Consider the following 144,179-nt stretch of genomic DNA (forward strand, 5'->3'; position numbering starts at 1 on the left):
GCTTGACAGAAAATTCACTTTTCCTTCTTCTCCTTGTCCCTCTAAGACCAGAGGCCCCTTTTATGTACCTTCATAATGCCCTATCTTTCTATTTACAGTGCTGATCAAAACTCTTATGAAGTAACTATTTGACTACTTATTTTACTAAGTGTTTCCCCACCACCAAAAACTGTAAATGAGGACAGGAAAGAAGACTCCAACCAGTGAGAACTTTCATGCCAAGGCCTGAGACAGGGACCAACAAGGCTGGGCCGGAGTGAAAGGGAGAATTACGCAAAGTGATGCGATCACTCAGGGACCTTTAGTCCTTGTTTTGACCTAGAGTTCTCCCTAAGTGCAACTAGAAGCCACTGATTGGCAGGAAGCTATGAGAAACGCTGGGCAGGAAGAAGCACAAGCTGGAATTAAGATTGCCGGGAGAAATACCAACAACCTCAGATATGCAAATGACACCACCCTTATGGCAGAAAGTGAAGAGGAACTCAAAATCCTCTTGATGAAAGTGAAAGAGGAGAGTGGAAATGTTGGCTTAAAACTCAACATTCAGAAAACGAAGATCATGGCATCTGGTCCCATCACTTCATGGGAAATAGATGGGGAAACAGTGGAAACAGTGTCAGACTTTATTTTGGGGGGCTCCAAAATCACTGCAGATGGTGACTGCAGCCATGAAATTAAAAGACGCTTACTCCTTGGAAGGAAAGTTATGACCAACCTAGATAGCATATTGAAAAGCAGAGACATTACTTTGCCAACAAAGGTCCGTCTAGTCAAGGCTATGGTTTTTCCAGTGGTCATGTATTGATGTGAGAGTTGGACTGTGAAGAAGACTGAGCGCCGAAGAATTGATGCTTTTGAACTGTGGTTTTGGAGAAGACTCTTGAGAGTCCCTTGGACTGCAAGGAGATCCAACCAGTCTAAAGGAGATCAGTCCTGGGTATTCATTGGAAGGACTGATGCTAAAGCTGAAACTCCAGTACTTTGGCCACCTGATGCGAAGAGTTGACTCATTGGAAAAGACTCTGATGCTGGGAGGGATTGGGGGCAGGAGGAGAAGGGGACAACAGAGGATGAGATGGCTGGATGGCATCACCGACTCGATGGACGTGAGTTTGGATGAACTCTGGGAGTTGGTGATGGACAGGGAGGCCTGGCGTGCTGCGATTCATGGGGTCGAAAGGAGTCAGACACAACTGAGCAACTTAACTAAACTGAACTGAACTGAAGGAGTGACATAATTGGGTTTGTGGGTTTTTAAAAAATAATAATTTATCTGGCTGCTGTGTGGAGTGTGGATTGAATGGAGGAAGAGTGGACGAAGTAGACTAGTCAAGAGACTGTGGAGGCTATGCAGGTGACAAGTGATGCAGGCTTGACCTTGGAGATGGAGATGGAGTAGCAGAGGATTCAGGAGTCACTTAGGAGGAGAACTAGGAGATTCAGAAGGAGTCCAGGTGACTTTCAGGTCTGGGACTTGAGCAGTCAGTACATGGAGGAGGAGCAGGGCTCCAGGCTCATTTGGGGACCTTTTGAACTTGAAGGTCCTGTTTCCCAGGGTAATTGTCTATGTGCGTCTGGAGCCCAGAAGAGATGGCAGCACTGGAAGTAGAGAATATACTGATGGTAAGGGAAGCTACGTAAGTTCAAGATAAGAAAGGTGGAGGGACTGACTCCACCCAGCAGCCACTTAGTAGAGGGACATTTGGCAGCAACTTTCCTTTGTGTGGCTTCCTGGTAGCTCAGATGGTAAAAACACATCTGCCTGCAGTGCAGGAGATCCAAGTTCAAGCCCTGGGTCAGGAAGATCCCCTGGACTTGGGAATGGCTACCCATTCTAGTATTTTTGCCTGGAGAAGTCCATGGACAGAGGAGCCTAGTGGGCTACAGTTTGGGATCACAAAGAGTCAGACACGACTGAGCTACTAACACTTTCACTTTGGGGCTTCCCTGGTGGCTCAGAGGGTGAAGAATCGGCCCTCAATGCAGGAGACCTGGGTTCAGTCCCTGGGTGGGGAAGATCCCCTAGAGAAGGAAATGGCTACCCACTCCAGTATTCTTGGCTAGAAAATTCCATGGACAGAGGAAGGAGACTGGTGGTCTACAATCCACGGAATCTCAAGAGTCAGACACGACTTTAGCGACTAACACTCCTTTGCGTAACTCCGCTTGCATTTTGTTTTCTAATCTCTGTATTCTCCTGGGCAACAGACAGTTGAATTCTCATACACGGTAGAGGCTGCCTACCCCATACCCATTTTCTCTTTATAACAGACTCCTATTATTGTCAAGAATCTCAGTGTGCCCAGCTAGAAAACTACATTTCCCAGCATCCTCTGCAGACAGGAACGACGTTGTTGTTGTTGTTCAGTTGCTAAGTCCTGTCTGTCTCTTTGAGACCCCATGGACTGCAGCACACCAGGCTTCCCTGTCCTTCACTATCTCCTGGAGTTTGCTTCAATTCATGTCTGTTGTGTTTGGTGATGCTAATCTAACCATCCCATCCTCTGTCACCCACTTCTTCTCCTACCTTCAATCTTTCCCAGCATCAGGGTCTTTTCCAATGAGTTGGCTCTTTGCATCAAGTGGCCAAATACTGGCGCTTCAGCCTCAGGATCAGTCCCTCCAGTGAATAGTCGAGGTTGATTTCATTTAAGATTGACTTATTTGATCTCCTTGCAGCAATGACTAATGTGTTACATATGAAAGTTGTGGAATAAGACTCCTAAGAGGGCTGACTCAACAAAGAGGCTTATACCTTTTGCTCTTCTAACTTCTTTTATTTTCTCCCTGGCACTTGGGCCTGATGACTGAGGCTCCAGGGGCCGTCTTAGACCATGAGGTAACTTTAAAGATAAAAGCCACACACAAAAGGTAAAAGAATAGACAGAAAAATTGTTTCTGGGTCTCTGATGACTGTGGAGCTACTACACCAGTTTGGGTGACTTCCAGGTTGCTCTGAATTGAAATTAAAAATGAACCCCTGATGCTGGGAAAGACTGAGGGCAGGAGGAGAAGGGGACGACAGAGGATGAGACGGTTGGATGGCATCACCAACTCAATGGACAAGAGTTTGAACAAACTCCATGAGACAGTGAAGGACAGGGAACCCTGGTGTTCTGCAGTCTATGAGGTTACAAAGAGTCAGACACAGCTGAATGACTAAAAAACAAAAATGAATGTCTATACTGTATAAACTACTGGTATTTGGATTTTGTGATTTATGCAGTCAAATGTAATTTAACTGATAGATCATTCTTGTGATAATCAGACAAGAGAGTGAATTCAAGAAGGAGACTGTGTAGGAAAGCACAGGAAAGAATAAATCAGGTTAGGCTGGTGCATGAAGGAATAAAATGCTCTTTCATACATCATCAGAGAAAATTTCCATGTTTCCTACAATGTCTTGAACTGGCAGTGGAATGGCCAAAGTAGCTCATCCTAAATTTCTCCCCATGGGACTTTATTAGTTATTGAGCAACTTTGAATCATAAGGGAATGTTAATTCCATGTATGGGAAAGAAATACAGAAATAGTGCTCATTGTGACTAAGACCTAACTGAATAATTGCAATGTTTAGAATATTTCAGACAATTTGGAAAGTGCAGGGGGTGTACATTCATTCTGCACAAAATTTTTAAAAATACTTATATAAAACTTATGTTATTCTTGGTTCCTTTTTTCCCACTAATTCTTCTAGACTTCTGTCTCCAGATTGCCTGACCAAAGGAGTGAGTGAGGGTTGAAATTCAGCCTGAACTTAACTTCCAAAAATCTATCATGGCGTCATCATGCCTGGCATCCTGGAAGCAGTCGCGCTCTTCATAATTTGTTATCCAGAGGAGGTATCTTTTAGCAATTGATACAAAGATGTTTGTTGTGCTAGTTGGTTCCCTGGTAGATGTATGGGCCAACCTCATTCCTTTCCTTTCTTCTGAAAACCAAGTCGATTTAGATTGCATTCAAGAAGTTGAGGACTAGGAAAGCATATTAGGAGTCTCTCCACGCAGCAGAGAAGACAAAAAATTCTTTGAGGGATTGGCACAAAGAAACTCATTACATGCAGAAAAATATGGGTAATCCACAGAAGAGCTGTATCCACTGAATAAATGTAATCCCAAACAGAAGAAAATAGCTTAATTCCTACCAAGACAAAAGAAATGAGGATGTGGCCAAAAGGAGAAATTTTGAATAAGTTTCTTAGAACTTCTGTTGCTCTCTAGCAACCCCTTGTGGTACTCGAAACAATCTGCAGCCCACTGCCTCTATTCCACCTCCAGTTGTTAGCTGCAAGGTATTTGAACTATAAGAAACTGAGACCTTGAACGCATTATACTCCTATCCTAGGCACAAGGATCTTAAAGACCTCATGAGAAGAAGTTAACAGTAACCAAAATAAAATTAGCGATGAGTCCATTCCTGTTGTTGTGCTATTATTTAGTCACTAAATGCTGTCCAACTCTCGTGACCCCATGGACTGTAGCCCACCAGGCTCCTCTGGGATTTGCTCATGGGATTTCCCAGGCAAGCATACTGGAGTGGGTTGCCATTTCTTTCTCCAGGAAATCTTCCTGAACCAGGGATCGAACCTGCGTCTCTTGAATTGGCACACGGATTCTCTACCACTGAGCCACCTGTGAAGCCCGAGTCCATTCCTGTACACTAATAAAACTCAATTCTTTAAGAAAACCAATTTGGTTAAGAATTTCAAGCTCTCTCTTTCTCTGTCTCCCTGTCTCTCTCTCTATCATCTATCTATCTTCATTCTTCAAACATCTAAGATGGTCCCATTATACATCAGCCCTAGGCTGGTGGCTCAGGTCAGTAGATGGACACAATATCATACTTTTGTAGGACAGATAAGTAGCAGATGAGTGAATCATCACTCTTTATATTCTGCTGAGAAATTTGAAGGAGATAGGAATATATGTAGAATGTAAGCAAGGAAGTGATCAATCAAATCAAATGTGTCATCTGCAAAAGGTCATTCTGGAAACAGGATGAAAGCTGAGTTGGGTGTGGGCATAGGATGATGAGACTGAGAAATCAAGGCAGACTGACCCAAAAGGCAGAAAGAAAGAAGAGGACAAACTGAAGAGATATTGAGGAGTAGAACTGAAGGATGTAGCTGAGGGGTTAGGTTTCTAACTAAAGCAACCAAGTGGCTGATTAACTAATATTGCAAACTGGGAGGTTTGAAGTGGAGCCTAATGCTGGGAAAGATTGAAGGCAGGATAAGGGGACAATAGAGGATGAGATGGTTGGATGGAATCACTGACTCAATGGATATGAGTTTGAGCAAATTTCAGGAGATGGTAAAGGACAGGGAAGACTGGAGTGCTGCAGTCCATGGGGCTTCAAAGAGTCAGACATGACTGAGCAACTGAACACCAACAACAAGAGATGCAGAGACTAGAAGGGGGAGAATTTGATGAGTTTAGATGGCTTTGTGGGAAGAACTTTACATCTGGAGTCAAACTCTTGCTCTAATGCATTTTGTTCTAATTGTGTTTTCTTGGACTATATTTGTCATTCATTCATCACAGGGCCAAACTAATGACCAAATTAGTTTACAACTCCCCTGCAATCCAGTTTTATCAGATGCACAAAAATTACATTACAAACTCTCCAACAAATCTCAAGCCCAGACTTTAACCACCTCCTTTATCTCATTCACACACATCAAATCCCCCTGTCATAAATCAACCCAGGGTCAGACATCTCGAGACAGCCCCTAAGCCCCACAACTTGCTGGAATTATTTAAACTAGCCAATCCCAGGGCTTCCCTGATGGCTCAGTGGTGAAGAATCTGCCTGCCAATGCAGGAGATCAGGCTTGATTCCTGGTCTGGGAAGACCCCACATGCAGCGGAGCAACTAAGCATGTGGGTCACAACTACTGAGCCTGTGCTCTAGAGCCCAGGAGCTGCAACTGCTGAGTCCTGAGCCTGTGTGCCCTGCAACAGCGAAGCCATCACAGAGAGAAGCCTGTGCACCGCAACTAGTGAGTCACTTCCACCCATCGCAACTAGAGGAAAAGCTGTGCAGCAACAAAGACCCAGCACAACCAAAGATTAAATAAATAAACTAGCCAATCCCAAAGCACTTGACCTGCTTGTCTTGCCTTTCTGGCAGAAACCTCAATAAGATTGTACCTATGCATTTCCCTTTTCCTCCTGCCTATTGATCAACTCTGGTACTTTCCCATACAGTCCTACATGGCATGGTGTTTCTCTCCTCTCAGGAAATGTAAGTAATAAAAATCTTTTTTCAATGGCATTAACTTCTCTGTCCCTTTTATAAAGTAAGGCAGTGGTTTAGTCGCGAAGTCATGTCCGACTCTTTGTGACCCCATGGGCTGTAGCCCACCAGGCTCCTCTGTCTCTGAGATTTTTCCAGGCAAGAATACTGGAGTGGATTGCCATTTTCTTCTCCAGAGGATCTTCCCCTTCCAGGGATTGAACCTGGGTCTCACCTGGCCACCTCTTCCTTTGTTATTCTAGACATTACTACATTTTTTGAATTTTCTTTACTCAACTAAAATAATGTTGACCCTGGAACAACATGGGTTTGAACTTCAGGTGTCCACTTATACGCAGACCTTTACCAGTAGTAAATACCTCAACACAACACAATCCAAAGTCGATTGAGTCTGTGGATGTGGAACTGTGAATTTAGAGGAACCTCAGGTATAGGTGATCAACTTGTGTCCGACTCTTTGCAACTCCATGGACTGTAACCTGCCAGGCTCCTCTGTCCATGGAATTCTCCAGGCAAGAATACTAGAATGGGTTGCCATTTCCTTCTGCAGGGATCTTCCTTCTCCAGGGATCAAACCCAGGTCTCCAGCATTATAGGCAGATTTTCTACTATCTGAGCCACTAGGGAAGCCCATATATATGTATGTATATATATATATACACACACACACACACACACATATAAGTTATGTGCAGATTTTCAGCTGCGTGAAAGGTCCACACCCCAACCCTTGAATTGTTCGAAGGTCCAACCATATAAAAATAATCCTAATGAGTTAGTTCATGGGATTATTGTGAAGCTTATTTAAGATATGTGATAGCAGCCTTTCCATATTACATGCAAATAACTATTATCATCAGCCTTCAAGACTCTGATCTGCTAGAAACTTTCCCCAGCAAGACTAACTTCTGAGTTTTTTCTGACAATAGAGTAGATCAATGAATCGTATTCGAGGAGCATCATCCCTGTGCAGATACAGAGTTTCTTATCATAACCTGAGTAATTTCATGTGATCTGACCAAAGCAACAGATATAGAGTTTCATGGGGCTGAATTGATTGGTCTTTCTTAATGTTATATCATATCAGAAGTCTGCATTTAAAAAGACAAAATCAGTAAATGACTCCCTTAATGTATATATATTTAAAAACTGGATTTATCATCATTCTAGTTAGAACTTTTTCAGCAGTCCATCTTAACAGAACTTGACCCTTAAGCCTTTGTCTAAACCCAATTGCTAGTTTATTAAAAAAAAAAAAAAAACAACTTTCCATCAGATTCTTAATTAGTGTTGTTGTAAACACAATTATTTGGCAACAGAAATGGAATAAATGATGTTTTGGGGGGAAAGGAAAGACAATCTGTTTGTGGGGAAAAGAGGGAAATAGGAGGAAAATGCCCTTTTCCAACAGAAAATAGTATTACTATTATTCCAAGAAACAGCAGTTTCCACAGAGAGCTCTCCACAGTTTCAAGATGCTAACAAGGAAACGCTTGTCCTAGACCAGAGACAATCAGAGTCAAGAATGGTGACACTATTTAAAGAAAATTTCCTCAGCTTGAGGAAATTCTAGATTTCCTGGAGCATTTTATTTCGATTTCAATAGCTTTGGAATAAGAATTGATTACAGTAGGCTTCTGATGACAAGGGCAAGCAGGCGAGATGCTTAGGGTACACACTTTAAGGAGGCACTTGGAATTCTCAGCTCTGTGAGAGCCTCCTGGCCTTCACTCACCCTTCAGGAAAAAGCATTTCCACTGTAGTGGCATTCACACAGAGGAGTTCCATCAGGTGGCTAGCCCTCGTGTAGCATAATCATAATGTAGACTGTTGTGTGTCGTACTCCACGCTGAAGCCTGCCTCTGCGAACGGTCTGGGTTCCTTGCCAAGTAGCCCCCATTGAAACCTAACCAGAGTCCTGAACTTGAAGAGGAATTGAGAGCGAACAATGTTTGCTTATTCATACCTGAAGTGGAACAAATTCTCAGTCCTCGTGAGGTAAAAGTCAGTGTTTCTGAGAAACTCACCTCAAGTTCTACAAATACATGAGTGTATTTCTTATGAAAATAGCCACCACCCAAGACCACCCACATACCTAATTCCTATAGTGCTTGGGATCAGAAATTCTTCTGTCTCTGGCTCTTCTTGCTTTTGCTTCACTCCAGGCTTGAACAGGTTATCAGCAAAACTCTGGGTTTTATTTAAAATACGAATGTAATTCTTCCCCTTAGTCCAAATAGGATATCATGGTGGTAAATGGCTCTCAATGGAGGGTTTACGCCTTCCAGACTCAAGAGAAGCCCTATTGAAACACTTTTCCAGGACTTTTCAGATATGTCGCCCCTAAAAACCTCCCGTACTTTCACTATCACGTTTGTTGTCCTTTTTTCACTAGAGAAGAACACAGTCCTTATGTCACAGGCATTTTGGATTGATGCACATGGGCAGGTCAGCCAAAGGCCATAACAAGGGTGTACCGTTGCTGTGTTCTTGAAACAACAATGAGGCCAGTGAAGTTGGAAGGGAGCAAGCAAATGAGAGAATGGGAGAAGTTAGAGGGACAGCAGAGGCTAGATCTTAAAAGGCTTTGACAGTTATTTTAAACACTATGATTTTTCCAGTGGTCATGTATGGATGTGAGAATTGGACTATAAAGAAAGCTGAGTGCCGAAGAACTGATGCTTTTGAGCTGTGGTGTTGGAGAAGATTCTTAAGAGTCCCTTGGACAACAAGAGATCCAACCAGTCCATCCTAAAGGAAACCAGTCCTGAACATTCATTAGAAGGATTGATGCTGAAGCTGAAACTCCAGTAGTTTGGCCACCTGATGTGAAGAACTGACTCATTGGAAAAGACCCTGATGCTGAGAAAGATTGAAGGGGATGACAGAGGATGAGAAGGTTGGATGGCATCACCGACCCGATGGACGTGAGTTTGAGTAAGCTTCAGGAGTTAGTGATGGACAGGGAAGTTCCAGAAGTTGGTGATGGACAGGGAAGCCTGGCGTGCTGCAGTCCATGGGGTCTTAAAGAGTCAGACATGACTGAGTAACTGAACTGAACTGAACTTAAACACTTTATGTTTTACTTCAAGTAAAATGGGAAGTCACTGCAGGATTTCGAGCAAAGAGGTGACCATGATCCTACTTCATTTCAAAGGTTCAATCTGGACGCTGTATTGAACAGTCTGGGACTTTCCAGTGGTTAAGAATCTGCCTGCCAGTCTGGATGGTAGGAGAGTATGGAGGAGAAGGGGTACATGTATATGTATGGCTGAATCCCTTTGCTGTCCACCTGAAGTTATCACAGCACTATTAACCAGCTATAAAGTAAAAAGTGAAGTCGCTCAGTTGTGTCCTATTCTTTGCGACCCCGTGGGCTGTGCCTTCCAGGCTCCTCCATCCATGGGATTTTCCAGGCAAGAATACTGGAGTGGATTGCCATTTCCTTCTCCAGGGGATCTTCCCAACCCAGGGATTGAACCCAGGCCTCCCGCACTGCAGGAAGACTCTTTACTGTCTGAGCCACCAGGGAAGCCCCATTAATCAGCTATACTATTATATAAAATAAAAAGTTATAAAAATATAAAATGAATCCTCCTTCCAATGCAAGGGGACATAGGTTCGATCCCTGGTCCAGGAAGATTCCACATGCCCTGGGGCAACTAAGCCTGTACAACAGAACTACTAAGCCCGGCAAAAGCCCATGCTCCACAAGAAGAGAAACCACCACAATGAAAAGCCTGTACACCGCAAACACAGCCACCCCAGCTGCCCCCCACCTCCTACTCACCGCAACTAGAGAAAGCCCACACACAGCCACAAAGACCCAGAACAGCCAAAAATAAATAAGCAAAATTTTTAGAAGACTTAAAAAAAAAACATTAAAAAAATGTCTGTTGTAGAGAGCAGAGAGCAAAGCAAGGTACACATTTTAGGAAGTTACTGCAGTAGTCTGGGTGAAAAGTGATGGTGGCTTGGCCCAGGGTGGTAGCCATGAAGGTAGTAAGAAGTGGTCAGATCCTAAATATATCTTGAATATTCTTAAGGTAGAACCAAAGTCTTGACAGATTAGAGGCAGAGTGTGAGAAAGAAAAAGAATTGTCAAGGATGACTCTGAGATTTAAGGGTATAAGCCACTGGGAGATTATCAAGTTGCCATCAACAGAAATGAGGGAGCTTGCAGGTGGATCAGCTAGAGGGAAGAAGTAGGAGTCAAGTTCTGAAATTCAGAGGTCAACTCTGATATACAAATGATGATGTTGAGCAGGTAGTTGGATATATGAATCTGTAATTTGGAAGAGAGGACTTGGTTGGAAACATACATTTAGGAGTTGCTAGCATATAGATCCTATTTGAAGCCATAAGGATAGATGAGACCAAAAAAAATGAACTCAAGGATTTAGCCTTAGGCCACTCCAACAGACTTAGGCCACTCCAACATAAATAGAGGCCAGGAGAAGAGAAGAAGCAGCAAAGAGACTGACAAAAAGCCACCAGTAGTACAGGAGGAAAACCAAGAGACACTGATGTCTTAGAAGCTCAGTGAAGAAAGTGTATCAAAGATTGGAATTACAAACATGTCTATACAATATTTTCATTTGTTGCAAAGAGGTTGCATGACTTAAGAAAGCATTTGTTGCAAGTGATGGAAAACATGAAATTGGTCATTTAAACGTGTGTTTTTCTCATGCACAAAAGGAATCTGGAAGTAAGTAGGTCAGAGTTAATGTACCCGAACAAGAATGTTATCGAGGAGCCTGGCTTTGTCTCGTGGACTGCCCTGTTTTACTGTGTGGCTTTTAATTTCATGGTCCAAAAAATGGCTGCTGCAACTCCAGTCAGTGTCCTCAAGTTCCAAGCAGGAAGATATAGGAAGGACTAAGTGAGAAAGATGAAAAGTTTTTTTTCTTAAGTCTTTCCTTTTTTAATGCAATATGGAAGACCTCCTCAGAAATGACACCTACATCTTATGGACCAGAATCATGTCACATGGCCAAATCCTAGCTGCAAAAAGAATTTGAGTATTTTTGCTTTCCAATTTTGTATTAGAAAAAAGCAATAAAAACAATGTATAGAAAAAAAGATTGAGTGAACCAGTTTGTACCGGCTGCACAGGGTAAGAAATTGTACAGAGATAAAGATCTCATAGCTGTAGAAGTTGGAGCTTCCAAAATAATGTCTCTCTGATAAATAAATGCATCTTAATGACTCTGTATTCATATCTAAAGTGTTGCAAACAGACTGCTCTATTGCTTCCATTTGTATCTCTTTTTACCTTTATTCTCAGCACTGCCAAAGAATTTCACACATGACAGCCCTTTGCTTGACCTTGTATTGGACCAATACCATTCTCATTTAAACTGGTATCAACTAAGATGACTTCAAGAGCCAAACATTCAGTCCCTTGATCACTTATAGTTTATGGAAATGCCAGGATCTGTCCCTCCCTCAAAGACATGTTCTATCTGTAGACTACAGTTATTAAATATTCATGAGCACACTTTATAAAGGAAAGGTCAGGACTTCCCTGGCAGTCCAGTGGTTAAGACTCCATGCTTCCAATGTAGGGGGCACAGGCTTGACCCCTGATCAGGGAACTAAGATCCTTCATGCCAGTGAGGCCAAAAAAAACAAAAAAAGGAAAGACCAATTCATGAATCCTGGTGGACTGTTATTTTGGCTTGAATGCTCCTACCTTCTCTGTCTGGTGGGGAAAAAAAAAATCTAACTCAAATGCTTCTTTCTCTGCAGCATTCCCTAGTTTGATTAAAGGCTCTTTTCTCTGTACTCTGATAATACTTTGAATTATATATCATACTGCATTTTATCAAAATTTGCAGAATGCATCTAAAATAATGCTATAGCATTAAATTTTTTACATTAGTAAATATTAAGATCTCAAATAAATTATATATGCTTCTACCTTAAGAAATGAGAAAAGAACAAATTAAACCTAAAGTAAGCAGAAGGAAAAAGCAATAAAGATGAGTGAAAATAAAATCAATGGAACAGAAATGTAGAAATAAGACAAACAGTAGAGAAGAGACAAACAATGAAAACAAAAGCGAACTCTTTGAAAAAGTGTGTTACTCACTCAGTCATGTCCGACTCTTGTGACCCCCTGGACTGTAGCCCGCCAGGCTCCTCTGTCCTTGGAATTTTCCAGGCAAGAGTACTGGAGTGGGTAGCCATTCCCTTCTTCAGGGAACCTTTCTGACCCAGAGATTAAACCCATGTCTCCTGCATTGTAGGCAGAGTCTTTGCAATCTGAGCCACCAGGGAAGCTTTGAAACTATCACTAAAATTGATAGACTTCTAGTCAACATCATCAATAAAAAGAGAACACACAGATCATCATTATCATGAACAAATTCGGATACTTTTAACCCAGAGATGCAACGTTGTTGGGCTTTTGGTAATCAGTCAATTTGATATCAACAAATGTAAAAAGAATGATAATAAAAATATGATAATCTCAACAAATGCAGAAAAATGATCAGCTCTCGCCATTTGCATTCAACTTTGTACTAAGTCTCTTAATTATGAATAGTTATTAGTTATCCAAACCAGAAAGTAAGAGGTAAAATCATCTTTACTTACAGATAACATTGCATAATATGAAGTCAATTACATTTCTACAAAATAGCTATAGATAGCAATAGAAAAACTGCCATTTATAATAGCATCAAAAATGAAATATTTAGAAATAACTTAATAAAATATATATAAGTACATAGAAACTACAAAATATAACTGAGATAAAATAAAGAAAGCCTAAGTAAATGCAGAGATAGAGCATGATAACAGATTGGAAGACTAATAGCGTTGAGATATCAAGAGCAAAGTTCCTCGACACAAGCAGACTTCAGGTATCTACTGTATGATGTCTGTTAACATCCTGTTAGTCTAAGGTGGTCTCAAGGCCAACATCAATGAAGTGAGAATATCTACTCCTATGAGGATGGCGGGGAGGAATATAGTTCCAAAGTATAATTTGATTTACCACAGTGTTCACTGAACATTAGTGGTATTAATATCCTTAGGACTTAATATAATACATGGAAAATGGCTTTTGAATGATCACTAAATAATGTCCTTTTATGCTTTATGTTTCAGCTTGAAAGGCTCTGCTTTTCCAGAATCGTAACTAGAGTCATAGCCTCACCAGACAGGGATGACACTACTTCATCCACATCTCTTAAACTCTACCATCGCTATAGTCTCACTCTGGTTGCAAAAGGAGTTACAGTAGCAGCTGAATGACAGCTGCTGCTGCTGCTAAGTCGCTTCAGTCGTGTCCGACTCTGTGCGACCCCAGAGACGGCAGCCCACCAGGCTCCCCCGTCCCTGGGATTCTCCAGGCAAGAACACTGGAGTGGGTTGCCATTTCCTTCTCCAATTCATGAAAGTGAAAAGTGAAAGTGAAGTCGCTCAGTCGTGCCCGACTCAGCGACCCCATGGACTGCAGCCTACCAGGCTCCTCCGTCCATGGGATTTTCCAGGCAAGAGTACTGGAGTGGGGTGCCATTGCCTTCGCCGGCACTAGAATACAATTGTTCTTGCTAGGAGTGGGAAATTGTCATTAGTTTCTTTGTTTTCTATAGAGTTGAGGTATGATGGTTGGGTTGAATATGTATAAGAACAGAAAATAACCTTAATTTATTAATGTCCCATAACTCCCCCTAAATACCTATTCTGTAGAGTTCCTTCTTTCTGTCCCTTTAGATTTAGTCAACTCATTGATACTCCTTGTCATGTTTAGATAATAAAATATTCTCTACTTCCACCAGTACAGTAACCATAAACTCTGAACTTCATATGCAGCTTTAATTTCTACTTCTCCACCTTCAACCTCCTGAAGAAGTAAAGGCTGTAGTAGTAAAGAGATGAGTATGATCAATGTCTTCTCTATTTTCCTCAGCTAGAGCTTTTTTATTCCTCCTCTACTCACTTGCCTCTGGACTCTCCAGGTTTGGATGAAGGGTATCATCTGGGGAAGAAATAAAGAAGATGAGAGAGATCTTAACATGACTGGTACTATGCTGAGTTAGTGTCAAGACTATGAGGTGTCTGACAGTTTATCCTATTTGCAAGCTAACAAGTTAGCCCCCCACAGTTTCATGGATGCTGCCAAAGACACAAGACTCTTGTGTCAGAAACAAAGGACTTTGTGGGAGTTTCCTGGTTGCCCAGTGGTTAGGATTCTGGGCTTTTATTGCCATGGCCTGAGTTTAACCCCTAGACAGGGAACTGAGATCCTGCAAGCTTCATGGTGCAGCCAAAAAAAAAAAAAAAGGCTTTCCTAGTCATAATACAGTAAATAGCGTGAACCTTGCATTTATGTCAGCTCTCCCTGTCCCCCAAGCCCTACAGGGGCAATGCAAAGTGGCCTGGATGGGTGGTACATGGGCAACAGGTTTGTGTCACAGCTGAAGAAACCTAAGTTTAGGTAATACCAGTCTCTTATAATGGACTGCAAGCAAATCTGACCAACCTTTGTCCCAGAAAGAGACATAGTACTGGCCATCCAAAAATCTGCCCTCTTCTCTAGTGGAGTTATGGGATATTAATAAATTAGGATTATTCTCTATTCTTATACATGTTCAACCCAACCATTGCACCTTGACTGTATAGAAAACAGTAAGAAAACAATGGCAATTTCCTACTCCTAGTAAGAATGATTGTATTTTTACTAACACAACATTGTAAATCAGCTATACTCTGTCTTCCATGATACAGAGATCTCATCACTTGTATCAGTTTTTGAACTTCAGGGCTTAAAACAGAGTCTAGCTCAACAGCATCAAAGAATAGAAGGATGGAGTTTGGAAGGATGGGTGCGAAGGTGGCCATGGTGTCTGAAATCAGGCAAAGACAAGAATTTCAGGAAGCAAGGCCCCCAGGTCTGGCTAACCCTGCCCCAGCTCCCATTTTTAAATGTTCCAAAAACACCTGTGTCCTCTGGTTGCAGAAAAGCTTTTGTTTTTTCAGACGGCTCCATCTATATCCTACTCCTCTGGCTTTTGTTACTCCCAGGTAAGGACTGTGGCCTCCACCTACCAGTTTTCTGCTCTGAGCTGCTCTACCATCACACAACATCCCCCTTGAGTAAATTAGCTGGTTGGAATCAAGTCTGCCAGCTGCCTCATTTAGGTGTAAGCATTCTAGAGATCTCTTGGACAGCAAGAAGATCAAACCAGTCAATCCTAAAGGAGATTAGTCCTGAATATTCATTGGAAGGATTGATGCTGAAGCTGAAGCTTCAATACTTTGGCCACCTGATGTGAAGAACTGATTCATTGGAAAAGACCCTCATGCTGGGAAAGATTGAAGGCAGGAGGAGAAGGGGACAACAGAGGATGAGATGGTTGGATGGCATTACCAACTCGATGGACATGAGTTTGAGCAAGCTCTGGGAGTTGGTGATGCACAGGGAAGCCTGGTGTGCTATACTCCATGGGGTCACAAATAGTCAGACACAACTGAGTGAATGAAATAATCTGAACTGAACTGATTCTAGAGATCAACAAAACACAGAAAAGGCTGTCCTCTAATATATATTTGTTGAAGGAATTAATCAAAAAGTGACTTTCTGGAAACGGATCATTTGCATCATGGTCTCATGTATTTTCTCCAACTAGGAAACCAAACCCCAACCTTTCTGCAAAGAAAGGATGTCTAATTATCTCAGGCTAATGAAAGATGCATCCACTCTGGCACTGTCTTCATATACACCAGATATCACACACCATCCAGTAGGAGAGCAAGCTCAACAAAATAAGAAATGTGATGCAACATTCAGGACAGAGACGGAAAAGCTTTTGCTTCATTTCAAAGAGTTACTTAATTCCTAATCAAGTCTAAAACTTTGACCATCCGAACAATTGGCAGCTTAAGCACCACACAGAAAATACTGGATCTGATTCTGTTTGGAGCAGTCAGCATGAAATGTAATGAAATTCAAAATAGACAGGATACACATGCTCCAGAGGGAAGTCATTAATACCCATGAATAATGATAAAGCAAAATACCATCTGCCAGGATAATGTAGCAAATCTTTTTAAAATTCCAATTAGCCTATAAACCAGAAACAGGGTACAAATATGCTCCCCTGGCCACGTGAGATCATGTGTCCTTGACGTCTCCATCGCTTTATATGTAGACAAGAATGTGAGTGATGGAAACATTATCCGTATATGAATACATTTTGAAGTATATGTGCATTATTCTTTAGGGCACGGATGCTATTTATGTAACTGGGTGGAACAGAATGTTGTAATCTGCTAATTAAAGCCACATACATATTTTCACATATATTTTAATGATGAGGGCAAAAAATTGTTATAAACACAGTACATTAATTTTGCTGTAACCGTGGTTGGACTTAATCCTTATGTGTATTTGGAGTCAGAGATAATGAAGCATTTCTATCGCCTTGTTATCCCAGGGAAATTGCCTAGTTTATGATGGCTTTGGATAGTCTAAGCCATTTTCCTGAGCTGTATTTTATGAAGCACATAGCTATTAAAATCATAATGTCCATTATCAGAACTGTAGTACAGCCTGAAAGAAACTTTTATATAAATGCGCCGAAGAGTTCTATAGGCCAGCTTAGTTCACTTGTCCTTTGAAACATTTCAAGAAGCAAAGCAACCTACTTCTGAATACAGACATTTCTCGGTAACTGTTTCTTTTCCACGGTTCATTGCAAACAACACTGGAATTAGTATATTTGGAATTCCTAATCCCAGTGTTCTTATTACTGAGCTGTATGATTTTTAGAAATCACGTGGTTTCCTCGGCTATAAGCCTTTCCTGCTTCAAAGCACTACTGTAAGATTCAGCATAAGTAAAGGTGACAAGGATCTCTGAAAAGTTTTAAAACCTTCCGACAGTAAAAGTCATTTTATTATCATGACTGTATCAAGTAGACAGAATTGCCTGCATTAAATTAAGAGATAGAATTATACACTGAAAAGGAGAACAAAAAGATCTCTGGGCAGGCTTGGAGCACTGATTTGATGCTAGATTAGCCAGCTATTGTTTAATCAGCGGAATTATTGTTCCTGAAGCTCTGTTTCCCTCCTGGGGCTGAAACCAGAGGTGGAGCCAACACCTAACCTGCAGCCAAGCTCCTTTCAGCTTTAACTCCAAGGCTTTAGTCTGCAGGCTACCTGAATGCAGGCAATAAGGATTTATGTTGGCATAACAAGTATATTCCAATTATTAACAACATAATCAATTTCCAGTATCCATGAGTTGAAAATACAGTGAGTTGCACCTTTTTTTAATCCCTAAAGTCTTTTGTTTCCATGTGCTTCACAATACAAAACCCACATCTTCCCATACGTATCACATCACAGCGAGCCATGTGAGGCAGAGGAAACCCGAGCAAACTGCAGGTAATCAGTAAAGCAGGTGATTCACATGCAGATGTTCAAGCATTTACTGTGACAATCATATGAAGGCTTGGGCTCAACCTCAAATTCCTGCACTCTTTAGCATAGCCATTTGTTTTCAGGAATCTCGTCTACGAAACACTACTATATGTCCACAAGGATGTATGTGCAAGGATGTCTGTGAAGTCATTTAAATAGCAAAGGATTAGAAACTATAAATCTATCTACAGAAAATGATTGCATAAATTATGGTACATGTACACCATGGGATACTATGCAGTTGATAAAGAATGAGGGAGGCCTATCTACATATACTTCTGACAGAGCTCTCTAAAAGATGGCACTTAGAGAAAAACACTGGGACTTCCCTGGTGGTCCAGTGGGTAAGACTCTGAGCTCCCAATGCAGAGGGCCCCGGGTTTGATCCCTAGTCAGGGAACTTGATCCCATACTTGCAACTAAGAAGTTCACATGCCACAGCTAAGATCCAGTGTAGCCAAAATAAATAAATATTAAAAAAATAAAAACACACCATGGACTCTGATAAAGATGTGTCAGTGTAGGTTCATCAATTGTAACAAAGGTGCCCCTCTGTGGGGGAGGATAGCGGTGGGGGAAGCTAAGTCAAGCATGTGTTGAGGGAGGGAGTATGAAGGAAATCTGTACTCCTGCTCAATTTTGCTATGAATTTTAAAATGCTGTTTTAAAAAATGAAAGGTATTTTAAAAAAAAAGGAAAAAGAATAAAACACATTACAAAGCATTATGTAAAGTACAATCCCATTTAGGTAAAATATAAAGCAGATGGGTACATGTGTATGTATATAAGCAGATACACAAAAAGAGAACTGAAAGGATCAAAGAAGACACACAAAACTACAATTCTGCCTCTGAGAAATGGGGAAGGGACAGGGAAGTAGATATGGTCAAAAAAGACTTTAATCTTTTATTTTATGCACGTCTACAGTGTTTGAATGGTGTCCAGAGTCAATGCAGTCCCGTATCCCATGTACAGGCAAAAATGCACAAAATGCTACAATGCTTCTATAACAAACACAAGACAAGGTCAAAGATGAGCCAAGGGCCAGTCAACTTTAGGTTAAACGCTGGGTCTGAGAGCTAACTCAAATAATGTTTACACTTTTCTACTAATTTCACTAAAACCATAATACAGAGTCCTATTGCGATGTCACTGAGAAAGTAAATTAAACAGGATTGCTTTCATTTATACTGTTAAACTAAAGACAAAAATGCTAAAACCTTAGCATAACTTTAAATTATATATATCTCATTTATTGAAATATAAAGATCTTCATTTACATGTTTTAAAACAAAAACAATGAACAGGGGCATTTGTAATACAATTGTATTGGTAGACCCTTCCTACCGAGTTAGTTCTTGAACATTCACCACACCACTGTTTTGGGAACGTTTAGGTATTTTTCTCTTTATTATTTCTAAAATATAAATTTTGGACATTCAAAAGTGCAACAGTTAATGTGCCTGTGGGGAATATCACAGTTAAAAAAATATAAACAAAGGCAGTGATACAGCTTGTCATAAATGTTTTGGCAGTATTCTCCAAGTCTATATAGAAATACATATATACATATTGATGTATAACATCACTTTATCTCACGTCCCTCTTCACAAAAATAGGACCATTTTGTACAGATTGGCAGACCACATTTTAAGGACATCATCAATCATTTTTTTTAAAAATCACAAATTGTGTTTCTCAGGCCAACTTTGATTGTCTTCATAAACATAGAGAGCAGGAAGGATTGACAAATTTTCATCTGGGGTCTTTGCAGGAGGCCAAAAAGGAAACAAATCTGTGATACACTGAAAACATTACTTAAGAAAAAAAAATGCTGCCATATAAAAACTAAGGTGAGAGCATTCATTAGGACTAGAACCTGCTGGTCTGAGAATTTTCATCCAGCCCCATGATATCATGCAAGATTCAGAGGACATCAAAATGCAAAGCACCAATAAAAGGAGGCTGTTTGAGGAAGAGGAAAGGGAGTGATCAGCGGAGTGCTTGAGCTGTGATTCTAGAAACACAAATGTATTTCAAGTCTAAGTGGCTCTACAGAACCTCATCAGGTTTTGTTTTTTAATCGGCCAATCTGGCTCAGTCTTCACGCTTACCGTGAAAAAGGTGGGGCTTGCATTGAGATTACACCAGTAGGTAGTCAAGTACCTTGTTATTGCTTCCACATCTCCCAAAGCATCACCTGCCAGGAGCGCACACAGTGATTGCGGTAATCACAGTCCATGTTTCATTCATAGGGTGTCAGCAATTAAGTGGTATCGCAAAGAATGCTGATGAACCCATGATGACCAGTTTGACAGTTTGGATGGATGTGACGATTTGTCCTCCCATCTAACCCCGAAATATCAGTAACACTTAAAAAAAAAAATTTCACCAAAATATTGACTTGATCATACAGAGACTTGGTACACTGAATCGCATCATTTTTGTACATGCCTTTTGAGGGGAAGTTGGTGGGAAGAGAGTTCAGTTCCCCCTAAGCAGGGAGAAGATCTGCCAAACCAAGATTTGGCTTGCTGAGTCTCAGCAAGGACTGGAAAGTAAAATTAAGGGTAGCAATTACTAGATATGTGGCATTAAATGTCACTGACCCAAAGGCAAAGATTTAAATAGTAGGCTTCTTACATGTTTGATCTCTAGCCCAGTTCCTAATTTCAAATTATTTCTTCCCATGGCAACTTCCTGTCATCTATGCCGGTGTTCCCCAGATCTGGCTGAGCAGAACAGCCAGGATGTTTATAAAAACACAGGTCTCTGCTCCCCTAGAACTGACAATTCAGAATCTCTGGGATGGGGATGTAGAATCTGGTAATTCTGGTTGCCAGTTACAAATGGTGACCAAGGGTCCGGGCTAAGGCACACAGCACCTTCACTGAACAATGCCTTTACTGTCTCAGACTTTCAAACCGTTTCTCCTGAGGGTAAGAGACAAAGGAAGGGAGCTCCAGTTCAGGGCATCCTTCTGAATTTTTCCTGAAAAATTCACAAAATGAAAAATATATACATGTGTTGAGATGCACCAGAATTATCACAAGGCATGAACAAACCTCTGCAAATCCAGTCTTTTTGCTGATAAATACCTTTTCCACTGGACAATAACATGAGAAGTCATGTTAGGCACAGACTCCTGCCTTAATATTGAGGACCTTAGGATCTAGGGGTTTTATTTATTTATTTCAAATCTCATTACTTTAAAGGGCAGTTAATTGTTTTTAGTACAATGGATTAGGGAACCTACTCAGTACAGTTAAAAACTCTGACTTCAGAAGACACTACTTTTATTTTGTTCAACTAAATTTCCTCCACTAAAGCTATAACCATATTTTATAGAGAAACATGTTATTTAAGAGAATGTCAAAAACTGTCAGACTTGTCACCTATTTAGTAAGGATTTTTTTTAAATTGTGCTTTTTCTGTAGGGAAAACATGTTACATATTACACATTTAGAATTACTGATAACAGTAGTATTATTATAAACGTAGATTACAATATGAGTTGTTGGGCTTATAAATGACCCAAATCTAATAAACAAAGTTGGTTAATTATTCTTTATCTCCTCAACACTAAAAAAAAAAAAAAAAGCAAAATGCTATAGTACCAGTACCTTTTAAGGTTCAAAAGTGGTTTTGCATGTACTTCACAACAAAGTTCAACAGCAGCTGATACCAGGTTTCAAGCAGGAAGTACATGGATGGACTGAGTGGTCTCTCCAGAAGTCCAGAGAAGTTAATACAAATCAAAACACATCCTTGGTTAGAGTTATTTACATAATTACAATGCTGGAGTTTTGTTGCAGTAAAAGTTGTGTCCGTTGGAATCTCACCAATGCCCTTGAAACACAAAGTCCATCTTCCATGGCCCATGATTTCCTTGTCCATCTACCTCCAAACTTCACACACCAATGAGATGCTACTGAAACACTGCCAGAGGCAACGCCAAAAAAGTTCATTTCAAAATATCCCAATCATTCATCTTTAGAAGGCTCCCAGAGGCCATTGGCTGGGAACTTCTCTTTACACACCATCCAAGTCCTCCTCTCAAACTTTGCATTGCAATAAAGTGGTTTTCTTAAAAGGATCCAAGGTGGGTCCAGGAGTGGAAGTCCCACCCCCTCCCCGAATCTGCCAGTTACAGGAAGCTGTCCTCCACCAGATCCGAGGAGTCTATGCCAATGTCGTCCATCATGTCGATGTCCTCGATGGTCTCATCCTCTCTCTTGATGAACGTAGAACTGCTGGAACCTGTCTCAATGGCACTCTCTTCAGAGGTCTGTGAGCTGGAAGAGGAAAAGAATAGGAAAAATCATGATCAGACCAACTAGAATACAGTGGTGGTTCCAAGGTGGCCTCCCAAAGGCAAAGGAGCTCTTCCTGTGACATCCTTTGGCTTTCAAATCCAGGCTGCTCAGCCAGGCATGATTCTTCCACCAAGCCAGAAGCAGCCCCCACCACTGCAGTGGGCTACATGGTCATTTCAACTTCCCTTCTCTTCTGCCAAATCTTCCGAGTTGCTAACAAGCTGTGACCGTTTCTACTCTCCCTACTCAACTCCAGTGGAAGAGAAAACAAGCACTGCCTGAGCAAAAGGCCTGGGGAAGAAAAAGCAGAGGGATGAAATCAGGGGCAAAGTTCAGCTGAGTTAGTCACTTACTAGCCCTGCAACCTCCTGAATGTCCAAACTGTGATCTCAGGATCTCAGCCCATGACCCAGGAATGTCCTCCTCATACATCCAACCCCCTTGAGTCCAGGTGAAGGCTCTTTACTTACTAGAGGAGCATCTGAGAGGGGAGTTTTAGAGTCAGAAAGCATGAGTCGGACACGACTCAGTGACTGAATGCACACACACACACATATGCAACCGCATGGACTGCAGCCCACCAGGCTCCTCTGTCTATGGGATACCCCAGCCAAGAACACTGCAGCAGATTGCCATTTCTTTCTCCAGGAGATCTTTCCAACTCAAGAACTGAACCTGGGGGCTTCCCTGGTGGTCCAGTGGTTGAGAGCTTGCCTTGCAAGGCAGGAGACACTGGTTCGATCCCTGGTCCAGGAGGATCCCATATGCTGTGGGGCAGCTGAGCCCGTGTGCCTCACCTACCAAAGCCCGAGCACCCTAGAGCCTGTTCTCCGCCACAAGGAGAGGCCACTGCAGTGAGAAGCCTATGCTCCTCAACTACAGAGTGCCCCACGCTCCCTGAAACTGGAGAAAGCCTGCACGTAGCAGTGAAGACTCAGCACAGCCGTAAATAAATAAATATTTAAAAAAAAATTGAACCCACATTTCTTGTGTCTCCTGCACTGCACTTTACCACTGAGCCATTGAGGAAGCCCACATGTATGTATACATATCATATATATGTAAATGTGATAAAATGTTAACAACAGCTAAATCTAAGTGGTAGAAATAATCTTTCAATTTTTATGGATATTTAAAATTTTTCACAAAACTTTTAGAAAATATTCTTTAGGGCCTCCAGACTGTCACTGTCACCTGGCGCCTTGCCTTCTCTGAACTCTTACTATCTTATCGGTATCCTGCCTTGTATTGCTAAATTTTTATGTATCTCTTTTAGCTTCAAGTGGGCTTTCCTGGTGGCTCAGAAGGTAAAGAATCTGCCTGCAATTCAGGAGACCTGGTTTCAATCCCTGGGTCAGGAAGATACCCTAGAGAAGGGAATGGCAACTCACTCCAGTATTCTTGCCTGGAAAATCCCATGAACAGAGGAACCTGGCGGGCCACAGTCCATGGGGCCACAAAGAGTCGGACACAACTGAGCAACTGACATGTTCACTTAGCTCTAGCAGATTTTCGTCTGCTGACAGGCAGGACTGTGGCTTCCCCTCCTCATGGTGGGGCTATATAGCACCGCACTCCACATGTTACAAAAGCCCTACCACTGGCTGGGCAGCCACACCACAGGATGGAGTCTCCCATACGCACACCAAACCGGGGCTCTCGACCCTTTCCACTGTTTCCTGCCTGACAGGCCAGGCTGGACCCTCATTCTCTCTCCCCTCCTTTTCATATCAGTTTCCAAGCAGAGAACTAAGACTGGCCAATAGAAGCCCACAGGAAACGGCCTGCTGCCCTCTACCCCCGGGCCCCTGTGGCCCAGAGAGTTCTTAGAACCGACGGCGCTACTGGACTGAGGTTCCCCTTCACAAACCCCAACACGGGCCCTTCCTCAAGACTGAGCTTTAGCTCAGTTCCCAGTCTGTACTTCATCCTCCCCACCCCCACTCCCACCTTGGTTCTAGAACCTCACTGTGACCCCCAGTCCCCTTGGCTGGTCTTAATAACTATCCAGTCCTGGCAGCCTCTCCCCCCAGGAAACCAGACCCAGTTCCTGGGACCTCAGCCAGTGGCTGGAGTGCGGGCACATTCTTCTACTGAGACTGAGCACCACATCATCCTTGCTGCTCACTGGGCTTCAGGGTGGTCCTGATGCTGATGACTGCATTTATTTCTGATTCCTGAGTCACAATATCCACCTTGTAGGGCCTGGCTCCTGATAGGCTCTGACCTAGCACCCCCAAGTCCTTTGAAGCAAGGCCCTGTCTTCCTCAGGCTCACTCACCAACCAAGGCCAAGCCTCCTGTGCCTGGGGAAGGACTTCCACAAGACCACCATGCTCACTCCTGCCTGCCTACACAGAGAGCATCCCAGCTTTTACAGGTTGAATTGTATCCTGCCAAATTCCTATGTTGAAGTCCCAACCCTCAAATGTGACCATATGTGGAGACAAAGCCTTTATGGAGATACTTAAAGCTAAATGAAGTCATAGGATGGGACTCTAGCCCGGTAGGATTGGTGTCTTAAAAAGAGGAAGAGACACCAGAGATGCACACACAGGAAAAGCCCTTGTGAAGACAGTGATAAGATGGCCATGTGCAAGCCGAGGAGAGAGGCTTCAGGAAAAACCAAACCTGCAAACACCTTGATTTTGAAATTCTAGCCTCCAAGAGCGGGAGAAATAAATTCCTGTTGTTCAAGCCCCTTCGTCTGTGGTACTGTGTTATGGCAGCCCAAACTAACATATTCACCATCTCAGCCCACCTGTCAGGACTGGTCTCACTGACCCAGTGCAGTCATTTGGGACATACTTTGTGTGATTCAAAGAAGACCAATAGGAATAGGTGCTAAATTCTTAAGTCCAGCTTTGTGTACACCCCCCCGCCCCGCCCCCGCCCCAGGACAGTTCCTGGCATCTTTCTAATGTTATTTATCCCAATGCAAGTTTCTAACTTTGTTTAGAAGCAGAACCCTTTTTTATAGTTGAACTATTCAGATCCCTCAAACTCAGTGTAACCAAATAGATGACAGATCTGGGGTAAAGTGCTCCAAGACCCTCCTTTCTATCCCCATGAAATTCAACAAAAGCTACCCAAAATTTGGAGAAGCACTGCTTGCTAAAGGAATACAAACACATTTAAAAATTGTTCTAAGCAGAGGATAAACAGAAAGGTAAGTCTGATAGGCCACTTTCCCCCATCTCCAAATCTCATGTGTCAAAAACAAAAATAATTTTATACTTTTAAAATTACCTGGTGCATACAAATAAACAAGGTTGTCTATATCTTACATCTAAATTGGTTAAGAACTCACAATTGTAAGCTTCCAAAATAATAATGCTATGTGCTGCTGCTAAGTCGCTTCATTCATGTCCGACTCTGTGCGACCCCACAGACGGCAGCCCGCCAGGCTCCGCCATCCATGGGATTCTCCAGGCAAGAACACCGGAGTGGGTTGCCATTTCCTTCTCCAATGCATGAAAGTGAAAGGTGAAAGTGAAGTCGCTCAGTCGTGTCTGACTCTTAGCAACCCCATGGACTGCAGCCTTCCAGGCTCCTCCATCCATGGGATTTTCCAAGCAAGAGTACTGGAGTAGGATGCCATTGCCTTCTCCGATGCTATGTGCTTCTGCTTAAATATTTTTATGTAGTCAACTGAATGTGGAAGAGACAGAAATATCCTGAATGAAGACGGGAATAGAGAGAAAGAGAGAAACTCATAAGCAACTTGGACCTTGATCCAAGGGCCAATATCACCACCTTCTCCTGCCTCTGTCCAAGGGTTATGGAAAGAGAGAAAGGAATTAGAGCATGGCCCCTCCATCTGGACCATGTGAACCAGTGGTTCTGGTCATGGCTGTGCATTAGTATCACTTTGGTAATGAATGAATAGGTCTAGGTACAATCACCAGTGGCTGCTATTGTCCCAAAAAGAGAGACAGCCATACAGTATGTACCTCCTGTACACAGCACCACCTTTGCAGGACACTTGGCAAAAATCTACTGAGTCAGATCAAGCCTCTAGACTACTACCAAATTACAACAAATATAGGAGACAGAAGCATATGATAAAACACACACAGTAAAGCAAGCAGAAAAATTCTGAATGTGGGAGTGGGAACTCTTCAGGCAAATGCTCTGGTTTTTACACAAATAATATTCAAGGGGGCAAAAAGAGGCAGGACGAATGTATATAGCTCTATCAACCAATGGCAATGTGTTGTGTGACTCTTATTTGGGTCTTGAATAGGACAAACTAAATGTAAAACAATATTTGTGAGAATCAAGGGAATTTGAACACAGACTGAATATCTGATGCTCTTCACTATTTACTGTCAATTTGGAGGGGTGATATGATGGTACTGGAGCTGTCTCTAATAACTATAGTTATTTTAAAAAACAGAGCCCTTATTTTTTTTAGATATATGCTGAAATATTACAGATGGAATGATATGATGTCTAGGATCTGCTTTAAAACAATCTAGAGGGAAGTGATGGAGTAGGTACGGCTATGGAAGTTATACAAGCAGACTGGTCATGAGTTCAAAAATGTTGAAGTTGAGTGATGGGCAGCTCACAGTTCCCGACTTTACTTGAATCATGCATGTTAGAAATTTTCCATAATACAAAGTTAGACAGGAAAAAAAACACAAATCAGCCAGAGAGTACTTGGGCCTCACTGAGATTACAATATGTTGGTCCAGGCGAGGCTTGTATAGCAGTAGTTTTCAAATCTCCCCAGGTGGTCCCAGTGTGCAACTAGGATTAAGAACCACTGACGCAGCATCAGATAGCCCAGAACAACCTGTCTCTCCACTTGTTCCTCAGTTCCAGTGACTAATAAAGAAACCAGCAAGAGAGGCTTATATTACTTCAATAATCACAACTGCTGTGTCAGTTTGATCAAATTACCTGAGGATTTAGGTCAAAGGTTCTCCATCAGGGAAGCACGTTCCTCCCTGTCCTATACCTCCACCAGCTCAAGGGGGCAAATATAGGCCGACATTGGTCTTAACAATATTTTTTTGGATCTGTCTCCTCAGCCAAAAGCAACAAAAACAAAATTAAAAAACGGGACTTGATCAAACTGAAAACCTTTTGCATAGCAAAGGAAACCATCAATAAAATAAAAAGGCAACCTACTGAATGAAAGAAGATATTTGCAAAAAATATGTCTGATAAGGGATTAATAACCAAAATAAATAAAGAACTCATACAACTCAACATCAAAAACACAGTACAATTAAAAAATAGACCCAGAACCTGAATAGGGATCTTTTCAAAGGCATACAGATGGCCAACAAGCACATGAAAAGATGGTCCACATCACTAATCATCAGAGGAATGCACATCAAAACCACGAGCTCTCGCCTCATGCCTGTCAGAATGGCTATCATTAAAAAGACAAAAAAGAATAAGCCTGGCAAGGATATGGGAAAAAGAGAACCCTAGCAGTACACTGTTGGTGGGAATGTAAATTAATACAGCCACTATGGAAAACATTATGGAGGTTCCTCAAAAAATTAAAAATAGAACTCTTAGGTGTGTGCTAAGTCACTCCAGTTATGTCTGACTCTACAACCCTATGGACTGTAGCCCACCAGACTCCTCTGTCCATGGGATTCTCCAGGCAAGAATACTAGGGTGGGTTGCCATGCCCTCCTTTAGGGGACCTTCCTGACCCAGGGATCGAACTCATGTCTCTTATGTCTCCTGCACTGGCAGGTGGATTCTTTACCACTAGCGCCACCAAGGAAGCCCCCCAAAACTACCATATAGTCCAGAAATTCCACTTCTGGGTATTTATCCAAAGAAAATGAAAACACTCATTCAAAAAGACATGCACCTCAATGTTCATAAGAGCATTATTTATGATAGTCATGATATGAAAGTAAGCTAAATGCCCATCAACAGATGAACAGATAAAGAAGATACAGTACATATAAATACACACAATGAAACATGACTCAGCCATAAGAGTGAAATCTTGCCATATGCAGCAAAACAAATAGACCTGGAAGGTATTTTGCTCAGTGAAATAAATCAGACAGAGACAAACACCATATATTTTCACTTGTATACAGAATCTAAAAAACAGAACAAATGAAACAGAAATAGACTCACTGATACAGAGAACAAACTGGCGGCTACCAGAGGGGAGAGGGGTGGGGGGAGGGGCAAAGTAGGTGAACAGGATTAGGAGGTACCAACTCCCAGTTATAAAATACATAAGTCACAGGGATACAATGGACAGCACAGGGAATACAGTCAATATACTAACTTCATATAGCATGTAATCTATAAAAATATTGAATCACTATGTTGTACCCTGACACTAATAAATATTGTAAGTCAACTACACTTGAGTAAATTTAAAAGAACAAAACATTTTTCAAGAATCATCTAGGAAACATTTTCAAAACTCACAGACCCCTTGGGGTTCTGCCACTGGCTCCCCCAAAACAGACTGACCAGACCACTGGGAGGGCTTCCTGGGGGCAATGGCTCCTTCCCTTAGGGTGTCAGCGGAAGCTGGCATTGGGAGCTCCTACCTGTGTCTGTTCCTCTTGCCCAGGTCTTCCTCCTCAGGAACAGGGTCGATGTCGGGCAGAGGGATGATGTAGCCGCTATCTGCACTCAGCCTCTGCTCGTCGAGGCCACCCTCCCAGTCCTTCAGCTTGTCTTCCTCATTTTTGTAGGTGACGCCAATGTAGGCGTTGTCGGAGTCCACGCGCATGCGTGCCACAGCGGGATGGTCACTCTTCAGAAAGTCCAGGTGGATCTTTTCATAACTCTGCAAACATTGATTTCACAGTTACTCAAGGGTTATTGACAGAACTGCAAATTAATACAGCCACTCAGAACTTACTATTGTTTAACTGTGCTTTCAAACAACCTCACAGATGTGGGGTTTGGACCACTGAAGGAGAATCAGATGTCAACTGTCCCCAGAGATATGGAACATGAAGAAAGGGCCACCATTGCCAGAGATCTCCTGCTGGTAGGTCTTGAGATACCAGGAACCCATTCTGCAAGTCTGGAGCTACTACTGTGTCCCCATACACATTCCCTTCTCTGGAGTTAGCATCGAACCTTCTGGTCCCCATCAGATAGTCTCTCTTGGGCTTTGATGGGTTCCCATAAGAGTTGACTAGGGCTTCCCCTGGGAGCAACATACCTGAAACTTTCTTGATCCCTATACACTGAAGAAATCTAATTAAAAAGTTAGGGACCATTGATCTAAAAAGGTTCCATAAACAAGCGCTCCAGTCTGTTCCCATCAATGCATCTTCACCAACCAGAGTGTCTTTGACTTTCCTATGGTTAATCTCCTTCCTTCCTTCTGCGTTCCTGCTGCCTCACTTAAGGCAATTGTAATGGGCAATGAGATAATCAATAAACAAAAGTATTTAACTTCCAGTTCAGCTCACACGGCTCTTCCTTGAGAAGAAGGAAGAGAAGCAGTAAGTATGGAAAGTCTACATGGCAACTAATCTGAATCTAAGAAATTGTGCCTGGGTTTCCTTCTCATCATCTCAGCAGAAAGTTGCTTCATTTATTATCATATCCTGCTTGGTTCCATGAAATTACATTTGTTCCTTTGAACAATGCTTCCTATTCCACAAAAAACCAGCTGGAACCACAGATAACAGCTGAGGTTGTTCCTTCCAGTCAGCTGGCAAAAGCCAATTTTGCATGGATTTAAGTGCATTCAAATTAGCGATTTAATGGCTGTGGATGCCCTGAGACTTCTAACTGCACAGTAGCTTCAGATACTAAAACATCTGGAGAATAAAGTGCTTACAGGTGTTGCACACTTAGGATGAATGGGAGCCGTGCAGGAAGGGGAGGGTTTTCATTCATCACTGCTACCAAGGGCCTGGGGAGCATTGCATGAAGCCGCAGCCACTGGATCACACAATCTTTTTCCTCCATTGAAAGTGTTCCATTAAAACAATACTGCTCGCTCACATAACCAGCTGTTGTCTCCTCCCCTTGTCCATCCCTTGCCACCCACCCATCTTAAGAGGCCCAGACAAACCTTTTTATATTGTCCAGGCAGCAGATTCTCCACAATTTCACTCAGGTGGTAAAAGGAGGGTCTCTTCTCTGGCTCACTGTTCCAGCACTTCACCATGATCTCGTAGCTGGAGAAGCACAGGACTCAGAGTGGGCACGGAGAGGATGATCAGGGCACCCGCACCCCCACAGACCCATCAGGCATGAACACAGGCCCACAGGATGGGGAGAGGCTCACACTTCACTGGTGGCATGGTCAGGCTTGGCCATCCGGTATCCACTCTTGATCTTATTGTAGAATGTAGAGTCCACCATCATGCCAGGGTAGGGTGTGCCACCTGAGAGGCCAGGAAGAAGACAACCAGGGTTGACAAGTATGTGGTACACTGTTGAAACACCTGGGGTGATACAGCACCTCTAGAAAACGTTTGGGGATCCCCACTTTGAAGTATCGGTTCTTTCAAGGAAATCAAGTGTTACCATCTGCTTGATTTCACAGCCCTGCCCAAATCTTAAATTTAACCAAAAGGGAAAGTCCAAACAGACATACAGGGACACACCAAAGCCTTGCTTGCATCACACCACTTAATAGTCCACCCTCCCAAACAAACCACAAGGCTGAGCTACTTTAAGGAAATGTAAGCAATTCAGGTCTATCTAGGGAAGCCAAAATGAACCGCTATTACTCAAAGGAATTCTATGCAAAATGTTTTTAAAAGTTAGCGGGAACTGAAAGAGAATGCCTACTTTCAACTTTGCTGTGATTAGAGACAAGCATTCATGTATTCATGGATTCATTTAACAACTCTTTAAGTTATTGCTTATGTATTTCATTTATAACCCTATTTCTAAAGTAAATGTAACCTATAAATCATTAAAAAAAAATTTAACCAAGACTTCTAGGTTGATCAAGTCTAGAACCCTAGCAAAAATTCTACACATCTAGAAAAAGCACAGAAGTGTTCTTCAACGTTTCTGAGTACTGGGCCTATGAATACAAAGCAAAATAGAAATCCAGAGAAATTCTGAATCACTGAGGCCAAAAAAGTCATTTTCATCAGAAATGTCCAAATAATTAAGGCAGAAGTCTTGGGATGTCTAGCTAATTCTCTGCTTTTAACAGAATATGAGACTCTCAGTTAAGCCACACACTGGGATGAACCACAGTGACATCCATGGAGGGATGAACCAAAATAGAAAAAGGCAACAAGCAGGAAAAGTCCTTTACTATCACATCAGGACAACAGTGGGTTCATGAAACATTTCACACTTTACCGGCCAAGTCCAGGTCAAGTTTAATCTCCTTCTAAAACTACTCCAGGACTCCTTTCTCTTTTCCCTGGGCTTCTATTTCAACTTAAAATCAGGACCACATAGATTATCACTAAATGTGTAAGTTTTATCTCCCCAGCTGAACTGTCCAAGGTCAGGGTCATCAGTCATCCCCTTATAAGGCCCTTAACTGGTAGCACGGGACAGCTGTGTTGTTCAGTACCTGGTGCCTGACTGACTGGAAAGTTTCTCCTCTCCAGACTGATGACCAGGAAGGGAGTCCCCATCCCCTTTCCCTCACTGCACTACTTTTCTGCATATCCATCACCATGAGTGATGGGAGTCAGGGAGGGGGACTCTCTCCTGGTGAACCCACTTAACCCAAAGTCCAAGGTGAAGAAGCGACTGGTGAGTGGGTGTCATCAGGTGCATCTCCAGTAGGAGAAAGTTCCTCTGATGTAACCCAAAGGAAAGAGGGAGGCAAAAGCCAGGAGCAAGGGCTCAGCCCCCCAAGACCCCTTCTCAGACCGCTTGGACACACACTAGCCATCGTAAGTGCACAACATGTTAATCAGCTACATTCACTTGACTAACACCAGGTATTTTAACATTATGTACATCCCAAAGCTTGAAAAACACAGCGTCTTCCTTCCAGTGTTGTCCAGAACAACCCAAACAAGCGGAGCTATTAGGCTCATACCAAGGGAAAAGATCTCCCAGAGCAGGATGCCATAGGACCAGACGTCACTCAGTGTGGTGTACAGATTGTCAAAGATGCTCTCAGGAGCCATCCACTTCACGGGGAGAAAGGTCTGCAGGGAAGGGGAAGGACATTAAACCCAGCATGTGCAGCAATAATCTACAGCAGCAAAAATAGGAAGGGCTTCTCTTGGAGCTAATAACGACTTGTGCCAGGAACTTCACTCTGCATGAGCATCTGTACTCCCAGGACTAGAAGAGTGCCTAGAGCACTAGGTGCTCTATATACATATCTTATGAATGATGGGTGCTCACTCTTGTCTCTTATGCCCTTCCAAGGAGTAACATCCAAAGATATTTAATCCTGAATTTTTATCCCAAAGGTATGAGCCTTAAGTGGACCTGTCCCCTATTTTCAGGTGTTCGTAGGAACAAAATTAAGAACAGACCCAGTGAACTGAGAGCCAATTACATTTTTGAACTGTAAGAAACAATGGGAAGATGTTAGAAAGATGGTAACAATAACCCTGTGTACGAGACTGCCAAAGAGACACCGATGTATAGATCAGTCTTATGGACTCTGTGGGAGAGGGAGAGGGTGGGGAGATTTGGGAGAATAGCATTGAAAAAAAAAAAAAAAAGAAAGAAACAATGGGAAGAAGGTTCAAATGTAGAACAGAATGACTATCTTTAAGGAAATTGTACCTCTAAAATGTATTAACTCAAATGGCTTTAACATTTCAGGGTCACAGACACCATCTGAAAATTTGATAATCTCCAAAGGTGTGCTCCTTGGAAATGAATGCACAATTTACATATTAATAGCTAACACTTTCCTGCTTTGTAAGTGCCAGGCACTGTCCTCAGCATTTTACACAAATCCACTGATCTAATGCTCCACGGCAACTCAGAAGACAGGTACTGATAACACTCCCCCGATACAGTTAGGGAAACCAAGGTACAGAATAGCCAAGTCACTTGCCCCGAGTGCCTACGCTAGTAGATGCCGAGCCGGTGCTCACACCTAGGCAGTCTGTCTGCAGAGCTTGTGGTTTGCCTACTGACCCCTGGACCCCATTCATGAATGTCATGGACTCCATGTTAAAAGTCCAGGCTGTGAATGGCTAGAAGCAACATCTGCTTTCAAAGATTCAAGTAAGGGAGGGCAAGCATGCCAAATGAGCTAGGGGCACGTACACTGCCTTTGGACACGTAGTTCGAATCATGCATGATGTCTCTGGCCAGGCCAAAGTCACAGATCTTCACGATTTTCCCTTGCGCCAGGAGGACGTTGCGAGCCGCCAGGTCCCGATGGACACACTGCACAGAAAGGGAAGACAGGATGGGGGTCAATCCACCTGCCACTGGATAGCACGCCCCCTGCAAGACTGGCCACTTAACAGGGACACTTGGAGGTGCCCGGACACCTCAGGAAGGCTGTCCTGGCCCACAGAGCTCACCCCGCCCAGGCTTTCAACCCAGTGCCTCCCAAGAGGGAGAAAGCTCTGGAGAAAAGTGGACACCTGATCCTGCCGGAGGGCCCACTCACCTTCTGGGAAGGGGTATCGAGAAGCAACGTGGCAACTGGCTCCTCCACAACTCTCCTTCCATGCTCACCTCACCCAGAGCAAGGCCTGGGTCTAAAGAGGTCTCTGTTGTCTGAACACACTTACATTTTTTGAAGCCAAAAACTCCATTCCTCGGGCGACTTGATAGGTAAAGCTCAACAAATCCAACAAAGTCAGGCCTTCTGAGTTATCATCTGAAAGGAGGTTTTTGACTTCTGAGTCTGCAGGAAAAAAATTAAATGTGTTGGCGCTAGTGAACAGCATGAAACATCAGCCACCTTGACACTCTCTCAAGGCTGGGCCACTCATTAGGCTGCAGAGGCTTGTCCAGAGAACATACCTACGATCATGTTCTCATAGTGTCTAGACCTCACAGATGAGTATACACTATGCAGAAATGTCCTCTTTAAAAAGAAATGCGGACTTCCCTGGTGGCTCCGTGGTAAAGAATCCACCTGCCAATGCAGGAGACACAGGTTCCATCTCTGGTCCAGAAAGATTCCATGTGCCATGGAACAACTAAGCCCGTGAGCCACAACTACTGAGTTCTTGCTCTAGAGCCCTAGATCCACAGCTAGTGAAGCCCATGTGCTCTACAGCCCATGCTCCACAACAAGAGAGAAGCTACCGCAATGAGAAGCCCGAGCACCACGAAGAAGAGTAGCCCCACTCGCTGCAAGTTGAGAAAGCCAGTGCAGCCATAGATAAATAATTTTTTTAATTTCAAAAATAAATAAAAAGAAATATATCCATAAATACATACACTTGGTTTAAATATATATCTCCATAATGACTAGTCTAATAGGTTCTCACACATATTTTTGTTCTTGTTTGGCTCCCAAATTTTCCTTTAGCAAATCACCTCAGCCACCTTTAAAACACATATCCACACCCACCCACACCCACAACCACACCCACACATCTTCTATGATGAATGTACAGGAAGCCTCTATGAAAAAGCAGCTTCTAGGAATTGCTTTTGTTTTTCTTTTTAAAGCCACCTTCATAGTACTTGGCTTACTTTATGAATGAAATTAGCCACCAATCAGGCTAGAGTAGCAATCTTGAAGCTCAGTGCCAAAGACTTTGCATGTAGTTCCTTTCTCTGTAACTTGCCCACTTTCCCCAGTTGGTCCTGCCTGGAAGGGTCCCAGGGTTTTCGAGGAAGGAGGCAATCTAGGCCAGCAGCTCTCAGCACTTTTTGAAAAAGCTCAGGCAAGTACAGAGTAGCTGCAGCCATTCACATTTTTCCAGCCAGAAAGCAATGGTCTGCCTGCCAACCGGGCTCGGGCTGAGCATGAATCAGGTTCTCCTGACATCTGGAGCCAGGTCCGGCCTGGGAAGCAATGGAAACTATTTTTAACAATACAGCAGGGGAGCGGAAGTGTTGGTTCCGACAAGTCTCGTTGGCCAACCTTTTAAAAGGGCTTGGAAGTTTACCCAGCTGGCACTGAGAGGTGAATGGAACTTGGAGCTGCAGCAGTGGAAAATATTATTATGTACTACGCTTTGCAAAACAAGCACATTCTTTTTTTTTTTTTTTTATGATTATACCTTTCATTCAAGAACCCTGAAACCATCCAGAGTACATCAGTGATTTTCAAAACAATTTCCATGGCAGCACAACACCTTTCAGGCAGGACCTAGGGGAGGTCTCAGACCCAGGAATACAAAATTATGTGACAAAGCATGGTCAGATCTCTCCCGAAGCCTCCTCCCAGCTCCAGGCCTGTGATTAGACTAGAACCCTGCAGGGGCCACCCCCCACCAGATGTGTGGTGGTCCATCTGGTATGGGCATCAGCTAGGCTCCCTGGAGTTTATAAATCAATCAACCCTGCCACATGCTCATCTGCTTTGAAAACAAACGGATCTTCCTTCAAACAACATTGAGTAGAAACACCCAACACCCTTGTCAGATAAAATACCTCAAACTGTCCACTTTTCAGTTTCTATCACAAATTGGGCATTAGCAAAGCTAACAGCTAGGGCGATTAAACACAGATATCAGAGATTTATATAATTGAATTTTTAAAAATAATATTAGGAATCAATAAAAGATTGCCAGATTTTAATGTTACCAAGTAAGGGCACTGAGCAAAAATAATTACCACCATACCTTCATTTAAAGCAAAAAAGGTATGTTAAACCAAAAAATGAATACTATTATGTCAGAATAAATAATTCTTTAAAATGATTACACTTTAAAATGTACAATTCAGGGATGCAATGTACAACATTATTAATATAATTAATACTGCTATATTTTATATATGAAATTTAAGAGGCTAAATCCTAAAAGTTCTCATTGCAAGGGAAAAAATTTTTCTTTTTCTTTTATTTTGTATCTATGTGAGAAAATGGATGTTCACTAAATTTATCGTGGTAATCATTCACAATGTTTGTAAGTCGAATCATTACACTGTACACCTTAAATGTATACAGCCCTGTATGTCAATCATATCTCAATATATCAATATAGTCAGACAAAATAAAATTAATAAAATAAAATTACACTTAAAATCTGAAAAATTCATTATATTAGTTCTGTCTTTATTCTTTTCCTTTTTTCAGCTCACAAGCCAGGACTTCCCTGGTGTTACAGCGATTAAGAATCTGCCTGCAAATGCAGAGGACATAGGTCTGGGAAAATTCCACATGCCTCGGAGCAACTAAGCCCCTGTGCCCAACTACAGAACCCTGCACATCTAGAGATTGTACTCCGTAACAAGAGAAGCTACCACAACGAGAAACCCGCACACCGCAGCAGAGCAGCCCTCGGTCGCCACAACTAGAGAAAGCCCACACACAGCAATGAAGACCCAGCCCAGCCAAACACAGATAAATAAATAAAAAGAGTTTAACTAGTATGAGTTCTAGTTAAAAAAATTACAGGCCAGACCCGCAAAAACGTGTCACAGACCCAGCTGTGCAGATCTGCAGTTAGGGACCATGTGGCCTGACAGTCCAGCTTACCAGGCCTGCTCACCACCTTCTGAGTATTCCAAGTATCATATTAAACCACTGGGAGATCTCAGCACCCCAAGCACAAGCAAAGACACCTTTACCTAACATGGATTTCTTCTTATACGAGGCTGGGCGATCATACAGCGCTCTCTGGATGTCCGAGTATTTAGAAACCTCTTTTCTCTCCAGCATGGGGACATACTGTGTCGTGTCAGCTTGCTTCATGTCCATGTAGTCACCATTATTTTCAAAAGATAAGATAACGTAACTGTAAAAACAGAAAAAAGGAACCTTATCCAGGGTGTCCTCTGGAGTGATCACCCGTAACTCAGTAGGTGAAGACCAGGTACCCACCATGTGTGAGGCAGTGGTGGGCACAGAGGCGGCAGGGGAATCAAAAGCACAACCACCCACATCCTTCTCGTGGGCGGTCTAGTCGGGCAGATGCGCGTTAATCAAGGATCACACACAGACCACCTCAGCTCAACTCTCTTTATTCTGTTTTTCAGTCACAGGCCAGAGAGCTTCACCACGTGACCAAGTGGCTTGGACAGACGATTCCTTCTACCCAATAAATTTAACACCAATTTGGTATCCATCGAGTAATTTAATATGAAGTGAATTCACACACATTCTGATCTTGCAGAACGTCTTATCTACAGCGATCTTTTCAGTCACTTTAGATATCGATAGTGGCAGTCATCACTTCATTGGCCTGACTGGTATGCCCGGGTTCAGCAAGGACCAGTGTCTGAAACTTGTAAATCCTCAGATAGTTTCTCACAAGATATGAGCACCAAGGCTTCCCTGGCCAGAGACACATCTGGAAGTCTGAAGTGGACCACACATAAATAGCAACTGGCTCCCAGGATGATTTCGACTCTTCCTCTCATTCAAACCTATCAGCAAAGCTTTCCCCAACATGATATCCTGTCTAAGACGCCTACAGACATGGGGTATCTCTCAGCACCATGTCACAGGGTGATGGAGCAGGGTAGTTGACTTCAAGTCTTGCTACCTCCTGGCCCTGAATCTGTAGACACGACCTCCATCAGGACATAGGTTGTCTACATTGGTGAGGCTCATAAGACATTTCCTCCCTAGAGGAGGAAATGGCAATCCACTCCAGTATCTTTGCCTGGAAAATCCCATGAACAGAGGAGCCTGGTGGACTACAGTCCCTGGGGTCCACAAGAGTCAGACACAACTGAAGCGACTGAGTGTGCACGAACGCAACCATAAGACAGTGATTCACAGCAGCGTCTGTCTCTGCACCTACCTTCTTGTGCTTTCGTCAGCCGGGTTCAATCCAAAAATGTCCAGCTCTTTCTTTGGCTTCTCTGGATGGTGGCTCAGGAAACTGTCCCTATTCTTATGCAAATAGTTGACCAAATCCCCATAGAAGCAGTACTCAGTGATGATGTAAATGGGGCCTGTGGGGTCCAAAACCAGTTGGAGATGAGCGTGAAGAACAGAGAAGCCATGAACCTACTGTATCTACAGTGGTAAAAGACACTGCTCAAGAACAGGGAGCTTCCCTCACTGGAACTCAGTCCACAACCCCATTCAACAGACTGACATTTGCTGGCGTGGCTGGAGGTACAGTGTAGGGGGATTAAAAAGCTTGGACAGTCTTCGCAATGGTAGGTGTTCTAGGAAAATCCTCACTTTCAGGTGAGCGAGCCTACCTGACTTGGTGCAGGCGCCCAGCAAGTTCACGATGTTTAAATGCGGCCCCAGGTGGGTCATTATCTTCAGTTCAGACATGAGAGCTTGTTTTTCACTGGATCTGGCTGTGGCTGTTGAAGAAATAAATCATACATCAGTTCAACTGAATTATTTATTTCCCAGAAAAAGCCAAAAGCATGGCTAACCCTACAACTAGGTATCATTTTATTTATTGTCTCAAGGGGAAATGGCTAGTTACTCAGTCTACACACTAACAACTTATCCCAAGTCTGCAGGGTAAAAAGAAGCTACTAAAAATAACTCGATTTTCCAACATATAAGTGACAAGAATGCTCTAAATAAACCTCACTGACAAGAGTCTAAATACGCAAAAAACCTAGAGTTGAAAGAACTAAGATCTAGTCCTAAATTTGACATTTACTGGCTGTGTGATTTTTGAGTTTAATATCTCCACGTTCAAGAAATCTCCAGAAAAGGGGCACTTACGTTTTAGCATCTTCACTGCTACTTTCATGACAGGTTGAGACCGACTTAATCCATAAGCAGTTCCTTCAACCACTTTCCCAAATGCACCAGACCCCAGGATCCGACCTGTGGGCAACCAGAACCATCAACACACACAGAATCAGGCATCTCATCCAATTCATATACCATGGCCAGCGATCATGGGTGCACAGCTGGGTGGTGTTTTTCCCATATGGAGAAAGCATAATAACTCCTCCAAGTCATCATGTCAAAACCAGAATTGAGCCCACAGGGAAGGAAATTAGTATAATTGCTTTTGTCACATAACATTTGCAAAGGAAAGGGAAAACGCAGACGGGAAGAAAGGAGGTGCAGCACTCCCTAGTGTGAGCACTCATCTACAGGCTGGAGAGCTGAGCCAAAGCCTGGGCTCTATGGCACGTGTTCTCTGTGGCTCTGGCCCAAACCTCCTGGCTCTCTACCCTTATGTTTTCCCCACACAAACAGGGGCACCTTTTGCAACAAAAAGCCTTTCTCCACTGGAAGTGAAAGTGAACATGAAGTTGCTCAGTCTTGTCTGACCCTTTGCGGCCCCATGGACTACAGCCTACCAGGCTCCTCCGTCCATGGGATTTTCCAGGCGAGGGTACTGGAGTGGGTTGCCATTTCCTTCTCCAGGGGATCTTCCCAACCCAGGGATCGAACCCAGGTCTCCCACATTGCAGGCAGATGCTTTACCATCTGAGCCACCAGGGAAGCTTCTCCACTGGAAATACTTCCCTATTCAGGACATTATCAATTCCAAGTAGTGATGAAGCAAACTTCAGGCTGGCCCTCCTGTTGTCTGTCTGTTAGGAGGACCAGGAAGAGAGAAGGCTAAACATGCCCAGGAGCGCAACACTTTGCCACGCGTTGGGAGATACAAAAGGAAATGGAGGCTCTCGTGCCCACTATTTTTTTTTTAACTTTTTATTTTGTATTGGGGTACAGCCAATTAACAATGTTGTGAAAGTTTCAGGAGAACAGAGAAGGGACTGACTCAGGCATACCTATACATGTATCCGTTTTCCCCCAAACTCTCCTCCCATCCAGGCTGCCACATAACATTGAGCAGAGTTCCCTGTGCTCTACAGTAGGTCCTTGTTGGTTATCCATTTTAAAATATCAGTGTGCACCTGTCCATCCCAAACTCCCTAAGTATTTCTTCCCGTGTGTTGCCCACTCTTAAAGAGTCTGCAGTCTAAAACAGACGTTTCCATCAAACCAGGGGAAGCCTTGGCTCCTAACGGGCACTGGGAGCCCATAGTGCCGCTGACTGCACGTCTGCTTGACTAGAACTTATTCCTGCAAAGGTACCACTTCCCCAGCAGCTCGACAGTACACAGAAGCAGAGAGACACAGGAACACCTCTTAGCAATGAATGTTGCCCCCTTTTCTCCTTATTTTATTACTTTTTAACTTCCCAAAGCTCCTCACCTTTTGTAAAACAAGGGAGAAAATATAATAAAGCAAGCTTAGTTCTCAGACATAGGTATTTGAATGAGAGAGGCTAGGGTGTCTTGTTTGATCTCAGTTTAAGTAACTTTCTAGGAAGACCTAATTTGGCTGCTTTCTGGAATGAGACAAGTAGATAATTTAAAAATGCCTTCGGCGTCCTCCAAAGTACCTACTGTTAGAATATTCATGATGACACAACCTCTAGCTCTCACCTTCATTTGTCTTTGTCCTATTTTCATTCATTTAGAATGTAATTAAAAAATATATATATACATCTTGACTAAAGTTTCCTGTACTTGGTCTCAACCCAAGACGAAAATATTTGAAAAGTTTTTCATGTTTTGCTTTAAAATGTAAAAACTTATATTTTTACATTATATTTTTAAAGAAGTATCTACTACATCCTCAGAAGGTACTGGGTCAAAACATATTTTTGAATTGTCTTCATTCATTTTTCATCTGCTCCTTTTTCATCACAGAAATTCATCTCATTTCCAATGGGTATCATTTCCAAAACAAAGCCACTCTGATGGGTGTTTCCCTATAGTCGCTTCTTCTTTTGTAAAATTTTCTTAACCTGTAATTTGCTATGGAAGGAGGTTTAAAAAAAAAAAAATCATTGCAGTGATCTGATTGACTCACTTTCAAAGGCAGAAAAATATTTCCAAAAAAGCCAATTTCTAACGCCTCACTCTTACTAAGCACAGGTTCAGATCCTTTGTTCCTCCACAGGCCTGTGAAGAGTAAAGTTGTGGACAAAGCAAAAGGAGTCCTGGGAGATCACCCAGCAGGGCAGGAGCTTACCAAGCACGAGTCCATCTCTTGGAAACTCCCATCTCGAGTCGTAAGGCAGCTGCATTGGGTCCACATAAATGTATTCATGTCCATCAGGGCTGATTGATTCAATGACCCTCCAACGGATTTCATACCTTGGTTTCTATAAATGATGAGGACAGGTAACTGGCAAATTATCAACGTCCAAAGATACCAAAGCTTAACCACAGCAGCAAAGTGACTGACATGAAAGGATTCAGCAACATTCACTCATCATCTAGTTACTGAGCTCCTTCTCTGTGCCAAGCACTGAGCTAGGTTGCTCTTCTTGTTCTTATCAGTAAGGATTTTTAGTTCTTTAAAAAATATCTACCTGTTTCCAAATGACGACCAGGACAATGAGTGAGATGATCACAATCACCAACAACACCAGGACAGCAGCCGCCACAGTGAGCTCAGAGCGCAGAGCTAGAGGACAAGAGATGGGGCATGGTGGAGAACTTGCACAAATTCGCAGGAGGGCAGGAAGGCAGGGTGGCCATTTCTGGGCTGGAAATCTCTCTCTACTGGTGAGAAGCATAAGGGCTGCCTGGCTCATTTGGGGAATGGACAAGATCATCTCTCAATTATTTACATACATGAAACTACTCCAACTCTCCCCTTGGATGGGCAAGGGACAAAATTTGGCTGGGAACACAATCCTTTCTCCAAAGGTGTGAACTGGACTATAAAGACTGATAAATGAGGCTGAGCGATGCCATTAGTTCAGAAAGTTAAGTGCAGTGTATTTTGAAAGGTTACTGTATACTTAAATTGCTTTTGGCTTCGCTAATTTTTTCTTTTTTAAGAAGTCAACCTGTCTCAACTGTTACAAGGACCAACATGGCAGAAGATCCTCCTTCCCCATCCTCCATCACCATACCAAACCAAAGAGACTAGGTGGCTATATGCTTATAGACAAACAAAATACCAAGGGGCCTCAGAAAGATGCAGTTTGAGATCTGAAACTAAAAGACAAGGCTCCTACACAGGTGCCCAGAGAAGATCCCTTAAGAGCCTCTGGACCTTCAGTTCTATAGGATCCCATCTGGGATTCAAAGTCCCACCGAAGGGAGGAAGGGCTCAGCTGAAGACTTAGTTGTCCTAACCCATGAGCTACTCACTGGGAGCCACCAGCTTCAGCTCTCGGCTTTCTACCCCGAGGAGGTTCTTGGCCAGACACCGGACTGCAATGGTCTCCTCCACTTTGGCAAACGTCACCTGGCCTTCCACTGTGCTCCTGTCTCGGGGGTGGACCCCTGTGATGATGTTTGAAACGTTGTTGGCCAAAACTGTCCATGAAGTTTCATTGCTACATCTGGAGAGAGTAAAAGGCACAGATATAGAGCCCATTGTGGGGAGTCATGGGGGTGGAGCAGTGAGAATCATTTAAGACAGCAAGCAGTGCTGACCCTGTCTGCATTTGCAAGGCTACAGATGGATATTTTAGGTGCAGATTAACCTTAAAACTTGTTCTCCTAGAGAATAAACTACATGTGGGTAATTAAAAGTTAACTGTTGGGACCTGCCTGTGGGTCCAGTGGCTAAGACTCTGAGTTCCCAATGCAAGAGGCCTGGGTTTGATCCCTGGTTAGGGAACTAGATCCCACATGCCCCAACTAAGAGTTGGCATCTAAAGATCCTGCATGCCGCATGCACATGACCCAGCACAGCCAAATAAATTTAAAAAATTGTTTAAGTTAACTGTTTTTGAAGGCAAGGCAGAGATAAACAAGTTCAATCCAACAGAACTACCCATCACAAGCCTTGAACCCCTGAGCAAACTGGACTTCAAGAATGTTTTAAGTATGCCAACGTCCCACCCCTCCAAAAGAGGCCTGGTCCCCTCCCTTTTCTCCACCCCCGCTGTGGGGACCCCCTCAGGTGTAACTAGGACTGGACCTAGAATCCAGCCCGTCTAGATCCAAGTCCAGTGCCTTTTGGCCTTGGGTGCCGGGGGGAGGAGTCTCAGCCTCCAAGAAAAGCTCAGAGGCTTCGGAGCACAGCAGGCACCCCGGGAAGGAGTGCAAGAACACTGTACTCTGGAGACGCCCATGGAGAAGGTGGAGGAATGAGCAGTGAAGGAGGAACTGGAGAGTTACCTCCCACCACACAGCAGGTAGAGAGAAGCCCCCTGGGCAGTATCTTCATGCATGTTCACACTCCAGTCTAGCCACCAAATAAAGTTCATCAAAGACGAAATGTGAAATGAAAATGTGGGCCAGGGTAGGAAAGAGCCTCTTAGAGCAAGTCTTTAAATTCATGCTCTTTTCAGAATGCAGACCCTTTGAGAATATGCTGAAGGCTGTAGACCTTCTTCTTACAGCTATTCAGAACACAAAAGCACACGTGCATACCTACACATGCACACACACACACAAGGTCCATGTTTAGAACCCTATCTTGTAGTTTGTGAGACCAGGCCAAATAAGAATCACAAATTCCAAAAACAGAGCCAGCCAAAGAAATAAAATACATTTGAGGGTCTCTGTGCTAAGGCAGAAACATCCTGACCACAAAAGAGAAAGGAATGTGTTCCATACTTCTTAATATCCTTGCAAACCATCCACTCGATATCAGGAAGAGGGGTCCCTTCGGCTGTGCATCTCACAGTCTGGCCCCCATTAGAGCCATGGTGGTCGTCAACCAAGTCCAGTATGGAGGATGGAACTGCAGGAGGTGAAAAGAAATCAGAACTGGATGGCTGGCATACCAGAACTTTGGGGAACTACCAAGTGGAATATGAGTTCAAAACTTGTCCACATAACATTTGAACCTATAAATCAACCAACCACCCAGCAGGGAGCTGAGACCAGTCTTATGCATAACAACACTCCAGTTTGCACAGATCCAACTGGTTAAGAGCATGCTTACGGCATTTGTGCCCTGTGGTGTTTTAAATCTGGTGTAAAGAAAGCAAAAAGCCCCTGTGTTGATTTGACTTGAAAGACAAAGAGGCTCTTAGAATTATAGCTTGGGAATCAGCTTACAGATTCATCTAAATGCTAGGGCCTAAAGCAGCATTTACCAAAGTGCAATAGTATTACATTTTAAAGATTCTTTTTTGTAACCAGTGATCAAATGTTAGAAATATGCTAATACTTGTATCACAGATTGACTCTGAGGGTCAAAAGAGCCTAACATGGCCCATGGTAGGTACTCAGTGAATAGGTGCTTAACTGGAGTATACACAGACTCGGGCACTCCGTTCTGGGAGGGGCTTCTACAGAGGTCTATAAAGAAAGCTAGGCACAAAAAGCCAAAGCACTCTGGAACGACCGAATGTCATCCGGGCCAAAACATATCATCTCACTCTTTCCAGAACTGGAAGTACCTAATTGAGAAACAGGTGGTAAGGAAGCGATTGAAGCCTAGGAATTCCAAGTCGGACAGTTCCAGACTAGCCTGGAACTTTTCAGAATTATGTAAATTCATAAGTCCAACAGAGCTACACCTGACACCCACACTCCTTGCTTCTCCCTGAAAGGGTTGCTTTTCCCTCCATGACCTGGGCGGACAGGGCTAGGCTCTCCTCGGGAGACTCAGACCCACCGAGCTGAAGTTATCTTTATCTGGCTCTTACAAACCTTGAGTCAAGAGTTCAAAAGTATAGCTCTTCACATCATCTTCATTTTGAACTACAATAGTATAATGGCCGCTGTCTTCTTCCTTTGCTCGGATCAGCTTTAATTTGCTTCGATAACTTAAAAGAAAAGGACTGTGTTTCAGCAGGGAGTAGCCCAATAAATTCCAATCGTTAAGCAGTTACCATTTTCAATTCAAATGTTGTTAAAAAATATCTTGTCCATATGATCACTTTCCTGGGATTTCCCTTATACTGTCTATGCACTGAAGGTCTGAGTTGTAGACATTTTATTCTTAAACAGAAGACCAGAGATGAGCAATGGCTTATGTGGCTACAAGAGCAGTCAGCTCTGCTAAGGCCTGACTTCTAAATGGGAAAAAACAAATCTTACCACCTTTCCTTTTATTTGAATCCTGGATTTTTATATTTAAGAAAAAAATACTTGCCAACACTGTTAAGCAACTATACGCCAATACAAAATAAAAACAAATACTTGATTCCTCTTAACATCCATCATATGAGTGATTCAGCCAAATATTGGAACAACCTTGGAAGAAATAATAAAGACACTGTCTCTGTATTAATACAGGGAGGTCACTGGGGTATAAAACTCTTGCTTGCTTGTATTTGCTTAAAAAACTCTGGAAGGTTTCATAAGAAACCTTACTAACAAAACTAATAAAAGTATTCCTTGTGGGTGGGGAGGCGAGGGTACCAACGCATACGAGGACAGAAGAGGAGTGAGGCTTCTTACAATGCACTGTCTTTAGGTGTGAATATTTTTGAAGTGCAAGATGCATCTTTAAAAAAAAATAGAGAAACATATGCTTTCATACCTCATTAAAGAGAAGTTTCTCCAAAAGATGCTTACACGTATAATAAATGACATTTAGTCGTGTGTGTGTGTGTGTGTGTGTGCATCAATAAAGTAATTGCCCATCTGACTGTCCTTTACAACAGTGTGGAAGAGCAAGCGGAGTGAGAGGAAGCGCGCTGGTCATGGAAGGAGAGACCTGGGGCATTACTGAAACTCTCCAAGCCTCAGGTCCCTTATGGGTACACCATGGGATAACTGTATGCAAGGCGTAGTATCATTTTGAGAATTAATTACATGAAATAATCTATATGAAAGCATTTCAGAGGCTCCAAAATAGCCGGCAAACGTCGAGTCTTCTAGCCAAGACACCTGACGCTGGGAGATGTGATGAGCACACTGGGCTGGCCTTGCCTCTGCCGCACCAAACTGAACACCTCTGGAATGGATTTCTTTAGAGCCCCCTAAGCACCCCTGGCTGCCAGTGACCAGACAGTCTGCCATCATTCACTTTTTGCACGTGTCCAGCCAAGGAAGCTGTGAATCCACGAGTCTTAGGGAAACCAGACCCCCCTCCACCGTGTGCATCCTTACATTCCCTGGCCTGCCATGGGGACCAGAATATGTGCTGGAGGAAATCAAAAAACACCTTAAGAGACAGCTCTCCTGGACTGCTCCGTGGACAACCACCATCGCTACCGATGGTAGCTTGCAGACAATCCTGGTGTCTCAAGTGTTGGCTACGCTGGGATCACCCTATTTCTCTCTGGCCTCACAGCCTAGTAGAAAGTTAGACCCTGTACACTTCTCTGTGTTCCTACATTTCGTGTCTTAGAAAGCCTTCCAGATTCAGTGTCCCACTTCCATCTCTATCACTGTTCCACAGAGGTAGTCACATTCCATTTTCCCAGATGTTGCTTCTCAGTTACACATGGAATTCAGTTCAGAAAGAAGGAAGCAAATCCTGAAATTAAGTGAACTAATGGCAGAGGTTCTATCTTCTCCTCTTTCCTGAAGGCTTGAAATAGAGGATTTTGTCTTCTTTGAAAGGTTTCTAACAAAGATGCAGGGCTGGATTAGCTGGGCCCTTCAAGAGGGATCTTCTGCTCTTGGATTCTAATCAGGGCTTAAAGCTGCAAGAGACCTCAAAATATCATCCAGTTCCTCATCTTGAAGGACATAAGGTATTCTTAACCCTACATTATAGATGAGGAAACTGAGGCTGAATGGTGACTTACACACAACGCCACCACTAGTTAAGAGATGACAACAGTCTACAGCTCCTCAGAGAGCAAGGATCCAAACTACCCATAGTACGTTCTCTCCTGACCAAATTTACTCAGACACTACTCTTATTTCCCATGAAAGTCTCACTGGGGCAAATGTGTTTCAAATTAAGCCAATGATGTTGTGTTTCATGTAGGCTTATGTGATAACTGCCCTGGAACTGGAATCACCATACATGTCTACTTGCAATATGGGTGATGGATATCAGGGAATATATATGAAACCCAAGTGGGTCCAATTTTACTTTCTTTCCTCCACCCCTTTCTGAATCCAGGAACCTGTCTTTCATTGGGAGCAGAGATTTTTCAGTTCTTTCTTCTCATTTCATTGTTACATACTTACCAACATACTATTATTGCATTGCAACATTATCATGAAATGCACCTGATTTCCGGTATCTTCTATTTCTGATTGCTAAATTTTCTATACTGACTCTTGTTTGGGGTCATAAGACACACACAAACCTCAGTCTATCTAAGAATATACAATACAAAGAAAAGGCAAACCTGAGAAGGGTGTTTCTTTACCTTATTTCCTGAATCTTTTCTATGTCAGTGGTGATCTCCGTGAGATTCTCAATCAGAGTCAGGTTGTCCTTTAGCCAGGTTATCTTGGGAGGGGGATAGGCCTGCACATCCACCACAAAATGCTTGACTTCATGCAGGTTGACAGCTTCCAACAGGTTAAAGTTGGGTTTGATTTCAATAAATCCTTTCTCTGTACAGGGAAGAGTTTCCATTAAACAATGATCACCTCATGGTGGATCCCGAGCAGCATGGCTGACGGGCAATTTAGGAAGCAGAGTGTACCGTGAACAGAAATGGTGACGTTCCTCATCTTTTTGACCTCCTTGGTGGCCTGGTGGGCAGCACATTCGTAATCTCCACTGTCTTTCACCGTGGCCTCGGGAACCCTCAGAGTGTACACCAACTTGATGGACGGGAACTTGGTTTCCTCCAGCCTCGTGATGCCTTTGCCTTTCTACAGCAGAAGAGGAGGAAAACTGACTCTAACAAGATGCTTCCTAAGAGGGAACCCCTGCCTAAGTTATGGACTCAGTGATAACGATACACCAATGTGGCTTCCTGGATTGTAACAAGTGTACCACCCTGTGGGGATATAGATGGGGGAGGCTGCTCCTGTGCTGAGCCCAAGGGGCAATGCAGGAAATCTTTGTACTTTTTACTCAGTTTTGCTATGAATTTAAAGCTGCTCTAAAGGGACTTCCCAGGTGGTCCAGTGGCTAAGACTCCATGCAACCAATGCAGGGGCCTGGGTTCAATCCTTGGTCAGGGAACTAGATCCCACATGCATGGGGGAGAGAAATGGAACAAAGGAGAGATACTATCAGATGCCAAAAAAAGAGCAAGGAGCAGAAATTTGCAAACTAGGAGTGAAGGGGGAAAGACCATATATATATATACACATATATGTTTATATGTGTGTGAGTGTGTGTATACATATATATTTATTTATTTACTTATACATAGATGGTTTTTGCTGTCCATAAGGGCACTGCATTAAATACTGTTAAATGGTTTCTGCGTGGGACCATCACAGCCTTTCACACACAGTTCATACACACTTACCATGATAGGTTAGAATGAATGAGAACTGGATGTAACATACACACACCAATACATATAAAATAGGAAAACAACAAGGACTTACTATATAGCACAGGGAACTATACTCAATATTTTATGATAATCTATAATAAAAAGAATCTAAAAAAGAATATATATATTTTATATTTATATAACTGAATTACTTTGCTGTACACCTGAAACTAACACAACTTTGTAAATTAAATATACATCAATAAAATAAACAAAAGGATGAATGAGACCCTATGTGTAAATTCCCAGGGACCAGAGATGACACAGCGGCTCCCCTTCCCCACCTCCACTCCTCCCTTCTTCTTCTTTCTGTGGATGGGCCAGCTTCCACCAGAGTGCTTGGGACTCAACAAAGATCACTAAATCTTTACTGAATGATTCAAGTTATGCCTGTTCACTGAAGGAAAGTTATGCATAGAAAAACCAGGCAGGGAATTCCCAGGCAGTCCAGTGGTTAGGAATCTGTGCTTCCACTGCCAGGGGCCTGGGTTCGACCCCTAGTGCGGCTGCGAGGTACAGTCAAAATAACAAACAAATGAATTTTTTTATAAAGGAATTTCCCTGGTGGTCCAGTGGCTAAGACTCTGTGCTCCCAATGCAGGGGGCCCAGGTTGGATCCTGGTCAGGGAGCTAGATCCCACATGCTTCAAATAACAGTTTGCATGCCACAACTAAAAGATTAAGACCTGCTGCTGCTGCTGCTGCTAAGTCGCTTCAGTCGTGTCCGACTCTGGCTCATATTAAAACAAAGGCAAGACCAGGCAGGCAAGAAACAGAGTATCATGGGCGTCCACAAGGCAGGGAAGCAGGCAAACATTACCCAATGCCTTAAAATTCAAAGGCATGGGAGGCAAGAAAAGGAGAATTCATGACTTTCAGCAATCAGAAACTTTTAAAATTCATTTGTGTTTTGCTTTGCTAATTTTTTGGTCACTATCTTGTAGCCATATAACCTGCCTATCTGATGAAAAAAAGAGCACTCAGTGTGAAATCTCTATGCATTCTGAAGGACCTGGCTCAGCTATCATCACCTCAGACTCTCCCACTGCTCTAAGAACCACAATGTCCTCTTGTCAGAGTGTGTATCAGAGATGGAAAGCTAAGGTCAAGAGGAGGTCAGTGTTTTGCCCCATGAGCGATAGGTCTTTGAAGCCCTACTGTGATCCACTCCCTGCCACCAGGGGCCTTAAGGGTACCTACCATTTGTCCAGGGTAAGTCCACTGAAAGTCAACCACCTCGTTGTTAAAGACGGTGCAGGTGACCACAATCGATTCGCCTGCCTTATATACAGTCTTAGGAGATTCCATTTCCAGATCAAGTTTTGATGTTGCTATTTAAAAAAAGAACAAACACAAGAACCTAAATATCCAAAGTATAGTCAGGATCTTACAAGGTTTGAATTTTTAAAGAAGATTCTGAAAAATAATTTGCAAACAACTTTGATCAAGACAAAATTTTGAAAATCTCAGAAGCCTTGATCTGCACTGCCATACATAATTTGGTATAAAGTACTCCATTCTAAAGGAGATCACTCTTGGGTGTTCATTGGAAGGACTGATGTTGAAGCTGAAACTCCAGTATTTTGGCCACCCGATGCGAAGAGTTGATTCATTGGAAAAGACCCTGATGCTGGGAAGGATTGGGGGCAGGAGGAGAAGGGGATGACAGAGGATGAGATGGCTGGATGGCATGGGTTTGGGTAAACTCCGGGAGTTGGTGATGGACAGGGAGGCCTGGCGTGCTGCGGTTCATGGGGTGGCAAAGAGTTGGACATGACTGAGCGGCTGAACTGAACTGAACTGAAAACACATACACATATATACATATACGCACATGCAAAACAATAACAATAGTAATAATAAATTCCAATTCGCCAGAAGACCACATTCGCATCCTCAAGCATTTGGGTGCATTATGACTGCAATCACTTTTATTGACCGATCAAGGCTTTACTGACTTCACTTTCCTAGCCACTAGCTCCTATCCCATCATTTATTTATTCTCCTCTTCTCTCCCATTCTGCTTCCCAGTTATTCTCAGCATTTCTCAACCTAGCATGGAGTCTGGCATAAAATAAGCCCTTCACAAGAGTTAAACGGTATACTCTCACTAACACCATACTGCATGTAAGTGCTCTATAAATGTGTTGGCCCAAGCGTGGTTTATACATTCCCATTTGCATTAGCCACTCACATCAAAGGGATGAAGTCAGCAGCTACCAGCTTTTCTCAAAATCACTTTTCTGAAGTTATAAAAATTAACCTAGAAGTCCAGCCCCCACAGGTGTGTGTTTGTAGTTACGGCCTTTGTAGTCAGGAATGCGACTAAAACAGTAAGAGGCTTATGCAAGAAAAAAAAAATTCCTTACAGTATACTGAAGTTGAAACACGAAGTTGAAACACGAGATCATACATGGATAGGAAAGATTTTGCCTTTAGTAATGCCAAGCTTCATATTATTACAGCCACAGAGATGAGCTTAACATTGTAGGTTCAAGGTGGGGTTAATCTACCTTTAGGAGGTTAATGCCAAGTCCCCATATCAGAATTTGGGGGTTCCATCACTAGGGACTAGGATTTTAAAAGAAAATTCTACATGTATTTGATGACTTTGCCTGTACCTCTTATTTAGAGAAGATAAGAGAGAACACAAGTACCTGTGTAAGCATAAACATTGAATGGAATGGTCTGGAACTTCTTCCCTCTGACCGTGGCCTCACAGATATAGAGCCCGACACTGAAGGTTCCTTTAAAGCCTTGTCTGCTGTCATAGGAGGCAGGCACTATCCCCTCACTGCTGAGTAAGGTCACTGGAGTCTCAGGATCAGTCGTGCGGCATGGGATGATGACCGAATCTTCGTCCTCCACGATGACCAAGGAATCTGTCATTCCTAGAGGTACGAAGGCTACATCTGGGTCTGACATTTGGGGGAAAAAATGAAAAACACATTAAGGATTAATTTCACCTTCACACATATATGCAGAAAAATTACTTCTTTGGCATTAGTCATATTAGGTATGAATTTTACCTTTACTCATAAATCCAGAAGTGTCACCCCACTGACATTTGTCATCCTAACAGCTAGAAGGTGATTTTTTAAAGTATGAACAATACCAAATTGCCCGTGCCTTCTTAAAAAATACTGAAAACAAATATAAATACTGTCAGAAATGGAGGTCAAAATTTAAACTACAAAACACAAAACAAAATGGATATTAAAATAATCAAGTCTGAAAAAAAATCAAGTCTGCTCAAAACATGAGAAAATACTCATAATTTTTGAATATGAAATGCTTTTTACAATGCCTATGACCTATAGCTGTATTACTTGAAAAGTAGTACAGAAATCTACTAAAAAATAACCTCTCAAATAATAAATAAAATGTATAATTCCACAAATGTATAATAGCCTGAGACTTTTCTTTTCAAAAGACAACCGGCTATTTAAACTACTTGGTAATAAGTACTGAGAGTTTCCAGCATCAGTTTCACAAAGGATACACAACTCTAGATAATTGCAAACAAAATCTCCAGCAATGCAGAGCCTGGCCGGATGATGTTTGTGCTGGGGCAAGGGAGAAATAGGAAAAATCTCTGGACAATCTTAGGCAGATCAAGACTCAGTTTAACAAACCCACCTTCCTACCACTGTCTTCAAAGCAGGGGAGCATTTATGTGAGAATGACAAGGGGTGACATACTAAATATCTATTCCTTTTGAAACAATTTTTTTTCAATTGTTAGGAAAGAAAGTTGATACAGATGAGAATGGCAGAAAAGAAGTGAAGAGGGTTTAGATCCATAGTTACAGAAGACAGGGAAAGGTGCCAATTTTAAACTTTTTTTTTTGGCTGTTCCATGCAGATAAGGGATTTAGTTCCCTGACAAAGGATCAAACCCAGGCCCCCAGAAGTGGAAGCTCGCAGTATTAACCAAGAGACCTCCAGGAAAGTCCCAAGGAGCCATTTTTAAAAACTTGAAAAAGCAGAAAGGTAGGAAGATATACTTCTGAAACTCCCTTACTCAATGTCCGCTAAAACAACACAGATGGCAAGAGCTATAAATGGTTTATATGCTTGTTTATTGAAGCCAAGTACTCTAGTTTGGGGGCTTCCCATGTGACTCAGCGGTAAAGAATCCGCCTGCCAGTGCAGGAGATGTGGGTTCGATCCCTGGGTCGGGAAGATCCCCTGGAGAAGGAAATGGCAACCCACTCCAGTATTCTTTCCTGGAAAATCCCATGGACAGAGCCTGGCGGGCTACCATCCATAGGGTCGCAAAAGAGACACAACTTAGCGATTAAATAAGACAAGACCAAAATTCTAATTGCATTCCCCTTTAATTCAACCATCTATATACTAAAATTTCCATGACTTGAATTTGTTTTTAGAGTTCCAAATTCCTGAACTCTATTAGCAAAGACTCCAAAACACAAAGCCACAAAATAACTTCAGGTTAAAATATACAGTTTGATCTGTAACACATCAGCCAGAGTTTCCTTTAAAGTTCAAGTCTTCCCTACCATCAAGTACTACTTATGCAATGCAAGATCCAGGTTCTATCCCTGGGTTGGGAAGATCCTGTGGAGAAGGGAACGGCAACCCACTCCAGTATTCTTGCCTGGAGAATTCCATGGACAGAGTAGGCTGGCGGGCTACAGTCCATGGGGTCGCAAAGAGTCGGACACGACTGAGCGACTTTCACTTTTCACAGATACAGACACAGATACAGAAATAAACATAGATCATTACAAAGGAATGCCCAGAGAATGCTAGGTGGGTGGTAAAGCAAATGAGATGCATGAGCTTGCATCTCAAGCTCATGGCTAAGTCTAGTTGATTAGGGTGGCTGCTGCCAGAAAGCACCACACATTCTGCCTGACTCTGAAATCCATCCCAACCTTAAGCCATGCCCTCCAGAGATGTTTCCAGACAAAGACTGTGTGGAACCGGGTCTCCCTAGACTGGAGGACTCCCAGACCTTCTTTACACAGAGGTCTAGGACTCATCTACCCCCACTTCCTTCCTTCTCTCCTTCATTCAGGGTCACACTTGCACTGCAGGCAGACAACTCTCCCAGCCTCGGCCGGATCCCTCCTCATCTTCTCTCATAACCAGTGAACCAGTGAAGTTGCTCAGTCGTGTCCAACTCTTTGCAACCCCGTGGACGGTAGCCTTCCAGGCTCCTCCATCCATGGAATTTTCCAGGCCAGAGTACTGGAGTGGGTTGCCATTTCCTTCTCCAGGGGATCTTCCCGACTCAGGGATTGAACCCAGGTCTCCCACGCTTTACCATTTGAGCCACCAGGGAAGCCCTTCTCTCATAAGCCTCTCCTTTAATATATCCCTTGCATATTTAACTCCACCTTACTCCTATGCTGGCATTTGCTTCTTGGAGGACAAAACACAACACTGACCAAGATTTTTATTAGAAAGAAAAAAATCCATTCCAACTCATCAAGGTTAAATACAGGCACACCTTGGTTTACTACACTTTGCTATATTGTGCTTCACGGATACTGGATTTTTCACAAATTCAAAGTTTGTGAATGCTGCATCAAGAAAATCTATTGGTGCCATTTTCCCAACAGCATTTACTCACTCTGTGTCAAATATGGGTAAATCTTGTAATACTGCAAATGTTTTCATTATCATTACATTTGTTACAGTGATCTGTGATTGGTGATCTCTGATGCTGCTGCTGCTGCTAAGTCGCTTCAGTCGTGTCCGACTCTGTGCGACCCCATAGATGGAAGCCCACCAGGCTCCCCCATCCCTGGGATTCTCCAGGCAAGAACACTGGAGTGGGTTGCCATTTCCTTCTCCAATGCATGAAAGTGAAAAGTGCAAGGGAAGTCGCTCAGTCGTGTCCGACTCGTAGAGACCCCATGGACTGCAGCCTACCAGGCTCCTCCATCCATGGGATTTTCCAGGCAAGAGTACTGGAGTGGGGTGCCATTGCCTTCTCTGTCTCTGATGCTACTATTGTAAAAAGATTACAACTCCCTGAAGGCTCAGATGACGGTTAGTATTTTTAACAATAAAATATTTTAAAATTAAGGTATGTACATTGCTTTTTAAGACATAATGCTATTGCACACTTAACAGGCTACAATGTGGGACTTCTCTGGTGGCCCAGTGGTTAAGTCTCTATGTTCCCAATCCAGGAGGCACAGGTTTGATCCCTTGGTCAGGGAACTAAGATCCTGCATGCCACATGACATGGCCAAAAAAAAAAAAAGAGTACAGAAGTGTAAACATCCAATGCACTAGAAAACCAAAAATAAAAATAAAAATTTGTATGACTCAATTTATTGCAATATTCACTTCATGTTGGGAGTCGGGAACCAAACCCACAGTCTCTCTGAGGCGTGCCTGTATATGTTTTCTTGAATTTGAAAAATATCATGGTTATTTTGAAGCCATTATAATGAACTATAAGCCACTCTAAGATAAGGCCTATCTAACTAATTTTTGTGTCCCCAACACTTAGCAGTGCCTGATACCCAGTACATGCAAGTAAGAGATCAAAATGAATAGAAATGAGTACATTTCAGATTTTCCTCACAATGCCAATAAAAGATGCCACAATGAAATGGTTTTCAAAACTTAATACAGTTCTAAAATGTTAACAATGAATATTTCTGGATGATGACAGGACAAATGATCTTGATTTAAGCTTGTGTGTTTGTAGTTTTCAAATTTTCTCTGATAAATATTTATTATTTTTCTACTTCTAAAAACTTTCATGCAATGAACAGGCAAGACAGGACAAGCCTGGTCCGGGGGGACCCAGGCAACTCACCTGGCACGTAGATGTAAATGTGCCTGCCCTCGATCTCGTTCTCGTCCATCTGCGTGTGGTTGTAATAGCAAGTGTACAGCCCAGTGTGGGCCGCCGAGGCGCTGACCACTTCCAGCACTGTCACAAAAAGGCCACTGTTGTTCTCCTCGTTTCTGATTTCCACGTCGGGGTACTCTTCTTCAGACATGGGGTACTGCCAGCTCACTTCACTCTCCCCAAAGCATCTCAGAGAAAAGGATGAATTCAGCTGCACAACCCTCTCATTTTCATTGGGCAGGATGGAGGGTAATGAAAGCTGGCAGAGGATTAGGCTCGGCCCTGTAAAAGGAAACACGCTCTGAACAGGATGCAGCCCGAAAGGACGGTCTCACCCAGAGCAGCTTCTGTGAACAATGACCATTTCTACGCAAAAATTCGTTAGCCTGGATGCCCATGAAAGGCCCCCCATTATGAACAGCACCGCATCTGCTGAGAGCAGCAAACGCTCCAAAAGCCTCAATAGCCCTGTCCAGCCCCTGCTGGGCTCACCCCTCCAAACACTCCAATGGACAGAGGACTTCTCACTCCAGCTCCATATCTTAGACTCTCATGTGGGACCACGAAATAGCGCAAGATGGCATAAGCTCAAGCTCATATGGGCTCTTTACTGTCTGCGTTCCCTATGGACAGAGGAACGGACTGAACAAAGTACAAGGCAGCTTTGTGCTCAAGAAGCATGCGTCTTCCGTTTCTCACAATACTCTGGCGTGCCTCCTCTCTAATGACTTCCAAAACCAAAGTAGGAGGATGTGGATTTCAATTCAAAAAGAATAAGTCAAGCCCAAGAGTGAAAACTCTTGAGTTCATCTTAGAACCTAAAATGTCAGTTCAGCTTCCCCTGTCTATAAAACTGGTAGAAGTGATATTATGACTAAATTACGCACTCAAGATCACTAATCCCCTTCTAAGCCTGGTGCAGGAAATCACCCAACTTCAGTATGTGTGCACTCTGATTGGTCAGCTTGTTAAGAGGGATGTGAAAAGTGCACCTGAGTCCCTATTGTCCTGCAGGTGAGGAATACAGAATGGACTTCAGAACTCCTAAATCACTGATCATGCTCAATGTTGCCATATCCATCCAGGTGAGACCTAAAGAGACTAATAGGCTTAAGTTAACTCCTCAGACTAGAAAAACACTGGTGTCATGGTGAACATCTGCAATTCATGATTATCTGGATGAAAACTAAGAAAGTCCAATAAATATTTCAACACGTGGCCCCGCTGGCATCCTCCTGGTGGAAAAGTTAGTAAGCTTCCCCAAGCGTGAGATAGTGAGTAATTCAGTTTCAAGGCCAAAGGTGACTCAAAGATTTTGCAGCAATTAAAGCATCTTCCATTTAAGGCAGGTGTAACTTAAGACACGTATGATTTCCTGGATGAAAATTTCCTCTCTTTGTTTCCTTTGAGCATTCTTGAATTAATTTCTCTGACCCACCTCTCCTGGAAACCCATGACCCAGGAAACGGAAGAGGGTGGCGGGCAAATTTAAACTATTATTCCTAACAGCATGTCAATGCCATGATGACACAGACTGAAATTGCCACCAGAGAACATTCTTTTTGGCATTAGCGCAACACAGCAAGGGGAACTGAATGTGTGTAGTCCTTCTAGATAACATCTTGTTTCTCTTTACTCTTTTGGACTGTTTGCAGGAATATAGGCAGTACACCCCCAGAGCACAGAACTTAGGTGGGCGGGTGGGGGGCGGGGATTGCCCCTGCGACAACAAACTCAGAGAGGCTTGAGATCCATACCTGTGAAGAGACAGCCTAAGACCAGGAGTGCCCAATGGGAAGTCCCCATTGTTCTGGAAAACTGAAAAAGTCAAACAGAAACAATGTTAGTCAATAAAACAACTAGTCATGAGCCTAGTTCTCTTTGTGCTTTGTGCTATGGAAAATGTTAACGACATCATTTCAGTCAACAACATCCTGGTTAAAGTAAGATTCACAGTTAAAACAGTAAAATGCCTAAGAAGAAGGAGTTATATAGCCTTGTGTGGGCCCAAGACCATGACAGGAGCCAGCTAAAGTCGAAACCCTTTTTGATTGCCTGCAGCTTTCAAATTCCAAAACGTCTCGCTTTATTGTCTTGGAATATGTCCAAAAGTACAGAAGAACGGTTCCTCTTAAAACATTTAAATTGATTGCGAAAAACAAATAAACATGTGTATTTACTCAACTTCTAAACCTGAGCTGTTTTCACTCAAAATGGGTTGTCATTTGCTTTGTGCTTTGCTAACAGAAAGTATGCGGTCGCATCCTCAGCAACCTTTGGAAAAGATGCTTGGACTGCCAACGAATGTCTTAATACTTAAGAGCCATTCTGTACAGAGGGTACCAGAAGCTGCACTCACCCAGTGTCACTTAGAGGATATCATACGCCGATCTGTAGGCTCAGGCCTGGGGCCCCAGTCCAAGCTCTCCCAGGACCTGCTACACTTAGAGTCAGGCTAAACGAGGCACAGAAAGCCCAGGGCACAGGCGTAGAAGGCGAAACAGTAAAGGAAGTAAAGAAGTGAGAGGAAATGAGAGAGAAAAGTGTGGCTAAATTCCTGTTTCAGGGATACAGTAAAGCACAGGATAAAATTTGGACAATTCATCACACAGGTCCCTGTACCTTCAGAAAGCAAGTTCTCCACTCTGATCTCCTGCAGCAAATTCTGGGGAACAGGAGAGCAGTGGAGAGAGAGATTGAAACCGAATGTCCCTAAGACACAAACAGGGAAAAGCAGTGGCCAAGAAAGAGAGGATAAGGAAAAGTAAGGGAGGGAAAAATGAAGAGGGACCTGTGCTGCCCTGAAGTAAAACCATGGAAGTCTATTCTGGTCCACCTTCTGAGAAGGTCCCTTTATCCTTTTCTTTCCACGTACACCTCACACATTTTATCATCTCCCCCTTCACTTCCCACACGAAGTAACTGAGAAAATGATCTTCCTGAGGTCCACCCGAAGGAGCCTGCAGGGGTTGGGGCCATTGAGCACCCAAGTTTCAAATAAAGAAGCTCCACTGAGAGTCGTGGGCAGTGGCACAAGCTACAAGATGATCCTTAAAAAGATCACCCAGCTCAAAACCCCAGTTCACGCAATGGAACGAGTTCATAGCACTTAATTTGTTCCACAACTGACTCTGGAAACGAAGATGTGTGTGCATGATTCCTGAGTAAACTGTCTAAAAAACAGAAGAATACAGTCAATGTATGCCTGTGTTTAGTCCTTGTTTCCTCCTCCTTTTTTTTCGGTTGCAGAGGATCCAGTAGATAACAGCCTAGTAGTTTTGGGTAGAGCCTGATCATTTATTTTCGCTTGAATCTGGGAACTGGCCTACTCACAGACATCAGATTTCTGCCTCATTAAAGTCTACCAGTTAAATGGAGGAGGAAGAAAGGGGAAAGATGGAATGCTGATAATGGGGAGGGAGGAGTTAGACAGGAAAAAAATGATGATAATTCTGATTTCTCCAAAGCAGAACAAGAAACCAGTATTTGCTTAAAAGGGTCATGTGTATGCCATGCTTGTTAACAATAACTCTTTGAAATATCTGATGTTTTGAAGTGCCACTTGAGGCTCAGAGAGGCTTAGCAAATGACCCAATATCACACAGCTGGTAGTAAAGCCAGGATTCTAACACCAAGTCTGTGTAATGCAAAAACCACGCTCTCTCCAAGCCACCATATGGTCTCTCTCAAGGGAAGGTCAGTGTTTCAGCCTTGTGGGCTTCCCCCACCCTCAACTATTTCCTCATGCAAATTGGGGCCCTGCTTTCCTCCTCTGCTCACTGCCACAGCGAGAGAAGCACAAGGCGCTCTGAACCGGAGAGCAATCTGCACAATGCTGGCTGGATGACAGTCTCCAAGGATCCTGGCATGTGCTGGAGGTTTCAGGGTTTCCTCACTGCTGCAATGACAGGCACAGGGTCCCCAGAGCCAGGCTGGCCAACCTGATTTACCACATGGCCTGTGTGTTTGTACATATAAATATCAGCCTCCCACTGATAATCCACTTAGCGAACTTCAAAGGAGCCCTCCACAGCCAGCTTGGGTTTTATCACATTTATATGCTGCATTTCTCTAGTGGGGCTTGCCAATGATGCACTTTTAAAGCATTCCCAAGCTCGACAGAGGGGCTCGCTGCTTTTACAAGGCAGGCTCTGAAGGGCATTTTGCCCTGGCCAGGCCCCACCAGACTTCCTTCTGTGCATCCAGATACTGGGGACCCAATGCCAGAGAGGATTACTTACTGACATACAAAGTGGGCAATGAAAACAGGACCTCCGAGCAAGCGATAACGGTGCAAATACTGAAAATCAACATGTGTTTGCTCACCATTTCAAACTCCCATCTCTGATAAGAGTGGTTCCCTGGCTAGAAACCCAGGCGTAGTTGTGAAGTTTCATGTCATTACTCATCTGTGACTCAGACAATTTACTCGTGAATAATTGCAGACTGTGAGCCCTACAGGGAGGTGATGGAAAACAACTGGGAAGAACGGAGCTTTCCCTGCCTCTTGGCCCTGGAGTGAGAATCTCTAGGAGTGGTATTGCTGTTTCCACTGCTTTTCTACTCTGGGAATAAATGCTCCTCCAGAATCAATAACCCCTATCCCAGCGCTCATCCAAAAGTCAGACGTGCAAATATAATTGAGGTTGCAGATTCAGACAAACATGGCATGCTATGAGTCAGCAAGAATAAATCACTTTGCAAGGTGGAATGATGGATTTCATCCAAAAAAAATTTAATCATAATCATTTCTCTCATGCCAACTGTATGTTGGACTTCTGTCACAATCCTCTATAATCACAGCTTACTGCCACTGGTTAGAGAAACAATCGGAGAAAAAAAGATCTCTGCTGTGTTCACTCTGAGGCAAGTAGCTGTGGCCTCCCCTTCCACCCCTCATTCTCATTCATTTCTTCTCTCAATAGATGCTGATATGATAGAAATGGCATTGGGCTAGGCTCTGATCCCACATCTGACACCCAGTCTAACCTCTCCGAACCTCAGTCTCTCTCTGTAAATCAGCACTAAGAATACCTCATTTGCTGGCTTGCCTTAATGCATTATTATAAAGACTAAATTCCACACAGTTTAATTAAAAGGGCTGCAAAAACTGCAGCTGTTGGTTTTCATGCTGCCTCTTTTTCTATAGGTTCCAAAGATGTCTTAGCCAAGAGGGACATCAGAGTGGCTACTTCAACATCTATTTACTGAGAGAGTCAGGAACCAGAGGCCACTTGACTGGCTCTGCACCACCAGTGTTAGCGGAGAATTGGGTCTGAACTCTGATACAGGGAAGCCTGATGTAGCTATCAAGACTGTTCCCAGCTGAACCAATATATATATATATATACAGTCATGTAAACAGAGAAAAAAATCTGTTTGCAGCCACTATTCTTTCTCTTTAACACACTGCCATGCCCGTCCCTGCAAACAGAAGTGAAGAGCCATTAACTATGACTCTACAATCAAAACCAACATGCTAAGCTAGAGAGTAAACAGACGGCAAGCAACGCAAGGGCACTATTTCCAGAAGAGAGAGCATGGCATTCTTCTCACAAACCCAGAGGGCTGGCTTCCGGATCACCAACTGCTCAATGCAGCCCGCTGCAGAGCCGCTGAATATTGAATTTCACCCCACCCTGGCATGATTAGAGGCCACTGAAGACTCTCTCACAGTCCCAAAAGCCACTGACGACTTCAAGATTCAGATTTCCGAGGTTCAGTTAATTTCAGGTCTCCTTAGTTAATTCTAACTGTGAAAATTACATGTGCTGTTTTTCTTCCCTGTGACAAACGTTCCTGTGACTTCAGTCCAGGCGTTCCAAAAGCTGGTTCACCCTGGTGGCAACTTGAGCGAGGGAGTGTTTACTGGGATCTGCACCTCACCAGAACCTGTTTTGTTGTTTTTATCTTCTTGAGTTCCATTAGACATTCCAGTGCTGGGTGGGAGCTGGAGTATTTTTACATGGGAACATTTTATGGGACAATCTGAACTCATAAACTTTTCTGCTCCCCTGTACCAGATATTTAACCAGGGGAGTCTAAAATGTCACTTCCTGTTGATTGTCACCAAACTGGTGTGACACCCAATGGGACAACCTTAGGTGCAGCAGCTTGTACTACACTTGAGGCTCACCAAATCCCCAACATTAGGGCTTCACTGTAAAAGGAAACGCAAAAACTGGCCTATCTTCTTCGCAGGTCTGCTCTGATAACCCGATGTGGTGGGCCAACACTTGGCTTATTAGGTAAATACAAAGGATTAACAACTATGGCGAAAGACTACCCCAAAAGTCCATAAAACAAGGGCTGTCAGTCCAGTGATTCTTGTAGCTTCACAGAAAACTAAAACTTGGTCCTACTGGACCGAAAAACGCGTCTTCCTGATGCCACGACTTGCTTAAAATCTCCGCGAAGCCGATGCCAGCAAAGGATCGTTGCAGTTCTCATATAAAACCAGCAGGTGGCAGTATTGGTCCAAGAGACAGGCAGTCCTCTGGTTTCGCGGGGACGTAAATGCTGCTACAAGTCCTGTGTTAACATATCTCAAATCTTCCAATCTCCTACTTAATTAGGTGGCACGTTTGGGTTTCGTGGTGCCCTCTGTTCCAAGCCCGTAGAATAGAAGCAGGGCAATTGCCGGTGAAAAGGCTTAACGTTCCGCTGGGCCCCAAGAGAATTCGCCAGACATCATCACCAGCACCGTCAGCATCATCCCTGCCCGCGGGTCGTCCGGGGCGACTGAGCTTCGGGAGCCAGGAAAATGGCGCTGCCATTCCAGGTCGCAAAGGTTTGGAAGGTTCAGCAGGAAAAGCCACTCGGGAGTAGCTCGAGTGGTTCAGGGTTTTGTTTAGCCAATGTTCTCCCCATCTCGCAGTCTCCACCCGTTGAGGGGAGACAGACCACCTGGGCCGCGCTAGGTGGGGTCCCCGACGCCGCAGCCGGGCGCGAGCTGTCGGGTCTGTTCGCAAGCCACTGTCACCGCCTCGTAAACCCCGAGGCGGGGGCCGCGACTGCCACGCAGCCTGGGAATTGCGGGCTGATTGGAAACGACTGTTCCCGTTGCACAATAACGCGGGGTCATAAAACAAACAAACAGCAACAGGCCGCCTGCGCAGAAGGATTTTCGAAGGGCCAGAAAACAAAAGTCGCCCCATCCCTCCAAAGGAGTGCCCAGGACCCTATATCCTCCGCTTCGCCCACATTTCACTATTATGACACCCCCACCCTTATCACCAAACCCAGGAACCTCCGCCCCTCTCGCACACCCAGCGCCTCCAGGGCAGACAAAGTGCCTGCAAGGCGTCACTTTGAGGCTCCAGGAGTGGGTAAGGTGAGCGAGGTTAGTCGAGTCCTGGGTCCCAGCACTGCGCTCCGACCCCGCCGCGGCGCCGACCTCCCGAGGCTGGCGGGGAGCCGGACGGCGCGCCGGACACCCGCTAGAGGGCGCGGCAGCCGCGCGAATCTTACCGGCTCACTCCTCGCCTCCGCCGGTCGCTCTGGCTCCGGGTCCCCGACAGCGCAGCGGGGACCGCGCCTCGCCCACCTTCGCAGGGGAGGATCTGCGCTGGCACGGTCCGGCCCCACCACGCCCCCACAGACCCCGAGCTGGCTGCGGTCCACGCCCTCGGCCGCTCAGTCACCTTGAGGCTGGGGACAACGACCGCCCGCCCCCCGGTTTAGCGTCCTCATCCGCCGCACTCCTAGTTTAGAGCTGCGGCGGCCGCTGCGCCCTAGACTCGACGCTCGGCGTTTGCATTGTTTTCGACTGAGACCTGAGACGGGGGCCGGACGGGGTGGAGGGAGAAGGATCGAGGGGTTTAGGGTTACAGTCGCACGCCAGCGCCTCCTATGGGCCTGAAAGCGCCACGGCCGCGGACAGCTGCGCGGAGAAGGCTGCGTGGAGCTGAGGCTGCGCTCCCTTCGCTTTAGAGAACCCAGCCTCACCCACTGCGTCCCCCTCGCCCGACGCTCGCTTTGCCCGGGTTGCCCTGGGCACACACGCTCCGCCTGCGCCTCTCGCTCCTCTTTCGCGGGGAAGGGGTAGACTGCAATAGGTGGGGAATTCCGAGGTCCTCTATCCCTTTCAATCTATATTTCCAACGGACCCCTGGTTCACTGCTCAGCTGAAAACAAAAGGAAAATGCCACCGATCCATTTCAGCAAAATACAAGCACCAGCAGAGCCCTAGAGCACTGTGGGGAAACGCAATCTGCCCCAGCTCTGCATCCCACAGAAGAGAAGATCGCAAGACCTTTCCCCTCTCCCCTCGTACCCCGACGGCTGATGCTGCGCGCCGACCCTATTAGACTAGAGGCCAGGGAGATTGAGAGCCGCACCTTTCGGCGACTAAGCAGGCTTTTAGCTTTCCTCCTAGAACTGCCACTTCTCCACCAACAACATGTAACAGTCGCGGCTCCCTGGAGGCCAGAGGGAGTCCCACCCACCGGGCTCTGCAGGAAGGCGCCGGCCACCACGTCCCCAGAACGCGTCCCGGCACTGCGCGCCGCCCACGGCCGGTCCCCAGGAGGCACAAAACCGGGCCGCCTCGGCGCCAGACGCGTTTGCAGCTGGAAAGCCTGGCCCCGATGCCCCTCCCCCTACACCCCTCCCCAGTCCGCGCCCTGGGAGGAAAGCGGACCTGGGGCCGGCAGCCGGGACTCCGCTTCGAGCCCCTCTCGGTCTAAAGACTGGAGCTTCCCGGTGCCTTCTCCCACCTCGTCTTTCTGTCTTCCACCCGCCACGACCCGTCGCTTTGGAGTCCAGCTACACTTGGGTCAAACCCAAAGTAAGACTGTTCAAGAGCCCCCAGCAGGGACTCACAAGGGTGTCAGTGAGCCTGTTGGGGAGTGGAGTAAGGGCCCCTTTTCCCGAGAGGATTGTGAAGAGGAGAAAACCAAGAGAGAAGGAAAAGGAAAGGAAAAAAGAGAGAAGTAAAAGAGCAAAGCAGCAGCATCAGGGCCCGGCTGGGTCAGATGGAGGTGGGGCTGGGGGTGGGAGGGAATGTTAGAACCAGAGCCAGCGCGTCACCGAATGAGGTGCGCACGTCCGGGGAGTCCCTTCCTCCCCTCCAGGGGTCCCCAGGCTCGCCGGTCTCTGGGGTGTTAGTCTGGTGAGCTGGGCGGCTGATTGTCGCTCCCCGTTTGCCCCGGATGTCTCTCCCCGCTCTAAAAAGCTGCCTAGTTCTGTTCGAGAGCGACAGTGCGGAGGCGAGTCGGTCCAAAACGTTGAGCAATTCGGTTGAGGAGCCAAAAAGCCATTTCCCACACAGCGCAGCCCGGGTCTTTTCTAGGCGGCCGGGCCGGGCGCGGGGCAGTCCGGACCTGATAAGGGTCATTCGCGCTCCCTCTCCATCCTCCGTTGGTCTCTCACCCTTGGAGATGGAGTAAGTGGCAAGTTCTTCTAAGCACTCTTTCTGCACGTCCTGGAGTCCTAGCAGGGCTTGGGGGAACAAAGTGTGGGGAGGGCACTCTGGCTGCGGGAGAGACAAGGCTGAGACGCTTGGCCAGGCTACTTCACACCTGGCCAGGAGGCCGAGGTTCCTGGTCCCTTTAGGCAGCGGTCGAGCCACACTCCCTCTCGCTCTGAGCTGACAGAGACCCTTTCCGAACTGAACCGCTGATCCCAGTCGTTTCCGAGCCAAGGGGAAGCTGCCCGCTCCCTTGGCGCTATCTGGAGAAGTTAATCTCATGTATAAAAGCCTATTTCTATGGGGATAGACGATGGAAGAAGGTGGGGCGCGAGGAGACCCCTCCGGGGCGAACAGAGGCTGGCACAGGGAGTGAAATAGATACAGGGACACTGGAGAGGGTGAAGCAGCGCTGGGCCAGTGCAGGAGGCGAGTGCCCCGCACCCCCGTGTGGAAAGGGGCACGGGTACCCCGAGGCAAGTAGTGAGGGCGGTTCGCCTCCCATGTATCTGTCTTACCTGGGAACCAAGTTTCTCCGTTCCGAGTTGTCCCTAACTTCCCCCACAACAAGTTCTCCACTTTTTTTCTTTGGCGACCTTCCTTCTTTCCTTCCTGCGGCCGGGACTGGGAGCAGCAGAGCTCCGGGCTTGCAAAAACGGTTCCACCGAGGAAGGGGCTGCGCAGAGATTGCTGGGGGTGGAGACCACCGCGCACAATGAGGGCCCCTTGGAGCGCAGTTAGAAATTCCTCAAATCCCAGTTGCTGGAATGCGAGGCGACGACGACTTCTTCACTCGGGGCCAAATGTGTTTGTCATTACTCCATAGACCGCCTGCCTGCCCGCCAGCCCGCGCCGCCGTCGCCCCCGCGCTACAGCGCGCAACCCGAGCGCGCTGCGGGGCTGGCGCCCTCTCTCCCTCGCAGTTCACTGATTCCCGCAAACCACTGATCCCCAAACCTTCGCCCAAATCGGCGCCCCCTCCGCTCGTCTCACAGCCGCCACGGTTGTACTGAGTCTGGCCCTTACCGGGCGCAGCACCGTCCAGTAATTACGCGTCCTGGGTCGGCGCCATGTGCACCCGGTGGGCACCCCAGGTCCGGCCCTCTCCAGCCGAGCCCTTCACGCCTCCCCTCCCCTCAACCTCTTCCGCTCCCCACTCCGCGCTTGTTTCTCCCCACCTCCCTCGGTCCACCAGTCGCGCTCCACACCGCCGGCTACAGTGCTGTCCCGCCAAACCGCGGGCGAGGAATGAAAATACTCATTAAAAACCTGTAGCCTTCCAGGACTCCATGCCAAGAAGAGGGCAAACACCTCTGCCCCCACTCCCAACACTGCTTGGTGCTCGTCCCAGTATACAGGAATATCACCCCCAACCCCCAAAAGAAACCTCAAAAATGTAAGCCTCAACAATTTCTTTGGGAGGCCATAGAGTTGTTAGAAAAATACTGCTTTTAAAAATAGGTCTGGAAAATGTGTTTTTTTAAACCCCTAGACTTTCGAACTCTATGGTTATCTTCCCTCCAAGTGAAGTTTATTCAAAATAAATTACTCTCTGGACATACAACTAGAATTCGACTCCAATTTTTTTTTCATCGCCCAAAGTTTGAAGTTACTTCACTTCTAGCCCAAAGAGCCTGATTAGAGATTTCTTTTAGAAACAAAAATCCTTTTTCTCCTCCCTTACCTTCTCCTCCAATGTCAATTCGCAATGAAAATCCTACATGAGGAGGAAAAAGTGTGTCCACGGCCTGCAGCCCTCTCCTGCAGTCCCCTCCTCTGTTTCTCTCCCTCTAGCTCCAACTGTAATGGGCTCAAAAACCGCGTTTTGTAATTGATTCAATGTTATAGTCCATCCTTCTAAAACTAATCATTTGCTCTAAGTAAATAGCTGTCAGGAAATGAAGCCCCCCCCTCCCCTTGGCCTCTTCAAAATAAGAGTTTCCCTCGAACTCCATGCGCTCTGAATCTTCCAGCCTCCAGATTGCGCCTTCGCTTTTCGCTCTTACGCAATCAGGGGGTCCAGCCCCAACCCCCAGACTTCGACAACAACTGGGGGGCGGAGAGAAGCCGACCAGATGGGGTGGGGGGGAGGGGGAGGTGTTGATGCTCTGCCGGGAAAGAGGTTCGTGAAAATACAAACTGCCCATCATTTCCAAAATGAGTTTGCCTCTTGATTTCGGGGGACAGTTTCCTACACTGCTACGTTGCTTTGTATTTTCTTTGAAAGGAAGAAAAGGAACACGTAAAATTGCAGTTAATGCCCAGAGAGAATATAAATCTGGAGTCGAGAAGTGTTCTTTCTGTAGAAACTCCTAACCCACCTAGAATCCGGGCCGTCGGGAGAGGTCTCCGAGCTGTTGCGTTGTTTTGAACCTGGGGTCTTTTAAGGAAAGTGCCATATAGTTGCTAATCCTTTAATGGGATTAGGCAAGCTGTTGAGTCTAATATGAAGATGATGGGTGGTTTTTTTCTTGGGCGGGGAGGGGGTTTGCTTTAGTTTGGTTTGATTTTGTCTAAAGACAGAATTGAAGTAGGGTACAGAGTCGAGGGTCTGCCGTAGGTTTGGAACTTTCTCCAACAGAACGACCTTTACTCTCTTAAAGCACTTATCTTGTCTTGCCTTTGTTTTCATGGTTATCTGGGCGAGGTTGTCCTGGCTTCTATCACGCACACAAAAAGGCTCAGACTTGATCGTCTGGGGAATCTTCTACAACCAGCCTGCCACCTCCGCGTTCAGGGGAAGGGTACAATTTTGACTCTCCCCGCACCCTCTCCCGCCGCGTGGGTCGGGCCGTACGGGTACACTAGGGATAAGAGGGGAGCCCCCAACCCTAGCCCTGGGGCGCCAGGCAGGAGACTAAGCCGGGAGAGGACGATCCTGCTCGCGAAGGAAAGGGGGCGCTGACGCTCCAGGAACCAGACCTGGGCAGAGTGGGGCTTCCCAGCGAGGGCGGGGGAGGGGAGCGCGTTTGCCTTCCCAACCTTTTCTAATTTCGAATTCTCTCGTTGGGTGGAGGGATCAACCTTTACCACCACCCCCGACTCTCCCCCCACCCCCACCCCCACCCCCCAACACACACTTGACAGTGGCCAGGGCGGCCTGGTTTAGGCTGGAATGTGGAACAGCCATCACCTTCTCCCTTACTTAAGAGAGTGGATACGGAGCAGCCTGCAGGGGATGCTCACAGAGAAGTACTCGAAGGGGTGCTGTATGGAACTGCGACCGGCTCCTGGGGTGTCAGGTTCGTGAAGACGCCTGAGGCTGGGCTAGGGGCCTCATTCCCCAAGTCCTTCTGCGCAACCGCCTCCCGTGCATCTTCAGTTCGGGTGACTGCACTGCTCACTATTACTTCCACATGTTCCTTCAGGAAATCATTGAAGGCAAATATATGAACAGCCCCTTGTTCGGAATGCTAACAGGATACCGTAATGTTTGTAGATAACGAACGAGGACTAAAGAACCCCCCAAAATCGGAGTGCGGAATAATAGGGGGAAAGCGGGTGCTGGCTTTCATGCTAATAATAAAATCCAGCTGAGATACAAATTTTTATACCAAGGACTCGAGAGGGTAGGAGGCGAGGCAGAGCGCAGGGCCTACCCGGTAAGGCCTGCTTTGCTGCTAGGATATTGCCAGCCTGGTCAAGCCGGGATCTCCAGGACGCAGGCCTCTACTCTCCCCGCCCACAAATGGTAACTTCACAATTCCTTTCAGAGACGCTTAAAGGGACCCGAAAAGCGGACTGGGCAGGGGTGTCTTCGGGCCATAACTCCTCGCGGGTTTAAAACAGAGAGAACGGATGAGCAAGTAAGCACTCAGCTGTCCTTCTGGTAGTAATTACCTGCCTAATTTGAATGATGCCTTTGTTATGATCATTAACAAACATTTGCTAAAGGTTTCCATGTGTGACATTCCAGAAGGTTTAAAGGCTTGGGGAGCTGACTCCGGGGATGGAACACCGGTGGGGGGTGGCGCAAGGGAAGCAAATGGTTGGGAGATTTCCCCGAGCCTGGGCCGAGCAGATAGAGGGAGGTCAACATCTGCCTCCCCAGCAAAAGCAAAATAAACCCACTAGTCGGGAGCAACCTCGGGGCTGGAGGCCCACGGAAAGAGGCGGTTAGTGCCTTAAAACGAGTTCTGCCCACCCGCTCCTCCCACTGCTCATAGGCGGGTTTGAATCTTGCCGTCCGCCCTCTGCCGAGGTTCCGCGGATTGACTGCGCGCGTCTATCAACAGGGGCGTCACGGGGAGGTGGGGCGAGCCGTTTCCCTCTCCCAGTGTTGTTCTAAGATCCTTTCAGATTGCTCCCCTGATGCCCGGGGTCCTGGGTGGTCCAGGAGCCGCAGCGGGCAAGAAATGCCTCCTGGCCGAGGCGAACTGAGAGGTCTCTTCTCTGTCTGCTTCTGCCCGGGGCATTGCGGGGGACCCACCACCCTGAGCTCCCGGAGGAGTGACCCTCGCCGGCTTGGGTAGTTGAGCGAATGTCCCAGCCTCAACCCGGATTTTGATTTTCACCTCTTGTGTTTTTCCCTTGAGAGATCATCATGGAATTACGAATGAGGGTTTTTTCCCCAAACCCGCAGTCGGGGCGGCTGCGACCCTCTGGGAAGGAGGCCCAACTAGAGAGATGAGCCACGTGGGGAAGTTAGGGGAGCGCGGTGTTCTGGCGTGGCCTTGCGCATCTAGGCCCTCAAGCGACAAGGAAATTGGAAGCAAAAGATGGAGCAAAGCCAGCCATCAAAAAGAGCCCCCTACCCAAAGTTTTTAAAACCAAATCCAAATGATTCCTGAAAACAAAACCCAAATCTCTCCCTGCTCTGCCTCCCCGGCTCGCCCACCCCACTCCCGGGCGACCGCGGCCGGCCGCAGCCCCGGGTCACACCTTTGAGTTTCGTGGGCGTTTCCCCGCTGAGTTGGCTTTCTGTTTCTCTTCTCCTTCCCGGCGCTCCAGCTCCACCCCCCAATTCTGCTTTCCTCAGAGAATTCAGAAGGTTCTTGCGCTTTGGAAGACCTCTGATTACAGCATTTATCAAAGCCGATAGTAGCGAAAATCACCTTTAAACCAAGTCGCAGTTGGTTTTTTCAAATGAAGTTGGGGGTGTGTGGTGAGGGGGGACGCCTAGCTTTTTTTTTTTTTTCTTTTCCCTAGCTTTCTGGATTGAAAATAAATGGCCATTTGGTGGCTGGGGGGCGGGGGGAGGCGCTAACTGTCCCTTTCCCCACCCTCTTTCAATTCTTGTCTGATCCTGGAAGAGACGCCTCCCTGGGCCGGCGAAGGGACCTTAGTGAGGAAGGCTCCGAGGAGGCTTGCGGATGGTTGGGTCCCCGCCCTTGCCTCGGGTCTGTCCCAGCTGAGGTTTGGAAGCTTGCTCTAGTCTCTGCAGCTCAGAATACAGAGGCCCAAGTCTTATTAAAAGAGGAGAAAGAGGGTACAGACGGGCTCGTGTAACTTGGGGCGACAGTTCTCTCCGGGACCCCCTACACACCTCGTCTTCTGGCTGGTGGCTGACTAAGGGCGCAGCGTCTCTTCTGGGTTCCTAGAGGCTTTCTCTTCAAAGATTTGTCTCCAAAGAGAAGTCCAAAGCTGTTCCCCGTGGCTGGAGACCAGACGCGCCTCTGCTAGGGCTAGGGTTCCTAACACTTCAGCCTGCTTGGTGACCCGAGGACCATAGACTGTGAGCTCTGTTTCCCACCCTGACAAGCGCAGGGAAGGACTAAGCTCCTCAGAGCTGAGAAAGACATGGTGGGACTAGACCCCTCTGGGTCTGGATTCTTGGATACCCTCTTCCTAGGGAGAGAGCCTGGCTTTCCCAATAGGGAAAGGTTTTTGTTCCACCTATTCCCCTTTTCTTCTGTTAGACCTTAGCTTTTAGTTACTTTTAATTTGAAAGCCATGTGAGGGGAGGGGGAGGGATGGAGGAGATTGGGAGGTCTGCTCTTTATTAGGGGCCTCAGCATCCAGCTTTCCAACTCACAGCTGTGGCTTGGGAGGGGCAGGAGGGCTGGCTCTGTTTAGGTCAGCTTGACTGAAGAAAGGGCCTTGTCCTCAGGAAGTCCCAGGAGTAAGGCAAGGGCTAATGATGTTTAAAAAAAAAAAGCGAAAGGCTTCCAGCAGAAACTGTGCGGTGCAAAGCCAGTGGAACCTGGGATCCACAACTACATTAATTATAGTACAGAAGTTTGAGTGTGAGCCACATTATTTAATCAGGGTATTATTTTATTTAATCCCCCGAACAACCCTGTGGGTTGAGCATGATTACCCCCAATTAACAGATGAGCAAACAAAGTCAGAGGGGTTAAGCAGTTTGTGCACAGCAGTGCCAGTTTCTGCCTAACCATGTCCTGGATTCCAGTTCCAGTGTGATCTAGTCAAGACAGGTCACATCTCTGAGCCTCAGTCTCCTCATCTGTATGAATGGGCATGTCTGCACTTTGTCCCCAGATTGTTGAGAAGGTTAAACAATATGAGGCAGGAGAAGCCCAGGAAGGCACTGGATAAAGTTTCTCTTTCTCTTCTTTCCTCAGGCTTTTTCACAGGCAGGGTCACTGACATACTCGTCTCCAGGTCCCTGCTTCCCCTGGATTGGCCTCAAGAACTGGGTGAATGCCAGTCTAGTTTTCTAGTTCATGTCTCAGTTAAAGGTGAGGCAGGGCTATCTTGATTCCTAGCTATTACCCATCAATGTCTCAGGCCCTCTCAAAAACTGGGTTCTAGGCCAGAAGGCAGCAGGGAGCCAGAAAGAACCAGAACAAGCAGCCAGAATGAGAAGACAGGCCTGACACCTCCAAGAGAGGATCAGGAAGAAAGTCAGGTAGAAGGGATGCTGAGGCCTCAGTCTCAGGGAACCTGCAGTGAGGATCCGTGGGGGAGCCTCTGGGGTGTCTTGAAAGGTTGTGCACCAGGCACCCAGACTTTGAGAGGATACACTTGGTAGGTCAAAGTGTGCCATGCCTGCATCTAACGCATGGTCACATTCCTCCACCAGACATCCTCCAACCTTGATTTTGGAAGTTTCTCTTCCAGTTTTTCAATTCATTAAACCTTATGGCACATCTAAAACTCACACAACATTGTAAATAAACTATATTTTTTAAAAATTTAAGTAAGTTATAAAAACGGTGGCATGTGCCAGTCAGAGTTTGCTCTCCACTTTAGAGAGTTGATTCAGGGAATTCCCTGGTTTGCCTTCCTGGGTGGCACTAGTGGTAAAGAACTTGCCTGCCATTGCAGGAGACATGAGACATGGGTTTGATCCCTGGGTCGGGACAATCCCCTGGAGGACGGCAGGGGAACCCACTCCAGTATTCTTGCCTGGAGAATCCCCATGGACAGATAAGCCTGGCTGGCTGCAGTTCCATAGGGTCACAAAGAGTCGGAAATGACTGAGCAACTTGACACGCACGCTGGTGATCCAGTGGTTAGGACTCAGCACTTCCACTGCTGTGGGACCAGTTTCAATTCTTGGTCAGGGAACTAAGATCCAAGCCATGTGACCCCCACCCCCCTCCCCTGCCAAAAAAAAAAAAGAGAGAGAAAGAGTTGATTCATTGATTGAAAAAACATTTAATGAACATATGCCTTGTGTCTGGCTCTCTATTAGGCATTAGGGTTACAGTAGCAAACAGAATGGATATGGTCTTTGCCATGAGGGAATTTGCTACAATACTCTTGTCTAGCTACCAGTGCTCCCCACCCCAACCGCTGCAGCCTCACTGCTGGGTGTTGAGAGGGGCCCCATTAGTATAGCACTCATTATTTTCATGAGACTGTTCCGAAGAAGGTTAAAGAAGGCAGACCTCTTGAGTCATGGGTCACAGAACCCCACCCCACCCCACCCCCGAACTCTCCACAATGTGTACAACTGGGATCTCCAGCCTGGCCTGAGCTTGTGTGTGTGTGTGTGTGTGTGTGATAGTCGCTTGTTGTCGTGTCCCACTCTTTCAGACCCCATGGACTGTAGCCCACCAGGCTCCTCTGTCCATGGGATTCTCCAGGCAAGAATACTGGAATGCAGTTGTTGTTTCCTTCTCCAGGGGATCTTCCTGACCCAGGGCTGGAACACAGGTCTCCTGCATTGCAGGCAGATTCTTTACCATTTCAGCTACCAGGGAAGAGAGGAACTTACCTTTATCCAATTCAAGACAATAAATATGTCCTGAGCCACAAATGCCCAAGACTCTGTATCAAGGGCTGAGGATATAGTCCTGCCCACATAGAGTTTATAGACTAGTTGAACAATCAGTTAAACACAAAGTTGGAATGTAGTGCTGTCAGTGAATGTCAGGGTGCACAGTGATGTCAAAACACATAAGAGGAGCCTAACCCCAGCTCAGAGTTTGGAGAAGACTTCTTAGAGGGAAGAAACATCTCCTTTGTGAGCCTAAGAATAATCTAATTCTGGAAGACTCTCCTGGACATGAGCTTAGAGATGAGAGACAGCATGAAGTCATCAGCAGTAAAAAAGTTTGGAATGACTAGAACTTGTATGGCTAGGAGCAAAAAGGAGCCAGATCCTGGAGGCCTTCCAGGCTGTGTTGCTGTTCAGTTGCTCGGTTGTGTCTGACTCTTTGTGACCCCGTGAACTGCAGCACACCAGTCTTCCTTGTCCTTCACCAACTTCCAGAGCTTGTTCAAACTTATGTCCATTGAGTTGGTGATGCCATCCAACCATCTCATCCTCTGTCATCCCCTTCTCCTCCTGCCTTCAATCTTTCCCAGCACCAGCGTCTTTTCCAATGAGTCAGTTCTTTGCATCAGGTAGCCAAAGTATTGGAGCTTCAACTCCAGTATCAGTCCCTCCAATGAATATTCAGGACTGATTTCCTTTAGAATGGACTGGTTGGATCTCCTTGCAGTCCAAGGGACTCTCAAGGGTCTTCTCCAGCACCACAATTCGAAAGCATCAGTTCTTCAGTGCTCAGCCTTCTTTATGGTCCAGCTCTCACATTCATACATAACTACTGGAAAAACCATAGCTTTGACTTATACAGGCCTTTGTGAGCAAACTGATGTCTCTACTTTTTATTACGCTGCCTATGTTTGTCATACCTTTCCTTCCAAGGAGCAAGTGTCTTTGAATTTCATGAAATTAAATGAAATTAAAAGGCCATGTTGAGTCTGAACTTAATGCTACAGAGGTTTTAGAATTGATTTAAGGATAAGTGGAACAGGAATGGAGTTGAATTTTAAGCAAGATTAGTCTGCAGGATGCCTGGAGGCAGGGAGGCTACCAAGGTCACCTAGCAAGGGTAGATGCTTCCTGGGCCTGAGGGCAGGGAGTTTGGGGAAGTGAATCAGAGAGCAAGAAGCAGAATGTGAGCTGTGAGGGAGAGTGGAGTCCTTGGCTTGGGCTCTTGCTATTGATTCAGTTGGGGGACAAAAGGAACATAAATTTTGGAAGGAGAATTATGAGTTCACTCCTCAACATGACACATTTGAAAAAAATCAGGCAGGCAAGTATTAAAATGAGGAGAAAATCCAGAATAGAACCTTGATAACTCTGGTGTGCAGAGAAGATGCTGAGAAACAGTTAGGAATCTTAAAGAGCTATCTATGCTTACCATCTAAGTTCAACATTATAAATTGTGGTCAGACGTATCAGGTTACTTTATATTTATGAGTGATTATAAATATTCTCCTATTTCAAATCCTAAAAGATGATGCTGTGGAAGTGCTGCACTCAATATGCCAGCAAAATTGGAAAACTCAGCTGTGGCCACAGGATTGGAAAAGGTCAGTTTTCATTCCAGTCCTAAAGAAAGGCAATGTCAAAGAGTGTTCAAACTACCACACAAGTGCACTCATCTTATGTGCTAGCAAAGTAATGCTCAAAATTCTCCATGTTCGGCTTTAGCAGTATAAGAACCTAGAACTTCCAGATGTACAAGCTGGATTTAGAAAAGGCAGAAAAACAAGAGATCAAATTGTGAACATCTGTTGGATCATAGAAAAAGCAAGAGAATTCCAGACAAACATCTGCTTTATTGACTACGCTAAAGCCTTTGACTGTATGGATCACAACACACTGTGGGAAATTCTTAAAGAGACAGGAATACGAGACCACCTTGTCTGCCTCCTGAGAAACCTGTATGCAGGTCAAGAAGAAACAGAACTGAACATGGAACAACGGACTGGTTCCAAATTGGGAAAGGAATACGTCAAGGCTGTATATTGTCACCCTGTTTGTTTAACCTATATGCAGAGTACATCATGCAAAATTCTGGGCTGGATGAAGCACAAGCTGGAATCAAGATTGCCAGGAGAAATATCAATAACCTCAGATATGCGGATGACATCACCCTTATGTCAGAAAGCGAAGAGGAACTAGAGAGCCTCTTGATGAAAGTGAAAGAGATGATTGAAAAAGCTGGCTTAAAAGTCAACATTCAGAAAACTAAGATCTTGGCATCTGGTCCCATCACTTCATGGCAAATAGATGGGGAAACAATGGAAACAGTAACAGACTTTATTTTCTTGGGCTCCAAAATCACTGCAGATGGTGACTACAGCCATGAAATTAAAAGACACTTACTCCTTGGAAGAAAAGCTATGACAAACTTAAACAGTATATTAAAAAACAGATATTACTTTGCTGACAGAGGTCCATCTAGTCAAAGCTATGGTTTTTCCAGTAGTTATGTATGGATGTGAGAGTTGGACCATAAAGAAGGCTAAACACTGAAGAACTGATGCTTTTGAACTGCAGTGTTGGAGAAGACTCTGGAGAGTCCCTTGGCCTGCAAGGAGATTCAACCAGTCCATCCTAAAGGAAATCAGTCCTGAATATTCACTGGAAGGACTGATGCTGAAGCTGAAGCTCCAATAAACTTTGGCCACCTAATATGAAGAGCCTACTCATTAGAATAGACCCTGATGCTGGGTAAGACTGAAGGCAGGAGGCGAAGGGGATGACACAGGATGAGATGGTTGGATGGCATCACCGACTCAATGGACATGAGTTTGAGCAAGCTCTGGGAGATGGTGAAGGACAGGGAAGCCTGGAGTGCTGCATTTCATGGGGTCACAAAGAATTGGACACAACTGAGTGACTGAACAATGACAACATAAATATTCTCCAATACTTTGGCCACGTGATGCAAAGAGCCACCACATTGGAAAAGGCCCTGATTCTGAGAAAGATTGAGGGCAGGAGAAGGGAGCAACAGAGAGTGAGATAGTTGAATGACATCAGTGATTTAATTGATATAAATCTGAATCAACTCCAGGAGATAGGACAGGGAAGCCTGGCAGGCTGCAGTCCACGGGGTCATAAAGAATCTGACACAATTTAGCAACCGCACAACAATAACATAAAGATTCTGGGCTTCCCAGGTGGTACAGAAGTAAAGATCTGCCTGCCAATGCAGAAGACTCCAGAAACACGGATTTGTTCTCTGTGTTGGGAAGATACCCTGCAGTAGGAAATGGTAACCCACTCCGGTATTCTTGCCTAGAAAATTCCATGGACAGAGAAGCCTGGCAGGCTATAGTCCATGAGGTTGCAAAGAGTTGGACATAACTGAGCAACTAAACACACACACACAAACATTCTTTGAAAGCAGGAGAGCTTAATGCTAGATAAAATGTTCTCTCATTCATACTCTTAAATGTACATTTGTATGCAGATTTGGCTTTCAGATCACCCAAAGACCTGAGGAAGGTTGAAGCCAGATCCTTTTCCTAAGGATCTTCTCGCCCCAACGTGTAGTCTTGGCAAGCCCTGGAGAAATTAAGGCAGGGTTCACTTTCAGAGACAAAAAAATGTGTATGATTCCAGTGTTCTTTAGTGATCATTCTTCCTTCCTACTCAGTGATTGAGCTTTTGAGTTGCTGTCATTTTGTCTTTTGTTTCGTTTTTCTTCCTGGGACAAAATCTTCTTTTCATAGCCTTTCTTGCAGTTAGATGTGGTCATGAAGAAAAGTTCTGGCCAATAGGATGTAAGCAGAATTGTGGGTGCAACTGCCATGAAGTGTCTTCAATAATAAAGGGCATATCCTTCTTAATCTGATCTTTTTGCCGGATAGAAAGCAGGTGATGACTGGAGCTTCAGCAGCCATCTTAGATTATGAGGCAACCTTGAAAATGCAATACACACTGTAATGCAATAAAACAACAGGGTCCTGACCCATGAAGCTCCAAACAGCCCCTAGTATAAACTACCAAGTGTCTTCTGGAAAACGTAGGAGAAATAAAATTCTGTCTTGCAGAGTCTCTTATTTTGAATTTTTCTGTGACTTGCAGCCAAACTTGCTTCTAACTGATGAAGTCAGAAACAGTTTGCTCATTCTAACTACAAATACAACTACCCTCGCTCAAAAATGAAAGCTGTCTGGAATGAGACAGGCTGAAAACACACACACAGCTGTGGGACATCCCATTAAGCCTACCAAGACTGGATGTCTCCCTGCCGAACTGCTCGCATTTACGATGTTCTGTGAGATTCTAAGTGTGTGTTTTATAACACTCATTCAGACATGCTGCTTGTTCAGCTTAAATTTGTCTTTGGATAGTTGGTGACATGAAAGGAAATGTGAAGAGACAAAAGGAAGGACACATTAGCTCTTTTTCATCTCCTTTCTCCTGGTTTCATACTTCATTTTCACTATATCCTGCTTCTTACCCTGCATTATATTCTTACAGGTTGCACACTTCTGGCCTTCTCTTCTTACTGCTTTCAGATCCTCAAAATATTTACATCCTCATTTGATTTTTAGTGTTTTAAAAACACTCTTTCAGAAAGGTAAACTTCATGCCCACAATTTGGGGTCATACAACAATCCTGTAGGTAAACAATCCACAGAGTTTAGGCCAACTTCGACCAGGCCCTTGGCAGAGAAATACAGTCTCACCAGGGAAGGAAATGTTGAGCCTGATTAACTCAGGAATTGAATGAGACAATTGAATTTCTCCTCTCTCCCTAATGTAGCTATACATCCGCCTCTGGGTGCTCACTCAAGCCTCCAACCCGATTATTACTGTCTTGAATCACATACTTTTTTGTTCATAATTTGAGTGAAGGGGTCCTTCAGCGACTTAAAGTGAGAATCAAAATTAGCTTTCCTTTATGGCCTGTCTCCTCAGCACTCACCCTACTGGATGCTATCAGTCAGCTGATGAATGTTTATTCAGTCCTCCCTGTGCCAGGCACTGTGCTAGACTGTGGGGGGCCACAAGCAAGACCTCTGCATGCAAGGCTTAGCTTCTGCTGGGGGGCAGACAGACCGAGAAGAAACCAGGCCCTGATTAAAGTGCTCTGCAGTCATCTGGGGCTGTGAGAGGCCATCCTAGGAAGCCTCCGCTGGGCCAGCGCCTCAAAGGACACTCCCTGAGAAGCTGCCATTTAAAGCTGCATGCAATGCTTTTTTTTTTTTTTTTCTTTTAAAGCTTTTTATTTTGCTTTGGGGTGTAGCTGATTAATAACGTTGTGATAGTTTCAGGTGAACAGCAAAAGGACTCAGAAAGCTGCGTGCACTTCTAGGGAAAGTAGCTATATTCTGCTATTATTTTAAAGTCACTCAGAAAATCAGTTCCCACAAGAAGTATACGTTTTGGGCAGTTAAGAAGACAGCAAAGCACATTCTCTTGTTTCTAGAAATGACACTTTTTAGTGCCCCCAAAGGAGCTGTAATTTTCTGAAACTGAATCACAGTTCGATTGAACACACTCAACTAAAGAACTGTCCTTGTTCAAAAGAGACAATCTGGGGACTTCCCTAGCAGTCCAGTGGTTAGGGGTCCTGGCTTCCACTACATGGGGCACAGGTTTCACTCATAGTCAGAAACTGAGATCCCACATTCTGTGTTCAGTTCAGTTCAGTTCAGTTGCTCAGTCGTGTCCAATTCTTTGTGACCCTATGGACTTCAGCATGCCAGGCTTCCCTGTCTGTGACCAACTCCTGGGGCTTACTCAAACTCATGTCCCTCAAGTTGGTGATGCCATCCAATCATCTCATCCTCTGCTGTCCCCTTCTCCCACCTCAATCTTTCCCAGCATCAGCATCCAAAGAGTTAGTTCTTTGCAGCAGGTGGCCAAAGTATTGGAGTTTCAGCTTCAACATCAGTCCTTCCAATGACTATTCAGGACTGATTTCCTTTAAGATTGACTGGTTGGCTATCCTTGCAGTCCAAGGGACTCTCAAGAGTCTTCTCCAACACCACAGTTCAAAAGCATCAATTCTTCAGTGCTCAGCTTTCTTTATAGTCCAACTCTCACATCCATACATGACCACTGGAAAAACCATAGCTTTGACTAGACAGACCTTTGTTGGCAAAGTAATGTCTCTGCTTTTTTATCATGCTATGTGGTGTGGCCATAAAAAGAGAGAGAGAGAGACAATTTGGTCCCCTTGGAATTGGTTATCTTGGTTATCATGACATTTGAATGTAATCGAAACCCTCATGACCGTCCCAAAGCTGGTTCTGCAGTCATCCTTTGGGTGGAGTTGTCTTAGGGAGATAGAGACACATATACTGTTACCCACCCCCCTGAGCTAATGTTTCACAGACTGACAATGAAAGAACGATTGCCTTTGATTAAGGCACATTTTCGATTATCCATTGGGTACATACAGCCTGTTAGAGTTTGTGTTACAAAATAAAAAACCTAAGGCCCTTCAAGGATCCTACAGGAGGTTCCAAGTTCCGACTGTATGTGAATTTGGTTAATTATTTTATTGCTCCCTAAGTGTATTTATGAAAAGACTTCACTTGATTGGTAGATGTCTCCCATGGTTAATGTTGATTACTCCTTGGAGAAAACCCAATCAGGCGGTTGAATTCTAGTCTACTCATCTATGATTTGAAACCACCAGAGGGCGCAAGAGGCCAGCTCAGAATCTCAGTCCGTTCTGGGTAAGTTCTTAATTAGTGCCTGAAACTAAGCCAAGTGTTCTCAAATGTTCTGGAAAGAAACCAGTCAGGACCTCTCTCTTCCCCAAGACTCCCCAGTCACCTCTAGAAAGGGTTCAGTTTCAGTCCAGCCCTCAACGAGCTGCGGTTCCACTGGAAGATCTGACCCTGTCTGGAGCCGCCCTGGGAACACTAAGGTTTGTGTGTCAGTACAAGGGGGAGGGGTTGTTAGTTGCTCAGTCCTGCCTGACTCTTTGCGACCCCGTGGACTGTAGCCTACCAGGCCCCTCTGTCCATGGAATTCTCCAGGCAAGAATACTGGACTGGTGAGCCATTCCTTTCTCCAGGCATCTTTCCAATCCAGGAATCGAACCAGTCTCCCACATTGCAGGCAGATTCTTTACTGTCTAAGCCACCGGGGAAGGGGGAGAGGAGGATGATACAATTAGAACTATAGCCAGTTTCCATCCCCAACCAGGTGTCAGGCTGCATGCTAGGGAGACAGGTAATTTCTATAAAAAGGTCATGATAACATAGAGGTACAAATATAAAGCCATGAAAGCACAAAATTGGGGCACTTTATCAAACCTCAGAGAATGCAGAAGGCTTCCTGGGGTTGAGCTAAGACTTGCAGAGTGAGTAGAAATAGCCAGGGAAGAAAGGTGAGAGAAGTGTTCTTGCAGAGGGAACGGCTGAAGCACAGGCAGAGACGTGGGCGAGAGGGGAGCCCGTGCACCCCATCAGAGGCAAGGACTAGCAGCCCTTCCTATGTGAGCAACTCTAGCAGATCTGAACTCCCACAGGCCTCAGAGACTTCAAAGAGCCAACTCAGGACCTGAACTTCAGTTCACCTCGAATGAAAATGTCCCAAATGGGCTCCTTTAGCAAATATCACAGCCTCAATAAGGTTGAGTCTGCATGAATTGCTGGAGTTCTCAAACACTGAAACAAACCCTTAGCTGCTGGCAAGGAAAGTTGTAATAACTTCTGCATTTATCACCAACAAAAACAGTATTTGGACAGAATTTTCTGCATCGTGGAGCTAAAAGATTTGACTTTCTGAGACTCTCCTGTAGAGATAGCACTCTAAAATCAGCCAGCATCACAGGAAATATTTATCAAATAATTTTCCATGGCAGCCCTGTGAGAAACCTGATATTATTACTGTGGCTTAGCCGAATTTTGTAACTTGGGAGCATGAAGGTCAGCTGAACCACAGTGATATATCCAGCTAAGAGACTCATGTTTTTATGGTAAGTCATGTTACCAGAGACATAACACTTGACTGACACATGCACACATCTTTAAGAAGAATCTTAATGATTCAGATCCAATACCTATTTCCATTCTCAGTTCAGTTCAGTTGCTCAGTCATGTCGGACTCTTTGTGACCCCGTAAACCGCAGCATGCCAGGCCTCCCTGTCCATCACCAACTCCCGGAGTCCACCCAAACCCATGTCCATTGTGTCGGTGATGCCATCCAACCATCTCATCCTCTGTCATCCCCTTCTCCTCCCGCCTTCAATCTTTCCCAGCGTCAGGATGTTTTCAAATGAATCAGCTCTTCGCATCAGGTGGCCAAAGTATTGGAGTTTCAGCTTCAACACCAGTCCTTCCAATGAGCACCCAGGACCGATCTCCTTTAGGATGGACTGGTTAGAAATCCTTGCAGTCCAAGGGACTCTCAAGAGTCTTCTCCAACACCACAGTTCAAAAGCATCAATTCTTCGGCACTCAGCTTTCTTTATAGTCCATCTCTCACATCCATATGTGACCACTGGAAAAACCATAGCCTTGACTAGACGGACCATTGTTGACAAAGTAATGTGTCTGCTTTTGAATATGCTATCTAGGTTGGTCATAACTTTCCTTCCAAGGAGTAAGCATCTTTTAATTTCATGGCTGTAATCACCATCTGCAGTGATTTTGGAGCCCACAAAAATAAAGTCTGACACCGTTTCCACTGTTTCCCCATCTATTTGCCATGAAGTGATGGGACCAAATGCCATGATCTTAGTTTTCTGAATGTTGAGCTTTAAGCCAACTTTTTCGCCCTCCTCTTTCACTTTCATCAAGAGGCTCTTTAGTTCTTCCCTTTCTGCCATAAGGGTGGTGTCATCTGCATATCTGAGGTTATTGATATTTCTCCCGGCAATCTTGATTCCAGTGCTTCATCCAGCCCAGCGTTTCTCATGATGTACTCTGCATATAAGTTAAATAAGCAGGGTGACAATATACAGCCTTGATGTACTCCTTTTCCTATTTGGAACCAGTCTGTTGTTCCATGTCCAGTTCTAACTGTTGCTTCCTGACCTGCATACAGGTTTCTCAAGAGGCAGGTCAGGTGGTCTGGTATTCCCATCTCTTTCAGAATTTTCCACAGTTTGTTGTGATCCACACAATCAAAGGCTTTGGCATAGTCAAGAAAGCAGAAATAGATGTTTTTCGGGAATTCTCTTGCTTTTTCCATGATCCAGCGTATGTTGGCAATTTGATCTCTGGTTCCTCTGCCTTTTCTAAAACCAACTTGAACATCTGGAAGTTCACGGTTCATGTATTGCTGAAGCCTGGCTTGGAGAATTTTGAATATTACTTTACTAGTGTGTGAGATGAGTGCAGTTGTGCAGTAGTTTGAGCATTCTTTGGCATTGCCTTTCTTTGGGGTTGGAATGAAAACTGACCTTTCCCAGTCCTGTGGCCACTGCTGAGTTTTCCAGATTTGCTTTTTGGTTGAATTCAAACATGATTGTGATGACTTCCAATCTTCAAATTTAATTCTCTACCACTAACCCATCTTCGGGCTTCCCTGGTGGCTCAGATGGTAAAAGAATCTGCCTGCAATGCAGGAGACCAGGGTTTGATTCCCTGGGTTGGAAAGATTCCCTGGAGAAGGACATGGCAACTCACTCCAGTATTCTTGCTTGGAGAATTCCATGGACTGAGGAGTCCATGGAGTCACAAAGAGTCAGATGTGACTGAGACACTAACACTTTACACTTTGCTTAATCCATCTTCTACTAAATAAGAGTGCAATGGCATGATTTTATTTGTTAAAAACACATGAAAGTAAATTTGTTTTAAGATATATTTCAACACTTCTTGAGACAGAGACATACCAGACTATCTCATACCACACACACACACACACACACAAAATAAGGAGTGGCTAATATAAATTTCATCAAACTTTCTTGTAGGTCACCTAAATTTGCCAGTGACAGAATCTGGATTAGATTTGACAGCTCTAGCATTTGTAACTCCTGTTTCTATAGATCCAAACAATGGTTGAACATGAGCAATTAATATGCTTTAGCCTAACACCTAGTTGGGCTAAACTAGTCTACTATTAGTCTATATACTATTATTAGTCTATAGACTAAAGTAGTCTATTATTGCAGGTAGAAAGCACATCAAACATTTTTTTTACTCTGCACAAAATGAAGGTTGTCTATAACTAGGTGCTTGAGTATTACAGTTTTATTCTGGCCTTTAAATGAGATTTAAATGTATTTCCAAAGCTATGATTTTTCCAGTAGTCATGTATGGATGTGAGAGTTGGACTATAAAGAAAGCTGAGCACTGAAGAATTGATGCTTTTGAACTGTGGTGTTGGAGAAGACTCTTGAGAGTCACTTGGACTGCTAGGAGATCCAACCAGTCCATTCTAAAGGAGATCAGTCCTGAATATTCATTGGAAGGACTGATACTGAAACTGAAACTCCAATACTTTGGCCACCTGATGCAAAGAACTGACTCATTAGAAAAGACTCTGATGCTGGGAAAGATTGAAGGCGGGAGGAGAAGGGGACGACAGAGGATGAGATGGTTAGATGGCATCACTGACTCAATGGACATGAGTTTGAGTAAACTCCAGGAGTTGGCAATGGACAGGGAGGCCTGGCGTGCTGCAGTCCATGGCGTAGCAGAGTTGGACCCGACTGAGCGGCTGAACTGAATTGAACTGAAATGTATTTCCAAATAAAAGACAATTTAAAACTATAGGCTTACACTTCAAATAGTGGTTATCTTATCTGCCTGAGTGCTGTTTGCTTTCCCTTGAGCCACCAATAAAACTTGGGAAAGTAGAATTGGCCCCCACCCTACCTGGATGACAGAGAAAGAGCTTGTCTGAAGGTGCTGCTTAATCCTTGGTCTTTGAGCACAGTGGTCTGCCAAGATTGGTTAAAAAGCACAGCCTTTTCCATGCCCGTTACAGGTTTCATTCTAAAGCTGTGCCAAGTAGCACAAACTTACAATCACACACACCATTCAGAGGGTGAATGCTCCACATCTACTTAATAGCTGAAGTTTGGAATAAAAATAGATTCAATTAGGGACTTCCCTGGTGGTCCAGTCATTAAGAATCTGCCTACCAATGCAGGGGACACAGATTCTCTCTATGGTAGGATCTGTAATCTACAGGGAACTAAGATTCCACATGCCTTGGGACAAATAAGCCCATGGGCCACTGCTACTGAGCCCTCATGCCACAACTAGTGAAGCCCAAGCACCCTAAAGCCCTTGCTCTGCAACAAGTCGCGGCAAGAAGAAACCTTCACACCCAAATTACAGTGCAGCCCCCATTGGCCGAAACTACAGAAAGCCCCCTTGTAGCAAGGAAGGGTCCATCTGCCGCAACAAAGACCCAGCACAGCCCAAAATAAATGATTTTTTAAAATAAATAAATTCAATTATCCTGAGCTTCAAAATCCTAACAAACTACTGGAAATATAGGTCACTTTTCTTTCATTTCAGTTCTTCTACTCCATTTTAAATGATTCCATGTTCCCATGCCATTTTATACCTTCCAAATGTGTTTCTAAATACACTAGTTTGTCTGATGCCCTTCATAGTCATATAAAATGCAAATCTCACTGTGCCACTCAAAGCTCTTCAATAATCCTCTGATATTATAAGATCAAGTTCCAGCATCCTTGGCACTGCCTACAAAGCCCACCACAGAGCCCCTAATCAACGTCCCAGGCTTGCCCTGGACACCCTGCTTGTGGCCAGCTGTGGTCAAACCTGGACAACTCAGAAAACACTCACTTTTTCTTCCCTCTTGTGTTCTCTGGTTGGTTATTGGGTTCCTTTCTTTTTTTTGTCCCAAGTAAAAGTTTTTCCTTTAATTGCAACCATCTACAACCTAAGGAGCTCTTCCCAGGTAGTACAGCGGTAAAGAATCTGCCGCCAATACAGGAAATGCAAAGGGACACAGGTTCGATCCCTGGGTTGGGAAGATGCCCTGGAATAGGAAATGGCGACCCACTCCAGTATTCCTGCCTGGAAAATTCCATGGACAGAGGAGTCTGGTGAGATATAGTCCATGGGGTTGCAAAGAGTCAGACATGGCTGAGCAACTGAGCACACACATGACCTGAGGGGAAGAGATAAGAATTTTCTACTTTCTGACCAAGAGAAAATAATGTTAAGGATTCCGTTGCTACCTTCCTGGTGGCGAGAGTTTGCTTGTTGATCCATTGCTATGGAGGTGGGAAGAAACTGGAGAGACTGTGGCCTAAGAACAGGGGATCTTGTTCTGAATGGGAATATTCCTCCTTTATTTTTCCTGAGAGTTCAGGATTGGCAAAGCTTTAGGTGTTCTGAGTTATTTGGACCTTCTCCATTCAAGCGAGAGACAGCAAGAGTGAACACTGACATTTTAGGAATCAGTGAAGATGCTGAAGCTGAAGCTCTAATACGTTGGCCACCTGATTCAAAGATTGATTGGAAAAGACCCTGATGCTGGGATAGACTGAAGGCAGTAGGAAAAGCAGGTGACAGAGAATGAGATGGCTGGATGGCATCACTGACTTGGTGGACATCAGTTTGGGCAAACTCTGGGAGATAGTAAAGGACAGGGAAGCCTGGTGTGCTGCAGTCCATGTGGTCGCATGGACTTAGTGACTGAACAACAATTTCCCTGAGGATCAGCCTTGCACCAATGCAGATAATGGGAGATCTTGATCCACAAACTGTAGATTTCTACCCAAACTTGATTCTCCCCTAGTCTTTCCCATCTCAGGTAATGATACCACCAGCCATTCAGTTGTCCAAATCCAAAATCTAGAACTTTGCTTTGTTTTTTCTTCTCCTTTACCGGCTTTATTCAGGCCATTAACAGGTTTTACTGATTTTTCCTTCCAAGAGTATCTCAAATTCGTTCGTTCCTCTCTGTCTCCACTGTATCCACCTGGTCCATTGAAATTCCTCTCACTAGGAATCACCTTCCAATTGCTTCTCTATACCCATTCTTTTTTTTTTGGCCATGCCACGCAACATGTGGGATCTTAGTTCCCCAACCAGGGATCAAACCCACAGCCCCTTCAGTGGAAGCTTGGAGTCTTAACCTCTGGACCACCAGAGAAAGCCCCCTCTTAACCTACTCTTGCCTATTGTAAATTGATTCCCTACACACTAATCAGGGTGCTCCTTTTGAAATGTAAATGCTTTTTAAATGTAAATGAAAAACATATTGTTAAAATATAACATACACACAGAAAGAACACAAACCATACTGTACAACTCAGTGATTTTACATAAAATGTATGACAATGTTTTACATGAAACAAATATATTAATGATCGGTATCTCAGAAATTCCTCATGACCTACCATACCACCCTCTTTCTAAAGGTATCTGTCCTAACTGCCAACATCATAGGTTGGTTTTGCCTCTGCTTTAAAATTTTATAGAAATAGAATCATGCAGCGTGTTCTCTTCTGGTTCCTTTCACTCAACATTTTGTTAATGAAATTCATCTATGTTGTGGCTTGTAGTTGTAGTTTGTTTATTCTCGTTTCTGGGAAGTATTCCATTTTATGAATTCACCACAATTTATTTACCCATTCTGCTGTTGATAGATACTTGAATAGTTTCCAGTTTTTAGCTATCAAGAAGAAAACTGCTGCAAACATTCTCATGCCTGACTCTTGGTGAGCCTATGTAAGCATTTCTGTCTGGAATATACCTAGGGATGGAATTTTTGGTGGGGTGTGCATACTTTAGTGGATACTGACAATTTTCCAAGTGTTATACCAATTTATGCTCCCACTCGCAAGATGTAAGCACTCTACTTGTCTTGTAGCCTTGCCAACTCTTGGCTGTTTATCTATCTTTTTAATTTTAGCCATTATCATGGGCAATGTGTTCTTTCATAAATCTGACTAGTGTCACTTCCTCCTTAATGGCCTTCGATGACTTCTCATTGAATTGGCCGTGCCACAGGTCATGTGGGATCTTAGTTTGCTGACCATGGATGGAACCCATGTCCTCTGCAGTGGAAGCTCAGAGTCCTAACCACTGGAAGGCCAGGGAAGTCCCTGGCTTCTCACTGAATCTAAAACAAAACCCAGACTGCTAAATGTGGCTCAGTATACAACTGCAATATCACTGCATGCCACTCCCTTTCTCTTTTTTCTATACTATTCTTTTCCTTCTTAAAATCTATTAAAGCTTTTTCCCACTCTAGACATGCACACTGCCCTCTCAGCCTGCAAAAACACTCCATCCTGCCCTCTTCACAAGCTTTCCTTCCCACCCTTCTTATCTCAGATTTAAAGTCTGCCCTTAGGAGGTCCTCAACCCCTCCCTCCAGTTCTTCCCTTCATAGAACTAATCACATTGTGCTTAAAGCAGTTTGTAGTTACATATTTATCTCTCCCTCACCCCTTTTTGTTGTTTCTCCCATTAGACTGTAAAATCCTTAAAGATTGTAAACCTGTCTGCTTCGTAAACCACTCTAGCCTCTGTGCCTGGCTGACCAGGCACTCACCAAATGTTTACTTTAAAAAAAAAAAAAGTGAATGACTACAGTCTATTTTAGACTATGAGTAAAATAATATGTGTGTGTGTTTTAAATATAATTGCTTTACAATGTTGTGTTAGTTTCTGCCGTACAATGAAGTGAATCAGCCGTATGTACACACACATCTCCGCCCTTTTGGCCCTCCTTCCCACCCCAACTCCCCCACCCCACTGCTAGATATTGACAGAGCACTGAGCTGAGATCTCTGTGCTTTAGAACAGGTTCCCACTAGCTGTCTATTCTACACATGACCCTATTTCGTTCCTTTTAGTGGCTGAGCAATATTCCATTGTATACATGTACCACATCTTCGTTATCCATTCGTCTGTCACTGGACATTTAGGTTATTTCTGTGTCCTGGCTATTGTAAATAGTGCTGCAATGAACATTGGGGGTACTTATGTCCTTTTGAATTATGATTTTCTCAGTAGTGGGACTGCTGGATCAGCGCAAGAATAGAGATGCTGATGTAGAGAATGGACATCTACTTCTGCATCTCTGTTCTTGCGCTGTAAATAGGTTCATCTGTACCATTTTGGAAACTGATACAGCCATTGTGGAGAGCAGTATGGAGGTTCCTTAAAAACTAAAAATGAAACTACCATATGACCTAGCAATCCTGGAGAAGGGAAAGACTACCCAGTCCAGTATTCTGGCCTGGAGAATTCCATGGACTGTATAGTTGTTGCAAAGAGTCGGACACAACTGAGTGGGCTTTCTCTACACTTCACTGTGAGGGAAGGTGTGGCTATTCCAGTAAATAGCCCTCTGTATCTCGAGGAAGCACCCTAATGTCTTCCAAAAGGGAATACCCTTTTCTTAAGGGCTTAGATTATTGCAAAGGAGTGGAGCAGGCATTAGGGATCAGCTGGCTCAGAGCCTAAAGCCAATAGCTTTATCGTAAGAAAGAATATGCTTCAAAGATTCAAACATTTTAATAACAATGGGGACAGAATTTGATAATGTGAAAAATAGTGTTGCTGGCAAGAATTTTGAAAACATATGAACTATTAGAAGTTGGTAATTTTGTGCATTTCTCAAGTGTGTTCACTGACTCTTGTGCTAATGCAATTTCCCTCTGTTGTCTTTTCCATCAGATAGCACCCATGTGACAACCACTGCTCTTGATTTCCTACTGGACAGGAGAAGCCAGACATCCTGTGGGTTGTGAGCGGAATAGAAAGTACAGAGGATTCAAATGAGAATAAGAGCAGGATTTATTGTCATTTTCACTTAAAATTAATTTGCCAGATTATTCGAAGGCATTCATCCGCCATAGTGTGTACATTTAAAAGGTTTACTTTGGCTCCAATAATCCTACTGATTTAGCCACAAAAGTATGTTTCAAATAATGAGCTGTGTGTTCAGCATATGCAGACGCTTTAACCTCTGAGCCACAGGGAAGCCCTTCAGCATATCTTAGCACTATATAAACATGCATTTCTGTAGGGCATATGGTATTTTAAATTAAATGTAGTCATTTTATTGTGTAAAATATCTAATTCCAGGGGGAAAAAAATGTGGTGGGAGATCATATTAGTAAGCCCTTGAAGGTATCCAAGGTGCTCAGGATAAAAAGATGTCCAGAAAAGAGCTTATATTTAACAAGGGATAAAACAGCTAAACAGACAATTGCAATAAAAGGTACTAAGGGTTACAGCAGTTTACCCCAGAATGGGGGTCACCATCAAATTCTCTAGGATGCTGTTGTTTCCTACTTGACATTCCTTTCCCTCAGTCATCCAAAATTCAGCTCAAATGCCAGTCCCCAGAGAAGGCTTCCCAACATCTTGATTGGAATATTCCCACAGAAGGTTTTCTTACCCTTCCCTGGAAGGTTATACTTGTATTACTGCTATTTGCATGCTCTTAGAGGGGGCAATTTAATGTTGGGAGTGGATGCTGGGGTCAGACAGCTTAGACTGGAATTGCCTGCTGCTTGCTATCTGTGACACCTTGCTTAACTTTCCTGTGCCTCGTTTTCCTCATCTGTGTGAAGATTGATTGGAGCTGTATGTGCAGAGCATGTAGAACAGCTCCTGGCACATAGTAAGTGCTCAGCAAGAGTTCTAGTATTGTTCTGTGAGTGTCATGTCTCTTTCATTTATGTCAGTGTAAGCTCCTCAGAAGCCCATACTATGCTGTTCATCTTTGTGTTCTATCCATGGGCGTCAACCATTCTCCACGTCAACCCGTGTCTAACATGGTCCTTTGTGCATTTCAAGTGCAAAAAATAATGTTGCTATAATTGATAAAGTTCTCCCAGGTGCCACGTGGATGAAACTGGAGTTCTTTGTGGAGGTGATTTTAAAAAAATGCATACAGGACTTCCCTGCGGTCCAGTGGTCAGGACTCAACTCCCACTGCAAGGGGGCATGAGTTCAATCCCTGGTCAGAGAACTAAGATCCCTCATGCCACATGGTGAACATCCCACCAACCCCCCTGCAAAAAAAAAGCATACAGCTCATCATTTATATTGAATGCTTACTTACATATATGCTTTTGCCAAATGAATACCAAATACTTACCGAGCACTTAGCACATCCCAGACACTTGACGAAGCATCATACATAAATCATGTTACTTAAATCTGCAAGGCCCTTTCGTACTCTTGTAGGGAACTTGAAAATCACCATTACTAAATTTTACTAGCATCAAAAATAAAATATTGTCAATAAAATTAAACTTTATATTATCTAAATAGAACACAGATTATATACTATTTCAAAGCCATTTCTTTCTGCAAACTTGGTATAATTACAGTGGTATTGTACTTCTCTATGTTATAATTCTAAAATTACCATGTGTATAGAGGGGAGATTCCTTTGTACTTTCATAATAGGAGATTTTTTTCCATCACTCTCAAGAGTGCACATACACAAATGCACAGTCAGCTACGTTGTTAGAATATATTGTACAGGTCAAACCATAATTAAAATAATTATTATTTACATAGCACCATAAATGTATCTACTACTTGAGTCATAATCACAGTAGTTAGAGACAGAAAACAGCAATTATATCATCCAGTCAACCCCTGCAAATGTATGTCAGCCAGGATCCCAGCAGAGAAGATCTAAGAATTAATTTCAAGCAAAAATAACAGGCACGTGGAATCACATCCCATTCTCAGATTTCCATTCTCTTCACTTTATTGTGGTCTTCATTCATTCTTTCACTCACGCATTCATTCATTCACGCGTTCATTCATTCACTCACTCATTCAGTCTGTCATTCATTCATTCAGCAAACACAGTTGCTCCATTGTTTACTATGTGCCATGCCCTTTGCTAAGGAACAAATATCTACAAGAATAAGAAAAGGTTCCTGCCTTCAAGGAGTGCTTAGTTCCTAAGGAAAGACAAAGATGCATACATTCAGAGGCTGCCCCCAAGGACTTATAATCAAATGGGAGTGACTAGTGTATACGCAAACTACTCCAATAGAAGTATCATGTGAAACAGTAAAAACCTGGCAATTATGGAACTCTTGTAGGTGTTAGTCACTATGCTATATGCTTTACACATGTTATTTTATTTAAGCCCCCCAACAGATTATTAGGTAGTAATTATTATTATTATTCATTTTTCACAAATAATGAAAATGAGGCTGGAAAGATGAAGTAACCTAGTCTCCAACAGCCCCCACTTTCTCCAACGCCTGCCCCTCACCACTAAAAACGTCTCCTGAGGCTGTAAATGTCCAGGGGTGCATCTGGGCTGCCTTGAAGGAACTAACCAAAGGCTCAAAAATGGATGGGTGTGGGAGGAATTTCCTGGTCCAGTGGTAAGACTCCACGCTTCCAATGCTGAGGACCCGGGATTCAATCCTTGGTCAGGGAACTAGATCCCAGATGCCACAATCAAGGATCCTGCATGCCCCAATGAAAACTGAAGATCCCACATGCAGCAACTAACAAACAAACCAAAAAAAAAAAACAACCTGGTGCAGCCAAATAAATAAATAATAAAGATCTTGGTATCAGTGTGCTTAAGGCAGTTGTAAGCTTAGAGAAACACATCCTTCCCCAAACACGTTTTCTTCTCGCCTCCTACTCTCCCGCCTCCCATATCTCACTTTGAGTCTGCACCCTCAGATAATTACACTGTCTGCCAGACTGTCACCCAAGGGTCAACCCATCTCTCCCAAACTGCAAAGGGCTTTTTTGAAGCCTCTTTCCTTACTCTAGGAACACACACACGTGCACCCCAACCCCAACCTGGGCTTTGCTCTGCAGTACTTCATGACAATCAGCATATTTAAACATCAGAATAGCTCCTAAATTTGAGGCTTCCTTCTCCTTGCTGGAGAGGCAGAGGGAAGGGACTGGCCAAGTGTCCCTCGAACCTGGCTATTCTCGGCAGCCTATGTGCTGGTGGATTTTGTCTACGGCATTCTGCCACATCTGTTCTGCTTCCTATTCCCTGGGGATGGAAAAAAAGGAACGATGATGGTTGGATAAGTGGATGAGCCTCTGCCAATGCCTTCGTTCCTTTAGATAAGCGCCAAGCCGTATGTGTGGGAGGTAATAGAGGAGGAGATTCAAGGGGGCTCCATCTTTTCTTCAACCACTCCCACACCTCCTAATTTATCCTGCATGTAGCTCTCAAAGCCTTTTCAAATCAGCATTCTATGCTGATTTCTGGTTCCAACGGTAAGGGCAGTCAGGATGCCCTCCTAGAGAATCTTTAAAGTGCTGTAAGAGTTGCTTTCAGATTCCTTGGAAAAAACTTCTGGGAAACCTGACAATTGTTTCTGCCACCTACCTATGACTGTAAAGTGCTCTGATGGCTTCAATATATATGAAATGGAATGTGAATGACTGATCAACACTGGTTTGCCGTTGGTCTTTACTTGGTCACTGACCAACTGGTAGTTCAGTCCTTGTTTAAATATTTTCCCCTAGTAGGAGACATCCTATTAAAATTATGACTATTTGTAGCAAACATACACTGGACTTCACTGGCAGTCCAGTGGTAAAAACTCCAAACTCCCACTTCAGGTGGCAAGGGTTAGATCCCTGGTCAGGGAACTAAGATCCTGCACATCACTCCTCCAAAAAAAAGAAAAAGAAAGTAGCAGACATACAGAGTTCTCACTACAATGGTACAATTCCACACTATTGGGACAATGGTGAATATTTCAGTCCCATTAGAGGATAATTTATTAAGAGAGAGAAAAGGGTATTTACTTGGTATCCTTCAGCTTGACCCAGATGATTCAAACCTTCTTTGGGAAGTTCTTACATGAACACAAAAAGAACATGTTTTTTATGCTGCCCTGTTTCAAACAATAAGTCTCTGATGCAGACCATAATAAAATGAATTACAAATTACAAAATAGTTTATCATTATCCTTTCCCACCACCTTCTCTCTTTCAAGTTATATAGAATCCTGCTCTTTCATTCACAAAAGCCTCAGTTGAAACAAACACCCTAAGAAGTAGGCAAGTAGGCAGTGTAGGTAGAATTAGCTTCATGCAGTGGATGGAAAACTGAGGCTTAGAGAAGTTCAGTGGTCTGCCCCAGTCACACAGTCTGTGATAGTGTCAGGCTAAAACACTCACAACTCCAGTTCCCCAGAGGTTGACTCCTTTCCCTAGGTCTGGTGATTTCTGACCCTTGACCTCTGAACTTGAGGATCCAAAGGTGAATTCCTTTCTATCTGATGTTAATGGTTTACTCAAGCATTTGTACTCTAATGGGCTATCAAAGATATGACTAATATCACACACCATGACTATCACAGTTAATGAACTATAAATGAAGTGGAAATTTGCCACCAAAAGTCCTAAGAAACAAGCAAACACACACACAATAACTTTTGAGCTTTCTCTCTCTCTCTCTTTTTTCTTTTTTTTGGCCACACCATGAGGTACTCGAAATCTTAGGTCCCAAACCAGGGGTCGAACCCATACCCCCTACAACGGAAGTGCAGATTCTTAACCACTGGACCACCAAGGAAATCCCTTCAGTTCTATTTTCATTGAAACTTTGACTTAAAATTTCTTTCCTCATTGAGCGTTCTCCCAACACTTAATCAATCTGAAAGTACTTATTAATCACCTCCTGTGCAGGTGTCAGACTTTATTTTTGGGGGCTCCAAAATCACTGCAGATGGTGATTGCAGCCATGAAATTAAAAGATGCTTACTCCTTGGAAGGAAAGTTATGACCAACCTAGATAGCATATTAGAAAGCAGAGACATTATTTTGCCAGCAAAGGTCCGTCTAGTCAAGACTGGTTTTTCCAGTGGTCATGTATGGATGTGAGAGTTGGACTGTGAAGAAAGCTGAGCGCCGAAGAATTGATGCTTTTGAACTGTGGTGTTGGAGAAGACTCTTGAGAGTCCCTTGGACTGCAAGGATATCCAACCAGTCCATTCTAAAGAAGATCAGTCCTGGGTGTTCTTCGGAAGGACTGATGCTAACGCTGAAACTCGAAAACTTTGGCCACCTCATGAGAAGAGTTGGCTCATTGGAAAAGACTCTGATGCTGGGAGGGATTGGGGGCAGGAGAAGAAGGGGACGACAGTCGATGAGATGGCTGGATGGCATCACTGACTCACGACATCACAACATCATGGATGTGAGTTTGAGTGAACTCCAGGAGTTGGTGATGGACAGGGAGGCCTGGAGTGCTGCAATTCATGGGGTCGCAGAGTCAGACACAACTGAGTGACTGAACTGAACTGAACTGTGCAGATAGAGAGCCAACTATAACTTTATATGGCCTTCCCTTGTGGCTCAGCTGGTAAAGAATCCGCCTGCCATTTGGGAGACCTGGGTTGGGAAGATCCCTGGAGAAGGGAAAGGCTACCTACTCCGAAGTTATCCCTGAACTCAGGGAATTTGAGTCTAACTGAGGAGAGACAAGCACAGAGGAAACAATTACTAAATAATGTCAATAGCTCGTCAATGTTGACTATGATGATATGTAATAAGAAAACTGAGCCCAGGCCATGGATCAAGAAACCATCAGCTGATGTGCCAGTAGGGATGGGCCTGAGTGAGCATTCCAAAGGCAAAAGGTCAGTCCTCTGTAATTGTCTGCAGTCTTCATGCCTTGCTGTCCTAATAGGTTGAAATCTTCTTAAGGGAGGAGACCATTTGCTGCTACATCTCTTTATTCCCCCAGCCTCTACTTTGAAAGTGAAAGTGAAGTCGGTCAGTCATATCTGACTCTTTGTGACCCCATGGACTGGGGCCTACCAGGCTTCTCAGTCCATGGGATTTTCCAGGCAAGAGTACTGGAGTGGGGTGCCATTTCCTTCTCCAGGGGATCTTCCCGACCCAGGGTTCAAACCCGAGTCTCCCACATTGTAGGCAGACGCTTTACCCTCTGAGCCACCAGGGAAGCCCAGCCTGTACTTTAGCAGTTGTCAAAAGTGTGTGGCCTCCAAAGCCACTCTCTGGGTTCAAATCCTTTTCTATCACTTATTGGTCCTGTGTGTGTGTGTGTGTGTGTGTGTGTGTATGAAGTCACTCAGTGGTGTCCAATTCTTTGCGACCCCAGGGACTGTAGCCCTTTAGGTGCACCTGTCTGTGGAATTCTCCAGGCAAGAATGGAGTGGGTTGCCATTCCTTTCTCCAGGAGATTTTCCTGACCCAGGGATTGAACTTGGGTCTCCTGCATTGCAGGCAGATTCTTTACTGTCTGAGCCACCAGGGAAGCCCATTGTTACCATAATGCTGCAAATTATTTAAGTCTCTGTGGTTCAGTTTCCTCATCTGTTAAACAAGTACCTATTTCATAGGGTTGCTATGAGGAATAAATTAATTCCTACATGTTAAGGGTGTGGAAAAATGCCTGGCACACATGGAAATAGCAACCCACTCCACTGTTCTTGCCTAGAAAATTCCATGGACAGAGGAGCCTGGTGGCCTACAGCCCATGAGGTCACAAAAAGTCAGACGTGATTGAGCACACACACATGCACAATTGTTAGTAAAGGCCATAGTTTATGTTACAATCCACTATCTGCATTGTGCAGTTCTTGGGGTTTGGACAGATGCACCCTGTCATGTGTTCACCATTACGGAATCATTCAGAATAATTTTGCCAGCCTAAAAATCCCCTGTGCCTCACCTGTTCATTCCTCCCTTCCCCTGCCCCCAATCCATGGCAACCCTTGATCTTTTTTATTGTCTCTATAGTTTTGTCTCTTCCAGAATATCATATAGTTGAAATCATACAGTAGCCTTTATAGACTAGCTACTTTCACTTAGAAATATACATTTACATTTCCTCCATGTCTTTTTAGGATTTGATCATTCATTTCTTTTTATCACTGAAAAATTCTTCACTGTGTAATATACCACCGTTTGTTTATTCATTCTCCTATCAAAGGATTACCTTGGTTTTTTCTAAGCACTTATGAATAAAGCTGCTATAAACATTTGTGTGCAGGTTTTTGTGTGGACATAAGTTCTCATCTGAGTAAACAACTAGAAGCGAGATTACTGGATCTTATGGTAAGACCATGTTTAGCTTTGTAAGAGGCTGCCAAGCTGTGTGTAAAGTGACTGTACCATTTTACACTCCCGCTAGCAAGAAATGAGAGTTCCTATTGCTCCACACCGTTGCTTGTATTTGCTGTTGTCAATGCTTTGCATTTTCACCATTCTAAGAAGTACTTAGTGATATCTCATTGTTGTTTCAATTTGCAGTTTCCTAATGATATAGATGTTAAGCACCTTTTCATATGCTTATTCCACCTGCTTATCTTCTTTGGTGGATACCCAGATCTTTTGCCAATTTTTTAGTTTGGTTTTTTTTTTTTATTGCTGAGTTTTAAAATTTCTTTGTGTAGTTTGGATAGAAATCCTTTATCAGAGGGAGGAGGGTTCAGGATGGGGAACACATGTATACCTGTGGCGGATTCATTTCGATATTTGGCAAAACCAATACAATATTGTAAAGTTTAAAAATAAAATAAAATTTAAAAAAAAAAGAAAAAAAGAAAAACGAAATCCTTTATCAATATCTGTTTTGCAAAGTATTTCTCCCAATCTGTGGCTTGTCTTTTCACTCTCTTAGGAGTTATATTATTATTTTTTAAATTATTTATTTACTTTTATTTTTAGCTACTCTGGGTCTTCGCTGCTGCATAAGGGTTTTCTCTTGTTGCAGTGCACAGGCTTCTCACTGCAGTGGCTTTTCTTGTTGCAGAGCACGGCTCCAGGTGCCCAGGCTTCCATAGTTGTGGCACATGGGCTCAGTTGCTCCACAGCAAGTGGGATCTTCTTGGACCAGGGCTCGACCCCGTGTCCCCTACATTGGCAGGTGGATTCTTAACCACTGGGCCACTAGGGAAGTTCAGGAGTCATATTATTTTGAACGCAAATTAGTAGTCCTTGATCTCCAAGGGTCAGTATTTCACTGTGGCATTATTTTAGTACCAGTGCTAGCTTCTTTCACAAAATAAATATAGGAGAGACAAAGACAGATGAATATACCCTAAGGAACTCAGAGCAGTTACAAAGTCCTCAATTAGGGGTATTCTTAGCCATGTTGGCTACAAATGCAGAAGGACATTAGACATTTTCTGTTGTAATTAGAAATTAACATGAATAGGCTCAAACAGAATCAGAAAAATTACATCTGAATGGAATTTTATTAGGAAAAGTCTTGCCATGAATAAATGTTTGGAAATAAAGACTAAGTTGCCCTTTCTCCCAAAAATCTAGTACCTTCCATGGGTACTTTTATACCCACCGAGTTCTTTGCTTTAGAATAAGCCTTTGTATATAATAAGTTCCATAGGGAGCATGTCCGCAAAGGGGTATTAAGTCTTTGAGGGGTTGTTATAAATCTTATTTCCTGGCCACATTAACAGAAACCCAGCCCAGGACAACCCCCACCCCCACCCCTCTACGCCTACCTGAAGAACTTTACAATGTCAGCTAGTCATCCACATTAATGACTTCATCCATTACCTGGCTGAAACACTGCAATCATTCTGAATCAGAAATAGCTCCACGCCATATCTTGGGAGGGGAGGGGTAGAGAAATTGCAGAGAAGACATAGGCATGGACATGAACCAGCTGAAAGTTTTCCAGGAACATTTGAAACATTCTTTTTACACTTGTGACAAGTGACATGGGTTTTCTTAATGAACACATACAGCCAAAAAATCCCACTTCATGCACTGAAAAGAAAACAGTCTCTTATAACAAGCTGCAGTGCTCTGAGAAACCATTCCAGACCCACATGCTTAGAGTTGGCGTCTGAACACCCTGTTCTCAGACCACCTGGGAGTGGTGTCCAGGCCTTACCCTGGCTTTTAGGAAAGTCTCAAGGTCACCACTCAGGGTGGCTTCTCAGCCACCAATGGCAAGCAACACTATTAGCCTGAAGGAAAATGCAATCTAAAGCCTTCTAGCAGAGGAAATATAAAGAATATTTTCCACATGGCACTAAAAGTTTCATTAAAAACAAAAAAAGAAACACAACTATTGTGGAAAAGTCAAAGTCAAATGTACTTTTAAAAAAGTCTGGTAAATATTTTGCTGGGAAATTCATACTTTAAAGAAACTTTGAGGCTCCTGGACACAGGGTGTTAACCTGACACATTTTCAGATCAAAACGACTGTTTTGAAAACATATACCTTCAGAGGAAACACCAACGAGAACCTGGGTCCCTGTACTTAGGACGCTCACTGCGCACTGATTGCCTCCGTGCCAGGAAGTCAAACGCCACAGAAAGCTGGCTTGAGCCCTATTCGTATTGGCCAGTGCAGAGAACTGTTTTGTTTCGTTTTGTTTTTCAGCCTGCCCTGACCACATCTGTTCCTTATCTTTCCTCTTCCACCGTGATTTTATTTACCAGGGCTCCAGAAACAACAGGGACTGTGGAATCTCCACACAGATGACAGAAGACAAGACTCCCAGGGAGTTGGCAGGGTCTGCACCCTGAGGAGCCAAACGTGGGGTTTCCAGAGCGGCCACCCATCCCCACCAGGCACTCAGGCTCAGGAACTGTGACCAGCACTGGGAAGGAGCCAGCCTGGTCTAAGAAAGCTCTAGAAACACAGTGTCTCTAATGGAAGCCAAGTACAGAAGTTCTCCTGTTCTGTGTTGGTTGCTCGGTCATGTCCAACTCTTTGAGATCCAATAGACTGTAGCCCACCAGTCTCCTCTGTCCATGGGATTCTCCAGGCAAGTATACTGGAGTGGGTTGCCATTCCCTTCTCCAGGGGATCTTCCTGATCCAGGGATTGAACCTGTGTCTCTGCATTGCAGAGAAATTCTTTACCATCTGAACTACTAATAGCTCCATTTGCCACCATTCTGCCATTTCATTCTGGCCTTCTCTTTCATTTCCTCTTTTCTTCCCTAGATTTCAGGACCTCAAGGTCAGAGCAGCCTTACCAGTCCCCGAACACCGTTATTTTTTGGCAAGATGTTTTGATTGTGGAATGAATACTTGCAAAAGGCAATCTGGAGCCCTTAGCTAGACACCCACAAGTTCAAGAGCACACCTGTGACTTCAAAGCAGAAGCCAGGCTCCTCAGCTTTATTATATTTTAAAAATTTTATTGTTAAATGTTTCATGTCAAGCATGAAAAGAGTCTGATCTGAGGTGATACTCAAACTATGGGCAGTAATGCTGCAGAGAAGAACCAGTTCTGACTCCATGTTGGAACTGTTTCTTCAACTTGCTTTTAGTTGCTATTGTTTTTATAATCATACCTAATGGCCTGCTTCAGAAAACCCCACCCCTCTGCCTGATTATTAAACTAAAGTGCCTTTGTTCAGCTCACAAAGAGGTAATCTGACCCTGCCTACCAGTGAAAGAAAGAAAAAAGAAAAGAAAAAGATATTAACACATCCATTCCCTGATGCTGGCTGTTCTGGGAAATGTTTTACAAGACTGATGGCCCTTTTTACTTTACTGCCTCATTGGCTCTCCTTCTCTATCCTAGACACTTCTATCTCTGGGGCTATAAAAGAACCTGGCATCCAAACCCTGATAAGATGGTTCTTTTGAGACATTACTTTGCCATCTTCTCAGTTTGCAGGCTTTCCAAATAAAGAAGTATTCCTTATCTCAACATCTTGTCTCTGATTTAGTCTCTGATTCATTGGCCTGTTGTGTGACCAACAGAGCAAGCTTGGACTTGGTAACAATAACAACTGCTGGTTCACACAACTATTGTCTGGTCAACTGTAAGAAGCATGCAGAAATTCAGAGCATTGACTCAATGGACATGAATTTGAGCAAACTCCGGGAGATAGTCTGGCATGCTGCAGTCCATGAGGTCACAAAGAGTCGGACATGACTGAGCAATGGAACAATTTAGAAACTTTTGCAGCAGTTTCACAATCACTTTATGTCCATTGAATCTATTATTAAAAATTAAGGGGCCTACATTTTATACGTCTTTTTTTTGTTTAATTTTTTATATATTAATTTTTATTATATTTACAAAGACATTGGGCTGTAATGGATTTCAAAATTGGAAAAAAAAAAACTTTACCACATAAAGTTAACCACAGAGAACACTGTAGAAAATGCTCACATATCCAGTAATTAACCAGGGTTTGTCAAATTTGAACATTTCACCACATTTGCCTTTGACTTTTCAAAGAAATAAGACATTGCGTATGACTCTTCCTTTATCCTTCCCTTTCCTTGTCTTCTCACCCCGCCCCCTACCTTCCCTTCCCTCTTTATCTCTCCGTCTTCCCTCCCCCTCCCTTCCTCACCCTCCTCTCCCTCCCTTCTCCCTGCCTCCCTCTTCTCTCCTTTTCAGTTTATGGACCACAACTGGGAGAAGGGGAGCCACAGTGACCTAGCATGGAGAAGCAAAGCCCAAGCACAAAGCACAGGATACCCATACGAAGGGAAGGGTATGGAATGTCAGGGCCCAGGAGGGGTGAGGAGGGTGTTCATGCAGACGGCCAGCCTCTAGCGTGGGAAATCAGAGCCCAAACAAGAGAGGAAGACTTCCACATGGGGGGAAGGGTGATGAAGAGACGGAAGATGAGCTATATTTGAGGGAATATAATAAGCATAACAGGAGCCGGTTTCTATGGAAAAGGGGAAAACTAGAATAAATTCTGTGGCTTTGGCCTGGAATTAGTTGTGTTAATGAGAACATATGGTTTTCCATACGCATAGATCAACAACAACAAAAGTAAATATAGATGTAATTGTGTGTATATACATGTATATATATTCCTTAACTCTTACTGCTGGGAGCAGTGACACCTCCATAACGATGAGCACATCTTATGCCCAGATCTTCTAAATACTGTTCTCCACTAAAAGGAATGGAGGCTCTTGGAGAACTACCTGATTTTAGAGTTAGGACTAAGCAAGAAAGTACAAGATGAGCCTGGAATACCTTGTGCCAGAAACTAAGAAAGCATTTAAACAGGGATGAGGCTGTGTTAAAGGACCAGGTGTGATCTTAAATGAGTTCCCAATGGTTTTGAACATAAAATTAAATAATATATATTCATGTATCCATTAATTTTATATATATATATATATGGCTTCTGAAGCAGCACTAGTGGTAAAGAACCTGCCTGCCAATGCAAGAGACATAAGAGATGTGGATTTGATCCCTGGGTCAGGAAGATCCCCTGAGGGAGGACATGGCAACCCACTCCAGTATTCTCGCCTGGAGAATCCCATGGACAGAGTAGTCTGGTGGGCTATGGCCCATAGGGTCACAAACAGTTGACATAGCTGAAGCAACTTAGCACACATGCACATATAATAAATTATAATCTATTTACTAAAAGCAGAATCGGGAGCCCATGTAAATGTAAATAAATAACTTAAGGGTTTGAAGAAAATGAAAGATTTATATAGTTATTAACTACAAAGAAGAGAGTACCCTTAGGGTGGAGAAACCGTGGCAGACCCTACTGCAACCACGTGATCATAATGAACATCATTAGTAATGGAACAAACTGAAATTGTCACCATCTGATAGACAATGAAAAGAACACAGCACACTTTTGTGATACTCCTGCCAAAGGCATACAATCTAATCACAAGGAAATAACAGAGTTTTGTGTTGTTGTTTCATCATGGGCATGTGGGATCTTAGTTCCCTGACCAGAGACTGAACTCTTGCTCCATGCAGTGGAAGCAGAGTCCTAACCACTAGACTGCAAAGGAAGTCCTGGAAATATCAGAAAAATTTAAAGGACACTTTATTACAATATAATTAATGCAATATAATTGATCTGAAATCTTCAAAAGCAACGTGATAATTTATAAAAGTTAACAAAAGACTGAGAAATTCAGAGTAAAGAGGCACAACAACTAAATGCAATGCTGGATTCTGAATCGAGTCTTTTTGATACAAGTGGCAAAACCTGAAAGGGGTCTGAAGATGAGACAGTAGCAATGTCAATATCAATTTCTTCGTTTTAATGATCGTATTGTGGTTATGTGGGAAATGTTCTTGTTTATAGAAAGTACACTCTGAAATGTATGAGTCTGATGTGTTATAAGTCATCAGCTACATATTTTTAAAGAAATTTTCAAATGAATTTTTATTAGTTTACCAAATCTTAAAGATTTTAGTAAATTTCAATTAGGGATAAATTTTTTTCCACTAATATGGAGATTTTATTAGTTCAAAAGCTAATAATCTAATAGTCCTAGTTCCAATGAAGTTTATTTATCTCTCTCCTTAATTTTTACACTAAATGTGATAACAATGTGATCTGAAACTCAGTACTCCATGAACTCTCACTTTATGAAATTATTACAAAAGCATGCATAGAAATCTAAACACGTCAGTTACAGTTAAATGTTAGTAACATGCACATACACATATTTGTGTAATTTGTGTAAAATGAATGTTCAAAAATGTTCTTGAACATAAACCTACATGAAACACAGCCAGAAAAACAAGTTATTAAAAGTCTTCAACGAAAGTCAGGATTAGAACCATGTTGGAAAGTCTTTTCAGCTATGTAGATTTTAAACAATTTTCTTGAGGTATATAATATGCCTGCCACAAAAGTCATCCATATAAATGAACAATCCAATAATTTTTAGTAAATGTATACAGTTGTGCAACCACCACCACAACTGAGCCTTGGAACTTTCCCCTCACCCCACAATATTCCCCTGTGCCTGTTTGCAGACAGCCCCTGCTCCCTCATTTGGAATCATAGAAAGTAGAGTCAAGGTCAACCACTTATTCTTAAATGAGTCCAATTAAAAAATGCTTGTATTATGTTCCAATATTTTTCTGTAACATTCTGATTGTTTTGAAACAACTATAATTAACTACAGATTCCTCTTCTCTCCCATTTCTTTTAACTGCCCCCCCAACACTGAGATTTAATATTTTAAATCATGGATGTGTATGTTTTTATCTATATATGTCTGAATTTATATTCATAAATAAAATGTACCATTCTACAAACTTTAGAACTGTATTATCTGAAATCATGGTGTTTGTTTTTGTTTTCAGTTTTGTTTTTTTACTCAAAACTGTGTTTTTGAAATGCTTCCCTTTTGATGCAGGCAGCTCATAGTCATTCATTTTAACTGTTGAATGCTATTCCATGGTGTGAACATCTCACAGTGTATTTATTTATTTAATTTCCTGTTAGTGGATATTTCACTTGTCTTTGTTTCTTCACAACCACAAACAGTACTGAAATAAAGATTGTTGGTCCTCTTGAGCCCACATGAAAAATTCACTAGGGAGTATACCTGGAAGTAGAATTCCTGGGTGGGAAGGCAGGAACATTTTGAGCCGTAATATATATTGCCAAATTGCTTTCCAAAATAGCCATATTTATTTGCATTCTCCCCAGCCTTTCATGGGCTTCCCTGGTAGCTCAGCTGGTAAAGAATCCGCCTGCAATGCAGGAGACCCTGGTTTTGATTCCTGGGTTGGGAAGTTCCCCTGGAGAAGGAATAGGTTACCCACTCCAGTATTTGCCTGGAGAATCCCCATAGACAGAGAAGCCTGGTAGGCTACAGACCTGGGGTCACAAAGAGTCAGACATGACTGAGCAAATAAACAGCACAGCACAGCATTTCATAAGCAATCACTGGTCCACAACGGGCTAATATGTAGTATTGTCAGACTTGTGGTTTTTGTTCATCTTCTATGCATTAAATAATATTTTGTGATTGTGTAAAGACTATTCAGCTTTCTTTTTCTATACCTTATTTATTTATTTATTTTTTGGTGCATGTGGAATCTTAGCCCCCTGACCAGAGGTCAAAACTGAGCTATCCCCTGGCCCCCTTGCAGTGGAAACGCAGAGTCATAATCATTGGACAGCCAGGGAAATCCCTCTTTTTTGATATTTTCAGTACTTTTGTTCTTTTTTCTATTGGGTTGTCTGTCTTTTTCCTCTTGATTAGGAAGCTGCTGCTGCTAAGTCGCTTCAGTCGTGTCCGACTCTGTGCGACCCCATAGATGGCAGCCCATCAGGCTCCACCGTCCCTGGGATTCTCCAGGCAAGAACACTGGAGTGGGTTGCCATTTCCTTCTCCAATGCATAGAAGTGAAAAGTGAAAGTGAAGTCGTTCAGTCATGTTCGACTCTTAGCGACCCCACGGACTGCAGCCTACCAGGCTCCTCCGTCCATGGAATTTTCCAGGCAAGAGTACTGGAGTGGGGTGCCATTGCCTTCTCCATTGATTAGGAAGGGTCCCTATATATTCCAGATACTAATCCTTTGTGGTTATGTGCATTCAAAGTATCTTCTCCCAGCCTATGGCCTGCATTGTCATTTTGTTGGTGACATACTTTGTCCTTTAGAAGCATTTTCATTTTCATGTAATTAAATGTATTATTCTTTGCCTCTATGGTCCCACTAGACCCTCCATTCTCTGGAATGAGGAATTGTATCTATCATATCCTCTTCTTGTTCCCAGTGCCTAGATCAGTGACTGGCATCCAGTTCAGTTCAGTTCAGTTCAGTCGCACAATTGTATCAGACTCTTTGCGACCCCATGAATCGCAGCATGCCAGGCCTCCCTGTCCATCGCCAACTCCTGGAGCTTACTCAAGCTCATGTCTATCGAGTCGGTGATGCCATACAACCATCTCATCCTCTATCATCCCCTTCTCCTCCCACCTTCAATCTTTCCCAGCATCAGCATCCAAAGAGTCTATTCTTTGCACCAGGTGGCCAAAGTAGTGGAGTTTCAGCTTGAGCATCAGTCTTTCCAATGAATATTCAGGACTGATTTCCTTTAGGATGGACTGGTCGGATCTCCTTGCAGTCCAAGGGACTCTCAAGAGTCTTCTCCAACACCACAGTTCAAAAGCATCAATTCTTCGGTGCTCAGCTTTCTTTATAGTCCAACTCTCACATCCACACATGACCACTGGAAAAACAATAGTCTTGACTAGAAAGACCTTTGTTGGCAAAGTAATGTCTCTGCTTTTTAATATGCTGTCTAAGTTGGTCATAACTTTTCTTCCAAGAAGCAAGTGTCTTTTAATTTCATGGCTACAGTCACCATCTGCAGTGATTTTGGAGCCCCAAAAAATAAAGTCTGCCACTGTTTCCACTGTTACCCAATCTACTTGCCATGAAGTAATGGGACCAGATGCCATGATCTTAGTTTTCTGAATTATTGAGCTTCAAGCCAACTTTTTCACTCTCCTCTTTCACTTTCATCAAGAGGCTCTTTAGTTCCTCTTTGCTTTCTGCCATAACGGTGGTGTCATCTGCATATCTGAGGTTATTGATATTTCTCCTGGCAATCTTGATTCCAATTTGTGCTTCATCCAGCCCAGCGTTTCTCATGATGTGCTTTGCATATAAGTTAAATAAGCAGGATGACAATATACAGCCTTGATGTACTCCTTTTCCTATTTGGAAATCTAGTAGAGTATCAATAATATTTGTTAAATGAGTAAATAAATTAATTAGTGGATAAATGGTTTGTGTATTTTGTGTCTTAATACATCCTTCCAAACCCTGGACACTTAAAGATTTTTTTTTTAATATTTCCTCCTAAAGGTTTAGAGTTTTGCTTTTGTCTTTGATCTAGCCAGAACTGACATTTGCATATGGGGTGATGTAGGAATTTATTTCTCCTCCCCCACCCATCTGAATAACAAATTATCCTAGTATTATTTATTGAAGGGTTGCTGACCCTAGTTTTCCAACATGTGAGTTTTAAGGATCAGGTATGGGAAAGAAAGGTACTTTGCCTTCTGTTTTGGATTCCATTGCCTCCTAGTGCTGCATCTTTAAAGGAAATCTATCTCAAAATGTTTGATCCTAGTGGAACACGACTGAATATTCTGGCGATATGACACAAGTTTTTCACATTTCCTTCAAACTCATGATGGGTGTTTAGTCAAATGACCTCCTGCTCCACTTCCAAATTCATAAATACTGAAGCATCTGTGCCTGGTATAGAATAGTCACTTATTATATGATGATTATTTCTCAATTCTTGGCATTTGGGGAAGTCTACAGGAGGCCAACTTGTAGACAGTTGCCAGTGTCTATCACAGACATTACAGCTAATCACAGGAGTTCTCAGTCTTTAAGTACAAGATAAGGTTTCACTCTCCTAAAAGAATTATGTTCTAACTCTTACATATGAGAAGAAGCATAGAGCTGGAAAAGCCCCCCATTATTACAGGTTTTGAATATTTTTGTTACTATACCGTATACAAAATAAAAAATAAAATTAGAAAAAGATCTTAAACAAACAAAAAAGATCTTACTTTCCTGCCATCCTTAGAGTTACAAGTGGTCATGAGATTTACTTGGGCCAGTGAAATGTGAGTAAAGGCAATGTTATACCTCCAAACAGATAGATTTAAAATCAAGCTCCTTTCCTGCCCCTGTGTCCTTGAATCTTGTGTCAAGATGTAACCTCCATGAGCCTGATTCATGAGATGACTGACATGACTGGACATTTTGCTTAAATTCTTGGTTAAGTTGTTGTTATAATATACCGTGCTGGCTTGTTTTAAGCTACTGGGGCTGCTTGTTACCATAGCATGACATAGCCTACCTTAACTGATACTCCACTAAAACCATCCCAACTTTGCTAAAAACAAATACTATCTTACTACCAAAAAAGAACAGGATTTAGAGGCTGAAAGCAAATGGTTTAATACAAATTTAGTAAAGGTATCTCTAGTTTCCATTTAGCTTGAGATTTTAGGTAAGCTAGAAAAAAATCCAGATATGCATTGTCCAATATAGTAGCCACTAGTCATGTGTAATTATTGAGCACTTGAAACATGCCTTATGTGAAGAGATGTGCTACACAAATACATGAGATTTAGAAGACTCAATCTGAAAACAAGAATGTAAAATAACTCAAGCCTTTTTAATGTTCATTAATTGCAGATATAATGATATTTGGATATATTGTACTAGATAAAACAACAGACATGAATTTGCCAAACTCCAGGAGATAGTGAAGGGCAGGGAAGCCTGGTGTGCTGCCATCCATAGGGTTGCTGAGTCAGACATGACTTAGACGTGAAAAGCAACAAAAATTGATTCTTAAAATTTTAGTGTAGCTTACAGAAAATTACATATGTGGTTTGCATTTGTGGCTTGAATTATACTGTGATTGGGCAGCACTGATCTAGACCAGGGGCCAGGAAAAGATGGCCTGTGGACAAAATTCAGCCTTCTACTTGTTTTTTTTTTTTTTTGGAGTGAGAGAGTGAGACATCACCTTTCTTTCTTAATTTCATCACCTTAATGTCTTTATATCTTCTTTATTTTCCATTTCTTTCTATCTTACTTCCTAAGAAATCGGAGTGGTAAGTCAAGGACTGGAAGTGCCTTTCTGCTCAGGAGGCACTCTGCATTGAAAGGACAGTAGGAACCAGAAACACAAGTCACATGTGTGTTTTAAAATTTTCTAGCAGTACCCTTCAATGAGAAGAATTCTTGTCAAGGAGGGATTGATTCAAGATGACAGAGTAGAAGGACATGAGCTCATCTACTCCTGCTAGTGTGCATGGGCAGTGACTCACTACAGGGACAGAGGAATTGGCTGTAGCAGTCCTGGAAGGTGTCCCACCCACCATTTGTTTTTATAAATAAAGTTTTATTGGAAATTAGCCACACTCATTCATTTCTATATTGTCTACAGCTGTTTCTTGCTGCAGTGGCAGAGTTGAGCAGTTGCAACAGAGATTGCATGAACCAAAAGGCTGAGGTATTTACAACCCAGTCCTTTACATCAAAAGTTTGTTGACCTCTGATCTAGCCAATACAGCTTGGGAAAACATTCCAGGGGTAATGTTCTCATCTAAACATTTCTTTCAGGGTATTTCTGCAAAATGCTCCCTCCCCGATTCAATTGATTATACACGTATTGAGGGTTTCATGTGGTAGTGTCAGTTTGGTTTCAATATCCACAATATCCTGACCTCTCATTTTCTTAGTCTCTTCATCTGTAATGATTTTGAATCTATCCTGCTACAGTCACTCATTCCCATGGCCATCTGTAGATTTTTGTCATTTCATACTCTTTGTTACACACCCATCCATAGTCTCAGTAAAGCATCCCAGTCTTCAGTCACCATCTTATATTTCCAGCTCACTCCTTTACATATTCAGACCTCCATTCTTCTGGGTCCTCAGGCCAAAAACCTTGGACTCATCCTTGTCACCATTTCCTATGGCAAAGAGAGGAAGTGTGTAAAGAAGGAATGCAGGGAAAAGGATTTCCTCATGTGGGGTCATCAGTGACCTTGTAAAGAGCAATGATTTTGGAGAGTGGGGACAAAATCCTGATTATAAAACCATGAGGACGATGTTGTATTTCTCCTGCAATTTGCTGGAGTGTGAATAGTCAAATTCAGCAAATGATGTGGGCTAATCACAAGCTAATAAATAACAAGGGGAGAAATATCAACAACCTCAGATATACAGATGACACCACCCTTATGCCAGAAAAGGAAGAGAAACTAAAGAGCCTCTTGATGAAAGTGAAAGAGGAGAGCGAAAAAGCTGGTTTAAAACTCAACATTCAAAAAGCTAAGATCACAACATCTGGTCCCAACACTTCATAGCAAATAGATGGGGAAACAACAGAAACAGTGACAGACTTTATTTTCTTGGGCTCCAAAAGCACTGTAGATGCTGACTGCCACTATGAAATAAAAGATGCTTGCTCCTTAGAAGAAAAGTTATGACCAACCTAGACAGCATATTAAAAAACAGAGACATTACTTTGCCAACAAAGGCCTGTATAGTCAAAGCTATGGTTTTTCCAGGAGTCATCTGTGGATGTGAGAGTTGGACAATAAAGAAAGCTGAGCACCAAAGAATTGATGTTTTTGAACTGTGGTGTTGGAGAAGATTCTTGAGACTCCCTTGGACTGTAAGGAGATCCAACCAGTCCATCCTAAAGGAAATCAGTCCTGAATATTCATTGGAAGGACCGATGTTGAAGCTGAAGCTCCAATACTTTGGCCACCTGATGCGAAGAGTGAACTCATTGGAAAAGACCTGCATACTGGGAAAAATTGAGGGCAGAAGGAGGAGGGGATGACAGAGGATGAGATGGTTGGATGGCATCACCAACTCAATGGACATGAGTTTGAGCAAACTCCAGGAGATAGTGAAGGACAGCGAAGCCTGGAGTGCTTCAGCCCAAGCTGTTGCAAAGAGTTGGACATGACTTGGTGACTGAACAACAACAATCTGTTTATGAAGCCCTTTCAGAAAGGCTTGAAACTTTAGCTTTGAATTTGTACTTTCTTTTTTTCTGAAGGTCTTTCAGAGTTTTGCATTAGGAAAATTACTGAGAAAGAAACTGTCACAAAATATCTTGATGAGTTGAGTGAGTTGAAGAGTCTGCTGAAATATTCCAGCTACAAGCTAATGAGATACTAAGATGGGAGGTAGGGGGACCAAAATCAATCAGCGACACCGGGAATCAAAAGGAGAGATACTTGGGATTTCCCTGGTGGAGCAGTGGTTAAGAATTGCCTTGCGATACGGGGGACATGGGTTCCATCCCTGCTTGGGGAACTAAGATCCCACACGCCTTGCAGCAACTAAGCCCACACCCCACAAATACTGAGTCAGCATACCACAACTAGAGAGCCCATACACCTCAACTAAGATGCGGCACAGCCAGATAAATAATTATTTTTTTTTAAAAAGGAGAGATACTTGTCAGATGTTCTCAGAATTACTCAGATTTGGAACTCACTAAGCATGGGTAAAGTGAGAAAATATCACGTCAAAGACAGCCAGAGTGTTTGAACCTGGATCCCTGGGAATCTTGAAAGCAGGAAGAGACTCTGTACCTCAGAGTTGATTTGAGGGGAAGATGATGGCTTTGGTCTTAAATATTTTGAATTGATACAGCTGAGAGACAGACTGGTGAAGGTGGCAACTGGAATAAGGTCATGGAACTAGAAAAGGTAACTTAATCTGTGGTTTAAGAGATCTGTGTAGAAATTAAAGTCGAAGTTCCAAATGACTATGAATAACAATACTCTCTTTCATTGGGGGTTACTTTCTGCTAAGACCTACCTTAAATATCCTATTTATTTCTTTCCCCATCTGTACTCTACACTGTAACGAATCAGTAAGCAGATCTGGTCTGTGTTAAAGACCAGAAAGCTGAAATTCAGGAGGATTAATCAACTTGTATTCACAGAGCTCACAGATAAAAGATGAGAACCTGAGCCCAGACCTGCATGACTTCATGAAGTCTGAGACTTTAATTTGATCATAGAAGAAAAAGTCAATGAAGGAGACAGAGAAGAACCTTTAAAAGAAAGAAAATCGTAAGCTATAGGCTACTTAGGATAAAGAAAAAAGGAATTTCAAGGAGAAATTGACCAGTCAAATGCCAGCAGAACTTTAAAAAAAAAAATAATGACCACTGGGTTTAGCTGTTAGTGTCCATTTCAGTGGATGGAGAAGAAAAAGGGCAGGTTCCCAAGGTTAAATCTGAACAAGCCCAGAGTGAGGAATGAATGAGGTTATTTTCCAGAGTTTTACTTTCATTTCATGTTTGAAGTATTCGTTAACAAAAGAAACCACTCATTACACACAAATAAACAATTTTAATATTTAATAGAGGATTATTTAACTTAATTTCAACATACAATCTTTTGAAAAAAAAAAGAAATAGAAACAATAGAGAAGAGTAACAGCACATACATCACCGAACTGGACCAACCAACATCAAGGTTTAAACAGCCTGCAGGGAAGTCCCTTGTCAACAGCAATCTGGAGTCCCAAATGGGAAAAGGTCCCTGGCAGGGGCAGTGCATCCACTCTATGAGTGAGACTTCAAATTGTAGTTTCTGGGGTTCCTGATTATAATCCCAGGCTGCAAATTAATATCATCATCAGTTTGTCCGCAAAAACGCAGGTTTGGTTTTACTTTAACCTTTTTACAGTGCTGTTTGTTTTTAGATTTCTTTAAACCCTTAGCAGTTGACCAGTGGCTCAAGAATTCCAAGACCCAGTCCTTTTCTTATCTAAAGCACCATCTGACTAGCTGTGCTTGCGGGCAGGCAAAGAATCCAGGAAGTGTGCAGGCAGGTCAAAACAAGAACAGAGGCCTGCTCTGCTGCCTCGGAAGCCTGAATAAGATTTCCTTCATTTTAATTTCTTTAACAGAGGATGGTGCCACCACAGGATCACTAACTCTCCTGGTTGCCTAGAACTCTCCCAGTTTTAGCCTGAAAGTCCTCTATGCCAGGAACTCCCAGCTGTTTATCCTAGAGGTGGCAGGTGGTACAGACTACTTTTTTCCACTTGTGCACATGTGTGTGTGTGTATGTGTGTTAAAATACACATCACATAAAATGTATCATCTCAACCATTGTTAAGTGCACATTTCAGTGATACTGAATACATTAAAAATGTCAGCCATCACCATCATTCATCTTTATAACCCTTTACATCTTCTAAACCTGAAACTCTATGCCCATTAAAAAATAACCCCCTCTTCCCCCTTCTCTGCTGTAGACCACTTTGAAGAGGTTGGGCAACAAAGAACAGAAAGATAAGGTGTGTGCATGAAAGAGAAGCAAGTTCAAGGAAAGAGTCCTTTTAATTTAATTTTTTTATTTTTGGCTGAGCTGGGTCTTCATAGCTGGGTCTTCACAGCTGCGTCAACTTTTCTCTAGTTGTGGCAAGTGGGGGCTACTTCAGATGCAATGCTCAGGCTTTTCATCGTGGTGGCTTCTCTTGTTGGGGAGCACAGGCTCTAGGCATGTGGGCTTCAGTAGCTGTGGCTCCCGGACTCTAGAGCACAGGCTCAATAGTTGTGGCACACAGGCTTAGTTGCTCTGAGGCACATGGGACCTTCCTGGATCAGAAATCTGATCCTGTCTCCTGCATTGGCTGGTGGATTCTTTACCCCTGAGCCACCAGGGAAGCCCAGATTTTTTTTTTTTATTTCAAGATAAACAAACCTGTGAATAAGTGAAGAGATTTTAAAATGTGGGGAGGAAAAAAAAAGCAACCAAGAGCAGGAAAAAATTGTTGGACCCAGAGTGTCCCAGAGGAAGTGAGACTATATTGTCTTGAAAAAGCAGAGAACCCTGTGCCGTGTTAACCCCGGCCTTCAGATTGGGTTTGCAGCTAGCTACCTAATCCTGAGTCTCTAACAAGCAAGAAGTTCCTAGATCCCAGCCTTCACGCACCTTCACAGATCTGCAGTGCAGCATGGGACCCAAGTCAGACACTTAAGGTCTTAAATCCCAGTTTTGCAGTACTTGTGAGACCATCTGAATATAAACATCTGAATGCAGAGTTCCAAAGAATAGCAAGAAGAGATAAGAAACCCTTCCTCAGCAATCAATGCAAAGAAATAGAGGAAAACAACAGAATGGGGAAGACTAGAGATCTCTTTAAGAAAATTAGAGACAACAAGGGAATATTTCATGCAAAGATGGGCTCAATAAAGGACAGAAATGGTATGGACCTAACAGAAGCAGAAGATATTAAGAAGAGGTGGCAAGAATACACAGAAGAACTGTACAAAAAAGATCTTCATGACCAAGATAATCACGATGGTGTGATCACTGACCTAGAGCCAGACATCCTAGAATGTGAAGTCCAGTGGGCCTTAGAAAGCATCACTACAAACAAAGCTAGTGGAGGTGATGGAATTCCAGTTGAGCTATTTCAAATCCTCAAAGATGATGCTGTGAAAGTGCTACACTCAATATGCCAGCAAATTTGGAAAACTCAGCAGTGGCCACAGGACTGGAAAAGGTCAGTTTTCATTCCAATCCCAAAGAAAGGCAATGCCAAAGAATGCTCAAACTACTGAACAATTGCACTCATCTCACACACTAGTAAATTAATGCTCAAAATTCTCCAAGCCAAGCTTCAACAATACATGAACCGTGAACTTCCAGATGTTCAAGCTGGTTTTAGAAAAGGCAGAGGAACCAGAGATCAAATTGCCAACATCCACTGGATCATGGAAAAAGCAAGAGAGTTCCAGAAGAACATCTCTTTCTGCTTTCTTGACTATGCCAAAGCCTTTGACTGTGTGGATCACAATAAACTGTGGAAAATTCTTCAAGAGATGGGAATACCAGACCCCCTGACCCACCTCTTGAGAAACCTATATGCAGGTCAGGAAGCAACAGTTAGAACTGGACATGGAACAACGGACTGCTTCCAAATAGGAAAAGGAGTACGTCAAGGCTGTATATTGTCACCCTTCTTTAACTTATATGCAGAGTACACCATGAGAAACACTGGGCTGGTAGAAGCACAAGCTGGAATCAAGATTGCCGGGAGAAATATCAATAACCTCAGATATGCAGATGACATCACCTTTATGGCAGACAGTGAAGAGGAACTAAAAAGCCTCTTGATGAAAGTGAAAGAGGAGAGTGAAAAAGTTAGCTTAAAGCTCAACATTCAAAAAACTAAGATCATGGCACCTGGTCCCATCACTTCATGGCAAATAGATGGGGAAACAGTGGAAACAGTGTCAGACTTTATTTTTGTGGGCTCCAAAATCACTGCAGATGGTGACTGCAGCCATGAAATTAAAAGACGCTTACTCCTTGGAAGGAAAGTTATGACCAACCTAGATGGCATATTGAAAAGCAGAGACATTACTTTGCCAACAAAGTCTGTCTAGTCAAGGCTATGGTTTTCCCAGTAGTCATGTATGGATGTGAGAGTTGGACTGTGAAGAAAGCTGAGCACCAAAGAATTGATGGTTTTGAACTGTGGTGTTGGAGAAGACTCTTGAGAGTCCCTTGGATTGCAAGGAGATCCAACCAGTCCATTCTAAAGGAGATCAGTCCTGGGTATTCTTTGGAAGGAATGATGTAAAGCTGAAACTCCAGTACTTTGGCCACCTCGTGCGAAGAGTTGACTCATTAGAAAAGACTCTGACAGTGGGAGGGATTGGGGGCAGGAGGAGAAGGGGACGACAGAGGATGAGACGGCTGGATGGCATCACCGACTCGATGGGTGTGAGTTTGAGTGAACTCCGGGAGTTGGTGATGGACAAGGAGGCCTGGTGTGCTGCAATTCATGGGGTCACTAAGAGTCGGAAATGACTGAGCAACTGAACTGAACCGAACTGAACAACAATAGACCATGGATATTACAACCCATCTGAGTCTCAGTTTCTTCTCTGTGAAATGCAGTAATATTACCTTGCTTGGTCGGGTGGTTACAAAGGCAGAGTATGGCAGGTTGCAAATTCCCAAGCACTGACTACTTTTACTATTTCTCCTAGCTGCTGCTTAGGAATTTTCTCACTGGACATCTGTAGCCTGTGAATACCTCTTCCCTCACTCACCACATCACCATTTGTCCTGAGGTGTAATCCAGGGCGATAACAGGGCTGGGGCAAGGTGTAGAGGTGAAGTAGGGTAATTAAAACTCATTTCATGGCTCTGCTATTGAGAGCTGGGCTTAGAAACTAGCCTGCCTGCTTCCCTTTCCACTGCCAGTAGGAGCCTAGTGATATGTTTTTGGATTCAGGCAGAAGAAAAATGAGATTTGTATATGTTTCAGTAAAACCCCAGACTCTATCTTGCACAGGAGGCCTGGGGTGGAGAGAAGGGCAGCAAGATGGTGGAAAACCAGATAAAAAGCAGGGAGCACAGCAGCTGGCACATGATGGATACTGAACTATTGTTGCAGTGAGTTGAACTCTTGGCTTCCCAATTCTATGCTTAAATTGTTTAGTTGATCCTCCCCAGGACAGATCTCTGCTGTGCTCTGTGGAGGTTTTCCCATCAGACTGACACTCTGACTTCCAGGATATCTGGATGGAATATCTGATGGGGAGATAACTGATAGGGAGATAGGGCAGGCCTTATCTACATGAAAGAAAATGAAAGTTGCTCAGTCATGTGCCGCTCTTTTTGACCCCATGTACACCATACAGTCCATGGACTTCTCCAGGTAAGAATACTGGAGTGGGTAGCTTTTCCCTTCTCCAGGGAATCTTTCCCACCCAGGGACTGAACCCAGGTCTCCCGCACTGCAGGTGGATTCCTTACCAGCAGAGCCACAAGGCCACAAGTTCAAATTATTTTAAAACAGAAGTGTTTGGAAATCAAACTGATAGGCATCAACTATCTTGAGATAAGAGAAATCCTTTGCCTTTCCTGGAAGAAACATTTTTGATTGCTAAAACTCTTGATGAGAAAAAGTTATACATGGTGGGAAACTAAAAAAATTAAACTATAGTAACAAATTAAACATTTCATTATTCATTATTGCATAATCAGAAATTGCTATTATCATTGCCATGCCTTACCAGAATGCGTGCTCAGTCGCTTCAGTCATGTCCAACTGAAAGGTCTTTGTGACCTTTTGGACTGTAGATTGCCAGGCTTCTTCCTTGGGATTCTCGAGGCAAGGATACTGGAGTGTGTTGCCAGGCCCTCCTCCAGGGAATCGTCACGAACCAGGGATTGAACCAGTGTCTCCTGTGTCTCCTGAATTGCAGGCAGATTCTTTAGCATTGAGCTACCAGGAAAGACCCCCTTACCAGAATTATGTTCAGTTCATTTGGTCAGTTGTGTCCAACTATTTGCGACCCCATGGACTGTAGCATTCCAGGCTTCACTGTCCAAAACCAACTCCCAGAGTTTGCTCAAACTCATGTCCATTGAGTCAGTGATGCCATTCAACCATCTCATCCTCTGTCATCCCCTTCTCCTTCTGTCTTCCATCTTTCCCAGCATCATGGTCTTTTCCGATGAGTCAGTTCTTCACATCAGGTGGCCAAAGTATTGGAGTTTGAGCTTCGGCATCAGTCCTTCTAATGAATATTCAGGGTTGATTTCCTTTAGGATAGACTGGTTTGATCTTCTTGCCCTCTAAGGGATTCTCAAGAGTCTTCTCCCACACCACAGTTCAAAAGCATCAATTCTTCAGCACTCAGCTTTCATTATAGCCAACTCTCACATCCATACATGACTACTGGAAAACAAAGCTTTGACTAGACGGACCTTTGTTGGCAAAGTAATGTCTCTGCTTTTTAATATCCTGTCTAGGTTGGTCATAGCTTTTCTTCCAAGGAGCAAATATCTTTTAATTTCATGGCTACAGTAACCATCCGCAGTAATTTTGGAGCCCCCAAAATAAAATCGTAACATTCAGAATAGTAACACTGAAATTTACCATCTGACCAGTGTCAATACGACACTGTCGCTCAATCTACTGGATTTGAAGTCAGAAAACATTCTTGTAATCCTAGCTCCCCCTAGCTGTGTGGCTGTGGGCAAGTTGCTTAACCTCTCTGAAACTCAAATGTCTCCATTGTATAAAGGGAGTGGTGAATAATAATGGTACCTATCACCTAGGATTGTTGTGAGGCTTTAACAATATAATGTATGCAGGGCACTTACCATAGTGTTATCAATTCAGCTCAGTTCAGTCATTCAATCATGTCTCACTCTTTGAGACCCCATGGACTGCAGCATGCCAGGCTTCACTGTCTATCACCAACTCCCAGAGCTTGCTCAAACTCATGTCCATTGAGTTGGTGATGTCATCCAACCATCTCATCTGTTTCCCCTTCTCCTCCACCCTTCAGTCTTTCCCAGCATCAGGGTCTTTTCCAATGAGTCAGTTATTTGCATCAAGTGGCCAGAGTATTGGAGTTCCAGCTTTAGCATCAGTGAATATTCCAATGACTGCTGCTGCTGTTGCTGCTGCTAAGTCGCTTCAGTCGTGTCCGACTCTGTGCAACCCTATAGACGGCAGCCCACCAGGCTCCCCCGTCTCTGGAATTCTCCAGGCAAGAACACTGGAGTGGGTTGCCATTTCCTTCTCCAATGCATGAAAGTGAAAAGTGAAAGTGAAGTCATTCAGTCGTGTCTGACTCTTAGCGACCCCATGGACTGCAGCCTACCAGGCTCCTCCATCCATGGGATTTTCCAGGCAAGAGTACTGGAGTGGGGTGCCATTGCCTTCTCCGTTCCAATGACTATTAAGGACTAATTTCCTTTAGGAAGGCCTGGCTTGATTTTCTTGTAGTCCAAGGAACTCTCAAGAGTCTTCTCCAACTCCACAATTCAAAAGCATCAGTTCTTCGGTGTTCAGCTTTCTTTATGGTCCAAATGTCACATCCATACATGACTACAGGAAAAACCATAGCTTTGACTAAACAGACTTTGTTGGCAAAGTATGTCTCTGCTTTTTAATATGCTGTCTAGATTGGTCATAGCTTTTTTCCAAGGAGCAAGCATCTTTTAATTTCATGTTGCAGTCACCATTTGCAGTGATTTTGGAGCCCAAGAAAATACAGTCTGTCACTGTTTCCATTATTTTCCCATCTATTTGCCATAAAGTAATGGGACCAGATGCCATGATCTTAGTTTTCTGAATGTTGAGTTTTAAGCCAGCTTTTTCACTCTCCTCTTTCACCTTTGTCAAGAGGCTATTTAGTTCCTCTTTGCTTTCTGACATAAGGTGTCATCTGCATATCTGAATTTATTAATATCTCTCCCAGCAAGCTTGATTCCAGCTTGTGCTTCATCCAGCCCTGCATTTTGCTTGATGTACTCTGCATATAAGTTAAATAAACAGGATGACAATATATAGCCTTGATGTACTCCTTTCCCAATTTGGAACCAGTCTGTTGTTCCATGTCCGGGTCTAACTGTTTTTTCTTGACCTGAATACAGGTTTCTCAGTAGGCAGACAAGGTGGTCTGGTATTCCCATCTCTTTCAGAATTTTCCACAATTTTTTGTGATCCACACAAAGATTTTAGCATAGTCAGTAAAGCAGAGTAGATGTTTTTCTTGAATTTTCTTGCCTTTTCTATGATCCAATGGATGTTGGCAATTTGATTTCTGATTCCTCTGCCTTTTCTAAATCCAGCTTGAACATCTGGAAGTTCTCAGTTCATGTACTGTTGAAACCTAGCTTGGAGAATTTTGAGCTTTACTTTGCTAGCATGTGAGATGGGTGCAATTGTATGGTAGTTCGAACATTCTTTGGCATTGCCTTTCTTCAGGATTGGAATGAAAATTCACCTTTCCCAGTCCTGTGACCATTGCTGAGTTTTCCAAATTTGCTGGCATATTGAGTACAGCACTTTCACAGCATCATCTTTTAGGATTTGAAATAGCTCAACTGGAATTCCATCACCTCCACTAGCTTTGTTCATAGTGATGCTTCCTTAGGTCCACCTCACTTCACACTCCAGGTTGTCTGGCTCTAGGTGAATGATCACACCATCATGGTTATCTGGGTCATGAAGGTCTTTTTTGCAGAGTTCTTCTTGTATTCTTGCCACCTTTTCTTAATATCTTCTGCTTCTGTTAGGTCCATACCATTTCTGTCCTTTATTGTGCCTATCTTTGCATGAAATTTTCCCTTGGTATCTCTAATTTTCTTGAAGGGATCTCTTGTCTATGCTATTCTATTGTTTTCCTCTATTTCTTTGCATTGATAACTTAGGAAGGCTTTCTTATTTCTCCTTGCTAGTCTTTGAAACTCTGCATACAGATGGGTATATCTTTCCTTTTCTACTTTGCCTTTCACTTCTCTTCTTTTCTCAGCTACTTGAGGAGGCCTTACAAATATTGTTATAAACAATATATAATACAATAAAAACAATATAAATACAATATAAAACAACAATAATATAAAAATTACTATCATTAAGATAACAAAATACCTGAAATTATATTTAGTATATTTTTGGCTTTAAGAGCAGTTATAATATGCTAATTTTAAAATGATCATCTATATTTGATACAGACTATAAAGGTCTGATAACCAACTGACATGGGCAAAAACTATTTACCAAGTGAATCTTCCGAAGAATGAAATCAGTTCATGTTCTTATCTCTCTCACTGTCTCTACAGCACAGCTTTCAAACCATAGCTTTTTGAACAATGCTTCTGTGGCTAAAAAGAGTTAACAAGACTTCCAAGAATCTTAGTTATCACCTAAGAAAAGCTTAGGTGCTGGAAGATTCTGATTCATTTACCTCAAATACAAAGGGTGAACTAACAATCAGCCTACATTTTCTTTTGATAAGTGGCATAAATTTAATTTTTAAGTGCATTAAACTAAAATTTAGACTATATTTTAAAAGATCATATCAAAAGAAACCCCATATAATGACAATTAGTCAACATTTATAATTCAAATTTTTAACTTGTATCATTGTAGTTAACAATTGCCTATTTACATCACCTAACTTTTTTTTTGTCAGCAATTTCCTCCACTGTATCAAATAGGCATAAAAATAGAAATATGTTTGAGAGGATTGAGCGTTTCCAGTTCTTTGCTTTCCCAAATTTACTGCCTTATAAGAGATTTAGTTAAATAATGGGTTTTAAATATTCTTTTTAAAAGGGCATCTGTATACACATCTTTATTTTACAAGCTATGTATTTTAAGAAGTTCATTTTATGCAAAATATTTACTTTCCTTTTAAGCTTATTTCTAATTGTTTATGTAAATATGAAAATGTTAAATCTTTATTTATTTTTTTACTTCATTGTCTTTCTCCTGAAAAAGAAAGTTTTAGAGGCAAAGGTTACAAAATAGACACAGTCTCCACCCTAAATGAGCTTAAGATCCAGGAGAGTAGGTAGACATTGAACAGGTCTTCACATCTGTGATGATCCTTAGAAAAAGAAAGTTGTGTGTATGGGTGTGCTTGGTCGTGTACAGCTCTTTGAGACCCCATGGACTCTAGCCCACCAGGTTCCTCTGTCCATGGGATTTTTTAGGCAAGAATATTGGAGCAAGTTGCCATTTCCTTCTCCAGGGGATCAATCCAACGCAGGGATCAACCTGCATCTCTTGCGTCTCCTACGTTGGCAGACGGATTCTTTTACCACTGTGCCACCTGGGAAACCCTTAGAAAAATGGGCACGCAGGGCAATTGGGAACAGAAGGGGGTTTACCAGCAATTTGGGGTCATTAGAGAAGAATACCTGTGCTGGGCCCTTGGGCTGAGGCAGCAGAAAGGAGGATGAGAATATCACTGGTACAGAAAGCATCCTCAGGGGTGCCTAGGGACAGAGAAAAGTGTGGTGAGCAGAGGGAAAGAAAAGGAGAATGGCCCCAAGAGGAGGTTGGAGAGGTAGACAGGGGCTGACTCATCGGAGCCTTATGGACCATGGTGTGAATTTGGACTTGATTCTCAGAGCACTGGGCAGTCAACTGAGAAGCTGTATGCAAGGAAATGGCATGATCATTTTTTGGAGTTTTAAAAGAAAACTCACATGGAGAGACAGAAGGAAGGAGCCGGAGTAGACGCAAGGTTTAGCAGTCCAGTGAACAGATGATTTTGGCTTGTACTAGGATGGCAGTAGGGAACAGAGAGAGATGGTTAGCAGGTAGAATGGATAGGATCTCATGTTTGATTACATTTGAAGGATTAGGGAGATGAAGAGCCAAGTATAATTGCCAAATTTCTGGCTTGAGCCCCTAGATAGATGGTGATGACTATTTATTCAGGTTAGGAACCTTGGAGGAAGTACAGGTTTGGAGAGAAGGTGACAAGTCTGAAATGAAGATATCCAGTGGGCAAGTGGATGCTGGGATCTGAAATAGTACAGTCTTGTTGAAGTCTTAAATTTAGGAGTCATTGTTTTTAAAAGGAATTTTAAGTCATGGGAGTTGATGAGATGGCCAGCCAATGCATGTGAACTGAGAAGAGCAACAAGCTTACAATACAACCTGGAAAAACTCTAACACTGAATGACTGAGTGGATAGAGAAGACTGAAGAAGGAGTGCTATATCACAGAAACAGGGGAAGAGAGATGTCTAAGTAGAGACCAATCAACAATTTGCTGAGCTCAACTGAGCTGTCAAATAAGAAATATCTTCTGTACTTACCAACATGGAATGAAAGTCACAGGAAGCCTTAGGGAAGCCTTAAGTTTGCACACACTGAGTAGGCCTAGAATTTTAAAAGATGTTTGTTTTTCATGCAGTAGACTCTGGGGAACCACATCAATTTTGGGGCAAGAGGGTATGATTATAGCTCTGCCAGCTGCTGCTGCTGCTAAGTCACCTCAGTCGTGTCCGACTCTGTGTGACCCCATAGACGGCAGCCCACCAGGCTTCCCCGTCCCTGGGATTCTCCAGGCAAGAACACTGGAGTGGGTTGCCATTTCCTTCTCCAATGCATGAAAGTGAAAAGGGAAAGGGAAGTCGCTCAGTCATGTCCGACTCTTCGCAACCCCATGGACTGCAGCCTACCAGGCTCCTCCGTCCATGGGATTCTCCAGGCAAGAGTACTGGAGTGGGGTGCTGTTGCCTTCTCTGATAGCTATGCCTAAAAGGTATTAACTCAGTAACAAATACATAGGACACAGACAGGAAGTGGGGAGGGAGTTAAGAGGCTACTGCAATAGTCTAAGCAAGAAGAAAAACTGAATTAGGGAGCTTGAAGTAAACCTAGAAAATAAGAGTTAAAGGTTGATTCAATCAATGATCTTTCAGTTACAAGTGAAGAGAATAACTTCTTTTGGCTTCAATAATAAAAACGAGGACTTCCCTTGTGGTCCAGTGGTTAAGAATCTGCCTTTCAATACAGGGGACACAGCTTCAGTCCCTGGTCTGAGAAGATCCCAAATGCTGCATAGCCACTAAGCCCATGCACCACAACTACTGACCCTGTACTTTGGAGTCCCTGAGCTGCAACCGCTGAGCTCATGTGCTCTAGAGCCCAGGCGCCACAACTGGAGGAGCCACCACAGTGGGAAGCCCTCGAACCACAACCAGAGAATAGCCTCTGCTCACTGCAGCTAGGGGAAGCTTGAGTGCAGCAACAAAGACCCAGAACAGACCCCCGCCACAAAGACTCAGAAAAAAAATAAATGTGAAAATGTCATCGACCCTCTGGAGTTGATCCCCAAGAAGTGTCCTCCTATCTAGTCTCACTGGTGCCAATAGAATGAGACCAAGTTTGCTTCAGAAACAATGGAAACTTTTATTCTCGGATCAAAGAATGGAGAGGTGCAAGCAGTCCACACTCTCCTCCAACAGGTAGAGGGCGGGGCTGCTTTATAGGGATCTCATCATCAGTAGGCTTCCCAGGTGGCGCTAGGGGTAAAGAACCCTCTTGCCAATGCAGGAGACATAAGAGATGCAGGTTCAATCCCCGGGTCAGGAAGATCCCCAGAAGGAGGTCACAGCAAACACTCCACTATTCTTGCCTGGAGATTGCCACAGACTGAGGAGCCTGGTGGGCTACAGTCCATAGGGCTGCAAAGAGTCTGACACGAGTGAGACAACTTAGCACACACACGTATGAGCAGGAGCGGAGGGGCAGAACTCTCGAGGGGCGGGTGCAGTGTCTCTACACACGGCCTCATGCCATCTTGAATCGAGACGTCCTGGGTGGCTGTATGTTGCCTACAGAGCTGCAGTGTGGGTGCTGCCCTTTAGCACTAGGAACTCTGGTTTAAAGCACCAGGTGCTGGGCTTCTGTACATGGCACTCTGTGATAAAATGAATCTAGACTAAAAATAAGGAAAGGATTAAAAAAATTAGACTTTATGATAATGATTCTGTTTTTATTTCCTGGGAATTGTTAATGGGTTTTGCTAATGAGAAATCCTTCCTCTGTCTTTTGTCCCACTCTTCATTCTTGAGGGGCCAGGTCTATCTTCCTGGCTAATTTGAGGTGATGTCATAATGCCGGCTAGAGGGGGAACAGAAATTTCTCTGCAGTTGCCTTTAGAAATGTCTGGTTGTCACCAGGTCTCAGCCCTGAGTTTTCTGTATCCCTGAGCCACCATATGTCTAACCTTTGGAGACAAAGACACTATACAACTTAGGATGTATGGCCCACATACTAGCAAGAGAATAATGGTCATAAGGGGCCCAAGAAAGCTAGAAACAGAATGATGCTGGGGAGGGCCTGTTTTATCCCTCCACATTTGTTCAGCCAGATTAGTCTGCCTGGTTTCTGCAGCCAAGTTGGTTTTTCCAGTAGTCTGTCTTCACTTTCATCAATCAGGCCACTTCCACCAACATAAAGCCAACACAAAGTTTTGACCAGTGCACAGGTCCCTCCCAGGTCAGCTAACAGATAATCTAGAGAAATTCAGTTATCTAGGACTACACTGGTCAGACTTTCATTATAGCTTGAGGTCAAGACTTGTCATACTGGCCACTGTTGCCCTGGTCGTTGTTAATTTTTTAAAAAATTTTATTTATTTAGTTTTGGTTGTCCTGGGGCTTTGTTGCTACCCTGGCTACTGGTTGCAATATGTTGGCTTCTCATTGTAGTGGCTTCTCTTATTGTGGAGCACAGGCATGGGGCATGGGGCTTCAGTAGCTGGGTTCATGGGCTCAGCAGTTGTACTTCCCAGGCTCTAGAGCACAGCCTCAATAGTTGTGGCCCAGGGGCTTAGTTACTCCACAGCATGTGAGATATTCCTGGATCAGGGATCAAACCTGTGTCTCTTTCATTGGCAGGCAGATTCTTCACCACTGAGCCACCAGGGAAGCCCTGTTACCTTTTTATTATGGTGACAGAGTTCCCCCAGCCAAGGTTACTAGCACCCCTATGACTGCAACGATTCCTTCAGTTAGTAGTCTGCTCTTTGGGGACCAAGTTTTGCTGTGTTTCAGAAGAGAAGCTTTAGGTGGGAGAAGGGTTTGCAGGAGTAGTCAAAAGGGTCTTTTGCTCCAGGTTGTACTTCCAGAGTTTAGGGCTGATGGTCCCTCCTCACTTGAGTATGATGTGCCCACGGAGTGATCCCCAGCAACTCCAGGGCAGAATGGGTGGTTAGAGTCGGCAAGTGAGCTTCGTTCCACTTGGGAGTGGGCTGATCATGCCAGCTGCTGGCTTTCCAGGTTTTTAGGTTTGCCCCGTCTCCTGGCCAGAAAGAGTGGCAGCACTGGTTACGTACTCCATAAGAGGTTTCATAATTTCTCCTGCCTGGAGGGCATACTTGAGTTGTTCCATTTCAAGTGGTCTGAGGTGTCCCTTCTCTGGGGCTTGGGGGATGATGGGTCTACCATACAGAAGTTCAAAGTCATTTAACTTTAACTTATGCCTTGGGGCTAACCACATGTTAAGCAGGGCAATTGGGAGTAACCTAATCCAATTTTCTTGAGTCTCCTGGCATAGCCTGAGTAAGTTCTGATTGGATCTCCCTACTTTGTTCAAGGATTGGAGTATCCAGACTGAAAGCAAGGTCCATTTTATGCCTAGGGCACTTGTTATCCCTTTTTTTCACTTGAGACACAAATGCTGGGTATTATCATTTTGTAGGGATCCTGGCAGCCTAAAACTGGGGAGAGCTGCCATTTCAGCTCTAGCAGGGAACGCTTCTACCCACCCTGAAAATGTTTCCACTAGCACCAAAACGTACCTGAAATTGCCCAGTATGCTCAGCATGACAGTGAAATCAATTTGCCAACCTTCCTCAAGATATGTCCCTCTGGTCTGAATGGGCCTTATATGGGGGCCTCTGGGGGGTCCGCACTCCCCTCTGGGGGTTGTTCATTGAAGATGGGACAGGCTTTAACTATCCAACTGATTACACTTTTCATGGTAGGAGTTACCATGACTTCAGCTAATCAATCATAGAGGGCTTCCCTACCACAGTGAGTTCCTTGCCGAGCCAGCCTCCCTGGTGGCTTGACAAGCTGTGGTTTGGAGAAAGAAGTATTGCTTGTGTTCAGTAGCTAGCCATCATGGCCTCCTATATCTCTACTGAAGCCCCATTTCTGGGCTTTGTCAAATTCTTCCTCTGTATTAACTGGGGGGTAATTAGATGGAACCAACCTCTTAGGTATGTGTGTGTTAGTCACTCAGTCATGTCCGACTCTTTGAGACCCCATGGACTGCAGCCAGCCAGGCTCCTCTGTCCATGGGGATTCTCCAGGCAGGAATACTCAAGTGGGTTGCCATATCCTCCTCCAGGGGGTCTTCCCAACCCAGGGATCAAACCCAGGTCTCCCACACTGCAGGCACATTCTTTACCATCTGAGGCACCAGGGAAGCCAAAAGAGCTCATCCTCAGGGAAGGAAGGGAGCAGAGTTCTCTCACGGCAGGCTCAGCTGTGCTGCTTAGGCTTAGGCTCCAGACTGCTGTGTGGGTTCAGCATCCCTGCACAGGGTCCCCAGTCACCATCTTGAACTGAGATGTCCTGCAGCGCGTCTGTACTTGGACCCCAAGCTACATATGTGGCCCAGCTGTTTCACACTAAGAACTCTGGTCTGAAGTGCAGAGTTCAAGGCCTCTGCATGCAGCCCTTTATCAGCAAGTGAAACTAGAAGAAGTACAAAGGGGAAAAAAGGCTAGATTTTATTAGCTAGATTCTATTTTCATTTCATTTTATTCCCTGCAAATTATTAATGGGCTTTGCCAAGGACAAAAATCCAGAGGCAACGTTAACTTCAGGCTAAAGCTGTATCTTCATGACCCAGATAATCATGATGGTGTGATCACTCACCTAGAGCCAGACATCCTGGAATGTGAAGTCAAGTGGGCCTTAGAAAGCATCACTACAAACAAAGCTAGTGGAGGTGATGGAATTCCAGTTGAGCTATTTCAAATCCTCAAAGATGATGCTGTGAAAGTACTGCACTCAATATGCCAGCAAATTTGGAAAACTCAGCAGTGGCCACAGGATTGGAAAAGGTCAGTTTTCATTCCAATCCCAAAGAAAGGCAATGCCAAAGAATGCTCAAACTACCACACAATTGCACTCATCTCACACGCTAGTGAAGTAATGCTCAAAATTCTCCAAGCCAGGCTTCAACAATACGTGAACCGTGAACTTCCAGATGTTCAAGCTGGCTTTAGAAAAGGCAGAGGAACCAGAGATCAAATTGCCAACATCCGCTGGATCATCGAAAAAGCAAGAGAGTTCCAAAAAACCATCTATTTCTGCTTTCTTGACTATGCCAAAGCTTTTGACTGTGTGGATCACAACAAACTATAGGAAATTCTGAAAGAGATGGGAATACCAGACCACCTGACCTGCCTTTTAAGAAACCTGCATGCAGGTCAGAAAGCAACAGTTCGAACTGGACATGGAACAACAGACTGGTTCCAAATAGGAAAAGGAGTACGTCAAGGCTATATATTGTCACCCTGCTTATTTAACTTCTATGCAGAGTACATCATGAGACACTCTGGGCTGGATGAAGCACAAGCTGGAATCAAGATTGCTGGGAGAAATATCAATAACCTCAGATATGCAGATGACACCACCCTTATGGCAGAAAGTGAAGAGGAATTAAAAAGCCTCTTGATGAAAGTGAAAGAGGAGAGTGAAAAAGTTGGCTTAAAGCTCAACATTCAGAAAATGAAGATCATGGCATCCGGTCCCATCACTTCATGGGAAATAGATGGGGAAACAGTGGAAACAGTGGCTGACTTTATTTTGGGGGCTCCAAAATCACGGCAGATGGTGACTGCAGCCATGAAATTAAAAGACGCTTACTCCTTGGAAGGAAAGTTATGACCAACCTAGATAGCATATTCAAAAGCAGAGACATTACTTTGCCAGCAAAGGTCCATCTAGTCAAGGCTATAGTTTTTCCAGTGGTCATGTATGAATGTGAGAGTTGGACTGTGAAGAAAGTTGAGCACCGAAGAATTGATGGTTTTGAACTGTGGTGTTGGAGAAGACTTTTGAGAGTCCCTTGGACTGCAAGGAGATCCAACCAGTCCATTCTGAAGGAGATCAGCCCTGGGTATTCATTGGAAGGAATGATGCTAAAGCTGAAACTCCAATACTTTGGCCACCTGATGCGAAGAGTTGACTCATTGGAAAAGACCCTGATGCTGGGAGGGATTGGGGGCTGGAGGAGAAGGGGATGACAGAGGATGAGATGGCTGGATGGCATCGCCGACTCGATGGACATCAGTTTGAGTAAACTCTGGGAGTAGGTGATGGACAGGGGGACCTGGCGTGCTGTGATTCATGGGGTCTCAAAGAGTCGGACATGACTGAGCGACTGAATTGAACTGAACTGAACTGAACTGACTGAGACCCTCAAACAGTGTTTCTAAAGACCTTTTTTTTTCCTCTCTCTCTTATCTCCCTTCTGTGGTGTCACTTCATTCTTAGGCTCCATTTTGTGGCCTTCTGCATCTCTAGAATTTTTCTCCCTACAGACAAATAGCTTCCATAATTCCAGGTCACACACTAAGCAGGGAGCCAGGCAAGCTTCTCCACATCAGAAATCTAACAAGCATCTCCTTGCCTCTTACTGGCTTAGACTGTGGTCTACATTCCAGAACCAACACAAGTAGCCATGGGACATAGGCCTGTCTCTGGAATTTGTAGTAAGATTATTCCCACCCAAATCACATGACTAAGGGAAAGAAATTTTGGAGTAAGGATAGAGGGAAAGTGGAAGATGAATACCAGGGAAGTAACAAATAAATGATCATCACAAATACAAAAAGTATTGCTTTATTCTTTGAGTCATGTTCAGTAGCTATCAGGTCAGTCCAGTAATGGAGTTTGTTGTTATTTAGTTTCTAAGTCTTGTCCAACTCTTTTTGACCCCATGGACTGCAGCACACCAGGCTCCTCTGTCCTCCGCTCTCTCCCTGAGTTTGCTCAAACTCATGTCCTTTGAGTCAGTTATGCTATCTAACCATCTCATCCTCTGATGCCCCCTTCTTTTGCCTTCAAGCTTGCCCAGCACCAGTTAATTAATTACAGTAAAACTACTCTAATTAAGATTAATTAGCTAAGAAATCAGTAGTTAATTTATAAGTGAATTAACTAAATATTTTAAAAGAACGTATAGCATGTGGAACCATCTGCCAAAACAAGAATTCACTTGTAGGAAGAATGCATTTCAACAGAGATTAGTCTCATTTATAATTATATTTTAAAATATGCTGAAATTATTAAGTAGATTATTCTCTTTGGTAAGCTAACCGTATTCCTAGATTCACTCAGTGTGTTTTTCCTATTTTATTTGTTTACAGCCGTCAACCTGCTTATCAATATCTGCCCATACGTTTCAGCATCTTCTCTTTTGAACTAGATCCCTGCAACTGTACCTACCTCTCTGTAGTTCAAGGAGAGAAAAGAACAGCAGCCAGGAATTTCAACATCCTTTAGCAATTTGCATCACCCCCAGGTCATTCTTTAGTCATGGAAAAATCAAAACCCTGGTGTAGACAAAAGGGTAGGGACCTTGACATAGGCAATTTGCTGACCTTGGCTGACTTTCTCACATGTTAGTTGGCTATAAAGCTGTTCTAAGATGGCCTTCACAGGGATAACTGGTCTGTCCTCCATGTGGTCTCTCGTCCTGCAGCAGGCTAGCTCAGGCTTATTCACAGGCTATGGTAGGGCACTGGGGAAGATCAAAGTATCCAAAGGCTCGAGAAGTCTATGCTAGGAGCTAGTATGCTGTCACTTCTGCCTTTTGTTGGCCAAAGCAAGTCACAAGTTCAGCCCTACTTCAAAGGATATGGAAAAAGACTCCACCTCTTGGTGCCAGTTGCAAAGGATGTGGATACCAGAAACCATTAAGGAAACCACGTGGGGCCACAAGAATTATAGGTTCAATTCATGCTGTGGAGTATCTACATTGTTGTCTGGGGCAAATGGATATTTTGAGTGATGGTGGCGGCGGCAGCAGTAGTGGTGTCCATTCCGGTTTTGGGCGTGTCTTTAAAAATGTAGAGCATGCGTCCACTTTGAAGAGTTTTCTCTTTCAAGAATTAGGAGTGAGCAAATAAATCTGAAAACAGACTAAGCTTTTTAGATGCAAACTTTTCTAAACCATCTACATTCTTATCGATATTTTTCTAAACAGTTTGGCAAATTGAGTATTGCATTTTTATGGAAACTGCCATACTTGTTTATAATTTGGGACAGAGATTATGTCTTTTTAAAGAAAGGAACAGGTGCATGCTCACCTTCTTGTCATTGTAAATGATTCCAGATGGTGACTATTCACTTCAGAAGCTTCTTAAGAAACATCTGTTCACAATATTTATATTTGACTTTATTATATTTCCCCAAAATTGCATTTTAAATACAGTTTGCTTTAAATTAAAAAAAAAAATTCATTTTTTCCTATTCATAAGAGAAGGCTTTGAATTACTTTAGTCTTACTTTGTGCACAAGCTCTACATTATTATATCACAAACAAAGCTAGATTTAAATGATAACTTTGTGAAAGAAAAAGGGAGAGGAATCCACGGAGTCTTTTTTTATAGTATCTAATATTGTCATGCACAAATTAATTATTTCTCAATTAAGAGAATCAAATTGGTTTTAGTTTTCTTTTTCAATTGCTATACATCTGAGTTTTTCAACTTATTTTAAATATTCTCAGGGAAGAAAAAAAAAAAAAACAGGTTGTGCTGGAATACTGATAGTGAAGCTGATCATGCCTCTAGTTGTATGAAAAGCTTTTATGACAAAATGCATTCTCCCAAAACAAAGTACATAATGATTATAAATGCAGCAAAATTGCACACTATGAAAAGCCAAAATGCAATGAAAGAAGAAAACAAGAATCCGTTTTCAACATTTAAACAATAATGTATTAAAACTCTGTATACTCATTGTAAGGAGCAGCTTTCCAAAGGATTTGTAAGAAGTCTAGCTTGTGGTATGACGACAATAAGGAGAGAAGTAGACTTAGTAGATTTAGTACTTTGTCCAGTCAATCCTCAGAACAGGACAATCCTATATTAGTCAGGTATCCAGCCCATATCCCACTGATCTTCTGGTCTTCTCTGTTTGCATAGTTCTCCTTCACTATTATTCTGAATGAAGAGGCTTATATCATGGAATAATGTGACTATTGGTTCTCTTAACCTGTCCAGCATTAACTCCTTCTTCTTGGAATAACAGTGTGCCTCCTTTCTCTCTGGACATACTACCGTCCCCACTACCCCCCACCCTACTCTCAGTCCCTGTGACTGAGATGGGTGGAGTTAACCTTTAACCAAGACCTGGCCACCCAAAGGAACCTTGCTCCCTCCCCAGCCACTGTGACTGCTTCAGGAATCAGCCTGATTCTGAGCCAATCCCACAACTTTCACTGAAGGGATCAGGCCATGGGTACTCTGTGCTGCTAAATGCAAGCTGTGAAGAATAGGCTGGCCCCTCTGCTGACCTTCACCTTTCCAACAAGAGCCTGTTTGACAACAAGGTCAATGTAGGGAAAAGTCCAGCTAAGGAATGGACTGGCTCTGGTGATAGCATTTGGGAGCTGAAACCCAGCTACGCCTGAAACCGTCATTGTTAAAAACCAATGGAGTTCCTAATTTTGCTAAGGGCAATTTTAGTTAGAGTTTTCTGGGAGTCCAAATGAAAAAAAAAAAAAAAGTGGGAGAAAGGAAGACAAGCTGCACACCCCAAAGAGAAAGAGCACATTTCTCTATGCTATCCAAATCTCATTAGGGTAGGGACAGTGCCTTTCACGTCACTACATTCCCCATACAGTACAAATTTTTATCGAGAAGTTTAGTACACAAACACATACATATGTTGCTGTTGTTTTTCAGTCACTAAGTTGTGTCTCACTCTTTACAACCCCATGGACTGCAGCACACCAGGCTCCCCTGTACTGTCCCTCAATATCTCCCAGGATTTGCTCAAATTCATGTGCTTTGAGTAGATGATGCCATCCCACCATCTTATCCTCTGCCACCCTCTTCTCCTTTTGTGCTCAATCTTGCCCAGCATCAGGGTCTTTTCCAATGAGTTGGTTCTTCACATCAGGTGGCCAAAGTATTGGAGCTTCAGCTTCAGCATCAGTCCTCCCAACGAATAGTCAGGGTTGATTTCCTTTAGGATTGACTGGCTTGATCTTGCAGTCTAAGGGACTATAAAGAATCTTCTCCAGTACCACAATTTGAAGGCATCAATTTTTGGATGCTCAGCTTTCTTTATGATCCAACTCACATCTGTATATGACTACTGGAAAAACCATAGCTTTGACTATAAGGACCTTTGTCAGCAAAGTGATATCTCTGCTTTTTAATATGTTGTCTAGGTTTGTCATAGCTGTCCCTCCAATGAGCCAGCGTGTTTTAATTTCATGGCTGTAGTCACTGTCCACAGTGACTGGAGCCCCAGATCTGTCACTGCTTCTACTTTTTCCTCTTCCATTTGTCGTGAAGTGACGGGACTGGGTGCCGTGATCTTAGCTTTTTAAATGTTGAGTTTTTGGTTTTTTTTTTTAATGTTGAGTTTTAAGCCAGCTTTTTCACTCTCCTGTTTCACCTTCATCAAGAGGCTCTTAAGTTCCTCTTCACTTTCTGCCATTAGAATGGTATTATCTGGCTATCTGAGGTTGTTGATATTTCTCCCAGCAGTCTTGATTCCAGCATGGGATTCATCCAGCCAGGCATTTCACATGATGTGCTCTGCATAGAAATTAAATAAACAGGGTGACAATATACAGCCTTGTCATACTCCTTTCCAAATTTTGAACCAGTCTGTCGTTCAGTGTCCTGTTCTAATTGTTGCTTCTTGGCTCGCATACTGCTTTCTCAGGAGGCAGGTAATATGGTCTGGTATTCCCATAGCTAAGAATTTTCCATAGTTTGTTGTGATCCACACAAAGACATTACTGCAGTCAATGAGGCAGAAGTATATGTTTTTCTGGAATTTCCTTTGAAATTTCTCTATGATACAACAAATGTTGGGAATTTGATTTCTGGTTCCTCTGCCTTTTCTAAACCCAGCTTGTATATCTGGAAGTTCTTGGTTCACATACTGCTAAAGACTAGCTTGAAGGATTTTGAGCATAACCTTATTAGCATGGGTTTCCCTGGTGGCTCAGTGGTAAAGAATCTGCCTTCATTGTAAGAGACACAGGCTCAATCCCTGGGTCAGGAAGATTCCCTGGAGAAGGAAATGGCAACCCATCCCAGTATTCTTGCCTGAAAAATTCTACGAACAGTGTAGCCTGGTGGGCTACAGTCCATAGTATTGCAAAGAATCAGACATGACTGAGCATGCAGGTAAAAATTACTAGCATGCAAAATAAGTGCCATTGTGTGGTAGTTTGAAGATTCTTTAACATTGACCTTCTTTTAGATTGGAAAGAAAATTGACCTTTTCCAGTCCTGAGGCCACTGCTGAGTTTTCCAAATTTGCTGACACACTGAGTGTAGCACTTTCACAGCATCATCTTTTAGGATTTGAAATAACTCAGTTGAAATTTCATCACTTCCATTAGCTTTGTTCGTAGTGATGCTTCCTATGGCCCACTTGACTTCACATTCCAGGATGTCTGACTCTAGGTGAAGGACCACACCATCGTGATTATCCTGGTCATTAAGACGTTTTCGTATAGTTCTTCTGTGTATTCTGGCCACCTCTTCTTAATTTCTTCTGTTTCTGTCCTTTATTGTGCCCATCCTTGCATGAAATGTTCCTTTGATACCTCGAATTTTCTCGAAGAGATCTCTAGTCTTTCCCAGTCTATTGCTTTCTTCTACTTCTTTGCATTATTCATTGATAAGGCCTTCTTATCTCTCCTTGTTATTCTCTGGAACTCTGCATTCAGTTGGGTATATCTTTCCCTTTTCCCCTTGCTTTTCACTTCTTTCCTCAGCTATTTGTAATGCCTCCTCAGACAAGCACTTTGCTTTCTTGCATTTCCTTTTCTGGGGATGGTTTTGATCACTGCCTCCTGTATAATGTTATGAACCTCTGTCCATAGTTCTTCAGGCACTGTCTACCAGATCTAATCCCTTGAATCTATTCATCACCTCCACTGTATAAGCATAAGGTATTTGATTTAGGTCATAACTGAATGGCCTAATGGTTTTCCCCATTTTCTTCCATTTAAGCCTGAAGTTTGCAGTAAGGAGCTGATGATCTGAGCAACAGTCAGCTCCAGGTCTTGTGTTTGCTGGTTGTATACAGCTTCTCCATCTTGGGTTACAAAGAATATAATCAGTCTTATTTCTTTGTTGACCATTTGGTGATGTCCATATGTAGAGTCTCTTGTGTTGTTGGAAAAGGGTATTTGCTATGACCAGTGTGTTCTCTTGACAAAAACTCTGCTTACCTTTGCCCTGCTTCATTTTGTACTCCAAGGTCAAACTTGCTTGTTACATGTACATATGATTTAACAGCAAAGCAGAGCAAAATGGTTATTTGCTACCCACTGGTATACAGTCATCCAGGCAGTTGGTCCTATGGGCAGTGATGTCCAGGCACCCCCTGCAGTGCCTTTATCTGTCAGCCAGCAATTCTGTCCCTACTGCACAAAAGGATTTCCTCTGCTGAGGAAGGTGGACAATATTGAGACCCAGCCTGCTTGTTAACTGCTTTTTAAAAAATTTATTTATTTTTGTGAGGAAACATAAAAAGCAGAGAAATTTTTTTTAGAACCAAAGAATCATTAGATGCCCAACAAAACCAGAAAGGAGGAAGCCATGTGTATCAACTGTGAGTTCACATCTTCTCTTTTGAGGTGTCTCTTGTAAACCCATCATTAAGGAAATAAAGGAGAAGAATCATGGTGTTAACTATTACAATTAAGCAATGGCTTCATGACTATTTGTTCTACCTCTTCTCACTGGTTAGGAGCTGAGGCTGGAGCAGTGAATATCATGCCCAAGGGCACACAGCTAGTTGTTCGCAGAGCCAGACTCAAGCGAACTTATCTGACTGCTGCTTCTGCTATGCTCTGATTTCTCCGTATTTTGACAGAAAATGCCAGGAAAACTGCTCTAAACATTTGCCCTAGTAGTATAAAACTGAGAGTAGTCAGTATTATTATTATTATTTGAGAGTAGTCAGTATTCTAAGTAAGGTAAAGGGTTAAAAAACTTGGCAATATGGGACAAACCAAGCTTCACTTTCATTAATTCCACAGAGTTAATGATCTCCAGAAGGGACATCTGGGCTTTTCCAGAGTTCTCTGTGGCTTCGTTTGTTCCTCTAAAAAAATCTCAGATCACCTTACTTCTTGGTGTTCTTTTTTTTTTGACCACACCCTGCAGCTTGCAGGGTGTTAGTTCCCGGACCAGCGATCAAATCTGGGTCCTTGGCAGTGAAAGTGCAAAGTCCTACCCACTGAACCACCAGGGAACTTCCCCTTGGTGTTTATTTCTTCCCTAGTAAAATAGAAAGTCTCTTGGCCTATGTGTGTACTTCCCTCCCTGCCTTACATAGTGCTGACACTGAACTTGACTGGATCTTCCAGAAGAAGCTCTGCCTACAGTAGAACATATTACTATTGCATTTGTCCAAGGGAGAGTAAAACCATTCGTATTTGCTGGTAACTCAAGGACCTCGGATAACAAGCATTACAGGAATTAAGGGGGCTTCCCTGGTGGCTCAGAGGTTAAAGTGTCTGCCCGCAATTTGGGAGACCTGGGTTCGATCCCTGGGTCAGGAAGATTCCCCTGGAGAAGGAAATGGCAACCCACTCCAGTATTCTTGCTTGGAGAAACCCATGGATGGAGGAGCCTGGTGGGCTACACAGTCCACGGGGTCACAAAGAGTCGGACACGACTGAGCGACTTCACTTTCACAGGAATTAACATTTATTGCAAGAAATACTCTCATCTTAAAGAGGCCTAGATTAATGGGTTATTGACAGATCTAACCCTAACAAGAATTTTCTAAGTTAATTTCTGCTTCAGTAGATTGCATAAAGGGATTCCCTCATAGCTCAGTTGGTAAACACTCCGCCTGCAATGCAGGAGACCTGGGTTCAATCCCTGGGTCAGGAAGATCCTCTGGAGAAGGAAATGACAACCCACTCCAGTATTCTTGCCTGGGAAACACCATGGACAGAGGAGCCCGGCCGGCTACAGTGAGCTAGTACTAGTGATCCTCTTCTGGGATCACAAAGAGCCGGACATGACTTAGTGACTAAACCAACCAGATTGCATAAGCTGAACAACCCAAGTAAATTTGAAACATGAAAATACTTCACAGGCAAACAGTTGTCAAAGGAAAATATATTTATCAACTATTGAGGGATTTAGGGTATTGAGACATTTGAAAAATATTTCCCACTATCTTTTTTTTTCCAGATGAAAGTAGAGTTCTCTTCCTTCTGTGATGACCCTCACACACACTGCTCTATCTTCCTTGGGACAGTCTTCCCTCTACTTGAAGGAAGATTCCCATCTTCTATCAACTTCAGTCTCTCCATCAACTTAAATGTTTTTTCTTTCTAGCAACTTAAATGTCACCTCCTTGGAAGGCCCTTCTTTGAACGAACTCAGAGGGTCCTTTTTAAAAAAATTTTCTTTTTTTAAAGCACTGACATTTGTGCTCTTTTTGTAGGACTTATCACAGTTTCTAATTTCTTTTTGTTTGCGATTTCCTTTTGTCTGTGTCCTCCACTGGACTGTTAGCACCATAACGGTAAACGCCTTTGTGGGATTTATCCAGAGCCCCTCACATAGGCTTCCAACAGTGATTGCTGGGTGGATGGAGAAATGAACAGACTCATATCTAATTGAACTTATAGGTGAGGACTTTCAGGAGGCACAGCATTAACGCACTAGGATGGTGTCCCAGAGGGGGCCGATTTTCAAGCTTACTATTTTCCTTAGAGGCAGGGATAGGGTTTTCCTTCTTTAACCCAAGAAGCCAGCTATATTGAGCAGGTGTGGGGATAAGAGCCGCATGAGAAGAGAAGTGAGATGAAGATAGCTCTTTATCAGTTTTCTACCCCCATAAGCAATGACATAATCCATCATAGTTAAAGAATGCCCTAGAATCAGGACAAAGTTAGACCGGTACTTTATAATTTTATACAGAGTGTGTTACAGTTGAGAATTTGAACTCAACAGCGCTTAGTTAGATAACTTAGGAAAATGGAAAAAAATAAAAAGCAGTAGGCTAAAAAGAGTGGGTTAGATTTTCCTGAATTTGTAGTGAACAGAAGCAGTATTATTTTTAGAATTTCTACAGCAGCATTTGAGGGTCTATTATGTGTCAGGTACCTGATAGGCACTAAGGAAAAAAATGAATGAAAGGAAAGCAGAAGGTGTATAAAGTTATCTGCTACTATTACATCTTTCTTTCCAGAAAATATACTTGGAGTTCCTGAAGGAAAAAAAAGACCATCTCAAATTTTTACCCTGCCTTCTCTTGAGAACTGAATGCCATTAACTGTGTTACTCTCCAAGTGCCCCTCCGCCATCAACCATCCAGGCTACTAAGATGTAGCCCCTGTATTCTGACACTTTCCTGCCCGCTGGAGCCCTGTCTTTGATGGAAGGGTGGTTATCTGTAACCGCCTATCTGTACTTCCACTATCATAAAGTGGAATTGTGAGTGAGAGTTACCAATCCAATTCCTTAGGCCCATTTTCCCTAACAGTTAGTTTAAAACATACATCTAGATCCTGTAGACAGATGCATGAAAAGGTTAATGGATTTTAGAGGGACAGAAAAATCATTTGTGAAAATCATGAATTATCTATCACTTACAAGGAACTTCTGTGATTTTCAGTGGGCCATTTGTTACTGTGGAAACGTCAAGATATAATAAGTTCCTTTAGTTTCTCTAGGTAAAGTTAGCCATTTGTTTTCAGGCCATGGCTTTGCTGAAGCCATTTTCATGTTGAATTGTAATGATTCGTTTTTGTGTTACATATTCACTAAAATGTGAGCATCTTAAAAGCAGGGGTCAGGCTCGGGCCAGTTTGTAATCCTTGTGCAGAGCCAAAAATATAATACTCGGTTACTATAGACGAGATAAGTTATAATGGAGTCCTTGTCCTCTAAGTTGTACAATCTCTAAGATAGACAAATAATTCAAGACAGTTATTTGCTAAGGACTAAAAGAGAACTTTGTAATAATTGCTAAAGAGATCCAGAAAAGAAAGAAGTTGCTGTGTGCTGGAGCACACAGAAGGTGTCTAGAGCACATGGTAAGAGATACAGAGGGAAAGAATGGATCTCCAAGCATACACAATGGCATAGCTAATATGTTGAGGCAGGAAAACACAGTAGCATATTTAATAGAGTTTGCTAATTAACTAATGATACTAATATATAATTAGAAATATTAAGGGCCTAAGTTTAGGTAATAATGCTAAAAATGGATGAAAAGTAAAAGATATCTTGTATATCTTAAGCCCAAGTTGCTGGGAGAATAGGCTTTCATTCAGAAGGCGTGATCAGTCATGATACAGCTAAGTACAAGGGTCCGGCAACACTTGGAAATGTGGAGAAGGCGCTCAGGGTAAAAGTTTCTAGAAGAGATATTAGAATAGATATTTGTACATCCATCATAGCAGCATTATTTACAATAGCCAAAATTTGGAAACAACCCAAATGTCCATCAACAGATGAGTGGGTAAACAAAAGGTAGTATATTCATTCAATGAAATATTATTCAGCTTTGGGAATTCCCTGACAGTCCAGTGGTTAGGACTCCATGTTTCCACTGCAATAGGCACGGGTTCAATCCCTGATGGGGAGCTAAGATCCTGTGTGCCACACAATATGGTGTGTGTATATATATATATGTGTGTGTGTGTATAAAATTATAATTCAACATGAAAATGGCTTTAGCAAGGTCATGGGCAGAAAAGGAATGGCTAACTTTACTTAGAAAAGCTAAAAACGGCTTATATTTCCTGACATTTCCACAATGGCAAGTGGCCCACTGAAAATCACAGAAGTTCCACATAGGTAATAGAATGAAAATATTTAATATTTAATTTAATGAAAATATAAATATTAATATTTAATTAATATTTTATTATATATAATTATATATATGTATATAATTCAACCTTAAAAAGGAATAAAATTCTAATATGTTACAACATGAATGAATCTTGAAGACATGCTGAGTGAAATAAACCAGTCACAAAAAGACAAATACTGTATGATTCCACTTACATGAAGTTCCTAGTCAAATTCATAGAGACAGAAAGTAGAATGGTGGTTGCCAGGGGCTGGGGGGAGGGGAGAACAAAGAATGATTATATAATGGATAGAGTTTCAATTTGGGATGACAAAAAATTTCTGGAGATGGATCGTGGTGATGGTTGCACAACAATTTGGACTCATGTAATACCATGGAGCAAGACCCTGAAAAATGGTTATCATGGTAAATTTTATGTTGTGCATATCTTACCACACAAAAAAAGAGATATTAGATCTGCATATTGTCCTCATAAAAGGGATCACTGATTCTATGGGAGAAGTGAGAGCTCTGAGGAAGAGTGAAAAACAAGAAAAGAATAGAATCCTAGGGAATGCCTAAAGGAAAAGAAGTTTAGAAAAACCTTCCAAGAGTTTGACATCCCTAATATTCAAACTTCTAGCCTACAAGTTAAATTTGAAAAATCTTAGTCTCATGGATTATTCCTGAAATGTTCAGTGGAGGCATTGAAATGTAAAATTGCTGGGGGATAGAAAAGATGGCAGTGATTTTAATCTACTTTTCAAGTTGTTACACTGACAACTCTATGAATATATTTTGAACAAATATCAGTAGCTGCTTGGCAAGAAATGAGTTCTTGATAGTCACTGGCTTCTAGCCAGTTTTTCTCTCAGATCTTGAAAAGAGAAATGAATACATCACAAAATATTTTCCTTTCACTCAGTAGCAGAATTGCGGTTCTGTGCATGTGGGATGTAAGGAAAGGATGAGTGTACACATGTATGTGTATGTGTAGAGAAATATAAGGAATATATGTAAAGAATAGACGACTTACAAAATACAGCACCTCAGCACCTGTAATTGTGTTTACTTAGAGAAACTTTGTTTAAAAAAAAAAAAAAACAGGAATATTAAAATGCTTTTCAAGGAGAAGTACTGATTGTCTTTTCTTTGCAATCCCATCCAGGTAGGCAGCTGAAACAAATAGGTCTCTAAATTGCAAATAAGACTTTGGTATGAAGAGATTTTTCTTCTTTTAAAGTTCATTTGAAATACACCAGATTTTTCTAGGAATATATACTAATAATTTTATTCTACCCCACGCCCGAGGTTGGCCGAGAGGAGCAACCCCACGTCCAAGGTAAGAAGTGGCGGCTGCGCTTTGCTGGAGCAGCCGTGAAGAGATACCCCACATCTAAGATAAGAGAAACCCAAGTAAGACAGTAGGTGTTGTGAGAGAGCATTAGAGGGCAGACACACTGAAACCATACTCACAGACAACAGGCCAATCTGATCGCATGGACCACAGCCTTGTCTAACTCAATGAAACCAAGCCATGCCATGTGGGGCTACCCAAGACAGCCAGATCATGGTGGAGAGCTCTGACAGAATGTGGTCTGGAGAAGGGAATGGCAAACCACTTCAGTATTCTTGCCTTGAGAACCCCATGAACAGTATGAAAAGGCAAAAAGATAGGACAGTGAAAGATGAACTCCCTAGGTCAGTAGGTGCCCAATATGCTATTGGAGATCAGTGGAGAAATAACTCCAGAAAGAATGAAGGGATGGAGCCAAAGCAAAAAATAACACCCAGTTGTGGATGGGACTGGTGATAGAAGCAAGGTTCAATGCTGTAAAGAGCAATATTGCATAGGAATCTGGAATGTTAGGTCCATGAATCAAGGCAAGTTGGAAGTGGTCAAACAGGAGATGACAAGAGTGAATATCGACATTCTAGGAATCAGCAAACTAAGATTGACTGGAATGGGTGAATTTAACTCAGATGACCATTATATCTATTACTGTGGGCAGGAATACCTTAGAAGAAATGGATTAGCCATCATAGTCAACAATAGAGTCCGAAATGCAGTACTTGGATGCAATCTCAAAAACGACAGAATGATCTCTGTTCATTTCCAAGGCAAACCATTCAATATCATGGTAATCCAAGTCTATGCCCCGACCAGTAACGCTGAAGAAGCTGAAGTTGAACAGTTCTATGAAAACCTACAAGACCTTCTAGAACTAACACTCAAAAGAGATGTCCTTTTCATTAGAGGGGACTGGAATGCAAAAGTAGGAAGTCAAGAAACACCTGGAGTAACAGGCAAATTTGGCCTTGGAGTACAGAATGAAGCAGGGCAAAGGCTAATAGAGTTCTGCCAAGAGAACACACTGGTCATAGCAAGCACCCTCTTCCAACAACACCGGAGAAGACTCTACACATGGACAGCACCAGATGGTCAACACTGAAATCAGATTGATTGTATTCTTTGCAGCCAAAGATGGAGAAGCTCTATACAGTCAGCAAAAAAAAAAAAACCGGGAGCTGACTGTGGCTCAGATCATGAACTCCTTATTGCCAAATTCAGACTTAAATTGAAGAAAGTGGAGAAAACCACTAGACCATTCAGGTATGACCTAAATCAAATCCTTATGACTATACAGTGGACGAGAGAAATAGATTTAAGGGACTAGATCTGATAGACAGAATGTCTGATGAACTATGGGTGGAGGTTCGTGACAGTGTACAGGAGACAGGAATCAAGACCATCCCCAAGAAAAAGAAATGCAAAAAAGTAAAACGGTGGTCTGAGGAGGACTTACAAATAGCTGTGAAAAGAAGGGAAGTGGAAAGCAAAGGAGAAAAGGAAAGATATAAGCATCTGAATGCAGAGCTCCAAAGAATAACAAGGAGAGATAAGAAAGCCTTCCTCAGTGATCAATGCAAAGAAATAGAGGAAAACAACAGAATGGGAAAGACTAGAGATCTCTTCAAGAAAATTAGAGATACCAAGGGAACATTTCATGCAAAGATGGGCTCGATAAAATACAGAAATGGTATGGACCTAACAGAAGCAAAAGATATTAAGAAGAGGTGGCAAGAATACACAGAACTGTACAAAAAAGATCTTCATGAACCAGATAACCACGATGGTGTGATCACTCAGCTAGAGCCAGACATCCTGGAATGTGAAGTCAAGTGGGCCTTAGGAAGCATCACTATGAACAAAGCTAGTGGAGGTGATGGAATTCCAGTTGAGCTATTTCAAATCCTGAAAGATGATGCCATGAAAGTGCTGTACTCAATATGTCAGCAAATTTGTAAAACTCAGCAGTGGCCACAGGACTGGAAAAGGTCAGTTTTCATTCCAATCCCAAAGAAAGGCAATGCCAAAGAATGCTCAAACTACTGCACAATTGCACTCATCTCACATGCTAGTAAAGTGATGCTTAAAATTCTCCAAGCCAGGCTTCAGCAATATGTGAACCGTGAACTTCCAGATGTTCAAGCTGGTTTTAGAAAAGGCAGAGGAACCAGAGATCAAATTGCCAACATCCGCTAGTTCATGGAAAAAGCAAGAGAGTTCCAAAAAACCATCTATTTCTGCTTTCTTGACTATGCCAAAGCCTTTGACTGTGTGGATCACAATAAACTGTGGAAAATTCTGAGAGATGGGAATACCAGACCACCTGCCCTGTCTCTTGAGAAACTTGTATGTAGGTCAGGAAGCAACAGTTAGAACTGGACACGGGACAACAGACGGGTTCCAAATAGGAAAAGGAGTACGTCAAAGCTATGTATTGTCACCCTGCTTGTTTAACTTATATGCAGAGTACATCATGAGAAACGGGATGGATGAAGCACTGGAATCAAGATTGCCGGGAGAAATATCAATTACCTCAGATATGCAGATGACATCACCCTTATGGCAGAAAGTGAAGTAAAGAGCCTCTTGATGAAAGTGAAAGAGGAGAGCGAAAAAGTTGGCTTAAAGCTCAACATTTAGAAAACGAAGATCTTGGCATCTGGTCCCATCACTTCATGGCAAATAGATGGGGAAACAGTAGCTGACTATTTTTGTGGGCTCCAAAATCACTGCAGATGGTGATTGCAGCCATGAAATTAAAAGACACTTACTCCTTGGAAGGAAAGTTATGACCAATCTATATAGTAATTAAAAAGCAGAGACATTACTTTGCCAACAAAGGTCTGTCTAGTCAAGGCTGTGGTTTTTCCAGTGGTCATGTATGGATGTTAGAGTTGGATTATGAAGAAAGCTGAGTGTCGAAGAATTGATGTTTTTGAACTGTGGTGTTGGAGAAGACTCTTGAGAGTCCCTTGGACTGCAAGGAGATCCAACCAGTCCATCCTAAAGGAGACCAGTCCTGGGTGTTCATTGGAAGGACTGATGTTGAAGCTGAAACTCCAATACTTTGGCCACCCGATGAGAAGAGCTGACTCACTGGAAAAGACCCTGATGCCAGGAAAGATTGAGAGCAGGAGGAGAAGGAGACGACAGAGGATGAGATGGTTGGATGGCACCATTGACTCGATGGACATGGGTTTGGGTGGACTCCGGGAGTTGGTGATGGACAGGGAGGCCTGGCGTGCTGTGATTCATGGGGTCGCAAAGAGTCGGACATGGCTGAGCGACTGAACTGAACTGAACTGAATCTTATTCTCTGGCAGATTCGATGCCCACAAAAGTCAGTTGTAAGGGCAAAAGAGGAATATAAGGAATACAGGAAATACAAGACAAAAGTGATGTATGTCTGTAGTATAAAAACTGGCATGTTTGAGAGTTTTTTGATCTGTTTCCTGAATATCTGGAACTACTATTAATATATTGCCTTCACAGTGGAAAATCTTCACATAAAATAACTCTCCTGAAAAGCTAATCCACTGCCACACGTGATTGGATGAACAGTTTTTATATTATATATCTGCAAAATCTCTGCTGAAAAAGTCTCATAGTAAACCAGCAACCAAATTTTTAAAAATTTTAACTTTTAAGAATTAAAAAAAATTTTTTTTTACTTCAGAAAGTCCTCCTTGATGATCTAAATTTATGTCCTTTGGACTTTAGTTTTTATCCAATATGATAAAGTTGTACCACATTGATGACTGAGAACTGGTGGTCTATGGGCTGAATTAACCTAACAGATATTTTGTTAGGGCTGTGAAAAGAAAGTGAAACTGATAGTTACCTAGTCGAGTCCCACTTTTTGTGCCCTAATGGAGCCTACCAGGCTCCACTATCCATGGGATTTCCCAGGCAAGAATAACTAGAATTGGTTGCCATTTCCTTCTCCAGGAGATCTTCCTGACCCAGGGATCAAACTTGCATCTCCAGAGGATTTTTTACCACTGAGTCACCTGGGAAGTCCTAATTAACCATATATGTGTGAGTTGATTTCTAGGCTCCTTGTTCCATTGTTCCATCAATGGAATTCCATTGATTTATGCATCTGTTTTAAATGCCAATATCATGCTGTTTTGATTGCTATAGTTTTGCAATATAGCTTGAAATCCGTGACACTTCCAGCTTTGTTCTTTCTCAATAATGCTTTGGCTATTCAAGGTCTTTTGTAGTTCCATACAATTTTAACATTGTCTGATTTCTACAAAAACTGTCATTGGAAGATATGGAACTTCTAATGGGCTAATTGGCTTAGGCCTGGGTGACTGTCCTTCCCTAAAACAATCACAGTGGCAAGAGGGATGAGATGGTGTTTATTATGAAGAATGCTTCTTCTTACTCCTGATATTGCTTCTATTAATGTAATTCTAGCCTCTCTGTGCTCCTGGGAAGATGGATATACTCATTGGATATGGCAATTTTGTAAAGACTGAGAACATTCTACTCAGCTCTGCCCTTCCTTTTGGAATAGGTTTCCTCTCAAAAATCAGATGTTCTTTTTTGTTATTCTGTGTTGCTGGACCCATCACAGTCCATCATGCCCTGAGTTGTATAATTTGGCGTTGAGTATTAGTAAGTCCACTTGGTGAGCAGACATGAACTATATGCCTCTAAGACAATAAAAGTGCAATTTGGAATCTTCATATTTACTCTTTGTTTTTTTTCCAAGTTGTTCAAAATGACGGCAGAGAAGAGATGACACTTACCAGGAACCTTCTTTCAATCTCTAAGGAAACCATTGATTAACTTAGGACAAAATAAGCCTAGCCTTAGAGCTGGAAGTACTACCCAAGTACTACCCATACTACCCAAGCAGTGACTACTCCAATGAGGAAGAGTGGGTTCCTCAAAGGAAAGTCTAGGTGCTGTCAAGATAAGAAAAAAACAAAATCTATTGGCTGAGAATCCAGCTGTTGGGTTATCCCCTAATGTTGTTTGATTGATAGTCTCTTTGCTTGTTTATGTCAGTTAAACAGGAAACATGCTCACAGATTTAGTGACTGTTATTACCTGAATGTTTGTGCCCCCCAACTTCAAAATTCTTATGTTTAAATCTTAACTGCCAAGGTGATAGTAGTAGGAGGTAGGGCCTTTGGGAAGCGATTAGGTCATGAGAGCAAAGCTCTCATAAATGGAATTAATGCTCTTATAAAAGAGGCCCCAGAGAGCTCCCTGGCCTCTTTCACACTGTGAGGATACAAGAAGTCTGCAGCCCAGGAGAGGACCCTCTTATGACCATGCCTGTACCCTGATCTCAGACTTCCAGCTTCCAGAACTGTGAGGAATAAATTTCTGTTATTCATAAGCTAGTTTGTGGTATTTTGTTATAGAAGCCTGAATGGACCAAGATAGTGCTGAAAGCGTTAAGGCCAAATCTTAAAACCAAAATTGTTTAGGTGGTGGACTTTTTCATATCCAGTCTCTGTTACTCCCCATCCTGATCTTCCTTCATTTAATGGAATACACCTTGCTTCCCTCTCTCTAGAGACTTTGTATACACTGTTCTATCTGCAAAATCTACTCTCCTGCACCCATTCATTCTATTTAAC

At 43.2% G+C, this 144,179-nt stretch overlaps 1 protein-coding gene across 4 annotated transcripts; it reads right to left on the reverse strand.

The window, feature by feature from the left end:
- Positions 1–18,578: 18,578 nt before the first annotated feature.
- On the reverse strand, positions 18,579–66,359 carry PDGFRA (platelet derived growth factor receptor alpha). Of its 4 annotated transcripts, none has more exons than XM_086407664.1 (23): positions 66,237–66,359; positions 56,901–56,961; positions 55,108–55,425; positions 50,961–51,221; positions 49,504–49,634; positions 47,494–47,665; positions 47,212–47,401; positions 44,585–44,700; positions 43,541–43,667; positions 42,122–42,315; positions 41,332–41,426; positions 40,989–41,121; positions 38,709–38,813; positions 38,222–38,332; positions 37,813–37,966; positions 36,635–36,801; positions 33,673–33,788; positions 33,197–33,319; positions 32,001–32,112; positions 30,267–30,366; positions 30,051–30,156; positions 28,561–28,802; positions 18,579–21,992 (listed from the first exon to the last, which is right to left on the reverse strand). In XM_086407664.1, exons 2-23 carry the CDS (start codon positions 56,947–56,949, stop codon positions 21,845–21,847), a joined length of 3,270 nt encoding a protein of 1,089 aa, XP_086263790.1. In that variant the 5' UTR covers positions 56,950–56,961; positions 66,237–66,359; the 3' UTR covers positions 18,579–21,844. The 4 variants fall into 4 exon arrangements, with proteins under 4 accessions (XP_086263790.1, XP_086263792.1, XP_086263791.1 ...); XM_086407666.1 differs by lacking the exon at positions 66,237–66,359 and adding an exon at positions 65,071–65,798; XM_086407665.1 differs by lacking the exon at positions 66,237–66,359 and adding an exon at positions 62,614–62,936.
- Between the last annotated feature and the right edge of the window lie 77,820 nt (positions 66,360–144,179).

This window comes from Bos grunniens, chromosome 6 (genome assembly GCF_055505025.1).
Source record: "Bos grunniens cultivar Pamir isolate PY7600 chromosome 6, Bosgru_T2T1.0, whole genome shotgun sequence".
Classification (NCBI taxonomy): Eukaryota; Metazoa; Chordata; class Mammalia; order Artiodactyla; family Bovidae; genus Bos; species Bos grunniens.

Bases quoted from the DNA above. Each gene is read 5' to 3' on its own strand.
- PDGFRA (XM_086407664.1), bottom strand. From the start codon at position 56,949: ATGGGGACTTCCCATTGGGCACTCCTGGTCTTAGGCTGTCTCTTCACA. The intron at 55,426-56,900 runs GTATGGATCTCA...TTCCTTTTACAG, and splicing joins CTTAGGCTGTCTCTTCACAG to GGCCGAGCCTAATCCTCTGC. The intron at 33,789-36,634 runs GTAAAGGTGTCT...TTTTTCCTGCAG, and splicing joins TAAGAAGAAATCCATGTTAG to ACTCAGAAGTCAAAAACCTC.